The sequence below is a fragment of the Cyprinus carpio genome, chromosome B6, assembly GCF_018340385.1.
Source record: "Cyprinus carpio isolate SPL01 chromosome B6, ASM1834038v1, whole genome shotgun sequence".
Classification (NCBI taxonomy): Eukaryota; Metazoa; Chordata; class Actinopteri; order Cypriniformes; family Cyprinidae; genus Cyprinus; species Cyprinus carpio.
The window spans coordinates 16,816,914-16,961,092 of NC_056602.1; the positions used below are offsets into that span (position 1 = coordinate 16,816,914).

Genomic DNA, 144,179 nt, shown 5'->3' on the forward strand with positions numbered 1-144,179 from the left:
AGGTGTAGCTATGCTCCATCTGCCGCTGTTGCCATGGCAACAAGTCCCACTGATCTACATAAGACCACGGAGGGAGATCTGTTCGTCTGATCTATTAGCATGACTCAACGGCATCTTCATCTTTGCCAGCCCCCAAGCCAGTCATTTTGGAAATATGACTGAACGTAATTAGACTGACCTCGGAGTAAAAGCGCAACGACGTTTCCTTTCAATATACAATTTAGTTTTCGCTCTCCTCGATTGAAATTTGTTGTCCAAAGTCCTCAAGCGGATATTTCAGTCAAAGTGTTCGGCAGACACGGTCAAACATCAAGTATGTTGTAAAACAGTTTTCAAATGAAACAACAGTTTCTAACTGCAATCATGAACTAGATAGTGCACTTTAAAAGTGATTGTAATTTTAACAGTAAAAGACTGGAAAAATGCTTGGAAACTGGTTAAATTCAAATGATTATAATGGCTGTCAATATATGTTGAAATGACAAAACATGACTGTTGGATATGGTTTAAATTGTTTTATTAAAATGTAAAACATTTTAAAATTGTAAAAAAAATAATTTTACAATGTTTTATTATATTTTATTGTATTAAAAATATTTGTTATTTTATTTTCTTATATTATTTTTGCAAATTACAGTTCTCATCAGTGAAATTTACAGGTTGTTTAGTATACATGTTTACTTTTTCGTTGTATTTTACAGAATTATTCTGGCTTTTTAATGCATTTTTAGAGTGTATAAATAAACTGGGTGTAAATAGAAAAAGCTCATGCCTACCAAACAAATATGATTCTGGTTTTAATTGTAAATGACTGAAAATATACTAAGATTTATTTGCCTGCTACAGGTTGATTATTTCATGAAATCTAAATAAAATTTTCATTTTGATAATTGATATATGCTATAAAATTTGCCATTTATTTATGGGGAAATGTACTTTAACTCTTCTTGAAGTTCTTCAAAATGTGACAGTCTGAAGACTGTTGTTGAAACATGTCTGTAACAAATTCCACATGAGCTGTAGTCTAAATGCTTGCAGGATGCTGTCATTTTCATACGTAGTGTATAAAATAAGTATATAGAATCATTATAATTGCATGATCTGATACATAGCACACTGCAATACTCCGGGCAATAGAATTAGGCCCACACATAAGGAGTCTAAAAATAAAAGCTAAAGCACATTTAGCCACAGCTCTGTCTGTGCTTCATGCAGAGAAACAGGTTGTTTTATTAACAACATCATTTCTGAAATTTTCTCATTCCAAAATTGAGATTTACATTTACATGAGATTTACATGAAATCTTAATATATTGTCTATAACTGTAGCAGTGTAGAAGTTTAGTGTAACATCAGTATAACCAATTAGAAAAGAGCTATGGAGGATGATCCTGACCACCACAGGTGACAGTACAAGTGTAAATTTTGTGTAAAAATATAACATAAATAGGTCACACTTTATTTTAAGCAAACCATTAACTATGACTTTTGTCCTAAACTCCTAATTTGTTGCTTATTAATAGTTAGTAAGGTAGTTGTTAAATTTAGGTATTAAGTAGGATTATGGATGTAGAATATGGTCATGCAGAATACAGGTGCATCTCAATAAATAAGAATGTTGTGGAAAAGTTCATTTATTTCAGTAATTCAACTCAAATTGTGAAACTCGTGTATTAAATAAATTCAATGCACACAGACTGAAGTAGTTTAAATCTTTTGTTCTTTTAATTTTGATGATTTTGACTCACATTTAACAAAAACCCACCAATTCACCATCTCAACAAATAAGAATACTTCATAAGACCAATAAAAAAAAACATTCTTAGTGAATTGTTGGCCTTCTGGAAAGTATGTTCATTTACTGTACATGTACTCAATACTTGGTAGGGGCTCCTTTTGCTTTAATTACTGCCTAAATTCGGCGTGGCATGGACGTGATCAGTTTGTGGCACTGCTGAGGTGGTATGGAAGCCCAGGTTTCTTTGACAGTGACCTTGAGCTCATCTGCATTTTTTGGTCTTTTGTTTCTCATCTTCCTCTTTACAATATCCCCTAGATTCTCTATGGGGTTCAGGTCTGGTGAGTTTGCTGGCCAGTCAAGCACACCAACACCATGGTCATTTAACCAACTTTTGTATCACTATCTTCAAAAAGCTGGTCAGCAGAAGGAAGCATGAAGTGCTCCAAAATTTCTTGGTAAATGGGTGCAGTGACTTTGGTTTTCAAAAAACACAATGGACCAACACCAGCAGATGACACTGCACCCCAAATCATCACAGACTGTGGAAACTTAACACTGGACTTCAAGCAACTTGGACTATGAGCTTCTCCACCCCTCCTCCAGACTCTAGGACCTTGGTTTCCAAATGAAATACAAAACTTGCTCTCATCTGAAAAGAGGACTTTGGACCACTGGGCAACAGTCCAGTTCTTCTTCTCCTTAGCCCAGGTAAGACGCCTGTGAGGTTGTCTGTGGTTCAAGAGTGGCTTAACAATAGGAATATGACAACTGATTTTGCTTGACAATCCTCATAAGACTGCGGTTCTCTCAGTTGGTTGTGCATCTTTTTCTTCCACTCAACTTTCTGTTAACATGCTTGGATACAGCACTCTGTGAACAGCCAGCTTCTTTGGCAATGAATGTTTGTGGCTTACCCTCCTTGTGAAGGGTGTCTCTGATTGTCTTCTGGACAACTGTCAGATCAGCTGTCTTCCCCATGATTGATGATAGTGAACCAAACTGAGAGACCATTTTGAAGGCTCAGGAAACCTTTGCATGTGTTTTGAGTTGATTAGCTGATTGGCATGTCACCATATTCTAATTTGTTGAGATTTGGTGGGTTTTTATTAAATGTGAGTCAAAATCATCACAATTAAAGGAACTAAAGACTTAAACTACTTCAGTCTGTGCGCACTGAATTTATTTAATACACGAGTTTACAATTTGAGTTGAATTACTGAAATAAATTAACTTTTCCACAACATTCTAATTTATTGAGATGCACCTGTATGTGCTTTATAAGCACTAATAAACTGCCAATATGTTAATAATAGGCATGCTAATAAGCAATAGTGAGAATTGGTCCCCATCCTAAAGAGATACCTAAAATACAACAATGGACAAAAAAAAATCACATCTGTGTCTATCATGACTATTATAATCACATTATTAATATTATTACAAAGACATTTTACAAAGATTTTACAAAGAAATTTATATCAAAGTTTGAGAGCCATAGCACAAAAAACCCTATGAACTATGGACACTGAAACTAAAATGTGTTACTACACTCCCTGATCTCCCCCACCTCAAACGATTTAACTAGACAACTGTTATTTCTAAATTGACTGCAGAAAAGGAAACTTTGTAACAGCTGCATGATATATCTTGGAACTTTGGTTGTAGAATCAATACTGCATAATGCTTTCTTTCTGAAGTTTGAAGCTAACTGGTTTGTTGCTGGTCCAAAATGGTCTAACATGGTCTAATGACCACCTTGGACCAGCTAAACAAAAATGTTAAAATCAAATACTGAAATCTATTAATGATCCATTTAGCATCATTACATCCTTTGCATTATTGTTCACCAACAGATCCTCTGCAGTGAATGGGTGCCGTCAGAATGACAGAGTCCAAACAGCTGATTAAAAAAAAAAAATCAATATGATCCACAAGTAATCCACACGACTACAGTCCATCAGTTAATGTCTTGTGAAATAAAAAGCTTTGTGTTTGTAGGAAACAAATCCACTAAGACATTTTAACTTTAAACCATTGCTTCTGGCCAAAATGCCATTATCCATAATAACACTTCCTTAAAATTAAAAAGTCCATGCCTTGTTATCCACTCAAATCAAAATCCACCAACGCATTTGCATTTTGGTTCAGAACATTTTTGGACTTTGTTAGCTTATAAATGGTGCTTGCTGGAAGCAACAATTTGAAGTTAAATACGTCTTGATGGATTAGTTTATTACAAAACAGACAATTTTTCACTTCACAAGACGCTAATTGATGCGATGAAGAAACAAACTCATCTACATCTTGGATGACCTGAGAGTGAGCACATTTTCAGAAAGTTTTCAGAATTTTGGGGAGCAAATTTTCTTTTAAAGAGGCACAACACTATATAGACTGAACAACATGAATTAGGCTGAATAGGGAAAGGTTTCTGAATCGCTCTTGAATATTGTAGTTTTATTCTTTCAGAAGCCAATAGTTCACCATATAAAACATACTGCAGTATGGGGCAAACCATTTATACTTCTAACAAGGAAACCGTATGTTAAATAATAAATGTTTTTTAAATGATGAGACTGAGAGAGTGTGTGTTGGCATCTTCAGCTTCTACCAAATGACAAATTAATTTGTGCCTAAATACTATGTGTAGAACACATTCATTTCTGCATCACTATTAACACAAGATGTAACTACTGTAGGCTGATTGTGCAGCCAATAGTGACACAGCTCCTAATTTTACGGTGTGAAATTCCACTGGATTATAATAAAGATTCAGATTTGAGTGGGAGTTTGACTGATTGCATTACATTTTTTTCTTCTAACTCACTGCTTTCACCCAGTTGCCCCACCATTAATCTACTCTCTGGATCTTCTGTAATGTAGTTTCCCATTATCACAATGGCCAACAGGACAAGAGCCAGGAAATTCCCATCTGGTAGAGATAAACCTTCTACCCTTCTGTTTTTTCCTTATAAACAGTCAACATCTGAAGTAGAAAATAAATAAAACTTTGCTCAGATGGATGATATTCTGTGTTATCCATATTAATAATTAGAAATTAAACCAGTTGCCCTGGACTATAAGGGATCCAACATGGTTCTGTCAGTGAATTAAAGGTTTGATAAGCCTATTCTTATACGCCTGGACACCTGTTGTTCAACCAATTACAGCATTCTGAGAATGAAATGGATACCAACTTGCACTTGTCCCAAATATCACATTAGCAACATGTAACCTCAACTCTTAAAGACATAAACATAAATGTAAATATGCACAAAACATGCACACACTAAAAAAGGCAGGATGATGGTGTTTATAAGCAGAGCAAAATCAGTGGAAAAAATGCATTTTAGACTGTTGTACTCTTAGGAATAATTGGTGTATGATCGTGCATGTAAATGCACTCAGTGCAAAATGAATAGTCTGTCAGAGCGTACATGACTCAACAAAACATTAAGAGTAAAGTCTCTGAAGGATTTAGGAGAATGTGTGTCAAAAAAGAATAGCATGGTGAATTCAGCATGGTTTTATTCCAACCTGACATCTCTCTTCTCTTCACCAAAGCCAACAGAAGAGAAGGTGCTAATGAGAACACCTGGCTGAATAGCTGAGAGCGAGAAGTGTTCCTGAAGCCATTCATTACCTCTCACAGCGACACTTACTCGTGTAGATCACTCAGACCCAATTTGGTGCATATGAGTAGACTGAGACTCACCCACAAAAATACATCTAGGAATTTTTACCAAGCAGTCAGGGTTTGATGGATAGCATGGCCCAAATTAATGAGAATGCCAAAAGATTAAAGTTCATGTAACAAAACTTACTTATTTTTTTTTTGAGCTGACAATGGATATTTTATTGTATAGATAATTTCCCCTATTTTTACATTTAGATGACTTTGCCAGCATTTACAGCTCACAGCTCACTGAGTATCCATTTTTACTATACATTATAAAGTTGTGATGCCTAAACTTCACTTGCAGCATTTCAAATCATTTATATTCATTTTCAGTATTTCATTTTTTATTTATTTAGACAAAAACATCGATTTTTTTAATATATATATATTGTTAACATAATTAGTTTTGTCAAATGATTAATCACGATTAATCACATCCAAGATAAAAGTTTTTGTTTACATAATATACATATGTACTGTGTATATTTATTATGTATATATAAATACACACGTGCACATATATAAGAAAAATTTGTTGTATTTGTATATTAAATATATTTATATATAACATAAATTATATAAATATAAATATATGCATGTAAATACATGTAAATATTTTCAAAATATTTAATGTATGAGTTTCAAAATATATACACAAAATAAACATAAACATTAAACAAACATACACCATCTAAACAAAAATCTATTACTTTCTATTTAAACTACATTAAAAAAGTCTGGTGTCAGTAATATATATATATATATATATATATATATATATATAAATTTTTACATATATTTGTATTAATTTATAATATTAATAAATGTTGAAAGTCAAATGTAAGGCTAATCTCTACTACAAAATCACACTGCTTTTTTTTTCTTCTCAAAAACAACAACAACAAAAAAACAACAACAACAATAAAAAATAAAAAATCCAGAGTAATCATTTCTATCCTCACCCATCTGTTGTATTCAGTGGAGTTCAGCCACAAAACTCAATAGTCTATAGCCCCCAAATCGAAAGTGTTGGACAATTGTGTCCAGCTGTTCCTAATCTCGATCACAGGGCAAGGCCAGAAGTTAAATGATGGCATTATTTGTCTCCCATCCAGACTGCAATAAAGCTCAGTGAACCCATTACAAAAGTCCACTCAACCTTTCAATAGACCTCTATGACCACAGGAAATTATGGAGCCATTTGGATTGTCAAGACAGAACCCATAACTTGTACAGGAAGGGCGACAGTAACAGGCACAGAACAAAGGCCAGCTCTACCACACACTTTTAATGTACTATTTCCTTCAAAGCTCATTCATATTCTTCTTTAAGCATACAAACCCAAACACTGATTTGAAACAGAACAAAGAACATTATATTTATGAAAGAAAAAGCACAGACAGACAGCACCAGCGGGGTCTTTATCAATATATTGCTTTTTTATTCTGCCGTTTTTTCACACTTACCGAAGTAGAAGTGGGATGACCTTTTGTAGATTTTATTGGCCACTCTCTGCAGAGACTCCCAGAGCAGGCAGGACTTGTGTAGATTATCACTGGTGGGAATAGACAGCCACCCAGTTCATTTGTGTGCAAACACTCATGTTTTCCTCATCTTCAGCATCCTGTCCAAATCCTGCCAACCAATAGACTCTGATGGCATATCCTGATATACTGCCCATGCTACACTCTCAGTGCTGATGCACTGACTGAACGAGGCTGCCTCTTGTATTCCAGAAACAACTGCAAAACAGAGAAAAGAAGGCATTGTTTTTCTTAGCAAATCATTTCAAACTTTACATGCAGAAAGGAGTCAGGCAAGAAATAAGTGCCTTTTTGTCTTCTTATACCCTTTCTGTCAAAATAAACAGTCATAGCAGCATATTACATTTACCCTGCAAGTAGAAAACACTCCTAATAAACACATATTCTGTATAACTTGTACATTATTATGGCATAATACTTTTTTTAAAGTCTCTATTAAAGTTTAGGGTTTGTATTTAAACAAGTAACCCATTTTACATTTGTAATGTAATGTTTTTCCAAGTGAAACAGGATATTAAAGGAAAAATATTGAAGAGAAAAAACACTTTATCCAATAGGAACTTGGTTAACCTGAAGGTCAGGTTTAATGCTTTTTATATTTTAATTTAATTTAAAAATTTTACTTTAATAATTTGCCATTATTAGCATAATTTTTGCTATTTAAAGGGGTCATATGATGCAATTTCAATTTTTCCTTTTTCTTTGGAGTGTTACAAGCTCTTGTTGCATAAAGAAGGTCTGTAAAGTTGAAACTTTGTTTGGCCTTCCAAAAGAGGACTCAACTAGAAATCAGTGGTTAAGTTGTATTTCAACACTGTTCCAGAACAGTTCAACCCAAATATTCAGATGTGTGCTGCGCATTTTATGGAGGATGAGGACTGTTTCCTCAATAAATATCCCCAAATCAAACTGTGGCACAACGGCTGTTTCTATAAAGTTGGGCAGTTCAAACTTTGCAAGGACAGTCTGGCGCTTCTGATTCACAGCCTGTAGGTACGTTTTTTATATTTAAATAATTTGTCAATGACAATTCAAACGCGAGTTTTGAGCAGTTGCTTGTTGTTTGTTGTTTCTCAGATCACAAATACAGACATGGTTTTATGTTTATGCAGCGCCATACTGGCCTGGGAGACAGCATCACAGTATGTTAAGGGGCATAACATTTCCGTCACACGCTTGAGGCATTCGGCCAATCACAACGCACTGAATAGCTGGCCAATCAGAGCACACCTCACTTTTCAGACCGATGAGCTTTGTAAAAATCGACAAAGGAAAGACTATAATGTACATTAAGTGGAAAATAATGTGTTTTTTAACCTTAATCTGCATAAACATATTGCATTATACCAAATACACAAAATAATGTTATTTGTAGCGGCATCATATGACCTCTTTAAGTTAACTGTCAGAAGTTCAGTCTCTGAAGTCATTTTAGAGTGGAGCAATTTCTTTCTTTCTGATTAAATATTATGAAAGCTGATGAATTGTGCACAATATGATTGAAAAATCTACAGTAAAGGGATAGTTCACCCAAAAAAATTAATCACCCTCAAGTTGTTCCAAACCTGCAGAAGTTTCTTTCTTTTGCCGAATGCAAAAGAAGATATTTTAAAGAATGTTTGCATCCAAACAGCAGCAATTGAGTTCCATTATATTTTTTCCATACTGTGGAAGTCAGTGGGGTCAGTTCATCAAGTCAGTTCATCAACTGTTAGGTTATATCTTCTTTTAGAGAAAAACTCATATAGGAATAATTGAGGACAAATAAATGATGACAGAATTTTCATTTTGGGGTGAAGTATCCCTTTAAGATTGCAAACCAGATTCCATTTTGAAGTCATGTTGACCTAAAAGGTACTGGGTAAGAAGAAAATAAGGGTCAAGATCCAAGATCTATCACTGCCCATTTATTTTCTAAATACGTTTAGGAGATAAATCACAGTATCATTTCCATGTGATTTAGCGCTGCTGCAAACATACATTTGGTGGCAAACAGCACAGCCTTTAAGATCAGCATGTGAAAACAGCTCACTATTAAAGTAAACAGATTTATGGCTGCAGGGCAAAACTGCTCTCAGAGATACAAGATGATGAGCAGTAAATCACATCTAAAGAACTGCATGAGTGAGTGCACCTAAAACATTTAATATCTGGAGCTAACACTAACACTATAAAAACAGAGTGGCTTCACATGTGGAACAGTGCATTTTTTTTCTTTTAACACTTTATATTTATTGTACTTTTTTATTGTCTGTAATTTACTGTAATACTTGCTGAATGTGTTTGCACTGCTGTTTCCTGAAGGAACCATGTTTTTCCCTGCAATGTGCTAAAATATAACAATAAATCTGACTTTTACTTTTTGATACAAATGAAATATACATATTTACTTATAATTATTTTTCCCATTACATTTTATTACATCTTAAAAATGTAATAAAATATGTTTTAAACATTTTTGTGGAAACCACAGCTTTTTTTCAGGATTCTTTGATTGAAGTTAAAAAGAGCTGCATTTATTTGAAATAAAAATATTTTGTAACAACACTCAAAATCAGTTTAATGCATCATTGCTGAATGAAAATATTAAATTTCTTTCTTTTTTTTTTAAATCTTTCTGTCCGAAAACTTTTGAACAATAGTGTATATTTTCCTATGCATGTTTATGCAATTTTTTCAAAAACATACAGATATTTCACACATTTTTTCTTTCCTTAATAAAGAAAATCAAAAAATAGATTAACCACAGTTAGTTCTTATTATAACTTATTTACTTATATCCTTAATTAAATTAAATCATAATCATTCTTACAAGTTTAATCAAGCCAAATTGTTCCCAGTTCCCTGGAATTTAGGGTATGCGTGCATTTAGTTTGGAATCAAGAATATAACTGCATTTATGTGTGCTTGTATGAAATTTACAGTGAATTTATGCCTCTTCAATACACATGATTTCTACTGCAGACAATCAAAGTACTGTTCATACAATAATGAAGCAGAAAGCGGAGGGCGTGTTGTGTTAAACAGATATGACTCACTGGGTGCCAGAACAAACCAATCTCAATTCTCCACAACACTTTGTGTTCTTTTTGAAGTACATGTAATTGTCAACACTAGTCAAATTTCACAACTCAGGGACATCACAAAATCCCTCTACTACTCTAGAATATCATTCCTCCAGCCATGTGACTTGGGTCCCTGGGAGCACAGCTAAAAAAAACAACTATGGATATAACAGGAATAGAAGGCTTGAGCATTTCTCAATATAAACTAGTCAATGGAGCTAAACATACCTTCAAATTGAGGGAGCATGACTCATAGGCATTCGAGATGCGAAAAATCGTTGCCAACCTCAGCACAAAGATAAAGGGGATTATGTGAGTGATGCCAGCAACACCCTGCAATGGTGGTGCAACTATTTATAAAGCTGCCCTCAAAAATACAAACAAAACACAAAAGCTTCTACTATTTATGTTTGTTGGGGGAGAAATGAGTAGATGTTAAATTTAGAAGCATGTAGTACTGTCCTAGAATGATTGTAGCAATATTTGACTTAATTTAAAGGAATAGTTCACCCAAAAATGAAAAGTTATTTTTTACTCACCCTCATATGGTTCCTGTTTGACTTTTTTCTTATGTGAGACCCCCCACCCCCCCCCCCCCAAAAAAAACACAATATTTTGTCTTTTCATGTTTTCCATAAGACCAAAAATTTACCATAAAAGTGGCCCATATGACTCTTATATTCTAAGTCTTTCAAAGCCATTTGCTAGATTTATATTATGAACAAACCAAATGTAAGTCATTATTTACTGATAAGCTGACAATTTAACTGCTTTAACTGTTCTGACAATTTGAACTTGATTCATGAGAGATTCAACTGAGTAAATGAGTAGTGAACGAATCATTCAGTATGATTTGTGAACCTGATCCAACTCAAAACAGTTATTCATTCACTTATCTGCTTCTCGAGATTCTGTGATTCAGTTGCAACACTTCTTGAGTTAACAGCTCAGTGGAGGGGAAAAATATCAATTTGTATCATGACTTAAGGCTTCGAAAGACTTGAAATATAGTGCATTAGTCACACAGATGACTTTTATGATTCTTTTTGTTTTCTTTTTTTTTGTCATGTTTGCAATTTAATCATCAATATGAACAGACATATTGAAAAGAGTGCAGTGAAGAATCTTCGAAAATTATTATTTTGTGTTTAGAAAGAAAATAACATACAGGTTATTAATAACATGAGAGTGGGCAAATTATTTTATTTTATTTTATTTTATTTTATTTTATTTTATTTTATTTTATTTTATTTTATTTTATTTTATTTTATTTTATTTTATTTTATTTTATTTTATTTTATTTTATTTTATTATTTTATTTTATTTTAGCCCAGGTATACAATTACACATATACAACAAAACAACATATAATAAACTAACATTTCTAAAATGAAACTTCAAGCATCAACAGTCCACTTAAAACAGAAAAGTAAAAATAATAAAGGACAAAAAAAGCCACTAATAAAACACTAAAAACCTACCAAGCCGCCATTTTGCATCCTTGAATATTGAATTTAAATATTTAGGTGAACTATTCTTTTAAGAACTCAATGGCAAAATAAATAATTAATTGACGGATAGGCAATCACATGGTCATCAAAACAGCAAATCACAGTTCCAGGTGTACGCTTGGTGTTGTTCGCCAAATGCCAACAAGCTTCCTGCACCTGAGGTCCAGATCTGCTCAGCAGGAAGCGAAGCCAATGACCTCATGCTTACGGATTCCCACGGCACACGGGAGCATTCTGATGAAAAAGCCTTAACCAAGAGGGAGGACGGAGTGTTATTAAATCACATCTCCTGAGGGGAGCCCACAGCCAGCGATCAATGTTGGGAAAAAGAATTGTAATTCGCACAGTATGGCAAACAGCAGCATTTAAACATGCCAAGCTCAGGTTCAATCGCTCTGTTTAATGGAAGCGAAACGTTTAAGGTCATTGTCCCAGCGAGGCAGAGGAGATGGGGCCCAGTCTTCATCCTACAAATGATGATGTATAGCATCACGGGACCGTCTGACTGAGGCAGAATACCAAGTGAAATCCAACCTCCATTCAATCATGAAGACATTCTCCATATAGAAAAGATACATGGACCGGAAACATTCGATTCATTTAGATCTATTCATTACAGTTACTTTCTAAATAAAAAGTGATGAAAAAGGTAACGTAATGAAAGTATAATAATTTATCAAAGGGTGAAAAACTACTTCAGCATTGGGGGAAAATTATTTACATGCATTTACTTTAGTCAAATTATTCAAAAAGTGTGAAAATATGAATTCTGTGTGTTTAGAATACATAACATGACATGATATTATCCAGAAAAAGTAGTCTGCCATATTCTAAAAATGCTTAAAAATATTGTTTACACTTTAGTTTAAGGTTTCCTTGTTACAGTGTAATTACTAGTGCTGTCAAATGATTAATCGCATCCACAAATAAAAGTTTTTGTTTACATAATATGTGTGTTTACACATATGCAATCTGGGTTATATAAAGCGACGGGAAAACTTTTTGTAAGCGAAGAAAACAAAAATGACGACTTTATTCAACAATTCCTTTGTCACCAGTCTCCTCTGTGTCTCTTCATATCACCGTATGCTGCGTATGCTCTTCTGTATCATCTCCGCCACAAGGATGCGCTGTTTTCTTTCAAATCAAAGCTAAATACACATAGAAACTGCGCATCCTTGGGGCGCGGATGATACAGAAGCGCATACACAGCATACGATGATATGGCAGTCTATGGGACAGTCACAGGCCTCTCGGTTTTCATCCAAAATATCTTAAATTGTGTTCCGAAGATGAACTGATCTTTTAAAGGTTTGGAACGACATGGGGGTAAGTGATTAATGACAAAATTTTCATTTTGGGGTGGAGTATCCCTTTAAGGGTCAAAAGTGCACATACTGAACAAATACCTCCTGACATAATTTGAACAGAGTGCGAAAAGTCTGAAATCTTTTACATGCAAATACATTCTTCAAAAGCAAATGTTCACCAAAGCACCTTGCACTCATTCAAAGACGGCTAAGCTGTCCTCAGGTCAGGCATGGCACAAATAAAACAGATAAATTAATAAACAGAAGGAAGGGGAAAATGGAGCAATCGTCCCCAAGGTCCTCTGTTTCTGGGACGTACCATCAACATTGCTTCACATTAGCGAGGTAGTACAAATGCTAAAACACATCATCAATGTTTATTATAAAGCACAGCAGGGCACACACAATAATTCCTGCCTCTAATGCTGACGGCCCACGGCGGAGAGTTGAGGATAAGTGGAGTTGCCATGTGAGGAGACGAGATCACTGAGTCACTTGAAGGAGAGCACCTCCAGGCACTAACACAGCCCATATGGCCTCTCGCAGAGCAAGAGTTTCATCCCCTGCACCTGCCTGTAGCATTTTTGTGTTTTAAGAAGAGGCGTATTTTAAACGGAACTGATATGCTGATATGTGTATAGTGCATAATATGTGCATCCTCCACAACATTAATTCTCCTAGAATTATTTCACGTTTTCTTTTTCAGGTTCTACTCATAATAGATCGACTTCAGTCATTTAAGCTTTTTAAAGTTTCGTTTTCACAATCTTTGATGTTCCACATGCACACAGACTGATAATTATTACCAACTAAACATAAAATAAACAGTCCATTAGTTCAAGAAGACCGAATTAGATATTAACCAGAGGGATTGAAGCCTGAAAGATGCTGTAAAACCCTCAATGTCACAAGACTCCAAAACAGGCAGCCACGCAAGAGAGTAATATTAGACAAAAGTCTCTTGATGGCACCCAAAGGGTGTCTAGGCATCCCAGAATGCCTTGCTCTGGCCTACTTTGTTATTTCTGGTGCCCCTGCATTTTGTCAGCACATGGTGAAAAATTGTACTCTGAATTAAGGAAAGACCTGTTTAAACATTCAAGCTTAATTCTTTTACTGATAGGCATTTGTGTTTCTTGTGTTTTTTATTTGTGTTCCTCCCTCAGGTCCAGTTGCAGAGGACAAAATGGAATGAAACTCAGCTGGAATTAAACACTATAACTACAAATCACATCCTCCAGGGTTGGGAAATGACCCAGCAGGTACAGTCAGGCATCATGTAGTCATTCACAAAAAATGCTGCAAACTCAGTGAGCCAGACAATATAATATTTGTTCTTTAAATGTATTAAACTTCACTTGTTAAAGGGACAGTTCATCCAAAGATGAAAATTCTGTCTTTTGTCCATACAATAAAAGACAGTGTTGTTTTGCACCCCATTTACTTTCATTGTATTTCATTGTATGGACAAAACAGATCAGTGAATCTGTGAATTTTGTGCTGGTTCTTTTCAATGAATATGTGGATCAGGTTCACAAATCATACCAAATTATTCATTCACTATTATTATACGTTCACTATTAAACTGTGACTTAAATTTGGTTTGTTCTTCATATAATTCCCCAAGTAAAAAGTAATATATGTGACCCTGGACCACAAAACCAGTCATAAGTAGCACGGATATATTTGTAGCAATAGCCAACAATACATTGTATGGGTCAAAATTATAAATTTTTATTTTTATGCCAAAAATCATTAGGATATTAAGTAAAGATCATGTTCCATGAAGATATTTTGTAAATTCCCTACTGTAAATATATCAAAACTTAATTTTTGATAAGTAATATGCATTGCTAAGGACTTAATTTAAACAACTTTAATGGCAATTTTATCAATATTTTGATTTTTTATTATTTTATTTTTTTTGTACCCTCAGATTCCAGATTTTCATAAAGTTATATCTTATAACTTTTTCAAAAAGTTATATCTTATAACTTAAAAAATATTGTCCTATTGTCATAACAAACCACACATCAATGGAAAGCTTATTTATTCAGCTTTCAGATGCTGTATGAATCTAAATTTTAAAAAATTGACCCTTATGACTGGTTTTGTGGTCCAGGGTCACAAATTTAAAATACATTTATTTCAGTTCAAATCTATTAACATATTTATTGACATATCACTTGAGACTTACTGATATAAAAGTTACAATTAAACTTTATTTGGAGTACTACCTGTGCACAATGCACATTTCTATAATATTGGTCTTTAAATGGAAGATATTTAAAGTTTAGCTAAAGTATACTTGCAATACAATAGTTCCACTTAAGCACAATGAAATATACTTATACTTACTTTACTTACTTATTAAATAGTAATTATACTTCTGCACAATTAAAGTGCATTAAGCACAAAATTAGTTGTTCCTATTTAGCAGTTTAGTATACCTAAAATACAATTGCGGGGTATTTTTATTAAGTACATAAATATGTAAATGTATTTGTAGTATACTTAGCATGAAATAAATGTATTTCAAATACATTTTATTATATTTATTTTTCACTATGGTCTAGTGAATGGCTTTAGAAGACTGAAAATAGTGCAAAAGTCATACGGAACACTATTATGGTAAATTTTTATTAATTTGGTTACTATGAATGCTGTTACATGCAAAAGACCCACATGAAGATTCTTCAAAATATCTTATGTCCCACAGATGAAGGAAACTCACATGGACTTTCAATTTTCATCTCTTAAATAATACAGTAAATCCACACTGTGTTGCCTATTTTATGAAAATATTTTGGCGTTAAATATGGCGTTAAATTGTACCGCAATATAAATAACTACTAACTAGCTACTAGCTACTAAGTCGCAGAATGTGCAATTATCAAAGCAACAGTTATGCAGTACAATAATCTTACAGAGTTTGATCAAACAGTGGAGCGATCTTGTATTAATAACAGTGTCATTTCTGGAAAAGAGAATATGAGGTTCCTGCATATATGAAATATAAGACAGAACCTACTGACAACAGGGGAAAAAAAAAGATGCTTTTTTATTTTCTAAAATACATATCAAGCTTGACAGTCCCAGCTTTGAAAATAAAAGGTATTGTAGAGTACACACAATGCCTGACGTGAAACATTACCTTGCCAGCAACTGAAAACTTCAGTTGCTTCTGCGTATACATGTACACATAATCTACTGTACATGATGGCAGATTTAAGCCCTACCAGACATGACATTATCACAGAGCGATTTGCAACTCTTCCACTGCTCCACAAAGGAGGACAAATTGAGTGGACTGGTATGATTCCTGTGTGAATTGCTAGATCTGGTATAGTCAGGAGGAAGTGCTTGGGTTTGTACTGCAGTGGGGATGGTGAGATGAACAGAGAGAATGTTTTATTTGTGACTTCACACAGCGAAGCCTGCCTGAGTGGGCTGACAAGCGCTCATGCTACACAGAGTTGCCATGGAAACTGCAGGCTACGGAGGAGAAAGTGCAAGACAGAGGATATGAATTAAGTTCTGTCATTTTATCATCTACTGTTGACTACAGCGTGTGCGTCGTGGCAATGGTAACGAGACACTAAAGCAAACATACTTAGTGCCTACTAATCTTCTAGATAAGACTTGCTATTTCGCCTGTACTTCATAGCCACTGTCAGAAATATCAATGCATTTCTTCAATGTGGATTACTTTTGACTTCAAACCATCAAGCATTTTCTGTTTCCATGCTTAAAGATTATGGGATACGCACTACTCTACATGTAAGCCAAAGCCTGTATCAAATGAAATATAATGAAGTATGTATAGCTATATTAATAAAAATATCTTCAAAACCAGCGATAGCTCTTCCAAAAAATGAAAATTCTGTTATTATTTAATCACCTTCACGTCAATCTAAACTTATATGGCTTTGTTTCTTTTGAGTAACATAAAGAATATATTTTCAAGACCCTTGTCTTTATAATGCGAGGCGATGGGATGCAAAACAATACTGTTCACTGAGACATTTTCTCATTTCAACATATCCTTTGTTTTCCACAGATTAAAGAAAGTCATACAGGTTTGGAACGACATGTCATTTGAATTCAGATTATATAAATAGCTTGCTTTGGCTTCTAAATAGAATAATCACTTATCTGATTGAAACGCTTCAAAATGCAGCCATGGCTCCATCTGCTGCACAGAGACAGATCGATACACTTCACTCCAGGCCTACATTCCTCTATGTTCCTCTATCTTATTAAAATGGAAAATGTGAATAGAAAAACAATTTCCAGAAATGCTTCTGCCATGTAATGTGTGACTAAACTAAAGCAAATCTGCTCAAAATAGATATTATAGCAAGAGATCACTTAGTATATGGGTCCAGTACTATGTTTTGCCCCAGTTTCTCATTCGCCTAAAGTGCAGCTTATTTGAACATTTTAGGTTCAGCAGTAAATCCTTATCTGCCCTGTAGCAGAACAAGGACCAATCAAGAAACAAGAATACTAACTAATTTAGAAGATCCTCAAGATCTTGGAGCTCTTAGAACAAAGAACAGAGAAAATATGTTTACATATTTTACAGACAGTAAGATTTTTTTTTATATGTCTTCTGTTTTTAGGGCATATTATAAAATGGCATTTAAAGGAACCTTATGATTGTAAACCAAATCCAAAAGCCTTGCCATATCAAAAATCCAAATCCTTTCCATACTACACTATTCCCCAGTTACGCATCTGTCAAACTATTTGTGTATTAGTATAAAAGGTATACTTTAAGCATTTTCTCGTTCTATCAAAACAACGCAAGTGCACAAAGTACATGCTACATGCTCAACCAAGGGCAGGATACTGTCAAATTCAAGTAATAGTTTGCCCAAACGTTAAAATCTTCTCATCATTTACCCACTTTCATGGCCTATCAAACCAGCTTATCTTTATTTCTACACAGTAAAATACATCTGTTACATTTACAGCATTTGCAAAATGCCCTAATTCACCATAAAAAAAACATGGTGACATTGTTTCAAGCATTACGGCTTGGCACATTGGTACCAGAATATTGTAAAACTTCATTGTTTTTTCTTGCAAAAACCATACGTTTAACAATATTTTAACAGTAAAATTACATACAATATAATGTAAAACCTTTTAGAGTTTTTCCAACATATATGGCACGGTAAGTTAGCCTTTTAACAGGTTTTTACTGTAACATTTTCACAGTATATTTCTGTAAAGATTAAACATATTTTACACTGTACCATGGAACACACACACAAACACAAAATTCTGATGAATATCTCAACAGAGCAGATAGCCATTACCTCTTATATTACCTGATGGAGTAGTGGGCACTCAAATAGTTGGGAATAAGCTGAGGGAAAAAACACAAAATAATGTCTTTCCAAATATACAAAGAAAGCCAACTGGAAACGATTATACATTTCCACCACCTGGGCAGAGGCTGAACTTGTGACACTGCCTGACCAGCGCACTATGGTATCAGAGATTGTGGCCCAGTTTATTCAGCGGTTCTGAGAGTTGAGCCAACACAGGATGTGCGTGTCTGCCTTATAGGACCATAATAGATCAACCTTATTTCAGCGTGGTCACAAAAACGTCTAATATACCAGCTGCCTATTACAATATTCTTAAGTCCCGTTCACACTGACAGCAGTTTTATTGCTACTGTTGATTGCTTGGTGTTTCTGCCGCTGGATGCCTTAATGTTACTGATATGCTTTGTAACTGGCCACAGCTTTAAAAATATGCTCACCAATGAGATGTACTGCTGGGAAAAATAAGATGTCTTTGCTGCTAAAAACATTTGAATATAAGCTGCAGCAGTCCATTATCACAAACAATTGTAAGTGAATAATTCCTGGTCAGGAATCACTGTTTATTCCAATCACGTCAACCTGCCAATCTCTTCTCTCCTCCCACGGTCAGCCTGCCTCTAGACTGTTTTAATAAGAAGCTGTGAGTTAGGAGATGGTGGGTTGCTTTGCCCTGATGCAGTCTACTCAAGCTTGACGCAAATAAACAATTAGTCCCTGTGTGTCCAATAGATGCATTTTCAGTGAGACCACCCCCACTATGAATAACAATCTTCATAACATTGCATATATAATGCGACTACATTAAAAAATGTAATACCTACCTAATGGTAATGGTGTAACATTTCCAAAACAAGTACATAGAATACAAAACATATGAACTGTTCATAACCCTGTATCAGCATCAAACCTAACAATTTCCCGGTTATTTACATCAATATGATATTATTTGCAGTATTTAGCTTTAAATGGCCAAGGTAACTTGCTCACTCAAGAGGAAAGGACAAACCAACACAAAACACAAACACTGTCTGTACAGAGGTACAGACGTGCTTTGAGAGAGAAAGGGAGGCAATGACTCCTCAAAACAATTCTGAAAAGCAAAAAAGCATACCAAGGGCACAAAGGGGGCGCTTGTGAAAACCCTTCTTAACCCAAAATGACAAATGAGACACCTACAATATCGTGAACTTCAAAAACTCTAGCAAACAAAGACCACATGACCACAAGTACAACATCAAGTGCAAATGAAGGCAAAAAGTCATTCGAATGAATGCAGAAATGCTCAACTTCAAAAATACATAAACTTGATTTGAAGTTTGTGACTTGGTTTTAATAAATAATGTGTTACAATAAATTATATTAGTATTAATGTACAACTACTGTTACAAACAGAAAAGAAATGAATACAGTTATAGAGCAAGTATTCAATAAACTCGTGATTAATTGCATCTGTTTTTTTTAACTCTAGTCATCAATGAATATTGAAAAAAAAATTATAATATCAATCAAAAAACATAAATCTTCAAAAAATTATAAAAAATTCTTAAGAATAAATTTACACTGAACACTAAATAAACATATAAGAATGATTTCTGAAGGATTGTGTGACACTGAAGACTGGAGTAATGGCTGCTGAAAATTCAGCAGGCGGGAAGAAAATACTGTATATTTGTTAATTCGTAAACATTTGCCTGGAACATCAGTGGATCGAAACGTTGTGTTTAATAAAGTTTAAGAATTGGCAAGCATTGATAGTGTGCGGGTTCGTTACTGAAGGTGTGCTGAGTTTACCTTGATGAAATACTGTATATTAAAATATAAAACGGTTAAATTATCATAATTTCACAAGATTACCATTTGTTCTGTATTTTTGATCAAATAATGTTGATTTGGTGAGCATGAGAGACTTCTTTCAAAAACAAACATTTGAATAGTAGTGTATACTTTAAACACATATTTAATTTATATTCATAAAAGTATAAATAGTATTGGTTGGTTGTCAACAATCTCAAGTGTAAGGTAAGATAAAGTTCCATCAAATAGAACTGAACAGAGAAGGGACTTTGCCTCCTCATTTCAGAAACCTCTCACACACCACCGGTCCAGCAGCATACATCCAATGCCCTTGCTGCAGGTGGAAAAGTGAATGATTGATTAAGTGGATAAGCATGCTGAATAACTTTTACTCAGCTCTTCAGAAATCTCCCTCAGCCATCAGTCACCCTCCTCACACACAGCAGGGGCCACTCTCAGCCTGCCATTGCAGTAGAGCACAACTGGAAGCCCCCGCTCTCTGGCTCTCTCTCCGCAGAGTAAGCTCTTACACTGCAGACGCCCACACAACACTGAAACGAAACCTTGTCTGTAGGCTGAAAAGCTGAAAAACTGTCTTTTCTGCCAGCATACAGAGAATCATGACAGACAGACAGACATACAGAAAGAGCAAATATCGCTTCTTCACAACCTCAACGTGACGTTCCTGAGGTCCCTAAGTAGGATGTAAACCGCAAGTCATCGAGGAACAGCGATTACACTGCAAGCGCTGAAAATTATGCATCACGCAGACATTCTTACCTACACCGATGATTCAAAAGGTGAAAGCTTGTGGGTGTTCCCATGACTGGCAAACCACAGCACAACACACAACAGATGGGAAAGTAACACTTCAACAAACACTTCAACAAAGAACCGTTATGTCCACCGAGAAGACAGCAGATGCATTGCTTTGCTCCTAGTTGTGAAGTCACATAGTGAGTAAGGGTGTTCCAGATCTGCAATAATAGGCGATAATTATAATAAAGTGCTAAACCTCCAGCATTCTGCTGTGTATGTGTGTGAGAGAGAGAGTGTTTATGTGTAGGCAGGCCTTTCACACAGAGATGATGCTGCACCATGGAAACCTGTGCAGATATCTGCAGCTAATTATGCAGTGACCCGCTGACAGATATGAAGAGGAAAAAGCACCGTGGAATTAAAGTGCCAGCTCTGGCTGCCTCCATTCTCCACACCACTATTGAAAGTGAGAAAATGTGTGTATAAGAGGGAGATAAACTTAAAAGAGTAACACATGGCATGATGTAATCCAGCAACTTTAGGAGAAATCCTAAAACTACATGTGAATCCAAATACTTAAAAATGCTTAAAGAGCAGTAGCATACCAGCATGATGAAACAGAGTTAAAAAACGAACGCTTTAAAGGTCCAGTAACAACTTCATGCAATAACAATTCGATTAAAGCAACTGTATGTAGTTTTGTGTATTTTTGTGACTTTGGAGCCCCTATACAGTTAATTGAATGGAACTCGCTGTTGTAAAATATATCACTGTGGTAATTAGATAGCTGTACATGTGCATTCGCCTTATTAGAAGTCAGTGTACCATCAGTAAGGTAAAAAATAAAAAATTACGAAACTAAAAATGGCATTTGTTTGTTACTTTGGCAGGTCAGCCATGTCTCAGCACTATATATGCAAACTGTATTTAGTGATAAATATCTCTAACTAAACAAAGGCATAAGTTATTTTCCCTAAAATATTAGTTTTTCACCATACCAGTGTGGACTATATACATAGATCTGTATTGGTAATGCACACCTATTCGATTATTTTGTATGTTGTGTATTTAACAAATGTATCTCCTTGCTCTATCATGATATAGGTACATTATGATTAAAAAAGCTGAGTATTTTCCATGGGACAAGCTATGTAGGTCAGGGTGACCTAGTTGACAGAAGACCTACTTTAATCTGATTGGCTTTATCAAGTCAATCCAGTCCCTGCTCTGCTGCTTCCTTCAAACCAGGTCTGTTTATGTAGCATTAATCCTGAAATCATCATAATAAACTCTGAAACATGAGGCCTCACATTGACCCATACGTACATCAAAATGAATATATTTTAATTCATCGCAATGAATAATTGTGACTCACCCGACTTATTATTATTCTTATTATTTTTAAAGGTTTTCTTGATTCTGAACAGGTAAGGAAGTTATTACCAATATTTTCTGCTTTTTCTTTCTGCTCTTTCTAACATGAGAGACCCAGATAATTTAGCTGACTCTTATTGGCCTGATGCCCAGTCAAGAAGGTTTAAGATGGATTTCTAGAGGAAAACATTCCAAGGATTTGGTGACCTTGTGAGGGAGTGATGAGCCTCTCGAAGGCAATGATTTCATATCTTTCAAACTACCTTTTTATCATTTCAAACTATAGACAGTAAGAATGTTATTTTGCCATAGCCTATTGAATACATTTTGGTTAAACAACAAAAACAAGCCAAGTGCATACTAAATGTCCACTGAGATCCATCAATATTTTTTTCCTAAATATTATTCTATTAATCATAATAGAATAATCTAACTCATAATGTAAATATAAATTCATTCTGCATATTAATCTAAATGCTTATTTGTCTGACATGCAATCATAATTAGAAAAAATCCTGCATCTCTGACATTTTTGCAGATGCCTTATTGAAGAGTAAATAATATAGGTGTCTATTGAGAATAATTTTACAGTATATTATGTTAATGTATTTTATTATATTAAAATATACAGTAATTCTTGACAATGTATCTAGAGAAAATTTATTTAAAGTAAACTTTTGCACTAAAATTCAAAGTCGTGATTACTGTTAACGGTATATCATTCGCCCACTCTTAGAGTTTGCCCTTTTCGAAGAACTTTGGGAACACATTTAATAACCTGCAAGCTTAAACCACTTTGCTTTTATTTATTTTGCTAACAATTATGTGGGCTAAATGTTCTCACTTCAACATTTAACCACACACATATAATACAAATCAATCAGGGTCCCATGGAGTTTCCAAAATTATTTCTCAATAAAATAAGGAGGCTGTTATGGACTTGACTCATTTTCAAACCTCTAAACCCACATAAAGTGTATAAAATGTCACAAAGTGTTCTATACAGACTCTTATTCGGTCTTAAGAATACAATGAAAACCTTTAAGGTCTCTTACACATTCAAAAATATGCAAAATACATATGTAGGCTACTATTGTGTTAACTAGAGTAAAAATTTGTCTTAAACCCCCAATGAAATCAGTGCACCAACTAAAATGGTTTGACATTAATGCAGCCATTTTGGTTTACTGTACATTTTAAAAACAGACAAATGACAAATTATCTTCAAGTGTCCCACTTTAGCTGTATTCACCATTACACATTTCTGACAAGTGACTGAATGACGTTACAGTGTATATGTTGTTGAAAAGTTGATCAAGGCTCTTTTGGGGGTAATAAAACCTATCCACACACATATAAAGCGGTTAATCCAAGTAAACCTTATATGCAGCAGTGCCAACCTGAACTTGATCCTGAACGCGCCTGGATTTCTGAGTAAATTCATAATGACTTGACGCTAAAAATGACCGGAGAGATTGCGAACAACTATGTTAACTTGTGCTACTTAGCAAGAACCCGTTATGCACGTGAACTCCTTTGGGACAGAGAGGTCAATACTCACTCAGAGGTGTTTCTAAACATTTGAGACATGATACCCGCAACATGCGCAAAAGCTCTGCTGCTGACTTTGAGTAGGCGTACTTTCATTTCAGCCAGCTGCGACTCAGTGCAGATGCATGAACATTCAAACGCTGGCACTATAATGAAACGACTTCTTTACAGAGCAAAATAAACATGTAAAACATGCACTCGATTCGTACGTACCGCATGGAACAGTTTGCTCATTTTGGGACCGAATGAACAAGGTTAGAAAAGGACGGTTTCCAAAAAAAAAAAAAAAAACGGATTTCGGCTCCCTCACTTCCGAAAAAAATCCAATAGAAATAGCAGTGGATGACGTTTTTAATCAAAAACGACTTAATTCTCTATGTTATTAACCATCGTGCCTTCTTGTAGATCGTCTCCATCCTCTCTGCATCGTCGGTGCGGTTCAGTGCAATGGCTGCGCGCGTGCATACGGTGGTCTGCGGACGGACTCCCACGACGTCAATCAAACAAGTTCACCTACGCTTCACTCCTGAGTGCGAGGATTGGTTATGAAGTTGCATTATGTCTCAAATCATAAATTATGCTCTCCGCCACATTATTCATGTCATAGCGCCTGCTCGCGCATGTGTTTACAGGCCACGTGAGTTTGCCGCGAGATCATCGAGGGTCCCACGCACCTTAACACAGATTAAAGTAGCCTACATAATCTAGATTTCTGTAGATTTAGACTAATACGCAGATATTATGCAAATATTTGTTTTTTAAGTGTTCTTTTTAAAAATTGGCAATAAAGCAAGGTGGCAGATGATTAAGTAATATTGTTAATTACTAAAGTAGCCTACGATTGCGAGCCATCATAAAATAGCCTTGTCATTGCTTTTAACAGTTCACTAAATAAGAAAACTTAGATTCAGACAAAAATGGCAAGTTTGTGTACTTCTTGTACGAAAATGTCTAAAGAATAGTTATTAGCACTTGTGAAATAGAAACAAAAGCCTATTTCAAATGTCAAAATCATTTTAACAACATTTTAGTAACCACAAAAGGCAGATTAGGTAGGCAGAGAGTGAGTTCAAACAGTAGTAAATAACAGCAAAGGCAGGGTTGTGGGTTTGATTCCCAGGGAATGCATGAACTGATGAAATGCATATCAAATGCTTTAACATTTTCCAAATGCTGTGTAAATGTGAGAGAAGCTTGCCAATCAGCTGTTGGATCCTGGTTTGAAATCCAACACTCCTGAAATTCATAAGTATTCATTTTATCTCTTGTCATATTTGCGTGTGAAAATAAGAAATTTTGAGCAGTGAGAACACTAGACTTTAACACTCTGTGATATTCATTATACTGTACTCAGCCATCATTACCATGGCAACTATAGATCATGCACAAAATACACCAGAGAGCTAAATTCACTTTCCTTTTCAGTGAGCAACAGTAATGTATTTCTTTTCCATCACAAATAATGCAATACAGTGAATACAGTCTACGGTGTATAGTTTAGACTGAGCTATTGGAAGTTGTTTTGCATTACATAAAGTGACAGTGGGGATCTACAAATATCTCATTTTTTTCTAGATCATAAAAATTAAGTGTTTAATGTTATGTGATATTATGCAAAGAGTCATAAAAAGCCTTTTAAATGTAAAAATGATGCCACAAGCTTGCATTCATTCAGCTACAGCCCACTTAAATAGACAGTAAAACTTGCACACCACAGTATAGAATGAGTACAAAGACTAAACCATAAGTGAAGCTGAACGTTTTCTCACAACCGAATATTATATTTCAAGCCATTGTTGGATTATATCCACAGGGTAAAAACGGTTGTCTTATATTTGAGAGTTTGAATGGTGTTTTTTGAATAAGTAGACTTCAGTTACATTCACTTTCTCCATATTACAGTAAGCATCAGCTGATAGAAATACACATGGAACACTGATGTGTAGAGTATGTACTGTACAGCAATTGTTAGGATGTTATCTGACTTAAGAGGATTCTGCTTTATTTTACAGTTGCTTAGCAACAGCCTGATCTCTGAGAAGTGCAGTGCAGAAGGAATGAATATAAAAACTCTTAAAAAAATTTCATGCTCATTCTGTATTTTGTCCTTGACTTTAGACCATCTTGAATTTTATATTTCATAGGCAATGCACATTGTTATTCATTTTAAATAGTACGGAATGCAGGAGATACAGTACATTGGTCCCATCACTGCAGTGTTTTTATGAGCATGTGTGTAATAAAGTAAACTGTTCATTCTCTTCACCCCAGTTTGCATTTCTCCTTGTTATGGATGTTATAGGTAAATATAAATAATAATAAAAATTATATATATATATATATATATATATATATATATATATATATATATATATATATATATATATATATATAGTGCAGTAAGTAGCTTTGAAATTAAACAAAACTGAACTGCTTTAAGAATCATTGAATACATTGTTTCTCTCTCTCTCTCTCTCTCTCTCTCTCTCTCTCTCTCTCTCTCTATCTATATATATATATATATATATATATATATATATATATATATATATATATATATATATATATATATATATATATATATAAATCTAAATGTTGAAAAGTAAGTGTGGTTGTGGTGCTTCTATGGCAGTATAGCAAAGGACAGCATGCTCACACCTCTCAGCATTGCCAGTGTCTCAACACTTCATTTCTAGAGTTCTACACAAGACATCACAGCAAATCTGTATTTGTGTGTTCTGTATACTGAGATTAGATCAGAAGAATACATTTATACTTTTGACTATTAAAGGAATAGTTCATCCAAAAATGAAAATTTGCTGAAACTTTACTGACCCTCAGGCAATCCAAACTGTAGATGAGTTTGTTTCTTCACTGGAACAGATTTGGAGAAATTTAGCATTACATAACTTGCTCACCAATGCTTCTCTGCAGTGAATGGGTGCCGTCAGATAATAATAATCATGTAAAGTAAATAAAAAATTGCAAAATAATTATAAAATAATTTATAAAAATAAATAAAAAAATATATACATTTAAAAATAATTTAAACAAGTATTTTTATATTAAAATCCACCAACATATTTGTTTAGAAATGTTTTGGACTGTTTTCACTTGTAAAAGGTGCTTTATCTGTGCATATTTCTCTCCTGATTCAGATAAGACGACTTTTTCAGTGTTGAAAACAATATTATAGATGTAAGACTATTTTAGCAAAAATCAATGGTTTGAAGATAAAATGCCTTGATGGATTTGTTTATTACAAACATGCAGCTTTTTACAAGACTTAATTGTTGGACACGAGTGGTGTGGATTACTTATGGATTATTGTGATGTTTTTATCAGCTGACTGAATTCTCATTCTGACGGCACCCATTCACTGCATGATCCATTGCGGAGCAAGGGATGTAATGCTAAATTTCTTTAAATCTCTTCAGATGAAGAAACAAACTCATTTACATTTTGGATGGCCTGAATACTACTTGCATGGCATTTATGATACACATTTAATCAAAAATCAAAAAATCAAACCCACATCCACACTTCCAGTGTGCACCTGATTTATTTACTTTGACATAGATATACAAGCAGTTTCTAATCTTAATGTAATAATACCTTATTGTTCATGTGGTAATTCATGTGGCAATTTAGGTAATTTGCGGAACTATTTTTTATGCTAGCATGGGGAGAGCTGATGAGAAAAACTACTGGTTTAGAGGTCTCTAATGACCTGTTGCTGAGTGCATAAATGCTCTTTTGCTTTTTGGCTGTCATTGACAATGAAACTACTGTAGATAGGCTCGCTTGTTTGCTTTTCTCACCCAGTACAGTAAAAAAGTTCTTATATACATTCCATATGATGGACCCTCTCTTGATACTCCAGATCTTAGACCACCTGAGATTTTCTGAGAGATGACAAATAAATCTACATCAGGTCATAGTTTCTTTGGCATTTTTTAGTAATGCATAAGTCTATCAATGCAATATTCACATTCATGTGCAATATTCATGCTAATTAACCACATGTCTGGTTTATATTAAGCAATCATCACTAATAATCTTCAAAAATAAATTAATGGGTGAGTCATATTGGTGCTGTATTAGTAATCTTCATTGCTCGCTTCATTCATGTGGCAAATCAGTACGTTTTCATAGTTTTTTTGTTTGTTTCATATTCAACAAACAAATGCTGAGCTTTAATTGAGTTTAATTGAAAGTATAACCTAAATAAAGGTGCTATGAAATTAACTAAAAATGTAAACACTTTATTATGATAACCACCCTTTTGTTTTTATCTGACTGTGAATTCCTACAATAGCATCTCAGTGCACTTAAACAGGTAGAATGAGCTGCCAATAGACTGTATTAGATTTATAATGTAGGCACAACAGAAGGCCTACACAGAGAGAGTGTGTGTTCCCTCTGGCAGGAACAGAGGATTGTCTTACTCTAGGATTGCTTTGCAAGCAGCACAGCTGATTATTTTTCTCTGCATTGATCCAAATTAGGTATATGTGCCTTAGCAAGCACAAAGCTGATGTTTTTTTTCCAAGAACGTGGGCAGCTCTGTCTGCATGCCTATCATAATACACTTCTGAGGCATATCTTGCTTTCAGAATTAGGCTAGATAGGCTACTTCAGGATGACAGTACTTGTACAAGAACCATCTGGCAAAGAAGAAAAGAAAAACAAAGTGAATCTAATGTCCACTGGGAGCTCGTTTTCACAGAACTATGAAACTATTATGAACAGGACAAGAGGAATCAGTGCAAAGCTACCCATGAGTGCCCTCTCTGGGAGCAATGTCAGGTTACATGTATTAATTCATGATTTTTATTATGACATACATAAAACTACAAAAGATTTGTTAGAATATATTATTCGCTATATTTGATTTATGTTATTCAAGTGACAAATTCTCATAAAAGATTAATTTCTAAGATGGTTCAAAAGTATTTCAAAGCACATCACAGGCATTATACTGTACCAAATATACATTTATAATTTAAAAATATTTTAAACAAACATTAAAGTGTCAAATCAATGACAGCTAAATTAACAGTGGAAGCTATTTAAATAAATTAACCTACACGTTTTACTTACTGTTTTCAAATGTGCAAAACATTCGAATCGAACCATTTCTTATTATTAAATAAAATGTTAGAATGATGCCTTCTGTATTAGCGTTTCCTGAATATTTATTTCGTGTCTGGCACATCAAGAGACGTATAATATTCGTTACCATATTTTGAGAAATAACCCTTTTAATTTCCTTAAGAATATTAGCACTTTAAGCATTGTTTGATCTAAAGCCACTGTGCAAACTATTCGTTAACTATTTCGAGAAATAAATAACGTCTAAACACACATTCTTAAAATTATGCCTACTTTATTCAGAAGTGCTTAAAAATGAGTGCGGCCACACACAGTGAACAGTAGAGGTCGCTGTTGCTCTCTGGTCAGTTTTGATGAGGATCGCACAAGGTAGATAGAGGTAAGCGTAATCCATACAACAGATCAGCCTTCTGCCATCCAGCATTTCAACCGTTGTACCTCCTCTTTTGTACTTTTTGTGTTGGGATAAAAACTAAAAGGGAAATCTATTTGTTTCGGTTCGTACAACAGTTGTCAAACTTAAGATGTGGCTGAGGGGAGAGATGTAAAGTGCGGTGTTGATCCACTTGTTGATTGAGTAAGACTCGCGGTTAGCTGACTAGCTCTCACGCGCACTTAACACAAGACTGGACGAACGTAACCTTCAGTATGAACGCAGCGAATCCTTTATGACTAACGTTAATCTGTAATTCGGATTTACGACTCGAATCCGAGCAGTTGCGATATCGACAGCCCGTCAGTGAGCGTTTGTTATTCTAGGAAACACTTGATGGATCCTGTTAATTCAGGAAACACTTGATGGCGAGACAAACTTAAACCGAATCCTTTGGCTAATGCTAACATAATGAAAGGGGTTAGATAAACCATAAACAAACAAAACTACACATTTCGGTCAATCGCAGTTTGTTTCGAGAATTGAAACAAACATATATAGGTCTGTAAGTTTGTTTTGTAAATTTACACTCCAGTTTATTATTAAAGAGTGGTCTTAAATGATGGACAGCGCCTCGTTCAGTGGAGAAAACTAGGCAACGAAGTATCCAAGAGATGTTCATGTGGAATAACAACAACAGCTGCTTTTAATGTGGAAGACTGTGTAGGATTTTTTTTTTTATCTTTCTTTTTTGGAACCAGTTAAAAAAAAAACTACACAGAAGACTACAATTGTGTTATTTTGGGAGATTGGTTGTGTATGAAATGGGCACTATCAACCAATACCCTATAGACTCTATAGGCTTTCCTGAGGGAGATCACAGGATCTTTTACAGCTCCGAGAGATCTGGGAGTTTTGATGAACATCATGGTAATGGTGAGGGATGGAAAGTGGTGGATGTGACCCTTGCTGGGGGAGCACCATGGGGTTTCACCATCAGAGGTGGACTGGAGCGCAGAGAACCTCTTCTTATAACCAAGGTAAGTTATCTGTTGACTACATGTTGGACAGGATGACCTCAGGACTGTTTACCTGACCTGGGCATTATTGTTAGAGAGAGACTTCTATGTAACAAGCTTTGTAGTATACAAAAACATCAAATTCTGGAGACTAGATGTTGTATAGCCAGATAAAATATTATATTAACGTTTATTATGTATAAATTATATACAGTTATACTTAGTAAAACGTTTTGTGTAATGTCTTTTTAATGAAAGTATATTAATTATAACAAAGCATAGGTTGTTCTTACTTTTTTATTTATTTTATTCAGAGAAGTTGTTTATACTAAAACTTTATTTACTTTACTCATATTCCTCTACTAATATTTCAATGCATTTTCCAGTATCGTAGGATATCTTTTATCATATCTGGTCAGCATTACTCGCGAGATTTCAGTAAACGTTGGTGGTATAGTAGTTAGCATAGCTGCCTTCCACACCCAGGCCAGCCGCACATAGGTGAAGAGTGCTGACTAGCCAATAGGAACGAAGGAAATTCCAGGGGGGCGGGACACACAATCAGAGGTTCCAAATCCCGCCTCGGACACAAATAACACAAAATACATTTGTATTCGTTTTTTATCTAGATACACTTTCAGTACGATTAACATATAATAAACAACTTTTGGGCACAAAGTGTAAGGATGTGGAGGATGTGGGAAAAAGAGCTAAATATGTGTCACAGATATTATATAACACATTCAAATAGAAAGCAGCTATTTTAAATAGTATATTTCAAAATTTTTACTGTTTTTGCTGTACTTTGGATCAAATAAAGGATTGTTTGGTGAGCAGAAGAGACGTCTTTAAAAAAAAAAACATTTAAACTGCTGAACACACATTAGATTCATAATGTAAACTCTGTTAGTCCTATATTTTTATTTATATTGTGTAAAGTTTTTGCACTAAAGACTTGAAAATCACATACCATTCAAAACAACTTATATAATCAATCATAAATATGATTAATAATATAATAAGCAATTAATTTTTTTTTTTGTTTGTTTGTTTTGTTTTGTTTTTGAATACCCCACCACGGAAAAGGTGAAACAGCGCAATGAAATCTACGCGTGGCCAAAAATATATTGCATCCGTAGTGCTAAGCACTACCATAGAGAATGAATGTGAAAAGTTAAAGGTGCTTTAACTTAATTGTATCAACTTTAATGATACAATATTTTAAATTGTTCTCTGATGTCCCCAGAGTGTGTATATGAAGTTTTATCTCAAAATACCCTACAGATAATTTTTTATAGCTTGTTGAAATTGCCACTTTTAGGGTATGAGCCAAAACGCGCTGTTTTTGTGTTTGTACCCTTTATATGAAAATGAGCTGGTGCTCCCGCCTCCCTTTTCAGAAGAGTGAAATTTTAGTTTTCCTTTAAAATATGCTTAAAAAATTGTTCAAAATAAAAACTGTACCTACTTTACTTTAAAAAGCTCTTTCCAAAGCTACTTCTGTGAAGTATGTTTCATGACAAACTATAGTGCTGTCAATAAACAAAACTCAGCTTTAAACACCAGCTGATGACCAAACTAAGATAACCTACATATTCTGGTGCCCTGTGCAAGAAGAAAACTGTCTTTTTCTGTACTAAGTAACCTAAATTTGATGGTTCATATTGAAAGTTGGTTCAGTGTGTAAGTGTACATCTGGCCTGCTGTCTGTTTCAGCCACTATTACAGTACCTGGTCAAGAAAGAAATTGCCTTGCTTGCATTTCCCATTTTTAAGATCTGTACTTTCTCCTCAAACAGCATTATTTGCATGTTACTTCCTTGTAAGAACCAAATGATTCAAAGAAAGTAAAACTTTCTGAAGAAAAACATTGCTGCATTGGTCGGGAATTGAACCCGGGCCAATTCGAGCTTAACTTCCCTTAAATGTGCCATAGAATGCAAAAATCACTTTTATAAGGTGTTTAAACACAGTTGTGTGGCCGCAGTGTGTTTTTGCATTTCGGTGCATCCCTATCTTCATTTCTTTGTAAGTGTGCAAACTTACAAAATCAGCAGGGGATCAAATAAATATTTTCCCCATTGTAGACACGTCTCATCTGATTTGCTAATATTTAAAACAAAAGTCTCTTGTGGGTCTAATCTAGTACTTTTTAGACCAAATACCACAGCTGATTAAATCAGGTCATCCTGTATTGTCTTTCAAAAGTCATAGAAAGTATTTGTGAGTAATATACCTTTCATATTTGAAGGACAGAACAGGACAGATTTAGTGCACTTTTCCCACCCTTTCCCACATTGTACACTGACATAAGAATGTGAGCTATGCATCAGTCTTTTGACTACATGCATAAAGTTTCACATTGTAATTATAAATACCAAAAATTATAAATCAGGTTAAAGGGATAGTTCACCCAAAAATGAAAATTTGATGTTTATCTGCTTACCCCCAGGGCATCCAAGATGTAGGTGACTTTGTTTCTTCAGTAGAACACAAATTATGATTTTTCTCTCAGTCTACAATGCTTGTCAATGGTCACAGAATCTATGAGAAAGAAAAAAACATGCACAGATAAATCCAAATTAAACCCTGCGGCTCATGAGGATACATTGATGTGTAAAGACACAAAACGATCGGTCTGTGCAAGAAACTGAACAGAATTTGTATCTGTTTTTTTTTACCATGCATTTTTTTTATGCAGTGTCCGAACTGTTAGAACTCTTGTGAACGCGCTTCACAGCAGCCTGCATCATCATGTTCTTGTTGCTTTATGGCAGATCACAGACTTATAAGTGCATTACTGCCACCTATCTCTCAAGTGGACCATTGACACTCCTGATTGAGGTTGTAGATAGAGTGTAAGTGGTCCATTTGAGAGCACAGACCGATCGTTTTGTGTCTTTACACATCAATTTATCGTCACGAGCCGCAGGGTTTAATTTGGATTTATCTGTGCATGTTATTTTTTCTCTCATAGATTCTGTGACCATTGACAAGCATTGTAGACTGAGAGACTGCAACGGCTGAAGTTAAAAAATCATAATTTGTGTTCTACTGAACAAACAAAGTCACCTACATCTTGGATGCCCTGGGGGTAAACAGATAAACATCAAATTTTCATTTTTGGGTGAACTATCGCTTTAATTTATTTAATTTAAATTAAATATATATTTTGTCACATTTTATCACATAAATGTTTATTAACACATGTACCATCCAAATTGAATAATTCTATAATTACAATCTATAATTAAAGTCTATAATTTAATAGATCCTTTACCTACAACTACAGTTGTGTATGCACTACCGTTCAAATGTTTTGAGAATAATCACGATTTTTATTGCTTTCTCTTATGCTTACCAAGGTAAAATTTGTTTGTTTAAAAATACAGTTAAAAAAGAAATATTGTTAATTTGACACAATTGTTTTCTATTTTATGTATTTTAAAACATAGTTCATTCCTGTGATGGCAAGGCTGGATTTTCAGCAGCCATTACTCCAGTCTTCACTGTCACATGATCCTAGAAAAATCATTCCAATATGCTGAATTGGTGCCCAATAAACATTTCTTATCAATTTTGTAAACAGTTTTGCTGCTTAAATTCTTTTTATGATTCACTGATGAATAGAAAGTTCAAAAGAATATCATTTATTTGACAGAGAAATATTTGTAGCAATGTTAAATTCTTTACTGTCACTTTTGTTTTTTCTAATTGATGACATTTCTGAGATTTCTTTTAAAAATAAAAACATTACTGACCACAAACCTTTGAACGGTAGTGAATGTTGTGGTATTGTTATGATGCATATAGATTATCTAATATATTTATTACAGATATCTATATTGTTTGTGATTTCTTGAAAGAGTAGGTATTGTCCACAACAGTTGACAAATTTTAGAATGTAGCCTTACATCATCATGTATTAATATGAGTATTTTGTAGTTTTAATTTTTTATAGGCTATGGCTGTGGACTTCGGTCTCTTGTAGTGTAGTTTTTCAACTCATTCTGAACAGTGACTGAAACTTTTTTGTGTGCTTTTCTGGTTACTTATCAACTTTAAAGGACCTTGTAGATAAATTTGGAAAGAATACTCATCACTCTTACTTATAGCTTAGGATGCCTAATGCTCTCCATGCATGTCTGTCTTTTCTAGCCAATTTTAGCTCAAAGTTTAACTATGCGAATATTAAATAAGGTGGAATGTGACTATCTCTAAAACTTTGGTGACCACCCCTACGTACACTGTATTTTTGAGGTGCATGTGACTTTCAGAAGTGAATTCCTGCCATTGCTGAGGTCTTTAAGGAGCTAAAATGCTAAGTAAGTTCATTTCATGGACGCCTTTGATTTGGTACAACACAGTTTCTCAGAGGATGGTTTAAAGACTGAGTGTGGTTTTTCACATCTTTGGACGTGTATTCACCAGCAGACCCCGTCACACTTCAGGAATTGGTAAGAGTGGTTAATAATGTACTGAAGTTTTTTTTTTTTTTACCCCCCTCGTTGATGCTCTTAAAGTCACTTGTTGTTCCTGCTGGATCATATGATGGCAAATCCTGCTGTAAAATAACCTTTGCACCTGTTTTTTTGAGATTTAGGCTTAATTGTGTCTTTGTTTTCATCAAGGTTTCTTTACCTTGGTTCATGACTAACTCAAAGTGTGTTAAATTGTTGTTTCATGTTTAACTCATTTTTGCTTTGTTCTTGTGCCTACCTTGTTTGCTGTATTTTATGAGGCCGGTTTGTCAGTGTTATCTCTCTTGTTATACATTTGTGGTTTCACAAATGCTTCACCTCATGATACTTGAACTTGGAGTACAAAATAAGTATGATAGATAGTTTGATTTAATGAATGATTATTCAGTTCTCATGGGAAAATTCAGTATTGCACCCAACATCACTTTAAGCTATCAAAGCTGAACAAAGCTGTATGTTCCTTTCTCAAGGGTGCAGAGCTGTCATAAATTTCTCAGGAACCATGCTAAGATTTCTGCTAAGATTTAGGGTTCATTAGCAACTCAAGCCTTAAACATGGGTCTGTCGCTTTATCAGAGGTGTACTACACATCCTTTAAAAAAAAAAAATATATATATATATATATATATATATATATATATTCTGCTGATGAATGAGCCCTATAATGTATAAAGATGTTAAGGACTGAAACCAGAACCTTCATATTTGGCAAAACACTGTACCTCTATACATTTATTCTGTGGGTAAAAGGTTTCCACAGCTTGTTTGTAGTTGACTCTCCTCATATTGCAACATTATTTGTGAATCCATTTTGTTATTCTTGGCTCATTGGTGTTTTTGTCCGAACCTGCTGTTCTAGTACAAGTGCCATAGACAAAACAATTGAATGACCTTTATTAAGTATGCCCAAAAATCTGCCAGTTGGGTGTGGAGCACCTGTCAGTTTTTCCTAAATATTAGATCATCTATGAAAACTACTTAAACAAAAGCCAGTTGCAAACATTGGCTGCATCTCAATTCACATACTTATACTATGTGGTAGAAGTGGGACTCCCACTCTTGATGAAAAAGTATGAATATGTAGTAAGAAAGCACATGGTCATAAGATTGTCTTGTACTGTTTGTGTTGTCATTGAGTACATATTCTGGATGGACATTTCAGTCAAAAATAACATTTGAATAAGATTTGATTTATATTTTATTATGAACGACTGAAAGGGAACCAATGTTACACCGTGTCTACACCGGACGCGAGTGGTGCGGCATGACAAAATACTATAGAACTTATAATCAGTGATGCTATCTGCACCATAGATACATATACATATCTATGGTCTACACTGGATGCGACTCGGCACGACACGACAAATCCCAGACAGAAAACTGCTGCTGCGTTCTATTTATGATGTATTCATAAATTCATAATTTCAAACTATTTTCAACTGTCACTTTGTCACGTCTGCTAAGATTTAGGGTTCATTAGCAGTTCAAGCCTTAAACATGGGTCTGCCGCTTTGTCGCATCCAGTTTACTAGACAGACTTTTGCTGTTGTGGCACAGACACAGTGTACGGTGTACTCGCAGAAGAAACAGAGCAGCCTCGGCGTCCGGTTGCAGGCCTTCCGCTCCTTGAGTTCTCTCCAGCACTGGAAAGCTGATCGGATATTTACACAGGTCCTACTTCATGCCTTATTGCCTTAAGCCTTACTTTGTTACACAGACGTTGTCCTCTTTTGTTTTTAATCAGTCATCTCTATCTTTCTGTCGCTTGGCTCGGCTAATGTCTGTCCTGTGCACTGAATGCTCTCTCCTCCACATCGTGAGTAGACACACCTCTTACTGCTGATTGGCTACAAGTTTGTTTTGCTACTCGGCCCGAATCAGTTTTCTAAAGCGTTATTGAAAAATCGCTTACCCCACCTTTAAGAGACAAAATCTAATTATCATGCAAAGTGATAGATTAGCTTCTATTCCCTGCAAACGATCAAATGAAGAATAATAATAATAAACAAAAAAAAAAAAAAAAAAAAACCAAAGATAAGCAGGCTTTCAGCATTTGCAGCAGAAGGTGATCCTCTCAAAATGGTGGCAGTGCCCCAACATACATGCGGCGTTCTGTATTCTATTATTAAATCAACATTCTGTATTATATTATTAAATCAACTATTTGAATATTCGAAAATCATGACCCATCCCTAGTACATATATATAAACTGCTTTAACTTGCTTTCCTCAGAACTTTTTTGAGACTGAAAAAGTGAATCTCCTCTTTTAGAGGTTGTGGGATATATTATCTCAGAAGTTAAAAGTTCATTTAAAAAAAAAAAATCTGTTGGCTTACTGTATTCAATGTTCATTTCTCGCATACTGTTTAGCCGTCCTAAATAGTATACGAGAAATGAATGTTATGTGAATTAAGGTAATTTCTACGATTTTTAAAATCTATTAAACAATTATTTCTTATTGCACTGGTCTTTGTGAAAGTACACATTTCGTTATCGTGTTTTGGATTCCATCCAAACCTCGAGGCATACATCAAGTGACACACAAAATTATATGATGACAAGTATTCAGAAAGAAGTTCAAAAGGTCTGTTTTGTAAGCTGACTGTTCCCTGAGATTTACATTAATCCAAAAAAGGCAAAAAGATACAAGGTTGTCAACTTTGCCTCAGCTACAAAGTAAAAGGTTTAATTTAAGGTGTTTTGTAGGTTTGCAGATTAATTAGCAGTTTATTTATTGATTTTCTTAGCTCGCTCTGTTTTTTAGTGGATTGTTTCACTACATTTCTCTGAGATTCCTGAGGCAAACTGGCAGTGCCAGGAACAGCACAGGAATGTTGAAGCTTTGCTTGATTATCCAAATGTACTGAATTATCTTCGACAGCCTGAAGCCAGTTGGACTTGCATGATACAGCATCTGGGATAAATTTAGATTGGATTAAAGGAACCTGGGCTAGTTCACTTTGCCTTTGACGTCTTGTAAGTTAAGGATGAAAACCTTCCGTGGTCTCACTAAATTCTTAAATTAGCCTAATTGACACGAAGTGTGGACATTTTAACATGTTTCATGACAGGCTATCTGTATACTTCAGTATACTAATTTCAGTAACTTTTAGGAATAGGCATTTCACTTATCCTTACCTGACAAAAATTTGGTCTGTTGGTCTTTTTTTTTTTTTTGGACTGTTTTTAAAAGAAGTCTCTCTTCCTTATCAAGGCTGCATTCTTTTAATAAAAAATACAGTACAAACAGTGATATTCTGGTTTCTATTTTGATATATTATGAAGTGCAAGTTATTCCTGTGATGGCAAAGCTGAAATTTCCGCAGCCTTTACTACTCCAGTCTTCAGTGTCACATGATACTTCAGAAATCATTCTAATATGCTGATTTGCTGCTCAAGAAACATTACTTATTGGTATTAATGTTCAAAACGCTTGTGCTTAATAACAAAGCAACATTTGTAACATAAATGTCTTTACTGTCACTTTTGATCAGTTTAATTTAATGGATCTTTCAAAGATAGTTTTTATTTTTTTTTTTGTATACCTACATGTGTATTCTGAAGATGAATGCTAGGCTGTTGCAATTTTGAGTTTTCAGAGCCATTACTTTTTACCTTATTCGTCCATACATTAGATTATGGCTAATTAAGGCTGCAGTAAGCAGCATTATTTATTTATACAGAAAAAATGGAACAAATTAAAATTCTCCTCATTCCTTTCATTCCTCTTTATTTGCCAAAGGTCTTCAACGCATTTATTTTAAATCCTCTGTTTCAATAAACTCTAATAATCCTGTTTTACACTGCATGCATACAGTGTAGCCTTTCACACGCTGCCTGTGTTTGTTTTTCATTTTATTCATTCTTTCAACACTCAGAGACCCTGAAAGGGCAGCCATTTAATGAGCACTGGTAAACCTATTTGTCGACAACCGGATTCATCAGTCAACTCTCATGCCTCGACCCATTCAGAGCAAATTTGGTGCGGGCAACCCTTCACCCACATACTGAAAGCCATCAGAGGAAAAGTCTGTTAATGATATTCTTTTTACGTTAATAACTTCATTTGAGGAGTGGCAGGAACCAGGCAAATTTAGAGCAGCTTTCAGTGTTTGTTTCAGATGAGCTTGACTTTTAACTCTACAATACATGTCTGTTCACGTTCTGAGTAAGAATTATCAGGAAAGAGTATTTAACCTCACTTTGCATGTTTTAAAGTATTTCTAGACCTTTGCTCTTATCTTTCCTGAGTGCTTGCTCAATGCAAAGACACAAATGCGCACGCATCTATTGTTTAGACCGCACCAAACTGCCAAAGGCTGCTGTGAAAATAATGGTGTTTGTTTAACGAAACACACCGCTTTGTGTAAAGCTGTCCTTAGATATGGAGACAATAATCATTCGTGGTCTGAAGAAAAGATAGTAGAACAGTTATGCCACATTTTATAAGCAGCTTTAGATCAGGAAGTATTTTTCCCTTTTTCTGTGGGCATTTAAAAATTCTTAAAGCCTTGAACTGAGCAACTTGGACTAATAAATTGAATCAAAAATAACATTACAGTATAAAACTGTTGACTGCAAGTTATTGATTGTAAACATAAAATATGCTTAAAATATTTGTACAAACAAGTTTATTGCAATTTATTCAAACATATGTAGATGTATGAGTAGTTTAAAGTTGTAGGAAGGAGACTCAGTAGCAACTTCTCTGATTGGTGGATCTCTCGAAAGCAGTTATGGGTAGTGTAGTTCTTTATAGAGAATGAAATAAAAAAAATCACAGTTCAATGTTAGCTTATCTGTCTTGATAAGGTTATACAGTATAAACAGGTAAATGGCTGATATCCAAATTCTATACTATTGTGCCTAAATAAATTAACAAAATACTAAAATCAGAAATCAGTCTTTTAAAAAGAGAAATTAAGAAATTTAGAAATTTCAAAAAGTGAATTTAGCCATCGCAACATTATAATGTGCAGTATGAAAGACTGATATTCATTTTGAGATTTGCTAAAGATTACATTGATAATATAGTGCTTTGAATGATTAACTTTAAAGTAAGTGTTATATGATGATGGCAGATGTAGTTTTGATGTAAAAATAGGTGAAATAATCATGCATAATTAAAGAGTTATATCCAATATCAGACACTGTATTCAATATAAACAATACAAATAAAGAAATATAGTATATAGGACTGAAATAATTTGCATCTCCAGTATGTATGAATCTCTTGATATTTTAAACATCCATGGGTTTTCCATTTCCCAACAAACACAGTAATGATCTTTAGGAGCATAGAAGGTCTCTCGATAAATTAAATGCGATTGCAGCAAACTTTTTTGGAAATCCTGTCTTCAGTCTTCATTTTGTTGCCTGGAGGGGCAGGAATTTAGATGCATTCCTGATCCTACAAGGAGCTCATGTTCTTTTGTTTGTGCTAGGATACAATGTTCATTCAAAAAAAGCTTAATCTGTACAGTTCAATACTTCTGTTGTAGCTGGAGTTGACTCAGATTCTTTAGTGTATGATCAAGTTTAGCTGAAACAACAAAAAACCCCTTAGTCATATTATTGTTCTGTGCAGGCATAGTCCTATGATAGCTCCCGGTGTGTATTATATGTACTCTCATTGTCAAGATTTGACAATAGCACCATTGTGAAGAGGTGATGTCTCTTGGAAGAACATTTGTACTTTGAGTATTGTGTGTGTGTGTGTGTGTGTGTGTGTGTGTGTGTGTGTGTGTGTGTGTTGAATGCAGCAGGATAGGCTGTAAAGTAGCTCTAAAGCTCAGTGCTCTGTCAGCGTAGAGCACAGGACACCAGTCAGCACAACTCCCACATTCTTCCCTCACCTCACCCCACACTCCAGACCCCATGCTGAGACAGCAAGGTCATGGAACTTATTTCAAGCTTTTGAAAAATTCTTTGGAAATACCACCAGGTTGATGGAGCTGTAGGGGTGCCATTAGCACATAAACCAGTGAACCATGGAGCCATTACCACTGTATTTAAATAGTATTCAAATCGATACTATGATTATGATACATGTTGGAAAATGCCATGATATTGCTTTGACAAATGCACTCACATAAATACCATAAGAGTAGGGCTGGGTGTTACATTTTTATTTTATTTTTTTGCAGGAAAATATTTATTGGGAAAAAATTGAGCCAATATTGATAAACTTGAGTCATTTTCTATATTTGGCCCACTCTTCTTTGCAGAATTGTTTTAATTCAGCCACATTGGAGGGTTTTCGAACATGAAAGGACTGTTTAAGGTCATGCCACAGCATCTCAAATGGATTTAAGTCCGGACTTTGACTTGGCCACTCCAAAACCTTAATTTTGTTTTTCTTGAGCCATTCATAGGTGGACTTTCTGGTGTGTTTCGGATCATTGTGCTGCTGCATAACCTAAGTGTGCTTGAGCTTGAGGGTCACAAAGTGATGGCTGGACATTCTCCTTCAGGGTTTTCTGATAGAGTGCAGAATTCATGATTCCATCAATTATGGCAAGTCATCCAGGTCCTGAAGCTGCAAAGCAGCCCCAGACCATCACACTACCACCACTATGTTTGACTGTTGGTGTGATGTTCTTTTTATGAAATGCTGTGTTGGTTTTGCACCAGATGTAATGGGACACACCTTCAAAAAAGTTCAACTTTTGTCTCATCAGTCCACAGAATATTTGCCCAAAAGTCTTGGGGATAATCAAGATATTTTTTGGCAAGTGTGAGATGAGCCTTTGTGTTCTTTTTGGTCAGCAGTGACTTCTGCCTTGGAGCTCTCCCATGGATGCCGTTTCTGCCCAATCTCTTTCTTATTGTTGAATCATGAACACTGACTTTAATTGACCGTGGTTCGCTGGAGTCCCTAAGCCTTAGAAATGGCTTTATAATCCTTTCCAGACTGATACATGTAATCTATTTTATTTCTCATCTGTTCTTGAATTTCTTTAGATTGCGACATGATGTGTTGCTCTTTAAGCATGCTTCACTTTGTCAGACAGGTTCTATTTAAGTGATTTCTTGATTCAACAGGTCTGGCAGTAATCAGGTCTGAGTGTGGCTAGTGAAATTTAACTCAGCTTTCTAAAAAAAATGTGGTTAATCACAGTTCTTTCATGATTTAACAGGAGTGGGCAATTAATGTTTCACGTAGGACCAGGTAGATTTTGACAGCTTTTTTCCCTTAATAAATGAAATCATCATTTTAAAACTGCATTATGTATTTGCTTGCATTAACTTTGTGTAATATTAAAATTTGTTTGATGATCTGAATCTTTTAAGTGACACATATGCAAAAAAAAAAAAAAAAAAAAAAAAACGGGAGGGGCAAAAACCTTTTCACGGCACTGTACAAGGACACTCTTCACAACACTCAACCAAAATAAAGGTTTGGTTTAACTTGAAGAAATTATGACAAATGTATTACTATTATTGCTATTAAGGAGTACTATACAGTCAAGAGAAGTTCATCCATGTTTTAATGTATACAATATATTAATACTGTTGTGCAGCACCTTATCTGACATTAAGTCTTTATTTATCTAGAGCCCTTTCCACTACAATCAATTGAAAAAAAATTGTTGTAAATTAGTAGTTATAAATTCATTAGTTTACGTTTTATTTTAACAAATGTGTGGAATGCATTTCCTCCCCAGTAATGGTATTAAATTAATATTATGATAAATATCAATATCAAATGATGTAAAATATATTTGGCCCTATCACCAGCCCTACTATAGATCTGGATCAATTTCATGCTGATTCATATGCGCTGATGTCTGATTTTGTTTCTCTCTTTCTTTCTTTTTTTTTTTTAATTGTTGTCTAAGAAAGGAGTTAAGGATCCTATAAATGTGTTGTAAAATTACTGAAATAGAATAAAATCGTTCATAATTTGCAAAAATCACTTTTGAATTTAATTGAAAACCAGTGAATTAAATTGAATTGTTAATTGAAATGTTACCCTGGACTAGGGCTGAGTATCGTTTGAAATGTATCAATTCCGATTCTGATTCTGATTCTTTTCAATTCCCAGTTTCGATTCCAATGTGATTAAAAAATGTGACCCTGGACAACATAACCAGTAATAAGGGTCAAAAAAACAAAGAGATTTATATACATCATCTGAAAACTGAATAAATGAGTTTCATTGATGTATGAAAAAAATATGTATACATATTGAGAAAATCACTTTTAAATTTGTCCAAATGAAGTTCTTAGCAATGCATGTTACTAATCAAAATTAAGTTTTTATATATTTTGGTAGGAAATTTACAAAATATCTTCATGGAACATGCTCGTTACTTAATATCCTAATGATTTTTGCTTAAAGGAAAATTTTTAATTTTGACCCATATCATTTTTTTTTGTTTGCTACAAATATACCCGTGCTACTTATGACTGGTTTTGTGGTCCAGGGTCACAAATTATATCAAACATATTTATTCTGTGTCTCTTTTTGCAAAACATTTAGTTGCAGCTGAATACCGTGAACAAAAATCAGCTGTCTACATAAAAAACTGCACTATAAAAACTGCACTTGCTTAGGAGATGTTTGTGTGCAAAATAGAGCTGCACGATTCTGGATCGAGTTTTTTTGTTTTTAATGGAGATTGTGGTTCTCTCACGATTCTGAAGAAAAAACATCAGACAGGTAAACAAAATCACATGTAATTTATGAATGAAAGATTCAATGACTCACTCAAGATGTACTTGTTTCATCACTGGATGAATCAGCGTTTTTGAATGATTCAAAGACTTTACATTTTAACCCCTTTTCGCCACCTACTGGCATAACAATGTAATTGATAAATATTTATTTGAAGTGTCAAATTACTTTCAAAAGGTGATTTGCTCTATTTTGATTGCTATCATACCCAGCAGAGTTTATATCCGAACTATAAACTTTTATCCAAGTACTTCTGTGATTATTTGAATGTTTGTAACAGAAATAAATGATACTGTGTGGTTGAAACGACTGTTTGTTAAGCTGGTTCATTCATATACATGGCAGCTGCTCTCTTTAGGTCAGCTAATGTTCAAATCACACTGGTGTGATAGAATGCTGCACGGAAGAACCAAGAATGATAACGTATCACATGCATGTCTATGGATCACAATGTTGTGATCGCACACGTCAAAGGTTGAGGAATGAAACCGATGAATTATTGTAATTTTGGAAAAGAATCACGTTGTTTGAATCGTGTTCACGTGTTAACAATCTGTTAAATCAAAGTTTGTTGTCATGTTGGTAGTGACACCTCTTTTGCAACATGTTAACTCATCACAAATATTATACTTAGCTTTTTCGGCTTCTTATCGCAAGTGTAGCCAAACCCAAACTTTGGAGCGCTTAGATTAGCGAGCAACGTCCTGGCAGATCTCTACGTCGGGTCCTCAAAGACCTTTCCTTTCTCTTTGGAGTGTTACAAGCTCTTTTTGAATAAAGAAGATCTGTAAAGTTGCAAAGACTAAAGTCTCAAATCCAAAGAGATATTCTTTATAAAAGTTGAGACTCGTCCACGCCCTCCTAAAATGGCTCGTTCTAACATGTCCCCACATATCTACATCAGTATGTGGGAAGATTTGCATAACGCCACCCAGATGTTCACGCAAAGAAAGAAGGCGTACCTTTTATTCTCATTGTAGTATTGTTGTTGCTGCCGCTGCCGCCATGTCGTATATACGCTGTGTGTTTCACTGTGAAAGCAAAACTACTTTGTTTGGCCTTCCAAAAGAGGACGATATCCACTTCGTCATGCCTGGAGCTGATCTGTGCTGGTCGCTGAGGAAATACATCAACTTTGCACTGAGGATCGCAGGATGGGCTTTCACCATGGACGAAGCGGCGTCCAGCCCAGGGTCGTCACATGTGGTTGCTCAAGGCCGCGGTGTGTGACGCTGTTTCGCTGAGAAAGTGAAACTACTTTGTTTTTGCATTCCAAAAGAAAACACGACTAGACACCATGTTTTTTATCAAGTTTATAATGTGTTTTATGTTTGTCTCATTGCTTTTCTCAATATTATGAAGCCTTTGACAAGGCTTCATAATATGCTAAGAGGCGTAACATATCCGTCACACACTTGAGACGTTTGGCAAATCACAACGCGCTGGATAGCTGGCCAATCACAGCACACCTCGCTTTTCAGAACGATGAGCCTTGTGAAAAAACGACGCATTTTAGAAGGTGGGGCATAGAGGAGAAACAATAATGTACAGTATGTGGAAAATAATGTGTTTTTTAACCTTAAACCACATAAACACATTTTATTACACCAAATACAAAAATAATGTTCTTTTTAGCAACATCATATGACCCCTTTAAGTATACGATTCTGGAATTGGAATCAATTTTTGATTCCCAACCCTACCATGGAACACAAAACCACTATACATTGTATGGGGCAAAATTATCGATTTTTCTTTTATACCAAAAATCATTAGGATATTAAGTAAAGACCATGTTCGATTAATATATTTTGTAAATTTCCTACCGTAAATGTATCAAAACTTAATTTCTAATAACTAAAATTCAACAACAATAAATTAAATTTTACAAATATAAAGACTATTTTCTCAATAACCACATATTCTATATTTTTCAAACCCCAAACCATAGATATCCAAATAGTTGTATCTTCGCCAAATATTGTTTTATCCTAACAAACCATGGAGAGCTTATTTATTCAGCTTTCAGATGATTTATAAATTTCCTTATGACTGGTTTTGTGGTCAAGGGTCTTAAATAGTTATGTATATATTAAAATGACTTTTGAATGCACAACCAGTGAATCAAATAGTTTTATACCCAAATTTTTTGGACTTGTACCATGGTAATACCATGGTATTCCTTGACCAACCTTGAAGTACCATGTAAGTGCCATGTGAGTTTGGCAGTCAATGTTACAATACTCAAAACCGTACTCAAGTCTCAGTCCAAGAACCACATTTTCATGGTCATGGTCTTGTCATGAACTCTGGAGCATTTGGACTTGATATTGACTTAGACTGCATGGATGCATTTTGAGGTCACGCATATGCATGATACAGAGAAGAAAATATCTGTCTTATTTCACTCTCACCTCTGCTTTTGCCTCACATTCCCATTAAATGACACCCCCACCCTCATCCCGATTCTCCGACAGTGTTTGCTATGCTTGTGTGGGTCTGATACCTCTCTAGTGAACATTTCCATTGTTCTAAGTCATTTATTCTCTCAGTATGGTGTGGAATGCCAGAGGGGGGCACCCACTAGCGTGCCTGTTTAACATTAACGTTTGAGGTTATTCTAGTGCTTCTTATTTCGGCATGCTTAAAGTTTTCCTTTTTTTATAAACTCTGAGGGGGGCTCTTAAGTCCGGATGTCACAAGAGTCCTGCTGCTGTTAAAATAATAAATACAGGGAAGACCACATACAACAAAGGAATAACTAAAATAACCACATTTCTGCATTCTTGACCATGCACGTATACGCAGTAAGATGGTTTATTATAGGGTCGACTGGTGCTTGAATCTAACCACAGCTGGTGATAAAACAAGCAAGAATAATCACTCAAGGTTTGTTGTCCATTTGAGCTTAAAGATGACCTTCTAAAAATGTTATGTTACTGTTACTAATAGCACTGTATTATGATAAAAGTACATTCCTGTGTATGAATATTATCCCTTTCATAGAGGATCATGTTTGATGAGTAGACATACCGGGAAAGTAAATAATGAACAGCCATGATCAACTTTGGGGTAAAGGCTCAATTGGCAGATAACTGGCTTACTGGAAGATAGAGCAGCATTAAATATCATGTCAGGAATTTACTTTAGTTTAGACCAAACCTCCTATTTGGCTACATGTTCCCTGAAATCTGCACTTTATGACAAAGTATTTATGATTAACTCGCTTCTAGCTCGGCTATGGAGGTAAAGTGTTGAAGTGGAAAGCTTATGACTTGCCCCCCTGTGCTGATTTAGAAAGGTGAACGTGCCTTTCTCATTTGGTCATTTAAGGGTAGAACACAACAAATAATGCGTTTGGCATTGGACTGTTTGCAGTTGTTTAGGAAATGCTCTAAGACTTTGTTCACTCTAGTTTTTCAAATCTGAACATTAGGACTGATTGTCCACACTGTCCTTTTGCACATGACAAAATCAGATCTGTTTCTTTCATACAGTATGTGTACACTGCTTACCATAGTTCTGTCTAGGAGAGGTGTGTGATGTTGTTTTAATGATGTGTGAGATGTCATTCACATTGCAAAAACCAAACAAAACACGCCTTGAGAGTCCAAGCATTGACTGCAGAATGCAGTTAGAATTCCAGTGAAAATAGTTTCAAAGAAAATGCGGATTAGATCCATTGCAACACAAAGAGTTTCGTTACTTGATGAATTAGCATTTTTAAACAAATAATTTTTGAATCAGTGAATGATTCAATTACCCATTAATGAAGATGATCACTTGCTTCGTTTCTAAGTGAATCAGATGGTTTGAACGAATTGAATTGTAAACAATATGAAAAGCTTCAGGAAGTCCAGAACAGGTCAACACAAAAACACACAAAATTTTGTCAAATATACCAATCCCAAAAAATATTGAGATTTTTTTATTGGTCAATATCGCATATTCTGTCTAGAGAAAAGAACAAACCAAAAATTTGATCTTTATCTCTGCTCATGTCTATCGTGACATTGTGTCATGGTACTGAATAACATAAGCATTATTGCGTTGCTGCATTTTTGTGTTTTGCATAATCTTTCATATATAGTGTATTTGCATATACTACTTGAAACAGGATGCTTCATTCATTATTAACTACACAATGGATGTATTCTAGTTTTTAGTGAAAAAATAAAGCAAAAATGTGACCATCCACACTAAAACCTAACCAGATTTTAAACCGAAACTCTATTTGGTTTGGACTGGGTGTGTAAAAATCCGATTTCCTTTTTTATTTTTATTTTTTGCTGTTCATACTATAAACAACTTAACTGAATTAAGTTGGATATGCCAAACCATATTTTTGTTCCCTATTTGAACTAAGCATAATCGCACCACATTGCCTGACAGTGGCTAGGTCATTTACAAAAGATGAATGCTTGTCCAAATATTGTCCTACTGTAGTTTGCTCAATTTCAATCTCTCAACAAAGGGAGAGCTATTAGTATAGGTCTATTCATCTCTAGGTGATGTATGGCCGTGAAACAGAGAGATTTGATTGAGATTGAGTGTATTGTGTCTGTGTCACAGGTGGAAGAGGGCAGCAAGGCCGCAACCGCAAGACTGCAGGTTGGAGATGAACTCATCAATGTCAACAACATTTCTCTCAGCGGCTACAGACAAGAGGCCATCTGCCTAATCAAGGGCTCCCACAAGACTCTCAGCCTGGTGGTGAAAAGGTAATTTATATTCAACCTCACTATCATTTTTGGGCCCGATTTACACCTGAGATTAAGACCTGTCTATGGAATCTGATCATACGTAGTCAAGCTACTTTCACCTAAGATGCATCACATATATATAGGTTTTGAGGGGATGTTCCTTGATCATGCATTACTTTCTGCGTCAGCGTGTTATTCCACGTAGATAAGCAAGCTCAGAAAGTCAACAGACTGTTGCTTCCCAATTTTAATCTCACTGCAGATGGGACATTTTGAGCGGAATGCTCAGTTATTTTATTCAAGCCCCTATACTAACTGAACTTTTTAAAGCCATTTGGCAAGGTTTAGAATCATTGTTTTAGCACAATAACTGATTGGCAGGTGATCAGGGTGGAATAGCATTTACATCACAATTGTGATGTGTTTACATGCATGCTACGACTGAACAAGGTCACAATGAAAGAAAGCGGCATTCATTGCTGCCCACTTGTGATCAGGTTGTCAGAAACAGATGTTAATGCCAGGTGTAAACAGGGTCTTTAACATTTCCTCCTCTCTGGGGTAAGATATACGTGGTTGCTTACTATTGTTGTTTTTGTTTCATATGTTAAAAGATGCATTGAATGTTTTGAGCAGGACTATTTATTGTTCCCATCAATATTGTATTGCTCTGTTAGGTAGAAACACCAATGAATAAATGTACGTCACAGGGGGGAAGTGAATGAGTTTAGCCTCTGGGGATTGGTGTTGTTTGCATCACTAGTTTATCTGACGCTGAGGGAGCCGTTGAATGCTTGACAGTCCAGTTCTGCCAGACTGCTGTTTTTCTGACAACTAACAAGCACACACTGTGAAATAGAGGAATAGAAAGCTAAAATAAAACCGAATCCGTTTCAATTTTATTTTTCATTTCAGCTATATACTGAAAGTATGTATAACTCATTATGTTTTTAAATACGGAACACTGGAACATTGTACAGTCTTTGGAAAGTAAAAGTGAAGGGATTCAGTCATGTTTGTAGTCAGTGAACATCAGACGTTATTTAAGCTCTAGTAACATGGCATTTATTTTTATTTTTATAACTGAAACATCAAATTATGCATCTTCTGAACTCATGTAACCTTCCAGTTTCTACTGAAGTTGTCAAAAGCTAGCATTGAAGTGATCGGCCACTATGTTTTCACTAACAACCCCACATGAAGTTTCTATCTGATGCAGTAGATTTGCATGCGGGCTGGAAGTGATGTTCTCAGCCAGTAGACACTGAGGGTACAGAGCGTGTGTCGACTCTGTGATGCAAATTAAGTGATTTGGTCCTGATTCACGTGGTCTGATTGTTATCAGCTTTTCTCACGACTTCTGCTCTTTTCCAACCCCAAACACAAAGGTGAGGTTTTCTCACCTTGAAAGTAGTGTATGCATATGTTTACAGCAACACTTAGAATGTGATCTCTTGGTGAGAAATGAAATAAATGGATGTTCAACAGTTTCAGGTTTGATTTGATCTTGTCTATAGAAAAATGTGCATTATGAAACGCATAGTATTTTTCTGTTAAACATGCATTACATTGGCTCATTGCAGTTGAGGAGGAGCAGGCTGGTCGGTCCACTTCTTTGTGTGCCAAACACTGTCCTCTTTGTCTTAGCTTGGCCTGTCTGGGAACACAAAGTGTGTTTGGTCGCATTACAGCATTACTGCTAAACAAACGATGTCATCCAGAGAGAAAAAACTGCCTGTGTTTATCTATTAGACAGAGCCATTACTGCAGGTGATAGAAGGTGGTTCAAATTCTATGTTAAGGTGACTTAAAAATCTATTGACGATTCACTGTACTTGATTTTTAATGCATGGGATTTATGAATTTAAACTTGATTTGAATCAAAGCCACCTCTCGTCAGTCATCAATGGGCATTTGGCTTTGGCATGTGCGTTTTTTTACTGGAGGAATGTTTATCGTAAATTCAAAATGAAATGGGGGTTGTGTAATGTTACTTTATAACCAAGGACTGAGTCACGGTTTCATATCTCCAACTGTGAAACGAATGTGCTCGGATTAGGCAATCAGCGATAAGTGGTTGACATTATTGAACAGACACGTAACTACTCACAGCCTATTTAGTTGGATTAATGCATTCCAGTAGAGTAATAACAAAAGAATTCAGGAATGTTTCACGATATGATGTTTGGATTTTTAAATCAAGAGAATCTAAGCGCTCGAGTGGACAAAAATAGTTTATTTGTAACTGTGCATACATTTACCTAAATTTTCCTGTGTCTATAGCAGATAAATTCATTGGGAAGTGAGTCAGAATTAGCACACAGAGAGCAGATAACAAATCATGCTGGACCTCAGTGGAAGGTGGGGCATGCGTGGGCAGTCTGCAGACTTATGTGTGTTTAACAAGAGGTGTGAATCTCATTCAAATTGGCTTTGAATGGCTGTCATTATGGATAGCCTGATCTTTTAAACTCTCTTTTAAAGGTTTGGGGTCCAAGAACCAAATAAACATGGTCATTTTGAACTTTTGAAATCATCAAAAAAGCTGGAAAAAGCATCATTGGTTTCCACAAAAAATTTAAGTTGATCAGAGTTTGGGTACTAGACAAAATGCATTAAATCACTGATTTTTGGTACTAGACAAGGCTTGGTGTTTAACAGGTTTTGGCAAACTCTTGTTGATGGACAAAATGCATATTTTCTGACAGGATCCAGTGGCTGAGTTTGGATCTAATATTCCTGATGTAGAGACTCGATCTAATATTTTTGGCATCGTTGGTACAATCTAACGAACTGTATAATAAGAAATGCTTCTTGAGCCCCAAATCAGCATATTAGAATGATTATGGATCATGTGACATCTTTGCCATCATAGGAATGAATTGCACTTTAAACTGTTATTTTAAGTTGTATTAATATTTCACAATATTACTTTTTTTATTGTATTTTTTTTATCAAAAAACACAGCTTTGGTGAGCATAAAAGACTTTTCAAAAAAAAAACAAAAAAAAAACTTGCCATCCCCCAAACATTTGAATGGTAGTGTATATAAAGTTTATAATTGTTGTGATTGGCCCAGTGAAAATGTTGGGAGGGCAATATATTTCATTTAAATTAAAATACTATTTTGTGTTGCCAGCATTACAGTTTGAGTGAAACATTTTCTTTAAATGTAAAACATCAAAAATATATATTAAATAAATATTTGAATCCCAGATTTACAAAGTGGTCTTAGGCTTTTGAACCGCACTGTATAACATTCAGTTAACAAATAATATTTTGTTACATTACTCCACCCTCATGTTGCTTTAAAAACCTGTTGAGGCATGTGTCATTGTCATAATTCTTTATAACTGCAAGACAAATTTGTCAGATATTTTGTCAGCCAGAGGCAGATCACTGGGTTGTGACCAAAACGACCCTGAGCCCGGCATACCACATGCCTCAATCCGTGCATTATGATAGAGCAGAGGGCGATGTGTGGCTTTTAACAGTGAACTTTTTCAAGAGATTGCATGTCTGAATAAGGCCTAAGCAAAATAAGTGTTTGACTGTGAAATGAGGAAATAGGAAGTCGTTGCTTATGTAGGCGGTGCCTGTTTTGCATATTCTGACTTCATTTGAAACTATGAGGTCATGGTATGAGCTGGAGAGAGATTGTTTAGTTTGGCATGACCAAGGCACTGGACAAATAGAGAACACAGCATTTATGGTAGAACAAGGCCATCTGTATGCCAGGATAGTACATCGTTAAGTGTCATAAGTTTAAAATCCATATTAAGAAATTTGATATAATTTAAATTAAAGGTGCCCTCTGTAGTTTTTCCCTTACTAAAATATTTTATACAAAGAAATTAAAATGTTTCACATGAGAGTAAGACTCGTGCAGTGTTATATTTGTATAATTTAACTAGTATTATAATATTTATTCATATTTTAAATGAACTTTTATTTTTCTATCTTCAGTTTTCATTTTAATAATAGTTTGGTTTAGTAATTTTGTTATTTGCTTTTATCACTTTTATGAGTTTTTGTTTTTTATTATTAAGCTTAATTTTATTTTTGATTTTTAGTTTTAGTAATTTTACTATACTTCCACTTAAAGGAGCATTGCGTAGGTTCTGAAATTTCTAACCGTTACTGACACCAGTGGCCGTTAGAGGAACTGCAGCCAGTCTCATGCTCGTTCTCAGTGCGCACACTCTCTCTTTTTGCCACACTAGATACGTTTTTTTTTTTTTTTTTTTTTTTTTACTTACGAGGAGTGTCCGTGGGTGTCTGAATTGTGCTGCCGGAGGCTGGTCACTTCTTTCCATCCACGGAGTCCATCTGAAAACACTATTGCCGCTGCTTACTATAATGGCTGGCGTGCCGTACGGTTGTAAGCCCAAGTAGACGAGAACGCGCATGACGTCACATTTTATGAATTTTTCGCGCCAATTCGGGCCCGACTCCTCCACACACAATTGAGCCTACAGGCTGATAGAGGCAACCGTGGTGGACAGTCGAGGTGTCATTCTTTTTTTTACATCATGGTTGGCTCATACATTTACAAATGAAAACTCTATCTTAAAGATTTTTTTAAGTAAAAACCTCCACATAGCTCCTTTAAGCTTATTTTATTTTAATTAGTTCCCAAGGCTACATTTATTTAATATTCTGTTTTAGCTTTAGCTTTATGTAAATGAACAAAAATGATTCCTATTATCAGTTTTCATTTTAGTTAACAGTGTTGTCAAGTTAGTAGCCTAATAAAAGCCTTTTCCCCCCTTTTTTTGAGATCATGTGAGATCACATGACCAGCCCGGTGAAAAGTTATTCACTTTTTCACTGTTCCCATGTATTAATGTCAACTTTTGCTTGCGTAATAAATGAATCATGGTAAACTGTGAATTTCTACATAGCTATTGGTAACTGAAAACATTTTTAAATTGGTTTTGCATGATACTACTCAACACACCAATTTACTAAGTTCACCTTTAATTAGGCATACTTTTGTGTTAATGTAACCACTTATTTATACAATATAATATTGAGTATTACTGATGAACTACATGGTTTTTACACATTCTGATTGTTTATACAATGATTGTTCACTAATGCAAGTGTTATTAGTCACACAGTGATTCATTAGATTAACTAAACTAAATGAACATGATTACTAAACTCTAAGGTGAATGAAATGCAGTATATGAGTGACACTAAATATTGTCGCTCATGCATGATGCACAATTGAGTGTTTCTGTGAATGCCAATGTGCCCAGATGCCCCACTGAGTAGGTAATCTAACTACAGAGATATTGGGATTATGGTCAGTGTGATTAAAATGGGATTTGGAGTCTGTTACTTGTGGATTAGATAATCATCCACACTTTTACAGACTGTCTTGTCTGGTGCTACAATAGGAGCAATATGACTCTAGTACTGTTTCATAAAAAGAGTGGAAAGTGTAATGCAAAATCTGTCTTCAGTCAACAAACACCCAGTTTCTAAATTATTTGGGCTTTTCAAAGTTTTATTTTGGTTTCAAAAATATTCAGCTTTCTATATAAACACACAATCTCTTGTTCTTTCAAGAAACGAAGGCTGTTCTATGAGTGTATGTACTGATGTTTTAAACTGGATTTAACCCAGACAGACATGGATGTGGAATGGTTCAGATACATAAGAGGACAAATGCATTAGTCTCTAGTTCGAGAAACCAGTACCTCACAGGTTCTCAGCTGGCAGCTTCATTGAAAAGTACATGCCAAGCCTTTTGTGCTGAGTTTCAAAGAAAAAGCCACATCTGGAACTGGTGAATAAGAAGAGATTCAAAGGGGCAAAAGAACATTTTTTTACTATAAATTATTAGAAAAGAAAGCGTCAGAGATTGATAGTCTGTCGGAAGAGCCCTACAAACCAATAATACAGATGTGCTACAAAAAGCATCAGATAAACTTAAGCTGAGCTGATTGAATGCATAAAATCCATAGTTTCGTTCCAATATTTCACAATTCATCATATTTCACAAGGTTGAGAACCATTTTTCTATTTAGAAATGTAAATAATGATTGTTTTGCTCAAGGAAAGAGTAAGTGATTCTCGAAAGTATTAATGAAAATAACATTGTTGTCACTAGTGAAAATGTCTGAAGTGACTTTTTGCACATATTCCGCATGAATATTGTGATTGTTGAATTTAGAAACAAACAGTGACTTCACATACAGTCCTTGAAACAGACGAGAGGAGGCAGACATGTGACAGAGGTGTGTCTGGAGTGGAGTTACGCAGTTGTGACTGATTCAAAGAAATCTTTTTATGAGCTGTTGTTGTTTTAAGAACGTCTGCTAACTGGCTTGTCTTGAAATGACCTTGAATTCCCCAGTGAAAGTATCAAAGAGAATGTGTATTGTGTCTGTGATTCAGATTCGGTCATTCTCATAAATGATCTTCTCACATGTGTATTCTGTGAAGGTTTGTTGATCGTTCATTTACTATTCTCAGAAACTTTGATTGGAAAAAGACCTCAGGAGAGCAAGTTTAAATAGTCATAGTTTATTGACAAAAACAAAGAGTTTTTTTTTTTTTTTTTTTTGCTGTTTTCCGACTGTGACGTGTTTGAATGCCCTGTTGACATTACTGACCCAAGAGACCTTTTGTTATAAACAGATCATCCAGAGGCCAGTCCTCCTTCTGTAGCCAGCTTCTCACATAGAATGACTACTGCCACCTAGTGACGTCGAGCCATAAGACATATGTGTATGATAGCACAAATTGAATTATCTAGCATAATCTAAATAAATGCTCAAAACGGTAGAATCACATTGCATGGAGATACCTGAGCATCATTTCTTTGATAATTCCTTTTGCCTTCTATGGGGGAAATTAAAAACCTTCAGTGCCTCTAAAGCGAATTTAAAAAAAAAAAGATGATGCAAAGATTCAAAGATAAATCAAAAATTAGTTTTTAGCGAACATATCCTTTTAAATAAGTACACACTTTTAACTGAGAAATGAATCTCTGTATGCGTGTGTACAATGGCATTTTTGTAGGGTGTTTTTCTCGAAAAATACTTTTAGTAGAATAATTGAATAATCCCGGAGTGACCAAAGCTAAGAAAAAATGCTCTTTTCGTTCCTTGAATTTTTGGGATTGTGTTGACATTTGTGTTACACATCCTGTAAGTGTTCTGTTAAAAAATAAAAAATAAATAATCCACATCCCTCTTGCAGTAGACCAACTGTCAGTAATTAATGATTTTCCCAGGATGCAGCTGTAATGGGTTTCTTTCTTCTATTGGTTTTAATACAGACTTTGGTTGCAGAATTGTTCCTCCCTCTTATAGTAATTACTCAGCTATAAAACTGCATCTAAATGACTAAATATTTCAGCTACATGATGTAGTTTAAATGTTAAAGTGATGCATTGGATAAAAGGCAATTGCCATGCCAAAATTTATGGCAGCACTGTGAACCCTATGCATCCAACCAAAACCATAAAATCACTCCTATGGCAATAACGACAAGAGCTGTGTCACTCTGAGCTTCAGAATCCAATTATAACTAGTAAATCTCTCCTATGGCATTAACTGAGAGAGGATGACTTGAACTTGATCACCGCAGCGGGGTGAAGTCAAGTCATCTGCATATGATTTATAGAGGTGCTCAGTTATCCAATAAAACTACTTACTTGTTTTCTTAATTTCACACTGTAACTTTTGGATTAGGGCTACCTAAATGCCAAAGTGGTTTTTAATTTGCAGTTTCACATGGTACTAATCCTTGATCCACCCTTTTTTTTAAATGATTTGTGGAACGGTCCATTGGCAAGGTGAGTTGACACCCATGGGTTAGACACATTTCATTAGCATTAGAGGAAGAGCTGCTGTTTTCACAAGTTTTTTTAGGAGAAAAATAATCAAACACAGATAACCACAGTCACAGTAACGGGAGCTGCACATCATGACTGAATCAAACCAGATGCTGTAGTGGCCTCAGACTTTTTGTACAGGTGTTATTGAGGTATGTAAATTTTAAAATGTGAAAATGTTGGCGAACTTTTCCAGTTTTGTAGTGTCTGGATTTACAATATTTTCCTACTTTATTGCACTTCAGTCAAAAGCAAAATGAATATTTCAGCAAACCTGATTGTGTTTTTTTCAGTGCTTTTATTTGAAAAAAAAAAAAAAAAAAAGCCTTTTGTGTACATCAGGTCTTATTTTAAGAGCAGGTGGCTTGGCTTTACAGGAAGCAGCATCAAACAATCATTTGGACAAGCTCTTACAGTGCTATGGTGATGAGATCCCTCTGAAGCTGTGTTCCTTTATTTTAGTTGCTATGACACCTGTTACATCAGCAGCCTGTGAAAGTGAAAGGTACATGGGAAAGATGGTGCTGTGGGATTTGTCTGCCTGAATCTGACTCATTCGGAAGGGGAAACCAGTAATGTTGTTAACACTGTTAACACTGTTAGTGTTAGTTTTGGTCCTAATCTCAACAAAGAGTAGCTACAACTTTCTATTCCAAATGTGTGGCATCGCAGAATTTCTAATTAGTATTCACTTAATCATTGTGATTCTTTCTCAAACAATTCTGGGTAAGCTGATCCTTTCATCAAATTCATAATCTCATAAGTATTCTTATTTGATAATTATTTCATAATTTATAAGTGATTTATGCTGCATAATGAAATCAAAATTGACATGGATGCCACTTTTTCAGACCTTTTAAGTTTGATGATTAAAGTGTAAGAATATCAGGGCTAATCAAAATATAAACCAATTTAAAAAAATTTATTGTAATAAATATTTTTTGTATTTTTATTTATTTAAAAAATACACAGCAAAAAATGTAATGTAAATTCATAAGTGTTTCTTAATTATTGTACAAATGCACATGTACAAACAGTAAGAATCAGATAGTTCATGTATGTTTTCTCAATTTGCAACACAGATTTATGAACTATCTGTGATATTTGTCTTTATGATGATCATATCTTTAATGAAGACAAAATGATGTTTTTATGCTCAAGAGGAGCACTGTTTTATTGCAAAGGAACATACACACTCTACATGTAACTATAAAACCGAATTAAATTAGGTAGTAATTACAAAAGAGTAATTAATAACAGATCAAAAAGAAGAGTAAAAGGAAGAAATGTTAAACTAAGAGACAAAAAAAGAAGAAAGAGCATTTGTGATGTGCTTTGTGTGTTTTCTGAAAGAAACCAGGCAAAGTTCTTATTCATTCTTACAAAATTAAGTCAAACTTTGTATTTTCTTATATGAATGTAATGCAAGCTGTTTATTTAATCTCAGTAATATATCAGATCACTGCAGGCTAATCCTTGTTTCAGATGTTGATCTACAGGTCATATTAAATCTTGTGGAATGTAAAACTTTGCACAGAAGGGTTCAGTCTCCTGTGTTTACCGTTTCAAGAAATTTTGGCATGGAGCAATGATTTTAGAGTCCTTTGGTCACCTTCTAAGTCTGATTTCTGTGCACTTTTCTTGCTTCTTACACTGTTAGCTGAGGTTAGACCAAGGGCATCCTTAATCACATTAACATGCAGGAAACCCAGAGTTAGCAAGCCATCAATTTATTTATTTATTTTTTTGTTTAACCCTAATAGTCACACATAATGTGTAAGTGTAAGAAATGCTTTATGCTGATACAGTACATCCTAGTACTGTACACCCAAACAAAAGAGACGCAGATGTGAACTCAGCAGAGGACTAGACGGCTATTGGTTCTTTGGCTGGTATGACATGCAGCTCAGGAATGTGCCTGTTATTACAGGCACCTCACGGTTGGCCTCTCCTGGCCCTGTATTAGCGGTCTGATTGAGATGCGTGCTGAAGAAGGCCTTTGTGCAGACACTCCATAGCCAGGTAAATAACTGACTCCAATGTGGGCAAAACTCTAGTGGTGTCCCCTTGTGTCCAATATTACATTGAACAAAGTGTGGTTTCCATTAGATGGATCAAAGCCAGATGGATCAGATAAGATCTTGTTGGAAATCTCTCCTTAAACACTCATTCTTGACTCCTTGAAAAACATCAGCTTAGAATGGCTCTTCTCTCTAAAATTCTAAAATCTTTATTAAAGTATACAAAGCTTTTTGCCTCCTTTACCTATTTGAGGCAGTGAGAAAAATGCAATGTTTATGGGAGCGTTAATGCCTAGGAATGGCCTCCTGTCTGGAATGCATGGATGAGAAGTCATCTCACAATAGATCATTGTGAAAGATTTCGTAAAAGCCCGCCCATCAGGCATAGGCCAAAGCAATTCTTCTGTAATCTTCTTGCCTGTCACCAGACCACTTGTTTTGATGCCAAGAAAAGTTTTAATCAAGCTCGAAACTTTGTAGGTCAAGCTCCGATCACAGTCAAGCTTCACTCTTTAGAGATCTGTTTTACAAAGCTAACAGGTTGATTATTTGAGATCCCTAGCCTTGTTTTAACCAGATGGCTTTTGTCAGACCTGGTGTGATCTTCTGGTCACATGATCGGTTTCGGGGGTTGGGAGGGTTAGGGTTTGAGGTCAGCGTCAGTGAGTGGGGTGCCTCAATAGTAAAACTCTAGTGCTATGTAGTGCAGAGCCACTACTGAATATTCATTGTTGGATTGATCAGTTTATGGCAATAAATCCTTTTATATTTTGAAATAAATCCAACTTTCTTTTAAAATGTAGTTCAATTATTATCTCTTTATTTGGTTTCACCCACTTGACAAACCAGTGCACTTAAGACTCTGCAAAAATCAACCTGTTGCCATAGTAATAGAAGAAACAGAGGACCGCTACACAAGAGGGGTTCAGCGAGAACATTTGGCCCTTTTCGACTGCTCATTAGCATACCATCCCTGAGCCAATAGGGAGACAGAAGCTGCTAGATTGCTTCAAGGAGACTGGCTATGAAAACAGCCCCCTCCTCATTCCCTCCCCCCTTCCTTCTCAGGGTAAAATCACTATAATCCCTGTAGAGATCTGCCCTGACTGCAACAGTCACACTGGCACTGGAAGTAGATATTAGAGTGTATGTGCTAAGGTTTGTATGATCAGATCTCTACATGGGGTTTGTCAAGGCTACCTTTTTCTGTAGTCTTTCATATGGAAGAAGTGGATGGTTGAAAAGACTCACACTGCGGTCCGGGACCGGCCGTCTATGGAGGGCCCTTTGTCCTGGCCTGTCTTTGATGTGAATGTGGAATGCGCTGCCTGGGGAGTCCACTGGAGCAAACCCGGCTCTCAGTACCATTTTATCCATCAAAGTGTCTGCTCATTTAGGGACCTGTTTGGCAAACTTACTTGCTTGAGGGATTGTTTGGTGAGTTTAGAAGTTTACGTTTTTCTGTCAGTTTTTACGTCTGCCGTCTTTCTCTCACACCTGTTGTTGTTCCTTTGCTTTTATCTTAGCATCTGTTTAGTCTCGTTTTATTTTACTGTTTGTGAAATCTAAGCTTTGGTGCAGCTTGTCCCTCAGACAACTTTGTAAACGAGTAAATGGTATGTTAAAACTTGACCTCATGAAACCTGTTGCATTTATCTTGGCAAACCAAAATCAACCTTTGATGGTTTTCAAACACTGCATCAGATCCTAACCATACATTAGTAAAACAATAGCACTTTTCCCTTTCAAAAGCTTGCTGATCTTTCACATAGGTGTCTTTTGAACACTTTTTTTTTCTTGTTGGTTCACCCTGTGAATAAGATTTGGATGTTAACTCTTTACCCAAGCTGAATGATTTGCATCAGGCTTTGGATTGGTTGTTGTCTTTTCAGAAGTGATTTGTTTGTTTTTGAACATGCCTTGTTCTGAAAACATCGGTGGGGGACTTTCCCCTCCGAACCCCCCTCCTTGGCCTCCATTCCGCTTGGGCGCCATTGATTCAGACCACTGGCATATCTGTGCTAGACCAGCTGTAGCCCTGACAATACGTCTAATAAAGAGAATGTCATTAGCATCTGAATAGCCAGCGCCATGTGTGGCGTGCACATACACACTTGAAACCTTTACACAGGAAAAGAGAGTAGCATTGAGCAAAAGCAGAGGGTGTCTTTTGGGCCACTCTGTCCATAATTTGCCATTTAATCTGTTCCTGCATCTTTTAAACCTATGACAGGGATTTACATGGACTTCTTGTTTTAGACAACATCAGCTTAGGTAGCCAAAGCTGGTTTAAGCAAATGTTTTGGGGTCAAGGATATTTGGGTTAGCATAGTAGTTTTTATCTTCCTAGTATATCGAAGAATGTCTCTTACTGTTTACTGGCTAGGGGGTGACTGACACTTGACCTCATGGTCTAATGGAGCACCACTGCATGTCTTTGATTGACTGTTGTTCTAACCCCTCCAGTCTCATGGAGAGTTGCACAAGCTTGGGATTTAGACTGTTGGAAATTCAAGGAGATGGATTTCTGTTTTTACAATCCTATCACTAAACCAAACGACTGAATTTCAGAAACGACAGGAATGTTTTGACTCTCAAAACTTGAAGGTTACAGGTCAGGTGTGGGTGGACTCTTTAGTTTGGGGAGATGTTGGGCAACATGCTGAGGAATGTTTCATGCTAAACATATTGATGTAAAAGAAGTGGCATGCAGCCATCAAACATTGCATGCACAGATCCTGGAAAGTAGTTGTAATATTTAACCAATTACTTATCTTATTCTCAGTTTAACTTTATTTTATTTTATGGCATACATTGTCACATGGAATGATAACCACTAGATGTCTCCCTATGTCCACTATTGACACTATGCGATTGTTTGTAAGTTGCAGATCTCTGGTCAGTATGTTGCAGTATGTGCACGACAAGAGGAAGACTAAATAAGACTAATACGTATAATTTTTAAATTTGTATTTTTTTTTTTTAAGATTTTTTCCTTTTTAAACCCTCAGTGATGGTGCTGGCGTATTTCTGAATGGATAAAGTTTTTGCATGCATGTGCTTCTTAACTCTGTCTGCAACAATTGAGCATGGGTATTAAAAACACAGGTTTCATTTATGTGGACTGTCTGTGTTTTTACAGTGTATTTTTCATACAGTATAACGTCTTAAGTATAACATTTTGTGGTTGTTTTGTCTGAACTGGTTATGTTTTTTACGCAAGGCTATATTTGTGTTTGTGTTCTTTTATATAATGCTTGACTAATTACAGACAGTGTTGTGGCCCATGCTAGTATGTCTGTATTTTCCCATCACAGAGATGGCTTTTCATGTCTCTATTTGGAATTCAGCACTAGAGTCCCTGTCAAAATTTACTGAACTCAGAAATTCCGACTATATGTGTCCCTCCCCCTTTTAACTCCCTTCAGGAAGATGAAAATGGTGGATATTGTAGCACAGAAAATGCCATCAGAGAGCGACGTGCATATGGCCCGGAGCTTTCTCACGAAGATTTTACGAAGTTCCATGAGGTATGGTATCAATGTATCCACAAGAAACCCCACTTCCTTTCCTGTACCACCCAGTCTATTCATAATGATCTACAATCATATTCCCTCCATGGCCTTGTGATATCATCCATCAGAAGTTCAAATTTCCATCCAATAGTTTTCCGCCTTGCATATGCTCCACATTCCTTATTCAGGGTTCCCACAATCATGAATAACCTGGAAATATTAAGAATATTATATTTATAATTGTTTTAAGATTTCCATTCCTTATTTTTCAAATCCAAAATGAATGGCAAAAATAATAGAAATGTCTCTAAAATATTTCTTTTTTAGAAATTACTCTTAATGAGTGCAATCTCAAAATTCTTTGTAAAAATCCTTATCCAGTTTGGAAATTTATTGGAAGCTGTGGGAACCCTCTTCATTAGTTCTTGCAGTATTGTTTTAAGTATGGATTTCATGAGCATCGGTTCCAAATTTTGTTGTTTTTGGTAGTCTATGATATTGCAAAAATTTGGAAATGTCTACAGAAAAAAATCTATGCACGGACTGAATTATTGATAATCTCATAAGGAGAATGTATTTGACTTCTTATAAGAGGCTCTGTTTAGTTGTTGTGGCAGTTTCAGTAACAATTATATATTTATGTCTATTTCACTTCATGCATCCCAGAAAGAACCGATTTAAAGGGTATGTTGCTGTGGTATGAGTGTTGAGAGAGTGGACTTGTGGTTACAGATATTTAATGGTGTTTGTCAGGCTTTGTGGTTGACAGTTGAAAAACTTTGTATTGATGGTGAATGACTGCAACATCGGCATGCTTACAGGCTAGTTCTCTGTCTCTCGGCATGATCATTACACTACTTCCATAATCATCTTTCATGTTTTGACACATAACTGTCTTTCAGAATAGTTGTAGTGCTGGTTGGTGATCTGTGTGTGCTATTCGTTTTGCAGCTGTTCACAAAGCAACATTTTATTGCCTTGTTTTTTAATCTTTCCTCCTCTGTTCTACATCTTTCTCCATCCTTCTCTCTTTCCTGTTTGCTGCCCACAGGAGAAATGAACCCATGAGTAGACCTCACTCCTGGCATGCGACCAAGTTCAACGAGAGCCACTCTGAAGCCAAAAACCAGTCCACACCCTCACCAGTCTGGCAAACAAAATATGATGCAAGGTAATTGGAGAACCAGAAAATAATTAGTTTCTGTTTATTTGCTTCTTTCAGTAAAGATTTCAGAATGAAGACCTCTATTTTTCTTTTACGAATATACATTGAATGACAGAAACGTTTGATATGGCTTACTGCAGTTGCATTTTCAAGTATTTACAGCCTAAACACTTAACATTTGTTTGTTTTTCATAGTTCATTCTCTTCTGAACTCTCAACTGGCTGGGAGCAAACAAATCTACAGAGAGTATCTGACCAGTTCAGCTCTTTGGGGAGTATGGACAGCCTAGAGCATAGCGCACATCCCTATACAGCTGGTCGTCTTTCCCCAAGCAAGTCCAACAATAACAGCATTGAACATTTGGGCGGAGGTAAACGAGACTCTGCTTACAGCTCCTTTTCTACAAGCTCAGGAACCCCAGATTACACACTGTCCAAAAGTAACGCTGCATCCACTGAGAACATGCTGTACAAAATTAATCAGTGGGACTCAAGTGGCAGGCACAGCAATGGCAGACATAGCCAAAGCCTAAGCGAAGTGGTACGACAAGATGAGAGGCTTGGATACTTGCAGCATCTCTCAAGTTCAGGTAGCCATGAGATCCCAAAAGCCGAAGAACAACCAGGCGCTCGGCATTCAAGCTCTGGAAGAGTAAGTATTGGACCTGTCTGGCATGTCCCAGATATGAAGAAAAACATGGTATCCTCCACCCCACCTCCTACTCCACCGACACGCAGTGATAGTTTTGCAGCTACCAAGGTTCATGAGAAGGGTCTGAACACAGGCACCTCTGAAGGCCTTGGTGTTCATGCCCAGTTAAAGCCTCAGGTAAAATCATTGCAAAAGACAGGAGAGACCCATGAAAGCACACAAAGGTCTCACCAAATCAACGAGACTGGTCTTGAGGGCCGACGCGATTATAACCTGCCATCCAGAAATGATTCCTCAAATCCCTATATTTCATCTGATGCCCATCATCAGTATCCACCTCGTATGTCATCAGACAAGACATACTCCCAATCAACTACAGACGTCAGAGATAGACATCAGTCCTATGCCCATGTTCCATACCATCCGCGGCAGTACAGCGACGAGGGCACTTTTCACGCTCAAACTAGGACAATACCAGCACTGAAACCTCCATTCAGTGGCTACTTCAGCAGTATGCAGGAGCTGCCCACAAACAACCACATGCAACTCAGTAGCCAGAATCAAACTAGAAGGCCAGCTGCATCAATGTCCGGTCATGTTGGAGTTACCTCTCATCATATCGCTCAGGGAATGACCCAGGCATCTTTAGTGAGAGTTGATGACTCTAAAGCTTCTTCAGTCTCAGAAATGTCACACAGTGGACGTGACAGGATGTCCATAGGTTCTCAAGGTGGAGCAAAAGACCGCTATTTGCAACATCAGTCACAGCACTATGATACAGAGCATAAAGACAACAATGTCCCCTTCAAACAAAGTGACAACCACCATCGCATTTTCTCTGCACCGAGTAATCCCTTGAATGTATCTGATTTAACAAAACCTTCTCAATTGACGGGGAGCCAAAAGCAACACCAAGTTTCTAGCTCAGATGAGCATTCTGGTAGTTATACCTCAAGTAAGCAACCCGAGCACAGGAGAAGTGCTGGTCATCTCCATCTTAAAGAGTACTCACAACAACCCTTTCCAACTAAAAGCGAGTCAAAGATTTGTCCCCAGAAATCACCAATGCTGTATTCTCTGGTCCAAGAGCGCACTGACGTGGAGGACTGTCAAGATGAGATCAACAGCGGAAATGCACAACAGGAAGACCTTGACAGTCAGAGTGGCAAACAGGCACAACGAAGTGACAGATTTGCCACCACCTTGCGCAATGAGATCCAGATGAGGAGGGCCCAGCTTCAAAAGAGTCGAAGCGCAGCCACTTTGGAAAGTCCAGTTGAAGCTGTAGAAGAGCCTGCAGTCTGGAAGACCACTGGGACAACTTCTTCCTCCTCAGATGGCTGCTTTTCCAGCTCTTATAAAGACCATCTGAAAGAAGCGCAAGCCAGAGTCCTCCAGGCTACATCCTTTAGGAGGAAAGACCTAGAGCCAGTCTTGCTTGAGCATCCAGGTACTGAGGGTCCCACTAGGAAAGAGACACCTCCGCTTCCAGGTGTCTCTGAGGTCCCACCTACCAAACCCACCTCAGGGAGTAATCAGGTGCTTCGCATTGGCAGCCGCAAGCGGTTTTCTGCAGAAAAGAAAGTTCGCTCTTTTTCTGAGCCAGATAAAATTCATGAAGTAGGAGCTTATGAGCGCTCCAGTGTGCCTGATAATGCTGCACCCTTAGAAAATCGGCACAGATTATTTGAGGCAGTGGGGAAACCAGCTTTCCCTAAGCCTATGCCAAAGCAAAACCTGCAGATATCTGAAGACTCCAGACTGTCCAAGTCTGGAGGCATGCACTATTCTGGAAAGAGTGACACAGCAAGGCGGAGTAACAGTGAAGGCTCAACCCCCACTGAACACCACCTTAATGAAGGTCAGGATGGCCCTCACTCAGTGAACCGACAAGCTATGCTAGAACAACAGCGACTTGGCACCTTTGCGGAGTATGAGGCCAAATGGAACATCCAAAGGAAAACGGCTGAACCAAGAGTATCTGGACGATACCACTCTGCTGATAACATCCTTGATACAGGAAATGAGAGACGGAGTAAGCCCACCTGTGTGCATGAAAGATCTAGATCCTCCCCTTCTGCTGAATTCTATGGACAGGTCGGTTATTTCATATTTAATGAAGTCTCTCAGTTTTCAGTGTTTTAATTCTGGTGTTATATCGGTTCAAATTTTGTAAACCGTTTACTAAACACGAGGCAGAGTTTGTTTTTATTTAGAAAGCATTATAAATCAAAAGTGACTTGAGTCTCACATATAGCCCCAGTGAATAGCAATATAAAAGACGAAACTTAGTCAAACATTAAACTAAAAGTCACACCCTCAGACCAGGAAAGTTGCAAGTAAGATCACACAATCATGTCAACCAACTAAGGCCATAATTACAAGAGACAATTGTCATAAAATAGCCAAAGTTAACAGCAGTTGAGATATATTAATACATGAATGAGGAGGTTAAGTTTTTTGTGCATTATATTCCTCCCAGAAACTTCCAATTCAAGAAAAGAAGTCAGCTGACTATTCCAAGCCTGAGAAAAATCTCTGCGAACAGGATAAGAATAGTACAAGGTGAGTGCTGTTTTGTTATTTTTCCATTGCCTTGCAAGTTGTGTTAGAGTAAAAAGATAATACATAATTTTAATGTGCTTATTAAATATCACTTTTCACTTTTAACAAACTTTTTTGTCAAGATTGTCATACTTCTGGGCTTGTTTGAAACTAACCCAAACAACTCTTCCCTTTGAAATGTAAAAAATACCATTGCCAACAGTCCTCGCTGAGACTGTGTCAGTGTGTCGGTGAAACTATTCCTGTGCTAATGGCTCTGATCTTGACCTTGTTGCATACAGAAATCCACAGTTGGGCCATCAGTCAGCCCCCGTTGGGTCAAAGACAAACAGTAGGCTCTTTATAGTCCTTGCAGCTTTGGGATTTAGCCCAGCTGTGACAGCACTGCTATCCTCACTGACTGGGCTTTGTTACAACGAGATGGGTTTGAGGTGTAGGCATGTGAGTGTGACATAGGAAGTGTCCAATAAGTCCATTCATATTAAGGCCAAAGAGTAAAATTGCCTAAATTAAATTTTTGCTCTTCCTACTTCGTTATACTTATTTCAGTATTTTAAAGTTGTAAAAAAAACAAAAAAAAAACAAAGATAAGATTTAATTCAAGTTTTACTCTACATAGCTATGTTATCTAGTAGGTATTGCATTTTATCCTGTAAGAAGCATGAATGGTAGCCCTTCAATGCTTAATCCAGTTCATAATGCCACACATTCTGAATTTTAAAACCATCTGAATGAAGAATAGAAGGCTTTTATGTATATTGTGTGCTTGAATAATGTATCTAACTGGCACAGAAAGGAAGTAGCGTTAACTGTGTGAAGCTACAGTTTTAACAATTCTACTGTTGGAACACTTGCAGCCTGATAGTGTGTTTTGCTAGGCATGAAATGACCTCCAGTTACCTCAGCAAGTTTTGAAAGCATGTCCTTTCATGTCTAGCCTGTGAAACGTTAAATTGATCCTCACTTATCTATCACTTCTCCTACTATAATCTAGAAAACACAGAATGAAAGAAACAATGTCTTTAAAGATGTAGTTTAAGGATAAGAGAGTGATGGCTGGGATGTTATTCCTTTTACATGCAAAAATTTTAGGTGGGGCTCCAGTAGTGTGATTCAGGACAAATTGAATATGTACTCTCAATGTTTGAGATGCTAATTAAAGTTTCAGTTTACATTGCCATTAATTTGACTCTGTCTATCAAAGCAACAGCAACAAGATCATTTTCTAATGTCACAAACACCTTCCAGTTGTGTGTGTGTGTGTGTGTGTAACAGATGACCTACCTGACCCATCATAATATTCATCTAAACTTCTTCTATTTATATAACCATAACTTTTCAGGCATATCATCCTTTGGCTTCTCTGGGTCGTTCTCTTAGAATCCTATGTGTAGACGTAAGGAGTGGCAAACTTGAATAAGCATGTTACCGCCAAACATCCATCATCCAAAGCCTTGTAAATTGCCCCCTATAAAAGGTTTTGTCTTGATTCTTGCTTGTAATTAAGGTGCTGTGGAGAGCAAACTATGAATTATACCATAGACCTGCATCTTCACTTCATAGCGCTATGAGTTTTCTTAGAAATTGTTGTTTAAATGTCAAAGTTTTCCTGTCTGCCACCCAATCATTTTACTTGCGTGCAAACACGCACAACTCAATTATAAAAATCTAGCTGAAAGTCCTAGCTGAAAGGATTCTTCATGTCAGTAAGTGACTGACATTGACAGAGACTTCTAATGTTAGAAAACTCTTTTGCAACTGTTGACTTTTGTAAGTACAGCTAGTGTGGACTAAATCCAGTTGGAAACATTTCAATTGAGCTAGAAGCATTTTAGCCCCACCCAGGTTGAGATTACATATGTTCAGGGCTCCAGGAAGCACCTGTTGCTAAGATGAGAACTCCCAATCATCAGAGGTGAGCGCTGCTTCTCATACAGTCAAGTTTAATATTTAATGCAAGGATTGCTATTCAGTTGTTTTATAGCAGCTTTATATGGACAGCAGCATGAGTCCCTGGATTATGGACTTTTTTTGTTTGAAGTCTTTCTGATGAGGTTTGAGTCATCCTGATTCTGTAAGATTAATTATAAGAGGTGTTTTCTTAGTTTTTAGTTATTATCAGTTAATGATACTTGTTTTGTCTTCATTCTGTTTTTACTTAATAGGTGAATGCAGGTCAGTGTTTGCATGTAAAATGCTTAGTAAACAATGAAACAGTTGCTTATCCACATGGAGCAATGTTTGGTATGTCTCTCCATTAGACGTTTCTAGTACTGGTAGATGTTTTGTCATATGAACTTTATCAAACAAGGTTAGTTAGCAAGAGACTGATGTTTGATTATAGGTGGGGTGTTGTGGACAAAAGCTTACATTGTATTACAGCAGAGACATTCTGCATGCCAGATCATGTTGAGATCAAATGCATGTGTTAGACACTATAGTATCAGAAAGAACCTGCATACTACTTGAATATTACCCCATGCATGCAAGCAATACTAATGACATCTGCAAATGAAAGCATTTTTCAGATAACACTGAGAATGACTTAAAGTTCATGCTTTTATATTTCTGCATCTGCATATTTCTACGTATTTCCTTCATTCTTTTTTTTCTGCACTTTGCCTTTTGTCTTCCTTTTGTACACTACCCTTCAAAAGTTTTAGGTCTGTACGATTTTTTTTTTTTTTTTGCTTTTCAAGATTGAAATGTTAAATCAGCCCGGATGCATTATATTGATCATAAGTTTGATCAAAAATAAATAAATATTCCAAAAAATGCCGTTCTTTATTTATATTCATATATTCATGAAACTGAAAAATGGTTTCCACAAAAATATTAACCACTGTTTTCAACATTGATAATAACAAATGTTTCTTAAGCACTAAATCAGCATATTACAGTGATTTCTGAATCAAGATTCAGCTTTGCCATCACAGAAATAAATAACATTTTAAAATAAAATAGAAAACTGCAATTTTAAGTTATGTTTTTTTATGAGATTACTGTATTTTGATTAAATAAATAAAGCATAAGTGAGCATAAGACACTTAAACTGTTTAAAAATCTTACAGACCATAAACTTTTCAACTGTAGTATAAGCACTAACCATTCTACAACTATTCACTACTTCTTTATATCTTTTTCCTTGGAGCACAGCCACTGGTTCTATACACCTAGCAGGTAATTCAGTATACCGTGTTATCTGGGCAGTTCAGTAGATTTTTTTAATTTGTATAATTGCTTTGCACATATTGATGGTGGGAGGTATCAACAAAATTATTATAAATTGTACAGTAGAATCTCTATCAGTTGACACGTCTAATGTTGCATGGTATAAATATATACCGTCAGACCACCCATCCCTGATAGACATCTGCAATAGGTGGCTTGCTAAGACTGTAAAGAAATACATTTATATTTAAAGGGGTCATATGATGTTGCTAAAAAGAACATTATTTTGTGTATTTGTTGTAATGCAATGTGTTTATGTGGTTGAAGGTTAAAAAACACATTATTTTCCACATACTGTACATGATTGTTGCTCTGAAACGAGATTTTTTAAAAAGCTCATCGTTCTGAAAAGCGAGGTGTACCCTGATTGGCCAGCTATCCAGTGCGTTGTGATTGGCTGAATACCTCAAGTGGCGCGACGAGACAAAACCAATAAAACCCATTACAAATGAAACATTTGTTGCGTCCAGTGGTGACATAATTACTGACTATAATGACTACTGATTATAATACTGTTTTTACGCTTTGCATTGCGTATCGCCCCGTGTAAACCAAAACCATGTCTGCATTTGTGATCTGAGAGGCAACAAACAACAAGCGCTGCTCTTCACTGCTCAAAACCGCGATTGAATCATCAGTGGCAAATTCTTTAAATATGAAAACGTACTTACAGACTGTGAGTCAGAAGCCCCAGACTGTCCTTGCAAAGTTGGAATTGCCCCACTTTATAGAAACAGCCTTTGTGCACAGACACATTGTAGGCTACTCTCCCAGGTTCAGGAAACAGTACTCCGTAAAATGCATTGCACACATCTGAATATTAGGGTTGAACTGTTCTGGAACAGTGTTGTAAATACAACTTAACCACTGATTTCTAGTTGTGTCCTCTTTTGGAAGGCCTCACAATGAGAAACAACATGTCCACGACATGGCGGCGGTGGCGGCAACAATACTACAGCGAGAATCAAAGTTACGGCTTCTTTCTTTGCGTGAACATTTGGGCGGTGTTATGCAAATCTTCCAACACAGTGACATAGACGCATGTTTATACTAGGCGTTTTAGGAGGGTGTGGACGAGTCTTAACTTTTATAAAGAATATCTTTTTGGGTTTGAGACTTTAGTCTTTGCAACTTTAGGGATCTTATCTATGCACGAACAGCTTGTAACACTCCAAAGAGAAAGGAAAACTTTAAAACTTGAAATAGCATCATATTACTTTCATAGGTTGTTGTAATATTACAGTAATATAATATTTTCTTTCGCAAGTTATTTTATATAAAATATTGGAACAAGAGTCACCTTATTCCTCTCTGCCCACCATAAATCGAACTAGACAAGGAAGAGAGTAAAAACATTAAAAAAAAACAATCAAGATTAAGAAGGGAAAAGCGTTCTCTTTGCCAGTTGCTGCAGGGGAAAGATCATTCATTCTCCACAGCATGACAGGCTTGTGGGAACAGAAATATGCTGGGTATGACAGCCAGCCTGGGAGTTACCATGGAGAGATGGTGAAATGTGGGAGAAATGTCTGCCTGCCTATCGATTTACGCTGAACACAGTGAGGCTTTGTGCGCCAAAAAGGACAAATACATTCAGAGTCTGGGCCTTTGATAAATCTTCTTTGGTTGTGTGCATTGGTGGATTGAGAATTTTACTTCAAAGCATTTCTCCTTTGTTTTCTTAGGTTAAATGAGAAAGGATACAGTGAACTCATATGCGAGGAGAAACCAGAAGCACCTCCTTCGGCCTTGACTGAAGACCTGGAGAAAAAGGCTTTAGAACCTTCATCCAGTCATCATAAAACTGCACAGCATTTCTCTGACCATAGCAATCGCAGTGAACCGTCAGCCCTCTCCAAAAACAAGAGCTCTGTTCTCTTGCCCCATCTGGAGAAGTACAAATGCCCTGAGGGCACACCTCCTCCTCTTAGCAAATTTCAGGAGGTCCAGCCTGGATCACGAGGAGGAGTCTTGGCCTCACTTTCTGCTGTTAGCAATCAAAGCTTTGCCCCTCTTTCAGTCCCTGTTCCCTGGAAGGGTTCTGAGCAGCACAGCAAAGGGCCAACCAGGGAGGAGGAGCTACAACAAGAGCTTGTGCCTCCTCCCTTTCCACCTCCTCCCCCTCCAGCTGTCCTGCCCACCCAACAAACCGCTGGCCCGACCCAGCCCACCATGGAGGGCCAGCGTTCGCCCTCGCCCCAGTTTGCTCCCCAGAGGCTGACTGACAAGCCCCCTGTCTCCGTCTCCATACAGGATGAAGCTCCTGGAAGGTAAGACTTTGTGTGTTTAGAGTTAAATTCCGCCGTTCAGGAATTCTTTCAGGTCTGTGCTGGAATTCAGGGAGATTTTCACTGGCAAACCACAGCTGGGCTCCTCTCAGCTGCAATCTTAAAACCATCACTGGAAACTCTCCCTACAGCCCAGTAATTTAATGACAGTGCTTCTCTAACTGTCTCTTTATTGTATTCATGCACATACAAGGGGCTTATTCATACGTGTCCTTACTGCAAATTGTCCATGTGTGCTGCAGTTCTTCAGATCAGTCATAAGAGGGATACCCCCCAGCCTTGACTAAAGACTGTTAAAGAATATCATTTCTGGTGCTTTGTTTTTGCTGGAATATGGCAATGTTTTAGTAATCTTACAGCCTGGGGAAGACCAAGGTTTTGAACTGGACATTTGGGTTATAGTGACATTGTTGTATGATTCTTAACTATATGCATGGATTTGGTCACAGGAACTGACATTTCTTGTTTTCCTGTATGCAGAGCCTACTAGCCTGAAGTAAATGATCACATTTCATGTTTTTCTACACAGATTATACCCATGAAAATTGTTTTTCCTGTCCTTGTGTTTATTCTTTTGCCTAGTTACCTAGTTTTTCTGTTGCATTTCTTTCATTCACCATAACACTCTTCTGTTTTCATCGTTGTTTACCAGGATGGATAAAGTTAAAGTTGAGAACACGTCAGTGAAGAAAGTTCCAATTAAGATTGTCCACTCTGAGAGTGACACCCAAAAAGAAAGTCGACAATATCTCGACCTGCCCATCGAGACCCCTGTCAGCTCTCAAGGACCTGGAGGAACTCCTCTTCAGAGTTTGGGAAACCCGGATCAATCATACTCTCTGTTCTGTACTTACACCAGGGAAAAGGACCAGGGACCTGATCCGAGAGAAGCAGATATGGGCCCTCTAAAAGACCAGGGTCCACAAACCAATGTGAACCCAGTATCTTATGCATTACATGGCCAGCAGACAGCCCCTTCATCTGATCAAAGCAGCAACGGAGTGTCTTCACATCCCTCACGGTCAGAAGATGACGAAAAAAGAAAGGAGCTTGCTAGAGACATAATGGACAAGGACAAGTCCTTAGTGGACATTTTAGACCTGAGTAAGATGAAGACCACCATGGATCTGATGGAGGGGATTTTCCCTCAAGGAGAGCAGCTACTGGAAGAGGCCCAACAGCGCAGGAAAGCTGCACCTAAACAGCTTTCTCCTCGCAACTCTGTGGAGAAGTCAGTATTTCTGTATTCCTATTTCCTCAGTTTAAAAAAAATGTACTTGTTAATTCTAGGAATTTACCCTTAAAGGGATAGTTCACCTAAAAATGAAAATTGTGTCATTAATTACTCACCCTCGTGTCATTCCAAACCCTTAAGACCTCCGTTCATCTTCGGAACACAAATTGATATTTTTGATGAATGCTGAAAGCTCTCTGACCCTCCCATACACAGCAAGGATCCTACCATGATTTAGGTCCAGAAAGGTAGTAAAGACATCGTTAAAATAATCCATGTGACATCAGAGGTTCAACCGTAATTTTACAAAGCTACGTGAATACTTTTTGTGTGCAAAGAAAGCAAAAATAACGACTTCATTCAAAAATTTGTCTCCTCCGCGTCATCCTGATGCCATTTTGGAGAGTATCGCATACGTAAACAACATATGCAACATATTTACGCGGATACATTGTTTACGTTCAGATCAAAACATAAACAACGTATCCATGTGGTGCATCTGACACAGAACAGCATACGTTGTTTATCTGTGATACTCTCCAAAATGGTGCCAGGGTGATGCGGCGGAGACGAATTGTTGAATGAAGTTGTTATTTTAGTCTTCTTTGCGAACAGAAAGTATTCTTGTAAAATTATGGTTGAACCACTGATGTCACGTGGATTATTTTAACGATGTCCTTACTATGTTTGATCATGGTAGGATCCTTGCTGTCTATGGGAGGGTCAAATAGCTCTCAGAATTCATCAAAAATATCTTAATTTGTGTTCTGAAGATGAACGGAGGTCTTACGGGTTTGGAACGACATGAGGGTGAGTAATTAATGACAGAATTCTTGGGTGAACTATCCCTTTAATTACAAACTTATACAGAAGGAAGACAGATTGAACTTGTATGTTTGATGTTTCATTTATTATTATTTTTAATCAGTAGGTCAGGATTGCTGTTGAGCCCTACCCATGTGGTTTTAATTGAGAAAAAAAAAACCTGAGAAAGATATTGTAGCCTGTCCAATCTACTTCCTCATTCAAGTTATGATTCATAAGCATGGTTTATTTTTCTTGTTGCAGATCTGAGGCACTAACTCATCTAGCAATCTGGCAGACTTTGTATAAATCTGAAGTCACTGAAACTGATTAGCAAAAATAATTATTATTAAACACTCATATCTGCCATTGTTTGGGCAAACAGATCTTCACAGTTTGTTTGTTTTTGTCACATGTTATTCTGTGGTGTTTGGTTCCATTATGATCAATTCATGTTTCTCATAAAAGTCATCTGTGGGTTTTCAGGAAAGAGGAGGAGAGCCTAGTGGCAGCCACTGCTTTAGTGACTAATTCAACCTACTACAGTACATCTGCACCCAAAGCAGAGCTGTTGATTAAGATGAAGGACATGCAGGAACAGAGTGTGGAACACAACTCAGAGGAGGAGCTGGAGGAGGACAATGAAGGTGATCTTGCCAGCAAGAAGGTACTAACATGCTGTAGCAACACATCTGTGATACAGTCAGATACTTCTTACTAGTCCATTGTATCAAGTGACTTTGTTCTTTGTTTTCTTTCTCATTGCAGCATGAGTTGATTGACAGTCTCAGCAAGAAGTTGCAGGTGCTGAGGGAAGCTCAGGAGAGTCTACAGGAGGACGTGCAAGACAACAACGCTCTTGGAGAGGATGTGGAGGCCATCGTACAGGGTGTCTGCAAGCCTAATGAACTCGAAAAGTTCCGTATGTTCGTTGGTGATCTTGATAAAGTGGTCAACCTTCTGCTGTCTCTGTCTGGACGCTTGGCCAGAGTAGAGAATGCCCTGAACAGCCTGGAGGAAGACGCTTCACTGGAGGAGAGGGTGAGAGTGAAAAAAAAGGGATTTGGGAAAGCAGGATTGATGTTGTGGAGGAATGACGTCCAGAATTAAGAGTTTCAAAAAGCATAAGAAAATAGGCTGAAAAAGAACACAGAATATTATGAAGGCTGGAAAACGGCATTAACATAAAAGTAGCATGTTATGCCAAAGATATGGCCTACTGCTGAGACAGACGAATCCGACTAGTCCAGCTCACACCACTTCCAGATCCTGTTTTTTTTTCTTCCCCTATCCTTTACTGTTTCCTTACAATCTTAATCCGTAGAGCCTTAAATTGGTACTATGGAAAATGGTAATAACTGAGTACCATGGTATAAATTACATTACTATTCTAGTATCATAGCTTTTATATAGATTTAAATGGGCTACCAGATAATTAAATTGAACTCATTTGTATATAGATTCATGTTTGACACACACACAAAAACATGTGTGTATATATATACGGTATATATATATACACACACTGCAAATTATATATATATATATATATATATATATATATATATATATATATATATACATATATATATTTATATATATATATATATATATACATATATATATTTATATATATATATTTATATACACACACAAACACACACACACATTCATGGCCAAAACATTTACAAGGTGCTTTGCATTTAAAGATAAAATAATAATTTTGATTGAATTATTCTTTTGTTGAAAATGTTCATCATCTTTCTTCAGCGTACACTGACAGAGAAACGCAAACTGCTGATCCGTCAACATGAGGATGCCAAGGAGCTGAAGGAGAACCTTGACAGGAGAGAACGGGTCGTCTACGACATCCTGGCGAGCTACCTGTCAGAAGAGAATATGGCTGACTATGAGCACTTTGTGAAGATGAAGTCTGCCCTTATTATTGAGCAGCGCAAGCTCGAGGACAAGATCAAACTGGGGGAGGAGCAGCTTAAGTGTCTGATGGACAGTCTCCCAATGGACCAGAGGACAACCAACTGAGGACTTAAAAAACGTTTATGCAGTGATCCAGAGCAACTCGCTTGACGTCACCCTAAATAACAGGGTTCCAAAGCAGTACTTAATGTGGTCCATTTACTGCCAATGGAATTGCATTCTGGTCATATATTGAGTGCTTCTTGTCTGCCCCAGCAGACAGCATTTTGGCAAGACTCATGAAGACTGTGAAAGTGCTGGGCACTTTTAGATCATGATTTGACCAAATCACCTGTCAGCTGATCTTATACTTTCATGACGTTACACGACCCATAGAATTATATGGTGAAATAATAATATTTAAAGACACTTTTAATTTTTCCCCCACATCGGTTTAAATAGATCACGCCCTTTTTGCACCAATGTGCTCTCAAAACTTGACACTCTCTATGTAAATGCAATGGTCACTCACTGTGCTGTATCTTTGTAACCTCTAGAGGGCAATGAAAGACACCACAAAATGTTTATGCCTGAACACCAATGCAAATTTTTGTGATTCAAACATACACTCAAATCCCGGTGGCATAAAGCTTTGCACATGTAAGCCGTTTCTATTTACACCAGGAGGTTGTAATTAACTTCCAAAAATGACTTTTTGATGGTGCATTATTTCAAATGACATGTGTCACTACCCTGGTCATGTTAAAAAATAATTCAATGATATTTTTAGTAATTTATTTTAGCCTTTTGAACCTTTGTATATAACTAGAATAGGCTAGAATTGTACTCTTTCGCTTCATTTTAGTCAAGCAAACTACCACTTTAGTCTGCACGCTTTTTATAGATGAATGTATGATATATCACCATACAATGCATTGTAACATCAAAATTAGGTTTGACTGTAAGTATTCTGAAAGACTTGCCTAAACGATATAATATTATTTCACTAAGGATTCTGTGCTTGTCTATAAAATACCAGCTGCCTTTTATTCCACGTCATGTCTTTGTGTCATTTATAATTCCATCTGTAAGATATTTGTGACCCTGGACCACAAAACCAGTCAAAAGGGTCAATTTTTAAATCATCTAAACAAACTGGCTATTGCTACAAATATACCTATGCTACTCATAACTGGTTTTATGGTCTAGGGTCACATTTGTGGTTTTAGGGTTTTTTATGTGGTCAGAGGAGACTCAAAATGCATATACTCGGAGGGAAAAAAATGCATCATATTCCTGTCTAAAATGTCCTGTACATTTACACAGCAACTTAAACAACATGTAATATAGTAAGTAGTAACAATTTTGCAGATAGATATTGAAAAGCCGTATCATGAGTGTATTAACTTTGTTCCTTGTAATTATTATATTTCAGTGTCAAATCTTTTTCATAAAAGATGCATTGCGTAGAAAAGACAGCATGTATTACTTGATAGTCATGCTGAATTTTATTCTTTTTTGCTTTATACTGACAATTGCATGGATGCAGTGTGGCACAAATTCATTGTTTTCCAATACACTGAAAAAAAAAATGGTTTTATTCATCCAAATAAAAATATTTAGGGTAACAATTCACATCTATATTTTTTAACTTGAGCCAATGAAAAATAAATAACTTGCCCTAAGGTTAAGTTATTTATTTTTCATTGGCTCAAATTAAAAAACATGGATGTGAATCATTACCCTAAATTTTTTTAACTGAATTTTTTTCAGTGTATTATTGTAGAAATAGCACATGTATTTGTCAATCAAGATTAACTTATTCTACAAACAAAACTGACAAACAAACTGAAAAAAAACACTAATATAACATTTCCTCTCATCTAAAGTAAGTGTAGCCTACATCATTTTAAATCAATAAATATCATTATTAATTTTTTAGGTGCTAAACTTTAAATTGAGTTGGAAATTTCCATAATCCAGATTAAAGGAATGAAGTTTTAGTGTAATTACACTGGCATGTTCCTACAACATTATGTGTATCACTAAAGCAATTTAAACTTGTATTGATTCAATCCTTCTATTTCTTGATTCTCTAAGCAATCATTGTTTTATCTGAATAGCTCTGATCACCTAATATTTAACTTAAGATAGCCAATAGTCTTATTGCCTTGGCCAATCAGGAAAGAGACTTTGGCATGTCAAACTCGCCCGATAGTGGTTGAGCAAAATAATGGCGCAACTTACATAATATTATGGCGTTCAGTATATTTCAACATAATTACAAACAAATCTGAAAACAGTAATAGAAAAAATTATCTGCTTTTTGATGTTTACTCCAAAACGCATGTGCATTAGCTGGAGCAGCATGAAAAAATAGCCTAGGCCTATGTGATTTAAGATGAAGAAACTTAAAAAAAAAAAAAAAAAAATTATGCAAGGTTTTCAAGTTTTACTGATATTTTTGGAATATGATATAAAAATACATATATATAATAATGCATACCTACGCAAATGTGACTATACATTATAACGTTACATTATAACGTGAACACGCATACAATTCAGGGACGTTCTCAATGAATATTCCACAGAACACCTACGTCATGACTCATGTTCAACTGACCATCTGGATATGCCTAACCAATACACAAGTTTATGCTAACAGTATAGTAACTTTTCATTGTTTTGCACTGATCCTCCCCGCCCTCTCTTATCCATTTATTGGATATGCTGCATTAATCATTAACCACAGTTGTGTTTGACTTGTACTTGTCAGTTCTCAAAGTAGTCATTTCCACTCGCTTCGCTTGAGGGGCACAGGTGAGGATCCTGTATTTTAGATGAAGTGATTTACAGTTTAGAAGATCCTCCGGAGCTCAAAACATATCACAGGTAAGCACAGTTTGTGTTTTATTTATTGACATTTCGAAGAATGTATAGACTAGCCTATATAACCTACTTTATCAATCGGCTTCACACAAATGTTGACTGTGAAGTTTATTAACAAGAGCTTGAGAAACTGCTGGAAATACCAAAAAGGTCATATAAGGTTATAGAACAACTGACTGCTCAATACATTTTGCAACAATAAATATGACATATTTTGGCATATATTTAATATATTAGGCAGTAATAATGGGGAGTCATTTACTGGGGGTGGGAGTTGGCATAGTATTAAAAAAAAAAAAAAAAAAAAAGCTTGAAAGCTCTATTAATTTGTCGCCATCTCTGATTCCTGTGCGTAAAGAAACTGATTATTGTAAATGACCTTTCAGCTTATCCTGGAACATTCCGCAACCCCAGGTGTGCAGGGAGCCAGGCAGGAAATATTAGGGCTCTCTCTCTCTCTCTCTCTCTCTCACTCTCTCTCTCTCACTCTCTCTCTCTCTCTCTCTCTCTCTCTCTCTCTCTCTCTCTCTCTCTCTCTCTCTCTCTCTCTCTCTCTCTCTCTCTCTCTCTCTCTCTTCTTGTCCTCTTCTTCCTTCTTTGTTTGGTCTCAAATGCATAACCTTGCTGTGTCCTTTTTCCTCCCTCTGGAAACATCGCTCGTCACCACAATTTTTTTTTACACATGTGAAAAGCATTTTCTTCAGTCTGAAAGGGTTGCTTGACTTTGACCTTTTGTGTCCAAAGGAAGCACTTTGTATATTCCAAACATTTACTTGTTTTGTGTAATGTCAAGAAGGCTGTGGCACTGAGGGACGCAGGTTTCAGTCCGGCTTGCGTCATGTCCCTGTCCCATTCCCCTTGCTTTCTTCCTGTATTTTCCTGTCTTGTCTTTAATGTCATATTGTTAAAGGTACAAAAGGCCATAAAAAAAGTGCGTGTTTGTGGTCCATGGAAAATTTCCATATACAGTTTAACAGTTATTTTACTGTATGTCTACTTTGTGCTGACTGGTCGGAAATCATGAGATTAACTGTTAATTTTTTTTTTATTGATGGCCCTGGAAAAATAATCATATCCTTTTCTACAGCTTTCAATAGAAAAATGCCTTTTTACTTTTCTAAATATCAATTAAATATTTTACTCTCTTTTGGCATTTTTTTTTTATTTTATTTTTTTATTATTATTTTTTTTTTTTTTTTTTTTGCTTTTGTACAATTACAATATAAAAGTCAATTGTTTACTTTTATTATAATTTTTAATTAATTCATTTACCACGTTGTCTACATATCATGCTAACTATATTTCCGACACAGTATAAATGCATTTTTACATGAAAATATGCTCTTCCATTTAAAGGTTTGGTTGGCAATCTTTAATGATCTTTAATTTTTTAAATATGATTTAATGTTTTTTTTTTTTTTTTTATCTCACCAAGGGTACGAATTTGATCAAAAATACATTAAAACAGTAATAAAGCTAAATTTCCAGCAGTCACTACTCCAATCATCAGTGTCACATAATTCTTATATAATTCTATAATGCTGATTTGGTGCTAGTGAAACATTTCTTATCATCATTTTTTTGTTGTATTTCTTGTATTGGTGTGGGGTGGGGTGGGGGATGTCATATATGAATAGTAAGTCCAAAAGAACAGCATTTTAAATATAATATTTTGTAACAGTTAAAAACAAATTTCACTATCAAACATAAAACTAATTAAAAAATAAAAATATATATATAAATAAAATAAATTACTGATCCCAGACTTTTAATGATAGTAGTTGCTGATTTAATTAATGAATTCCACCCCATCACACCTACCCTATAGAATAGAATTAAAATAGAAAATATATTTTCTATAATCTAAAATAAAACATAAGTGACATTGCTGCGATGTAGCCATGCTCCTGAAGGACAGTGTGCAGACCTGAGGAGGAAATATTCATCACCTCCTGGTGTCGGGACTCAGCAGTTTTAGCAATGGCTTACCTTCCCCAGACAGTCCATTGGCAGTTTGCAGGTCTAGTGCTTGGGTTTGTAGGATGGATAATGACGGCCTCCATTTCTGGGGTGAACGACTGGAGGATATGGTACGTGGACAATCAGACGGTCATCACCGGAGGATTGGCCTGGGTGGGAGTGTGGCGGGTCTGTTTCAACAGCCACATTTTGGATTCGGCTGAGATCTGCAAAAGCATCAGCCTTACAGATTCATTCACTCCACCAGAAATAGCAGCCGCTCAGGTGCTTTGCATGGTTGCTGTTGGTGTGGGGGTGCTCGCAATCCTAGTGGCGGGACATGCGGTGAGAAATGCCATCTTTGGGGTTAACAACAGGCATGTCAGATTGACCTTTGTGATGGCGTGTTCCTTGTTCTGGCTAACTGCAGTGTGTTCGCTGGTCCCCGTCTTTTGGAATATGAATTCTGTGCTGACGAATCTCACTATAGACTTCCCGCCTGACTTCTACTTGCCTTCTGCTCCAGTGAAACAGGAAGTGGGTTCAGGGATTGGGATTGGGATCGGTTCAGGTTGCCTGCTCATTGCAAGTGGACTACTCTTAATGTGCTACAGGTCTCCCAAAGCCAAAGTGCCTAAGAGTGGAGAAACAGGACATTTTGACAACAATCCAAGAGATGAAGGCTTTCTTGGTGTAATTAAAGAGAGTATGGATGAGGGCATGATCAACCCAGCGTATGAATCAGAGAATCTTTAATAATAAAGTGCATCACTCCATGGAAGGACGTTGAAGGCTCTTAACACAGTTTCTTAAAATCTTTGACTGTTTAAAGAAAACTTCTATATCTGAGGACCCCAAACCAAACCGAATATCTAAATACAGTATATTTAAATGAATTTAATGTAATCACTAAAGCGACTGATGAACAGAAATAAACGCAAGCACTTTGAACTTTGAGGCCATTTTATTGGTATCAAATTGTTGATATGTCTATGACACTGGACTTTTAAAGTTGACTTATTGTTATATAATGTGCAGGGATGCTATAAGAGTATACTCACCTGAATGTGTGCAATGTATGCATTTACCACAATTTAAAAGCTTGGGGTCGGTAAGTTTTTTTGTTAAGTTTTTCAAAAAGTCACTTATGCTCAACGAAGCTGCATTTATTTGATGAAAAATATGATATAATATGATTTTTTTTTATTATTTAATATTTTTTAAATGGGCTAAGGGTTTAATTTATTCCTAATGAAAGATGAATTTTCAGCAGTTTTCAGTGTCACATGATCCTTAAAAGAGTTTATATATTTGTGGAAACCATAATACTTGTTTTTAGGATAGTTTAATAAATAGAAAGCATATATATATATATATATATATATATATATATATATATATATATATATATATATATATATAAAAAATTATATATATGAAAAAAATCTTACTGACCTCAAACTTTTAATAGCATGTGTGTGAATTTTTAGAAAGAACATGTATGTAAAAATGTACATTTATTATTTTAATTTATATAATTATTATTTTTAAGTAAAAGAGATTTTTGGCTCTTGTTTGATTAAAAATTGAGTAGTGCTATGTTAACTATTTTCCGTTGTTGTTAAAGGGATACACCGCCCCCAAAAAAAGAAAATTTTGTCATTAATCACTTACCCCCATGTCGTTCCAAACCCGAAAAAGCTTTGTTCGTCTTCGGAACACAATTTAAGATATTTTGGATGAAAACCGGGAGGCCTGTGACTGTCCCATAGACTGCCAAATAAATAACAGTGAAGCGACGGGGACACAAGGATGCGCTGTTTCTATGTATATTTAGCTTTGATTTGAAAGAAAACAGCGGATTCTTGTAGCGCAGAGGACACAGAAGAGCATACGCAGCACGGTGATATGGAGAGACACAGAGGAGACTGTTGACAAAGGAATTGTTGAATAAAGTCGTTATTTTTGTTTCCTTCGCTTACAAAAAGTGTTCCCGTTGCTTCATATAACCCAGATTGCATGTCTGATGGCAGATGGAGTATTCTGACGATGACTTTCATACCTTTTATGGACCTTGACACTGTTATTTAATTGGCAGTCTATGGCAAAGTCACAAGCCTCCCGGTTTTCATCCAAAGTATCTTAAATTGTGTTCCGAAGATGAACGAAGCTTTTATGGATGTGGAATGACATGGGGGTAAGTGATTAATGACAAAATTTTCATTTTGGGGTGGAGTATCCCTTTTAAGACTCAACTTTTACATTTATCTGCCACTAAAAGCTGTTGACACAAAATATCTTGAATGATGTAAGATATGATTTAGCTGACTAAGAGTGGATCTTTGAGCGGGGACAAGGTGATTTCAGAGGAAATAACCCCTGCCATGAGTGGAATGAACTTTACTTTTATTTCACAGCTTGATACTTGCCCTTATTACTGTGTTTTTCAACACCCCCCATGGGCTTTGAGTTTGTTACTTGCCAACATTTAATCTTGTTAAAATTGAACATTAATTTTGACAAATCCCACTGGATATTACATGATTTTCTTCTATTATAAAACCACATAATCCCTCTGATGACTCGACAAAGGGAAATAATTTCTTGCCAATTAAAGGAGCTTTTGTTTTCTGTGTTGGTTCACTAGTCCATCGAGGTCGCTTTAGGAGTTTTGATGATTTATTCATCTAAAACACCCAAAAATGTACACACAGAAGAGGTGTTAAGGTTCGTAAGAATTGTGGCTGGAGAATTTGTCTGCCAGGATGGACTCCCATGGCCACTGGAGATTTGACATGTATTGTTCTAAGAAAGAGGTGGAAGAAACATCCTGACAGAGAAGAGCCAAGACCCCATGCTGAGATGAACGCATTGTCTTAGACAGGGCAGTTATAGCACAAACACATTTCTGCTCTCATGTGACCGAGAGTGGGGCGTGATGTTGGTGGAATCAAACAAGCTTTTATGAATCTCAGTATGAAACCTCCTTTACAACAGTCTGTTAGTATACTGGCAGACAACACAAATGGCCTGTGCCTCAAAAGGATGCAAGAGTGATATCAAAACAATAGCATTTCTTTACTGAAAACTTTTGTGCAGCATATGAGACGTGTGACATTAACACTTCTCATATTATCATACATACTGTGATAAGAAAGTAAAGACAAAGGTGAAGGGTAATAAACAATATCAGAGTTCATTGAACAGTATTATTACCATATAACAGAGTTCAGCATAATCATGAATGATAAAACTAAACTTGAAGAAGTGTTTTTTTTTTTTTTTTTTTGAAGATTTAAAATGTTCACCAGAGCTTTTCTTTGTTGTAGAATAAAATAATTCCATTAATTATTATATTTTTAGAAGGAACAGTTAATCGTTTACTTTCTCAAGTTGCTCCAAATTGTATAAATCACTTTTTTCATGGAAAATCTATGAGGACCAGCATAAGGCAGCATATTGTCCCTTTGGTTTTTATGTCCTTAATTAAAGTTTAACTGCTTTATGGATTATAAAATGATTACAGGTGAGATTAGACCAAAACCAAAGATTATGAATATCTCTGCACAGTCATTTATCTTGTGGGCATCAACTGTGTCTGTCTTAACCCTTTTTACAGCCATCTTTAACAGTTAATAGAACGTATTTGGAGTGATAATAATTATAAACAACAAATAAAGCCATTTCCAATTTGCATCATTCTGGTGCTTTGTTGTGCACAGAATTATATGCATATTAGACAGACAGACAGACAGACAGACAGAGAGACAGAGAGACAGACAGACAGACAGACAGACAGAGATACAGACAGACAGACAGATTAAAATCAGTTGCATAAAAAAAATTGCATTCAACTATTTTTTAATATTATTGTTATTATTGCTTAAATATACTTATATGTTATGAAAAATAGTCATTTCTAAATAATTAAAAAATGTATGCACTCATATTCATTTAAATTTTTTTTTTTTTAAATAATTCAAAGTATGATTTCAGTGTTGAAGGTGCTAGACTGTTATTCAGTTTTGGTAAATTGTGGGTGTGTACTGCAGGGTGTGTTGTATGAGCATTTGCTGGGTGTGCATGTGATCACACTGGGTGTGTTGTGTGATCAGCACTGCTGGTGCAGAGTGTTTTTTTTTTTTGTTTTTTTTTTTTTTTTTTGTTTTTTTGGGCGTCAGATTTTCACCTGTGAGAAACCATTGGCATTTTTAGACTATCTAGTTTTTTCTTTTAAGCATTGCACCGGCCTTGAGCTGCTGCTTGTACCTCTACCAGAGGTCATCTTACCCTCTGCTGTACTGTTCTGCCCTTTTCCATAGCCAAGCAACTAAGTAAAGGGTATAAACTCATATGAGTAACACCAATAATTAAGGTACTTGATGGTATAATTTTACTTGAGGACATTCATTATAAGTCTGTGTACTAAACCTGCTGCACAGAATTTTTTTTTTCTTTTTTTTTTCAGGGAGTGTTCATACACATAAATGCTTGAACAAAGCAGGTTATCCAAGCTTTTTGCTCCAAGTGTATGTGTGTGTGTATATATATATATATATACACACACACACACACACACACACACACACACACACACACACACACACACACTGTATGGCCAAAAACAGTAGTCTTTCTTTGAAACAGGTACTTTTCCAGTTTGATAAAGTGATTTTAAAGAGTTTTGTAACATTTCAAAGATTATGTTAGGCATATAGTGTGTTTAAATCATAATAAATTGTGATTTACCATCTTTTTAATAAGCATGGGATGATGCTTCAAGCTGTTTCCTAAAATAAATTATTTGTTTGTTTGTTTGTTTGTTAATTGAAAAGAGGGGAAATTATGTTAATAGGTTTGACAACTTCACAAGAAATACGTCAACTACAGTCAAATATAAAGAATCAAAGAACACATTATTTTGAAGAAATGAATAAATAAATGCTGATGCTGATGTGTTTTGAACTGTTTTACTGTGCATTTATTTCATGAGTGATGTGGCTGCTTTTTGCTGACAGGATCAACAATCAATGATAATGCAGCAAGCATATTTATATTCTTTTTGCTCATTTTTAACAACAATTTTTAAAAGAGAATTGTGAAATTACATAATTTACAAATATATAAACAAACACAAAAAGTGTTTGTGAATGGTGTTTATCCTGCATGTTTAAAATTTAGTTTCATGTGTTCGTTTATCAGCTTCTTTCACTCTTGCTTGTTTACAGTGAGCTGCATTAGGACATTGTTCCTAATGAGTCGAAGACACACCATTTCCCCTTTCTGAGAGCCCAGGGTACGTCCCCTCCCAACCAGAAGCTGGAAATGAGCGTTAATAGCTAAACATCTAAATCTAAACATACCGCCCATTTTCATTTTCACTATCAATATCCATCACAGGAAGCTCTGGGCACCATCTATGTGGCGCCCTCAAGTCTGAGAACGTTTTGTCCATATACCATATTTCCATCATGCCTAAAGAAATGTACAAGTGCAAGTGTATGTTTTCTGTGTATGAGCCACCTTTTTTCCATCTTAATGAATGTTTTCTCAAAGACAGGGTCATCTTCGTGTAGAGATGTGATTTGGCTAAGCTCTAATTGAGATGGGACTGTACCTGTTGCAGTTTTCTGGAGGAAAGGAGCCCCTGTCTGCTCCTAACCTGGTCAAATCAGAGTTATGATGGAGAGGAGGAGGCGGCACTGTTTGGCATTCCTCAGAGGACACGCTGCTCGTTAAAGCCTTCATTAAACACAGCTTAGTCTCCATTCTGATAGGGAGACCATCAGAGACAATTACACTCAAGCAGGCATTTATATTTCCATTAGCTCACCTGACTGAACACACTAGAACACCAAAATGTATCCCTTTTGTACTCTTGTTTTGGAAAGTATTTCAGGAAAATAAAATACAATAGAACTGAATTTTTATTGATTTTTTGTAAATTAATATTCGATTTAATTTAAAAAATGAGCATTTTTTTTTTATATTTACATATCATAACACTTTATCATTCATAAATAAAAGATTACTATAAATTGACCAGCCTTATTTTGGTTTAAGTAACGTTTATATGTACACTACCAGTCAAAAGTTTTAGAACAGTAAGATTTTTAATGTTTTTTAAAGAAGTCTCTTCTGCTCACCAAGCCTGCACTTATTTGATCCAAAGTACAGCAAAAACAGTCAAATTTTGAAATATCTTTACTATTTAAAATAACTGTTTTCTATCTGAATATATTTTAAAATGTGATTTAGTCCTGTTATTTCAAAGCTGAATTTTTAGCATCATTACTACAGTCACATGATCTTTCATAAATCATTCAAATATTCTGATTTGTTAGTGATGATAAAGACATTATAAATGTCTTTATCATCACTTTTGATCAATTTAAAGCATCATTGCTAAATAAACCTATTAATTACTGACTCCAAGCTTTTGAATGGTATCATGTATAATGTTACAAAAACTTTTTATTTCAGATAAATGCTGATATTAGGATCTTTCTATTCAACAAAGAATCCTGAAAAAAATGTACTCAACTGTTTTAAATATTGGTAATAATAATAATAATAGTAATAAATGTTTCTTGAACAGCAAATCAGCATATTAGAATGATTTCTGAAGGATCATGTGACACTGAAGAGTAATGATGCTGAAAATGTAGCTTTGAAATCACAGGAATAAATTACATTTTAAAATATATTCAAACAGAAGGCAGCTATTTTATATAGTAAAAATAAATTCACAATATTACTGCTTTTGCTGTATTTTGGATCAAATAAATGCAGGCTTGGTAAGCAGAAGAGAATTCTTTAAAAACATTAAAAATCTTACTGTTCAAAAACTTTTGTCTAGTAGAGTAGCTGTATTATTATAGACTTATAATAAAATAATAAAGCCTGACAACTGTAACTCTAGTAAAATAAAGTATAATAATAAACAATCTTAAATAAGAACACATTTCAAAGAAATCATTGCTTAAAAGTAAAATAAAAAAAAACATGATATTACTCAATGTTTTTCACTGTAAATGATACAGATTCTCCATATAGTGCATGATAAAATATGTGTAAATAAGCATCTTTTATTTCTTACTAAATTAGACAGTATTCTGGCTTAGTACAAGCTGATTTCCAGGTGCTGTTTACAAACAAAGATCTCCAAAGAATGGCTGTTTCTCAAACGGAAGGCTGCATCCTGGTAAGTCCTTCAGTCCTTCCGAGGCTTCAGTTTTACAGTCCTGCTCAGAATTTAAACGCTAGTATGAGAAAACATATTATAATAATAATTTGAAGAATACTTTATATTAAAATCTTTATATGTCCTGACTTTCTATTAATGCAGTACGTGTAATGACAAGCATCTGCAATCTTCTAGTGGTTAACACTATGCATAGTTTAGCATTATGTGATACATTTACTACAAAACAAAAGAAAAGATCATGTCTTCCTCTCGACGTGCCTGCCGAGACATGGAGAGTTGCCAGGATACATCCTTCATATTGAGAAGTACTTTTGCAGGTGGCATTGAGTACTAGATGTACAGTCTACATATGCACACAAAACAAAAAAGACCAAAATCTTATCTTTATGCTTTTCTAGTTATATATACGTATATTAAAGCATACAAAATCTGTGATCAAAATTCCACAAAATGCCAAGAAAAAAATTACTGTAGTCTTTTTTTTCAATCACTACATCTCTATTAAATCAACTGAAAAATACAAATAATCAAAAAGACTACTTAGATATTAAAGGATAAATGCATCATAATAATGCTTTACCTGTTTCAAGAGTTTGATTCATGGATACACTGAATGCAAGTATAAACATTTTCCAGAAGATATTATCCAAAAGTTTTTTTTTTCCCTGCTCCATCAACACTAATAGGCATTACACAACAAATGTACCTCAAACATACTCAGTGCGTTTTCTCGAACCATCGATAGTTCTGATCTCCTGCCTTTGACAGTGATGCACCAGATGTGGTTCACTGTCTCTTGAATCAGAGCAAGAGGCGAATAACAGCACAGCTGCCACAATGTCGAGAAGTCCTGCAGCCCAGCCGATGAACAGCGCGTCCCCAAACTCTGAACGTGGCACCACGTGAGGTACGGTCTCATCAAAGAACTTAATAACAATATCGTGAGCGACGTAGGAGACAGGAAAGAGCACAAACAATCCAGCGATGCATAAAAACACACCAGCCGCGATCTTCAAACCTCGCTTGGTCCTCCATCCCTCTTCACTCTTAAAGCAGTTGATCTGACTCATGGCAGGGATGGCGAGGAGAAGTCCAAGAAGACATGTGGCATCCGAAACGCACATCAGAATACGGGCCAGCATTAACCTGGGTTCAAGGCCTAGGATAGTATCATAGGGGCGACACTCCGTGCCAGCAACCTCCTGGATCACGCAAGCCTCCCAAAGCCCTTGTTCATAACTCTCCATGCCCATTAGTTCAGTAGAAAGTGACAACCATTGAGGCATGATGGTGGCCGCCAACGAACAAAACCAGCCGCCCATCCCGATCAGCATCCCAAGCAGTTCCAGGAACATCATGCATGGGTTTGTCATGGTTACCTTTCACTACCGTGTCCCTCTCAGGGTCCGACGGCCCTCAGGTTTGGCTGGCACCTCAAGAACCTCTTCTCGATGAGAAGGAATGAGAGAGGAATGGAGGAAAGAGCGAGAAGAACAGAGGTAGCACCTTGGATCCAGATACTGTAGAGTTCTGCTTGCAGGTTCTTCACAGTCCGTCGGTCTTCAGTAAGAGGCACTCATCATCTGAGCACAAGAGGTTGAGGAAATGTGCACATGGGGAGAGAGGGCACTCAAACTTTAGGCCCTGCCCTCTAGGATCCTTTTTAGAGAGAGAAAGAGAGCAAGAGTGAGAGAGAGAGAGATTCTTTTTATTCAGAACCTGGTCTCAGGAGGAGACCAAAGGCCACATGGGATGCCATTAAACTGTAGACAGGATGCCATTAAATTCGGATTGTTGTCATTTTCAAGGGACAAACTGATGATTTTACTACGTCATTACAGTTTGTTTGTATCTTTTCATTCGTTTTCTCTGCTATCAGCAACAGCACTTGCCGTGCTAAGTTGAGATAAGCTGTGCTAAGTGCCTGGCAGTATATTCTTTGACGCAGAGGAGAGCACGCCAAATATGTGTGGTGTACCTAACTGGGGATCTTTGATGCCTGCCTACTATAACTCCTCCGCTGTTATTTTTTAATTGGAGAAATAAAAATTTACAGTGAGTGCTATAAAGGAAAAATGTTATCTGCCTTTTGATTTTATTTTATTTTAATTTTATTATTATTTTATTTTATTTTAACTATTAAGCATGTTTTATTTTCTAATTGTTTTTCGTTCCAAATTATACTGTAAACAAAATGCTGAAGGGAGAAGTTAAAAATGAACATGAATTTGAAAATTTGACATGTTCCACAAGTATAGAAAATTTCATGATTCATTTCATTTACCCAGCATTGTTTAAGAACGAGAGCATCTTGTGATTCAATCTGACTATCTGTGCATATCAGGGTCACAACTTTACTTATTTGATGTCTTAGAAATAGTGCAGAACCTTAAACATTTCTGTTTACATCAATATTTATTTACAATGATAAATTTGGCAGACACATTTTTCTAAAGCAACTTCCACTGCGTGTTTTGCCAGTATGTGTGTTCTCTGGGAATTGAACCCACAACCTTGCATTGTTTTGTTATGCTCCACCTGTAGCTGAGCTATAAAAACATTCGAATGTTAAATTCGATTTTGAAAGACAGATTTTCAATGTAGCTTCAGACGCTACCTGTGAAACAATTCTCCAACCTTTCTGAATGGAAAGTTGAACAAGAAGCACCTTTTTTCAATTTCAAAGGAATTACAATATCACTTGCAAAAATCATTTTGATCTGTGGTATCTAACAAAAAATGTTTTCACATATTGTGCAAATAAATCAGTGCAATTAAGCATTGTGCAAGAAAACACTGTCTTTGATACTCATGTCAGTACTATCTTGCTACTCATAAAAATGAATCAGTTATTCAAGGAAAAGAATGTTACCTGAAGTGTGAGGGTATCTCATTTGGTTTGAGATCTGGCTTCTGCAGCGTGTGAAATTGTGTTGAGACAGACTTACAGAATGCCACGTATTACGCTATGAGGTTTATGAAGAAATCTGTGACGCGATACAGTGGCTCTCCACAAACACATAATTGGCTCCCAACAAACACATAATTAACATACACACACTTTTCAGACTTTGTCTGAAAATTATGTTGATTACAGTTAGTTATCAACATTTGCAGTCAGATATGTGATTTTGTGATTTTATTTAATTAAATGTCTTTTTTTTAAAAGCTTTCCTAGTCAAAGAATAGTCCTCATTCCACACCTATGATCTTTCTCTTTAGCTGAATGCAAAAGTCCATAGTCACAATTCATTTATGAAAAAGGGTACACTCTTAAAAATAAAGGTGCTTCAAAAGGTTCTTCACAGCGATGCCATAGAAAAACTATTTTTTGGTTCCACAAAGAACCATTCAGTCAAAGGTTGTTTGAAGAACCATCTGTTTCTTACCTTTTATAATCTGAAGAACCTTTTTTCGCCACAGAGAACCTTTTGTGAATCAGAAAGGTTCTTCAGATGTTAAAGGTTTCTTATGGAACCATTTAGACAAAAAGGTTCTCCTATGGCATCGTGAAGCACCTTTTTTTTTAAGAGTGTATACTAGCATCAGCATTCTTCTAAACTTCTCCTTTTGTGTTTCATAGAAGAAACAAATTGATATTTGAAACAATATGAGGGTGCTATAATTATGACTGAATTGTCATTTTTAGGTGAACTATTCCTTTAAATGTCTGCTTGAACTTGATAATGGATGTTGAGCTTATGAAAACCATAAGAGAGTTGTAAAGTTCCATCTGGTAACTAGATAGTAAAGTTTGTAGGTAAACTTTAAGTTGGCTTGAAAAAGCCTAGCCAGAAAGTTTGAAGTAGTTTTAAAAGCTTAAAGTTTGAGGGTTTTCAGTTTTAACTAATTCAAAGTAGTTTTAAAGTTTTGAAGGCAATACAATCGGTCAGAAAAACAGATAAATAAATAGACAGATAGATAAATAGATAAAAAATAGTGAACTAGCATGTTGCTAGCATGATTAGCAAGTGACTAGTATTTCGCTAACATGATTAGCACGTTACTAGGATGTTACTATCGTGTTTCCAGCATGATTACCATGTCGCTAGCATGTTGCTGGCATTATTAGCAAGTAACTAGCATGTTGCTAGCATGATTATCCAGTTACTAGCATGTCATAAGCATTGTTTCTAGCATGTTGCTAGCATGTTTAGCAAGTTACTAGCATGTTTGCTAGCATGATTAGCAAGTAAATAGCATGTTGCTATCATGTTTATAGCATGATTAGCAAATAACTAGCATGTTGCTAGCATGACTAGCATGTTGTTAGCATGATTAGTATGTTACTAGCATTTTAAGCAAGTGACTAGCATGTTTTGCCAGCATGATTAGCAAGTGATAAGCATGTTGCTATCATGTTGTTAGCATGATTAACAAGTGACTAGCATGTTTGCTAGCATGATTAGCAAGTGGCAAGCATGTTGCTAGCATTATAAATAAGTGACTAGCATGTTGATAGCATGACTAGCAAGTGACTAGCACGTCGTTAGCATGATTAACTAAGTTACTAGCATGTCATTAGCATGTTGCTAACATGATTAGCAAGTGACTAGCATGTTGTTTGCATGATTAGCAAGTGACTAGCATGTTGCTAGAATGACTAGCAAGTGACTAGCATGTCATTAGCATCATTAGCAAGTTACTAGCATGTCGTTTACATGATTCCAGCATGATTAGCAAGTGACTAGCAATTTGCTAGCATGACTAGCAAGTGACTAGCATGTTGTTAGCATGATTAACAAAGTTACTAGCATGTCATTAGAATGTTTCTAGCATGTTGCTAGCATGACTAGCAAGTGACTAGCTTGTCATTAGCATGACTAGCAAGTGACTAGCTTGTCATTAGCATGATAAGCACGTTACTAGCATGTCGTTAGCATGTTTCCAGCATGATAAGAAAGTGACTAGCATGTTCCTAGCATGATTAGCAAATGACTAGCATATCACTAGCATGTTGTTAGCATGATTAGTAAAAAGTGACTAGCATGTCATAAGCATGATTCCAGCATGATTGGAAAGTGACTAACATGTCGCTAGCTTGTTGTTAACATGATTAGCAAGTGACTAGCATGTCATTAGTATGATTACCAAGTGACTAGAATGTCACTATCATGTTGTTAACATGATTATCAAGTGACTAGCATGATAAGCAAGTGACTATCATGTTGTTAACATGATTATCAAGTGACTAGCATGATTATCAAGTTACTAGCATGTCACTAGCATGTTTCCAGCATGATTGACAAGTGACTAACATGTTGCTAGCATGATTAACAAGTGACTAGCATGCAGCTAGCATGACTAGCAAGTCACTAGCATGTCATTAGCATGATTAGCAAGTCACTAGCATGTCATTAACAAGTGATTAGCATGTTGCTAGCATGATTAGCAAGTGATTAGCATGTCGTTAGCATGATTAGCAAGTAATTAGCATGTTGTTTACATGTTTCTAGCATGTTGCTAACATGATTAATAATTTACTAACATGTTGCTAGCATGATTAGCAAGTAACTGACATGTTGTTAGCATGATTAGCAAGTGACTAGCATGTTGCGAGCATGACTACCAAGTGACTAGCATGTCATTAGCATGATAAGCAAGTAACTAGCATATCACTAGCATGATTCCAGGATGATGATTACCAAAAGACTAACATGTTGGTAGCATGTTTAGTAGTTACTAGCATGTTGATAACATGATAAACAAGTTACTAGCATGTCGCTAGCATGTTTCTAGCCTGATTAGCAAGTTACTAGCATGTTGTTAGTTTGTTTCTATGCTAATCCAGCTAAAACCGGCTAAAACCAGTTGATTCAGTAAAAAAAAAAAAAAAAAAAAATGCTAAAAACCAGCTAAGACCAGCATGACAGTGGCCAAAACCACTTTAAAACCAGCTAAGACCAGTGTGAGAGTGGTCAGCCAATCAGCTTAGGCTGGTTTTAGCTGTATTTTCAGTATGGAGTTTTTAAGCTTCGCTATGGCAGTAAGTTTTCACCACCTCAGTGAAAGTTTAAAAAGGATTTCAGTAAGTTCACTTTTTCAAGCCAACTTAATAAATGTATTTCAGTGTCTTATTGTCTTTTTCTCTCTTTCTGATATTTTATAGATTGTTCCAGAATATATTTTTTATTTCGGGTGACATTTAAATTGGTTTGACTAAATGTAGACTGAGTTTAAACTACAGCATACACAGACAAGTGCATCAGTTTGTAACTTTTGTAATGTTTTCAGAGTAGATTAATGTGTTTAAATAGTGTGATAAGAAATGGAAACGGATGAGGCGGAGTATAGGAAAACAAAAGTTAGATTTATTTTATCCTACAGGAAATAATGAGATAAGGAGTGGGCAAGGCGTTTCTAATAAATACAGAGGTTTGATCTTTAATATCAGTAGCCTAAGCAGGAGGTTAGATCATTGAAAAGATACAACCTGCAGACTGCAATAATTAAATTATTTGTATAGAAAAGAGGTTTTAAAGTGTGTATAATTAAGGTAAACCAGTACAGTATGTCAGTGACTGAATAGGCTTAAAAATACAGGTTTAATTAATTGATTAGTTAATTAATTAATTAATTAATCAATCAATCAATCAATTCATTCATCCATTCATTCATGGACAGGGATGATACATATTAATAACATGTGAAATCAATGTAAAATGTGCCAGATTTAGCCAGGGTTTCAAATGGCTAATTTACATCTGTAGTCCCAGTCAGGGCAGGTTGATGTAAAAAAAATAAAAAATAAAAAAAATAAAAACCATAAAAAAAGGTAAATCAATCAATCCATCTATCTATAAATGCATTTTAACACACAAAAAATGTGATTTGATTTGACAACAAGTGCGTTCACGTGACAAGCAAACACCAACAAACTAAACACATGTTTATTGTTGATCATTCCAGTGATATACCGGTGTGAAAACTATAGCCCCTTCCTCCCCTGAATATACTACATCTACAACTGTTGCTTCATGTAGGGAAAAACTGGAGGCTGCCATCTCTAGATGGCGCTCTTATACTAAAAATGCAAACTAATTCAAGTAAGACGCGTTTGAGGTTCTGTGATAAAGAAAAAATGGTATTTTCACATTCCTGAAAAATATTCATACCGAGATTGCAACAGTTTACCACAAAAGGAAATATATAAATTATGAGTAGGCTACTTTTAAACACTTTTTTCTCTTAATACGCACTTATACTAAACGAAACCAGTGTTCTAACAAAATCTAAACAAATTTTAAATATAGCGTGTCTATTTTTAAATCCTCCAGTTTCATTAAAATGGATTCATGAGTCCAATGAGACAAACGTTGCTTTGATAAATTATATTTATTAATAATTCTTAAAATGTACATACGAGTATATAAAAAAAACTACATCCACTTCCATCAACAACAGTCCCAAAATCATACGAGCGCCACTATTGGCTTACTTTCATATACGTAAGCATTTGGGGCGGTGCTTATGCAAATACGCCTGTCCGAATATGGAAAGTGTGGAATGAAAGATGGTAGATAGAGTCAAACATGGAGGACCGACGCACAGAGTCATGAGAGCGCCGCAAAACTTTTGGGAAAAGGTGGATGCAGGACTGCCTGTGTCGATTTGACCCACGTTCGTTTCTTCGTCGTGAAGTTTTCGGTTTCCGAAAGTCGATGGGAGTTAAAAATTTGTAATGCAGTAGAAAGTTGCGATATATTTGTTGTTGGGGCAAAGGCAGGGGGTCAGACCCCCCTAGCGTCCCAGCAGCGCTATGCCGTGGGTGAGCAGCTGTAAGCGGAGAGAGAGCTCGGAGCTGCCGCTGCCCCCGGGCTGGGAGGAAGCCAGGGATTATGATGGCAGAGTCTTTTACATTGACCACAACACTCGTCAGACTTCATGGATCGATCCCAGAGACAGGTAAAAGTGATCGGGAGAGGTGCTGCATGCTTTATTGGCTGAAGTTTGATGATTGTTTGGTTGTAGAGGGCGGGGGCTCAGATTGAAGTGATGATTAAGAAACGAGGGAAGTTGTACAGTTAGGAATGGAAGTTTTCTTTCCACAGTCCAGAGCTGACACAGTGTAACATGGCTGGTCGTTTATTCTTTCTTTGGGCTTGTCATGCCAATATACTATCACATGAGCTGTAAATAATATGTTAGCTTGATTGCACATCAATAACTACTCACCTGGAAAAAAAATATCCGGTGAAATGCCTTGCGATTTGTATGTAACAACCTTTTTGTTAATGTTGTCCCTACTTTTAATACTTGTGGATGGTATTAAACATGTCCCAGGTGTTCAAAAACACTGCACTGTAAGAACTGTAAGAAAAAATAATGTAATAAGTAGGAGTGTACACACACACACACACACACACACACACACACACACATATATATAATGTAAAAAAGTTTAACGATATATGGAATATTAATTATATAATTTATAAAAAATAATTACACTTTTCTTTACATTAAATGTAATTTTCTTTTAGAGCAAAATTATCTATGCTATATCAGTGAATGTCCTGTTAAGACTATTTAGAAAGTGAGGGATAACCAATAACCATTATGACTATATTCATTTTTGGGAATGTTGTCTTATAAGATATAGATTTGTTTACATTTAGAATCCCCATTATCATTGCTGCACAATTTAGCCACTAATGATTGTCAGTCAGTTATAAAAGATACACACTGACATTTGCCCCTGTGTCACCCACATAATTTCCATCATTAGACATGTTGTCTAAATCTAGATCGCTTGCAGCACAAATCTAGCACAGGGCCAGTATAGAATACTCTTTATAACAAACAAACAATATTATCTTAGAAAAATCATGAAATGTGCAGTGGTCTCTTGGCAGTAAGCTTGAACAATTCTGAATTTAGAATATCAAGAGGAAATAGTATCCACCATTATTTCAGTATCCTTAAGAAATCATAGAAATGCAAAACACATCATTACTACTGTTTATTAACAGTATGTCTTTTTTCCCCCTTTATTTTTTTAAAAGTGGTCGCATAATATAAACAGTGTTCAAATGAAAGAGAGAATTGAACTGTAGTTCCAAGAGTTCCATGTGCAAATATGTATGGAATGCTAGTTGGGCCGCTGGGAAAGCAGTGTGGATGTGCTTTGTGAGGTCTGTATTTTCACCAGCAGAGAAACCAGCCCTTCAGCCCAACTCATTTAGACACGAGTTAGCTAGAAGCCTTGTGTAAATTAAATAGAGGGGATTTGTTGCCTTTAGGGTAGTTGACAGGGTTTCATCTTAATTTGTATGGTCACTTGTGTCAAAACAATGAGCAAGCAGATCACCACCTCAAAGGCAGTCATTGTATGACTCTCATTTTATGGTGTCATTGTGCTGAGAAATGATCATTTGGATTAAATTTTCAACACTAATGTCTACGTATTTGTATATTAATAACAATAAATGCTTTTTTTTGCAGTATTTTGAGTAAAACATGATTTTAACCTCTTAATGAGTGAATATTTTTTTGTTGTTGTCATTTAAGGGACAGTGCACCCAAAAATTAAAAATTGCGTCATCATTTACTCACCCTCAAGTTGTTCTAAATCTGTATGATTTTTTTTTTCTTTTGTATAATATGAAAGAAGAAATTTTGAAAATTGTAGGTAACCAAAAAGCTGGTGGTCCTCACTGACTTCCATAGTGTGGGAAAAATACCATGGATGCTGGGACCAGATACTGTTTGGTTACCCACATTTTTCAAAATATCTTCTTTCGTGTTTAACAGAAGAAAGAAACTTATACAGGTTTGGAACAACTTGAGGGTGAGTAAATGAAGACAATTTTTATTTTGGGTGAACTAACCCTTTAACATAGTCATGGACGCTGCAACATACCGCACAAATTGAAAGTCTTTCGCTTTTGTTTTTTTGCTCTTGTGTTCCATTCATATTTCATTTTCACTCAAAGCATCTTTCATGCCCTCCTTCCACTTTCCCTCTCCTTTTCAAGAGAAGGAATGGGGTAGCTTGAAATGAATCTAGATAAGAAAAACCTGATCTGCTTGAAGGCTCCCCACTACAAAGTCATGTGACATGCTTTTGTAATGTGAAGCTGATTAGAGAAAAACCTGATCTGCTTGAAGGCTCCCCAGAAATCTTATATTTTCATGTCAGAAAAGCGGTAAGGAGTTTTCCAGCAGATGTTGAGGTGGACGTGTGTGGACAAAATGTTGAACTGGGGCACTCATGTGGGCGACATGAGTTAAAGTCGTTCTCATGACATTCTCTCCCTTTCCCTCTCTCTTTTCCTCCTGGTTTTCTGTCACCAAGTCAAAATAGTTGAAAATAATACAAGAAGTGACCACTGTGGAACTTGTGAATCAAGCATCAGTTATTAATGTACTATATTATTATTTTATTAATGCTTCTAACTGATTTTGCTTTTATGTGGCCTGTCTGTACCTAAACTAAATTTGCAGTTTTACAATGGTATTTAATTTAAGAATACATTACAAACCAAAAACAGTCTTTATTATTGAATTTATCTCTCTCAAGTTTGACAGATTAGTCTAGTCTAGGGGTCACTTTATACACATTTTGTTTTTGTAACCTTCTTTGTTAATTAAAATAATTATTAAAAAAAAAATTACCAAAAATTGCAAGTGCTGATCATATTTAGTAATATATCATCAAAATTTGACAGTAAAAAACTTATGTCAAGTTGAGATGGAGATGCAAATTTTTTTTTTTAATATATAAATTAGGCCAATATAATATAATAAACTAGGTATATATATATATATATATATATATATATATATATATATATATATATATATATATATTCTAACAGGGAAACAGAGTTGGTCAGATCTTGATTTCTATTCATCTTATTAAAATACATTCATTTCTTAAGGGCAGACAAGGCCATAGAACATTAGAGCAGAATAGAATTCACTATGAAAGCTAAAAGTCTAATCCATAATTCTTGAAGCTTCAGCTTTGGTTCAACTTGCATTTATGGACATTAAATGTAATTTTTTACCGTGTTTTTCATTGTTTGTCTGAGCTAATGCATCAGGGCGTTATTCTACCTCAACAATGAAAGTATAATTAATATAATAATTAATATAAAATAATTATTAATTGAATTTATGTTCAAAAAAATATTCATAGGAAATAAAGTTGATCATGGGCATGATGTTTTACACCACTGCCTTGTTTGAGCAGCAGCTGTGCACCAATGAACATGACTTTGAGGTTTTCAGGCACGGTGACGGCTTGTAGTGAAAATTGGAATCAGTGTGTGAATTCACTGCTCAGTCACCTGGGAAACCACTGGAGCTCCTCTGTGAAACAGGGCCATCTTCCAGCACCTGCCCCACTCTTCTTAACGGCAGGTTAACCATTTAGTTATTTTTTTTGTTATGTAGTTATATTGAAATCCAAATGCACAACAGAATGCAGACGCTTTAAACCCTCTTTTGCCTGTTTGTGTGGTGATGTTTTTTGGTAAGCCGTGATTTAGAATGTATCTGTAAAGTTTTTATCATTCTTAAGTGGGCGTGACTTCCATAGAAAAAAAAAGTGAAAAATTATTCTGTGGTATTGCTTTTCTGTCATGGTTTGAAAATGTCACATGACTGCAATTCGAGTGGCAAACCTCAGTGCTGGATGTGCAAAAAAGAAGTCTACATTTTAGAATTCATCCCTGACATTCTTTTGAGAACATTATCTTTCTCAATAATCTTTCATAATCTCAATAATATAAAAGAGGTCTTTTTACATATTTTTTTTGGTATTGTCTGTAGTGCTGTACAAGAGGGTCTTTGTGGAAGGAAGGGCGCTTCACCTCAGCAAAACAATAGTCGGGTAAACAGCGAATATTGCCTGCGTCCGTTTGCCGTATGGACTGTCCGCTCTGTGGTTTCCTAAGGTGACTCCCTAAGAGTCGGGTCTCCTTCGTCCACTTGCTCCAGAAGAGATCTCCTTCGTCCACTTGCTCCAGGGGAGTTTCTGTGGGGAGGCTTTTGTGAGGGTGGAATGAGTGCAATGTCAGGCATGCTTACACTAATGCCTGAGGGACTCTGCCCGTGATCGGCCCCAGACAAAGCTGCCCAAAGGAGGCAGCAGTTCCCACGTGTCTTCCCTCCCTCCATCCCCAGGCCCCAGCGGCTCTCCTTTTATTCTTTACAGGCTCTGTTATGCAATGGCCGAAGCCAGGCCTGCCGCTTGGCAAAGGGAAGCCTTTATACGTGGTCACAAAGCACACCAAATTCAATTATTCTAGAAAGTGGAAGCCGTGTTGCCAGCGCCAAAAGGTTATTCACATGAGCGCAAACCCCTCAGTGCTATTTTGCTTCCCTTGGTGTTTTCATTATGTCTGTTAAGGGAGGGCAAGTTTTTTGTTAAAAGTGGGTTGGTGAACATGGCTTTTGTTTCACACGGATTGTGTTTTTTTGGAAGGTTTCTTCACTGAGTTGACAGCAGTTTGTTTATATATTGTGTTTGCTCCATTTATTGTCACAGGCTCTATATTATGAGAGATTACAATCACATCCTTGTGAAGGAATATGTATCAAGCATTATTTTTTTGGTCTACACTAGCCTACAAAATAATGTTTTTAGGTAGGTTCAGTTTAAATCGTATAGTCCTAATGCGAACTAGCACTCTGTCCTGCTTTGCACAAATTAGTGCAAACTGATGGTATCAGCAGTTTCTGCATGCTAAGTCAGTGACTCTTCTGTGTATTAACAGAAATATTGCTTTCATGTCATATTATATTGCAGGTGCAAAAGAACTGGAAAATTTACATACACTACTGTTAAAAGGTTTGGAACAGTAAGATGTTTTAATGTTTTTTTTTTTTTTTTAAATGTCTCTTATGCTTACCAAAACAAAAAAAATATTAAAAAAAATACATTAAAAACATCAATACCCTTTTCAATTTAAATGGATATATATATATATATATATATATATATATATATATATATATATATATATAGGTATATAGGTATATATATGTATATATATTTCAAAATGTAATTGATGCATGTGAAGGCAAAGTTGAATTTTCAGTTTAAATTCCAGTATTCAGTGTCATATGATATTGCAAAATATGCTAAAATGTATGTATGTTCTTGTTCTGTGTGTGTGAGAACAGGTTATAAGAATCTCCTTTACGCCCATCTCCATTTTTGGATGGGCATCACGACCCCAAGGATGACAACATCTTGTTTAGAGTAATATACAGACAATTGGATTCTTACTTTAATTTATTAGTAATGGGCCTAAGGTAAAGGTAGACACCGTACTTCATTTGATGTTGATTTGTTTCCAGTAAATGGGAAAACTCCAGACATCATGGGTTGTTAAAAGTATGTGTTCCAAGACACTGAGAGAGTCCAACCCTTTGAACAGACTTTAGCTCTATCCCTTCCAGACTTTTTTTATTCGTGCAAATTAAATATAATAATCCATTGTAATAAATGTTATTTAGGGATGCACCTATGCTTTATTTTCATTGCATTGACTGATTAAATTGGATCAGCTGTGAGTGAGAGTATAATCTGATTCCTGTTGTCACAATGCTCACTCCTGTGTCAGCGGTTGTAGCTTTTGGTCAAGGCCACATGTCCTGTTGTTTGTGCCATATTTTTAGGACAGTTTGCTCTGTTGCTTGTATCAGATCCATTTTATGAAAGTTTTAGCACAATATGGGTTCTTCAAGTTCATTTCTAGTTTGAAGATTGGTGAATTTGAACTAGAAATGAACAGACTTGTTCATTTCAGTGTGAAATCAGTGTGATATTAGTAATATTTAAATGAGTAAGCATGTCTTTCTGAAGGAAAGATTTTCTTATTAAAAGTTAAAAACCAAAACTATTAGACATAGACCTCAGCCTCATTCTGATTTTTAAGCATGCTAGATGCACTTGGTCACACACAGGTTATGCCGATCATGTCTGGAATGCTAGCTTAGCAGGATGTACCAAACTCGTCAGGGCCGTTTACTGAGGAATTTTAACGCATGGCTGTCTGAAGAAATCCATCGAGTGCCAGAGAAAATTGAATTCACCACATTTTACCCCAAACTCATATACTGACAGACATACACTCTCCAGCACCTTTTGAGAAATGATTCAACAAGCTTTATTAATTTTAATTTGGTGTATGTTAGGGCTGTGCAATTAATCGCATTCGATTATCACGCGCATCTCGTCAGTAAAGCCAGTCCCGTGATTAGTAGTAAATCATCATCACCTGTTTTCAGATTGAACGACTTTCACTACACAGATGTTTCTGATAATTTGATCAGTTTTTGCATTTATTAAAAACAAATTGTTCTCTAATCTATGTAATAAGCCTATCTGGTATAGTTGGGTGAGCCTGGTCATGAACATATCCAACAGACATAACTGTCTTTAAACTTTATGGACCCCAGGAGTGCATGTTTCATCATAATATAGTATTATGAAAAATAAATAAGAATTTTTATAGGTTACACTTTGTTTTATGGTACCCTTGTTACAGTGTAATTGTAAATTTAAGTACTGAGTAATATTAATTATGCATATACACATATAATAGGGGAATAGGGTATATAGGGGAAGTCGTGGCCTTGTGGTTAGAGAGTTTAACTCCTAACCCTAAGGTTGTGGGTTTGAGTCTCGGGCCGGCAATACCACGACTGAGGTGCCCTTGAGGAAGGCACCGAACCCCCAAATGCTCACCAGGCGCCGCAGCATAAATGGCTGCCCACTGCGCTGGGTGTGTGTTCACGGTGTGTGTGTGTTCACTGCTGTGTGTGTGCACTTTGGATGGGTTAAATGCAGAGCACGAATTCTGAGTATGGGTCACCATACTTGGCTGTATGTCATGTCACTTTCACTTTTTACATATATTCTCATTAACAAACTGTGAAGTAGGGAAAAAAGTAGGGCTGGACCAGAATATTTGATTGTTCGAATATTTGTTTCAGTGGGTTGGCATTTGATTTTCAATTTTGAGATTCGAATATTCTTTTTTTTTTTTTTTTTTTGAACACCTGGCATCGGTTCTCGTTTGCTCTTGAATATAACTGCTTTTCCACTATTGGGCCGAACAGTTCTAAAAACTGTCAGATACGGTTCCAGCCTGGTACGACACGGCACGATTACAAACTGTTCTCGGTCCGTAATTCTTGGCTGAGCCGTGCTGTTAGAGTGCGTGTGCATGACGTCACCACTATGTTGCCTGGCTACCAGTTTCTCCATAGCTGGCTAAGCGGAAGCGCGCTATTTGATCAAACAGCCAAGTAAACAGCTACGCTACGTTCAATATAAAAAAGAAAAAAATGTCTGAGGCTGTTTGGTCTGTTGAGGAAATATTTGCACTTATTGATATACCTGCGTCGCCTTCTGTTTTTTTTTATTTTTTACATTAGAGGTTGTGTCCTTTTTTTCTGTAAATATCAGTAAATATCAGATAAAAAAGGAGACCCAAAAACAGAAATATCTGATCATCGTCCATATCGCTGTTTGTATTACACTTGCGTTACCAAGGCAATGACTGACGCATTTGTATTGCATTCCAAAGAGCTCCGTTATCCACCACAGTGGAAAATGAAACCGTATCCATGCTGACTGACCCGGATCAGCACTGAATGGAATGGTTAAGCAAAGAGAACCGTTCGGCCCGATAGTGGAAAAGCGGCTTATGAATCGCCCATGAGTGAATGTCATGATTCAGTTCATCTGGAAGAGAAAACAAAAATGCAGAAGGCCTCAGCTGTGTGGGAGCACTTTAAATTGAGTGAGGACAAGACAAAGGCAGTGTGCCAAATATGCGTGGCCTACCACTACAGGACATTAAGTTTGAAAAATCACCTGAGTTCTATGCCTATGTAGTACGCCTATAGTATATTGTTGGTGTAAAAAACGAGCTGCTTTTATCCGCCATGTTAATCAGTAATTTTACATATGATAAAAACATTCACTTAATTTGCTTGGAAAATACTTGCGAATACGGCAGCCATAAAAAAAAAACATACAGTAGCCCAGCCTAATAATAATTAGTCCATATTAATAGTATTGTTCTTAAAAGACCTGTGTGTTTTGTATCACTAGGGTAGTGTCCGTTCCTTGGAGCATATAAGCCCTTTCCACGCGAGGCATGCCGCTTCTGGCTCGCTATGTTCTGCAGTTTATTAAAAGTTCATTGTTTATTACCAAAATGCGACACTGCACTCCCTTGGGTCCACAGCAACACACCCGTCGATTGGATGAACGGTTCTTGACATTATAAAAATTCAAACAGACAGACAGACAAACAGAGATTCCTGCTTTTTTTAGAGAGAAGAATATGTTTAGCCCCCTCCCTCCGATTACTACCAAAGCTTCGAAGCTCAAAAATGGTATTCGGACCAGCCCTAGAATAAAGGCATTTAATTAATTAATTTAGTTAGTTCAGAAATATGGGCTGTATGGCATATCCTTGACAGGCTTTGTCAGATTCACGCTGAAATGTTTAAATTTTCCCCATATATTTCTTATTGTACAGTTTTTCTTGTTTATCATTGTCTACCTGCGAAAGTGATAGCAGGAGGGAAGGCTGTATCTAAATGTGTCAGAATGGATGCTCTTCAGCAGTGCTACTTATAGTCGATCTATTTCTATAAGATGCTGTGTGTAATGCTAGGAGGAGACGTCTGTCCGGTGCTGATGCACTCAGCTGCCCGGACGTAAATGAACAACATAACTGAAATTCCTTGATAGTTTTGATATAGTCTTTTAAACTGAGAATGCAATTTTTAGATTGACACTTGTGGATCTTTACATATACATAGCACAACCGCTTATGCTGTTTATGGTATCAGGATTAGCTCAGCCATAAGTGTCATTTTAGAATTTCTGGATCATCTGTGTTTATGAGGTTACTTTTTATTTTAGGCTTTTTTTTTTTTATTAAATTTTATATTGTATTCTATTTTATTACTTTTTTAGCAGATATCTCAATGTTGTTATTTTATTTATTTTTTATTTTTTGTTTGCTTTCTTTTGTTCTGTTCTGTTTTTAAATCTTATTCAGATGCCTTCTGCCTTGATTCTGGTGATGGAAATAATATAGTATACCTGATGGGAACAAGTGGAATACCTGCTGAGATTGCATAAGATATATTTTAGCAGCATCTAAGCTTTTCCATTCCTCTTAAAAATGTTTGGTTTGTAAAGTGGTGACATGTGTTTAACAGTAGAATATCTCTGCTGGTAAGCAAGCTGTTAAACAATTAAACATAAAACCACAGAGGAGAGGCCGCGCTGTGCCATGGCGACAAGTTGTCTAAACGAAGGCTGCAAATTAATTAAGCCAATAAAAGGTCCTCATAAAGTTATACAGAGCTGATCAGCCCACATGAAAGGTGACGCCTGTTACGGCAGCTTGCAAATGAAAATGCTTCTTAAAACATATGGTTGCCAAAACAAAAGTTCTGCCACTGGATTTTGCAGAACCAAGAAAGAAGTGCTTGGTGCTCCAGAGGCATTAAAACTTTGCCTCCAGGCTACTATAATTAAGTTTATTTGGGTATATTATTTTTAGAGAAACACATTCTTGACGAGGAATGCAGAGCCTGTTGTTTGGGAGCATCTTAATTTGCAGGCGGAATGCTGGTCTGGCCCTTTGTTGTTGAGAACGGCTCAAGCTGAAGAAGTGACAGGGTGGATGTCCAGACAAGGCATGGACCTATGGCCCAGACTCCAGTTACACATGCCTTTTCCACCAGGGAAAAGTGCATCGTTCCGGGTGGAAATATCTACTGGGAAACATCAGGGAGATGGCTACGCAGAGAGTAGATGATTATAGAATTAGCAAATGTCTGACACTTGTGCATTGTGTGTTAAATTGCTTTAATTTTTAATTTTGGCCTGTACACCCGGAGTGAAATTCTATGACATTCCTAGTAGGGGGATTCAGGAGTGAAACTGCTCTCTGAAGAGATGACGATTCCAAAAGGGTAACTCGTGAAGTTATTTTAGTTTCGGAAGTGTACAGAATGACAGAGGTTTGTTTGGTTCTAAAGCCGAATGATTTCCTCTTGTAGACTGATTTAGTAACTAGCTGGACTTTTAAAATAGGATTTTAAGTGGTTGAATTTTCATAGTACTCTAGTTTTTGCTACGTAAATGGCCTTTATATCCATTCTCTGTTTGGTTAAAAAGTTGGGACAAATTGCATTGCTCAGTGTGTATTTGAAAAATTCCCAAGTCTTAAAATAACCCATGGCCCCGTAACTCTTTTTCTTTCTGCCGATGATGGGTTTTGGGATTCAGTCCGCTAAACACTCCGAGACCTCTCCTTCTGGCAGAGCTGCTTTCCTCTTTGGAAGAAAAGGCGTGGTATGGGAAGATTAGCTCTCTCAGAGCACAGAGGGTCTCTCAGGAACTGAAACAAAACACTCGCTTGAGAAACTTGCGAGTAACTTCAGGGCCGAATTGAGACTTAGGGCAAGCATTATGATGAATATTCTCTGCCAGTGTATAAAACATTTAGCATATCGTTGTTGAGGCCTGTGCTTTTGTTGGTGGCATGACAAAATATCTGAACTCAAAATAGGTGCCAGAAAATTTTTATATAATGTACTGTGGAGTTGGCAATGTTGTAAATTCATGACTCTAGTGATTCATTCAGGTCATTAAGCCATTCAATATGAAAAATGTAAGTGAAATATGCAGATTTCAGAGCTCAGTTTTGGAGATCTGGTGTTCTTTTGTTTTTGAAAGCGCTGCAGTAAGAGGAAACTGACCCGAGGTTCCTGGTGAGAATATGGGGTGGTCCTATTTCCTGTCAGAGGTCCATGTGTCACATTATGACCAATGTTACAGTTTGTGTAAGAATGTCTACTACATTGGGCATGTTTTTCTTCTGTCCTTGGGGAGCGTTCGATAAACCTAGCAGGAGACCTGCTGTAAAGCTGTAGTTCAGGTTTAGGAAATGGACATCATGCTTGTGTATGTGGTGTTTCCTGCCTTGTTGTATTGTGGGAAATTAGTTGCCTGTGGTTGTGAGTCTTAGGGTGTTTTCACACTTAGTTTGTTTGAGCCCTGCAAATGCTCTTGGTGTGGTTCAGCTCGTATATGTGAACAAACAAGTGATCTCAGACCCCCCTAAAAGGACCCAAAAGCGAGCCGTACTCAGATCACCTCCGGAGGTTAGTTGTGGGTCCGTTTGTGGTTCGATTTCCTTGTGATTTGTGAAAGCAATGAGGTCCCAGAACACTTTGAATGGACCAACATAATAGTCATGCTTGAGGTTGAACTAAGCAGTTTAGTACTTGTATATTTTTTATATAGGCTATATTAATTATTATTATTATTATTATATTGATGTCATTTCAGACATTCAATCTCTTGTTATATTTAAAAAAAAATAAATAAATAAGTAAATAAATAAATTAACTGTTAACTAGAATAACAAAATAATTATGTTGTCATTTATGTAATCTACGGATAACGGTGCATTAAATTATTTAATGCATGCATTGCTAAGTATTCTTGTCATGACAACCACCTGTAGTGCCACGGAGATCTAGAATTTTGCCTGCTTTAAATTAGGGATGCACCAAAATGAAAATCCTTGGCCGAAGCCGAACAAAATGAAACACTGGGCTAAAAGAAGAAGGCCGAATACCAAATGTGTTTTTTAAGTTTTTTTTTCTTCACCCATGTATTTTGACATTTTTTTTTTTTTTTTTTACCATTGCATAAATTAAATAGCCAAAATGTGATTGTTACTATTTTGTCTTGCTTTCCAAAGAAAAAATCAGTTACAAAACAATAACTTAAATATGTTATATATACATATAATATAATATAATATAATAACACTAAACATTTTTTAACATTCTAGCAGACATTATACCAACAAACCACAATTTAACTTAAAATTAAGAAGTTAGTAAAATAATATTTTTTGGCCATCAGACCCCTTTCTTGAATAAGACATGAATTTTTGAAAGCAGCCTTTTTGAGCAGAAGAAACTTCTTTTAAAACATTAGAAAATATCACAGATCCCAATTTAAACACTATGGGAAAGTTATAATACGTGACTAGATAAGTGTCTAGAGCTATAGAGCTGTTGTAATTATTATTATCATTATCATTGTTTTACTTTTTATTGTATTTTACAGAACAACAGTAAAAATACAATATTAAACGTTTATGAATGTTGAAGGAGTTCTTGCTTTTTCTCAACTTTATTTTGGTGGAATCAGGCAGCAAGACATCAATGTTCCTTTTTGTTGACAACATCAGATTTATAAATAGGTCTCATTTTCAATATGTACTGCAATATGTATCAATACGTATTGCATTGTCACATGCCTTGTAAAAATTCAAAAAAATGTTACTGAGAAGCTAACGAGTAACACTGGTTCAGCGCAGATTTTCCTCGCGCTTTGGACTTTGAACTGGTTAACAAGCAGATAGCGCCGCGAGTTTGTGCTGCGCTGTCAGAATACATCCAATTCGAGTGTGACAGCATAATGTTCTGCAGTTTATTTACTAATTGTTTAAGGCCATTTCACGATTTCAATCATCATACAGAAACCAGCAACAATCACCTCTTCCTCTTCTCATTGAAGACATGCGCTGGAGTACTAAACAGTCTCTCGTTGTCGATGCTTGTAATGATTTTTGCGTCTTTCTCAGACAGTTTTAAATGCTTTCACACTGCTGTGCTGACATATTTGTTGCATTTTAAAGAGTTTGCGCTGGTTGCTATTTGTTTGCTTCACGTCATTGTTTGGTACAATTTATTCAGTCTTTTTGCTTATTTGGCCAAACACCGAAAGAGCTTTTTTTGCTATTTTCGGAATAATATCGGTTGCCGATCATTCGGTGCATCCCTACTTTAAATGAGACACAAAGATGAAGAAGAGCGGTAAGATCACATGTATTTGAATGCATGAATTATTGATTTGAATTAATTATCGAGAGAGAGAGAGATGAAAGTTGTGTGTATGAATTGCGTTTGTGCATCTCATTCTGCAAAAGCAAAGCTGTGAATTTTGTTGCTTCAGAACTTCAATTTTACCCCCTAGCTGCTGAGATATATAATGTATCGATTCAGTATCAAAGCAACTATATAAATATAGTTGTAATAATATTATAATAAAACTTGTGCGGCAGCGTTGACAACAAGTGTCCATGCTTGTGAATATTTCTGTGTGTGAGTGTGATCTGTGTGTCTCTGTGAGTGATGTGTGTGCTTGCGCATGTCAATAAAGGCAGCGAAACAATATAGTAGCAATATAAAGTTAGTAGCAAAGAAACATTTTTAATACCATCTTACCTGAGGAAACAAAAGAAAAAAAAACAAGCTGAATTAACTTTATACATAATATTTTCTTTTAATTTTAACTTTGACTGAAATGCTTTGTTAAAGCTCTGCAAAGGTTTTGACCCTTCCCACAGATTTCCAACTCCACACCACACCCCACTGCTGCACAGAAAGCTCTGGGGTTTGAGCTGTTATGAAGTTGTATCCTGAACAATAATAGATCGGAGTCTGGATTCTTATGAAGTTGTGGTGTGAACAAGAAAGAGTCTGAGATCACTTAAGTGCTGAAGAGGACCAAGAAAAGAACTGGGTTCTCTTTTGAGGTCAGTTTTGGCTGGTTCCCTTTCTTGTTTACTTTAAGTGAACTGGGTTTGGTTCCTTTAAAACGAAATATATGTGAAAACATCCTAACTGTATGGGAGTCTTTAAAGGGATAGTTCATCCAAAAATTATTTACTCATTAATTAACTATGCTATGTTGCTATGACAGAGCACATGCAGGCTTTAAAGTCTCAGATGCAGGTAGGGCTGGGCGATATGGCTGAAAACTGTATCACGATATAACTGTTTCATATCGGTCGATATCGATAATTATTGATATTTTAATCATCAAAAGTATATTACATTTAAACATTTTTATTTTAAACTTAAAGGATTAGTTCACCTCAAAATGAAAATTTTCTAATAATTTACTCACCGCAATGCCATCCAAGATATCCATGTCTTTCGTTCTTCAGTGGAAAAGAAATTAAGTTTTTTGAGGAAACAATAGCAACCAACTGAGTTGGTTGCCATTGAAGCCCATTATATGAAGAAAAAATCCTGAAATGTTTTCCTCAAAAAACTTAATTTCTTTTCCACTGAAGAAAGAAAGACATGGATATCTTTGATGGCATTGGGGGTAAGTAAATGATTAGGAAATTTTCGTTTTGGGGTGAACTAATCCTTTAACCTTCCTCTGATTCATAGGTGTGATTGGCAAAGGACAAAAAAAGCAGGAAAATATAAGGCGCACCTATCATGACGCACCAAAAACAATACCGATAATCACGGAAATCATGACATCGTAGAAGATTTGTGTCAACACAGAAAACATTCCATCACTGGATAGGTTTTGTTCGTTTATTTACAATGTGGTTTATGTCAGCTGAATGTGCGGAACACTTTTCAGAGAAGATAAGGCAAAATTATTTTAGTACAATTCACACCCAGCGGTAATTCAGGAAAAAAAAATCTCTGTATGCATCACGTGAAACTTCGGTCTTCCGACCTATCATCGTGTCATTTCTAAATTGATTTTGATGGTAATATCAATTTTGATTAATATGCGCGATGGAGGGAGGGAGAGCAAGACTGTGAGAGTGCGCGCGCGATGCCGGAGGAGGGGCTCTCTCTCTCTCTGCTAGTTCTCTCAGTTACATGCGCGGGCACCTGTCAGAATTGGCGCAGCAGTCAGTCATCTTATCTACATCACTCACCGATCAAATAAGGCTTTCCACTTATCACTCCACGATGGTTCTGTTACTGAAGAATCCAACACGAGACAACGATATTGCGCAACCAAACTGTTACATAATTGGCTGGTAGCGTGTCACTCCCTATGTTGCTAGGTTACCAGAGAGCGAGTGCCTTTGTTCATGCAACCAAACTTGCTTCGCAACCTTTGGTTTCTTCTGATGAAGAAAAAAAAATATCCAACGTTTTATCGAAAGCATTTTTAATTGATATCGATTACATGTCTATCGCGATACATATTGTTATCGTTTTATCGCCCAGCCCTAGATGCAGGACTACTTCCCTGATATCAGCAAACAGCAGAGCTGGATACGGTATCCCTTTGACAACCACAGTGAGGATGTAGTTGCGGGACTCACCTACAAGGAACAGGACAGCCTCGTTGATCTATCCTGTGACAGCTCCTTGAAACTGATTTTTTCTGACTCAGTTCTGGTTACATGTGTCAAATGAATACCCTGAACTCGCCAACAAGGCAATAATGGTTTTGATGCTGTTTGCCACAATGTATATGCGTGAAGTGGGATTTTCGGTGCTTGTGGCCTTAAAGACAAAGTACAGGAATGTGTAAAGTGTGGAATCTGATCTCCGTCTTAAATTGATGTTGATTCAGCCAGATATCAAATCCTTAACACCTGAAAAGCAACATCACTCATCTCATTAGGTACTGTCTGGAAGACTGCTGAACAGACTGTGAGATTGTTGTTTACTAAAACTGACAAAGTTTACATCGTTCCTCAGTTTAAATGTAGATGTTTTTATTTATTTATTTATGTTTAATCTATAGTTATGTATTTCATTGCAATAGAATTGTGAATTATGTACAGTAGCTTCTGTTACACACTTTGATGCAATATAATTGTAAATGGTATGCAGAAAGTATTAAGTTCTTACAAACTGGTTAATAAATGGTGATAATTTTGTGCAAAGAGACAATCTGCTTTATTAAATATATCTAATATACAAATATATCTACACTGAAAAAAATGTTTCATTCATCCAATTAAAAAAATTTAGGGTGATGATTCACATATATATTTTTTAACTTGAGCCAATGAAAAATAAATAACTTAGGGCAAGTTATTTATGTTTTATTGGCTCAAATTAAACAATATAGATGTGAATCATCACCCTATTTTTTTTAAATTGGATATTATTAATCTATATTTTTTAACAAAGAGGTGGGGAGGGGGTCATGGAGATTTTGCTATGTTTTTGGGGGGCCTTACCCCTCTGAAGTTTGGGAAGCTCTGGTCTAGGGTAATGCAGAGGAGAAGGGTCAGAGAGCTCTCGGATTTCATCAAAAATATCTTACTTTGTGTTCTGAAGATGAAGGAAGGTCTTACGTGTTTGGAACAACATGAGGGTGAGTAATTAATGATAGAATTTTTATTTTTGGGTGAACTGTCCCTTTAATTCTAGCCTGTTAAAGCTGGTGTTCTGAACTGTTTACAGTATTTGATTGTGAATATTAACCTAAATTACTGATACCAGCTAATATTTATTTATAAGTAATATTTGTTTATAACATATAACTTCTACAAGGCAAATGTGTTAACCTGTTTTATGCATGGTATGCAGTAACCACGAGTTCCTAGTTCAAAGAGGAATTGAGGCAACCCTTTATAAAAAGATCTTACTCTTGTGCATGTAATGATTATAATTGGAAAATATTCCTTACATAAATTGTTTTTTTTTTTTTTTTTTTTGATGATGATACAGATTTAACTGACCACACATGGTTGTGCTACTTAATATTTTTGAGGAAACAGATTATTTTTTTTAGGATTCTTTCATGAATAGAAATATTAAAAGTAAGAATAAAAGTACTTATATATAAAAAAAGGTACTGAGACCAAAATTTTAAACGGAAGAGTTCTAATTAAGTTAAAGGGGACATAACAGACATAGTTTCACCCAATCTCATGTTACTCTTGAGTACCTATAGAGTAGTACTGCATCCTTCATATCTCCCCAAAGTCTTTAGTTTTATCATATTTATAAGAGAAAGATACAGCTTTACGATTCTCTCCGAAAACAACCAAGCTCCTGGAGGCTAAAGATTGATGAGCATTTGCACGCTGATTGCAAACAAAACACAGACATTTGATGCCGTTTCACTTACCATCTGCAGTTCTGAATCATGACCGGGATCTTTTATAGCTGGGACCGCTCCATCTTTCAGTATCAAACCAGCATCAAATTGGGCCTTGTTTATAAAACGTTCGTCACCAAACACACTTTACAGCGTAAGGCAAGTTTTATTATTAGAGATAGTGTCCACCCTTTACATGCTGTTTCAGCTCCTCCCCTCTGGATGTCGGTTCGTGGCTCCTAGGTGGAGAACTAGGCGATATAGAAATACTTTTGTTCCTGCAGCTATAGAACTAATAAATGAAAAAAGCAGGAGGACACTCTTCGCTATACATGGTTACTTTATGTATTTTAGGTGGGCGAAGAAGGTATGTGTAGAAGCACACTGTCATGACATTTTTATGTTTTAATATTTATAGTATTGTATGTCTTATGGTTTTTCTTAAGGATGGATTGCTGAATCTCTTTTCTGCACAACAAATTTACCTTCGGGTACTAATTAAGATACCTTGAATACTTGCAAAACTCCACTGTTGCCCCGGAAAAACAAACTGCATTGAATGTTCACGTAACACTGGGTTCTTCGGGAAGCTGAACAAGGTTATCTTTCCCTTACAACCAAAAACACACTTCTTTAGAGACATTCTTCCGAGCAAGTCCCCTGCAGTGCAGCCGAATGAAGCGCAGGCGCACTCTTCGGGGAGAAATGCCCATACAAGGAGTTCCACCCTTCATGACGTTAATGAAGAGCCATGATCGAAAAAAACTTTCCGAAACTTGCAAGAAACCTGGAAGTGTGTATTTGGCACAAAAAATCTGTTATACGTCCAACTCAGTTTTTGAAACTTTGGCCATGTTTAGCATGAGAATACAACTTTTTTAACAGTGTAAATAACTCAACATGCATGAGACCGCATTGGATACCCCTTTTAAATGTCATAATGCCGTTTGTGTCACAATCACAAGCTAAACTTACTTTTGTGTTCTGTTGAAAATGTCCTTCTGTTGAAAATGTCACTTTCCCCCATGTCGTTCCAAACCCGTAAAAGCTTTGTTCGTATTCGGAACACAATTTAGGATATTTTGGATGAAAACCGGGAGGCCTGTGACTGTCCCATAGACTGCCATGTAAATAACAGTCAAGGTCCAGAAAAGTATGAAAGACATCATATGATAAGTCCATCTGCCATCAATGGTTCAACTGTAACATCCAAAATATCTCAAATTGTGTTCCGAAGACGAATTAAGCTTTTACGGGTTTGGAACGACATGGGGGTAAGTGATTAATGACAAAATTTTTATTTTGGGGTGGAGTATCCCTTTAACAGAAAATGTTGAGCTGAGGGCATATAATTAGTAGTTTCAGCCTTCTCTATGATGCACCCCTTGGCCATAACTACTGTCACATTCAGAACTTTGAGAAACTAAAAATCTCTTGATTCTGATACGCAATGAATTTTCACATGACCTGGTGAATAGCTAAGTAATAAAGCCCTGCATTTCAGCCCGAGCCCGACGGGCCCCGACTTATTTATGCCCCTAGGGCCGGGGTTCGGGCCAATTTTCACGTTATAGCTCACATGCGGGCCGGGCCTCGGGCCTTTTTTGGGTTATCCTTCTATTTATATTTTTAGACATTAAATAAAAAAATGAGAAGTTGACGTCGACGATAGAAAAACAAACATAGAAAGACATTTCATAACCTCATACCATTCATAATCTGATAATTCAACCCGTTATAATTAAACTGACATACTGACATGACAGTCTCACGCGCGCACGCACGCTTTTCCGTCAGCGCGACCCACGATTATACTTCACTTATATCCACTTATTTTAGTAGTAGCTATTATAGGCCTCTAAAGTAATGTAAATGTAAACAGCACGAGACCCTGCTACCGCAACTGTCAAGACTGGCTCGCTCTGTGTTTAGTGTCCCATCAGCAGCAGCAGCGATGCTCTGTAAGAGACTGTTTTAACTTTTCATTTGACTGGACTTTATTTTCGTTTAACTTTTGGAAACTAATGGAAAAAAGAATGGACATATTCTGTGGTGCATTTTTGAGGTAAGATAACCTGCAAGTTTGTTTTTAATTAATTTAATTAGTTTAGATTGTAGGCTATTTCTCATTTCGTTTGCGAGCGCTGTTGCGAGCCTGCCTCAGTATTAAAATTTTTTTATTTTATTTTACTCACTGTGGTTTAATAAATAAACATTTATTAAACTGTCTGTGTGATATGCTTGAAGTGTTTTATATATGGATTTTATTGTAGCCAAGTAAAGTATTAGCGTTAATTTGAGAGGTTTAATTGATTAAATACGTTTTAGGCTACTCGCTGTCGGCTCGGCTGTTTAACGTTAATCGTCATTTTAAAAAAAATGTTCCAAACATTTTTCTAAATCAACTTGATAAAGAAATGAAAAGAAACATAACACAAAACTGACCCATTTTTTAATTGTTGCAAATAGGGCAGGCTTCCGCTGTGTAATAAAATAAATAAATAAATAAATAAAAACACGGGCTCGTGTCGGACTCGGGCTGATAATTCTGATGAGCTGTCGGACACGGGTTCTACTAAGTAACTCGCCTCTTTTGCGGTCTCTTTGGCTTGTTTTCCACATGTTTATATGGGTAGAGTGGGGGAAAAGGCCCCCATGGGGTAAAACGCCCCATACTGTTTTTACCAAAATAACCCTGAAGATAAAGTCAAAATAAATTTTTATTGTAACTATGGACTATGTTGACGAGTAGTGTTGTCAAAAGACCTGGTACTTCAGTACCTAGTCGGTACTAAAAAAATGAAAACATTACGGTACCAGGTTTTTTTTAAGTACCGGTGGTAACGAGTACCCGGTCAACCCGGTTCTTGATGCGCTGCTGCGACTGCTGACGTATGACGCTGCTGACGTGTTTTCTTTGTTATTGGGCGTGCCAGAAAACACGTCAGCAGCGTCATACGTCAGCAGCGCCACTGAACGCGCTCACAACAGACCCGGAAGAGAGGACAATGCTGAATAAAGTCATAATTTTTGTTATTTTTGGACCAAAATGTATTTTCGATGCTTCAACAAATTCTAACTGACCCTCTAATGTCACATGGACTACTTTGAAGATGTTTTTATTACCTTTCTGGACATGGACAGTATACCGTACATACATTTTCAATGGAGGGACAGAAAGCTCTCTGACTAAATCTAAAATATCTTAAACTGTGTTCCGAAGATGAACGGAGGTCTTGCGGGTTTGGAACAGCATGAGGGTGAGTCATTAATGACATAATTTTAATATTTGGGTGTACTAACCCTTTAATTCATCAACTCATTCATCACAAGACTTGTACTGGCCATACTGGCAAATGACTTCTCACCGGTGATTCCCGACAGTTTTAGAGGACAATTACTCCTCGTCACTCCCCTGTCATTTCAAAGAATAGTACAATGGCGAATGTGACAAGTATAAAAGCCTCGTCCGTTTGGGAAGGTGTGCTCGCAGTCAGCGGAGCCAGGCGAAAGTATAAATCCTGCTTAACTTTGTTTGTTGTCATCTTCTTAATAATGCCGCGAGGAAGTGACGTCGGTCGCGTCTGCACAGTGCGACCTGATGCAGCCCTGAAGTGAGACGCAGGAAACAGAAATACTGCAAAATAATAATAATAACGCGACTAAACAAGACGAAATAACATTATAACATTTCTTTTCGTCTCGTTTTCGTCAACGACAATGAAGAGACATTTTAGCATAGTTTTTATTTTGTAAACCACATTTAGTCTCGTTTTTATTCATCAACAATATTGCATTATACATTTAATTATAGTCATCGTCACATGACAAGCATTTACGTTGCGTCTCGTCTCATTTTCGTCACATGATAAAGGTTCGTTGATGCTGATGTTTAGTCATAATTTTCGTTGACGAAAGCAACACTACTGGCAGAGAATGAATTTGCATATATATGCCACCTCCAGTATATTATTAAATATTCTAATTTGAATGTTGATTGAAATGAACACTGTTATTAGAGTAGTTAATTGTTAGTTGTTCTTTATTAACTATTTAATGCTCCTATAACATTTATTAGGGTAAAAAAAGGAGGACATGATGATATTTACTATTTTACACACCAGATGCTTTTAAATAAATTGTGACTCTAAAATATGCGTGTTAGAGAATGTACAAATGGTTAACATTGTGTCATAAATTAGTTGTTATTCTCGTCTGAATAACTCTAGAAGGTTTTCAAAAGCCCTTTAAAACTAAATATGTTTTGCTTTGGTACCGAAATTGGTACCGAGAACCATGGATTTTAACTGGTATTGGTACTGAATACTGAAATTTTGGTACTGTGACAACACTATTGACAAGAGTGATGTTAAAGTTTTCACCATGAAGCTTACACTGGTATTGTACCTTAGAGAAAATAAATTTCACAGTAAATGATCTGATTTTCACCAGTAAGAAAAAAGAAAAAAAGCTTAAACTTAAAGCTTGTTTTGTAGAACATCACAGTTATATATGATATTAGAACAGTAGGGCCTGTAGATAGGGAGTATGTGTTATTTTATAAAAATATAATAATATTTTCAGAATGACGTAATTTTTTTTTTTCAAACATGTGGGGTAAAACACCGGCAGGGGTCAATGAGCAATTACTGTAGTTATTCTGTACTGAACATCAAATACCATCAGAATGTATTCTAACTAGTTGGTTGAATAACAATATTTGGATTTTATGTTTAAAATTACCTCATGTTAGCATCAGGTAGCCAGCTTGTTAGCATCAGCTAACAAAATGTTTCAAATAGGCTATATCATTTTGTAATTTATATTTATTGATTAGGCTATTTATTTATTTATTTTTTACAATTTTAAGCAAAACGGTCTGTACTCTGATTTTGCTGTATATGTTTAAAGCAAATTGCTTTGTCATTGTCAGACTGGGGGGCATTGGGGGGATGTAAACAAATAATGCTTCATACAATATCGTTCATGTGACATCTTTATTATGTCAGACCTTTCAGACATATTCGCATTACACTGGCTTTTTCACCATTAGTGGTATGTAAGATAATTTATGTTCACCTGCGAATTATGTTCACCTATCTGAACGATCGGGCTAGTACTGCTTCCTCAAGAAACTTTATCATTCTTTTTTTATTCTTTTAAAATTTGCCATTGTTATAATCCTAGTCAGTTTAAACATTAAAATGTTTTAAGTCATTCAAGTGTGAGACAGTGCTAGAGATTTCAATGCGGTACTCGCTGTGATAGCTCGTTTCTCTGTGCACTGCGCGCACACAGCGTGCGAGTACCAAATTTAGTTATCTTTCGTGTTGTCTTGAGCAAATGCGCACAAAAATTGTCAGAATCACTGTCTTGATGAGTATCCATGTAAACACCTATTGTTTCCGACCCGTTCTTCTACTTTTGCCAAAATCTACAACACCCATGATGCACTTTTGGTTTTGGCACCTCCCCTTTGTCAATCCAGCTGACAAAAGTGTGAGAATATTTGAAATGCAAAAATACGGAAGTTAGTATGTTAAAACCAGTCAGATCCTGGGCTTTTGTTAAACTCCAGATAGAACTTCCATACTTTTGTTGATACTCATTCCTTGCAAATTATGATGCATGTAATGTTGTTTGATGTTAAAATACTTTTTCCATCCAGATTAAATGTCAAGAGATAACTATAAACAAGCCATTTGTTTGTTGACCATCTGAAGACAAGTACGCACTACAGACTCAAGCTTGTCATCTTTGATGTTTCTAGTCTCATCATGGCGCTCTATTAGTGTGTGAGTAGTTTGTTTTAATGATTTATACTTGGTAGTCTGGCACTAAAGGAGGGACATGAGTCATGTCCAGAAAACAGACTATCCTTAGTACCCTTTGCACCTGGCATTAGCATGCAATTACTTTTGTATCCAGATAGTGTCTGGATCATTTTAAACATTTACGCATTACATGAAATGGTTACTGAAACATAATCATCATTTACCAAGTATTTCCTTTATTTACAACCGCCTCAGTATTCAGGATGGTAATAGGTGGTAGAAGGAAAGAATTGTTAAGAAAACTTTAAAAGGGTTTACTGTATGGATGGGAGCAAGATTCCAAGTGTAATCTTCTAATCCAAGTGTGAAATAATAAAATTATATTGGATAATGCATACAAACCTTCATTACATCTGATCTATCAGTGACAGTGTCTTGTATGCATTTACACTTAGCTTTTAATGTGGTCAAATGCTATCTGATGTGATCTTATCACTTAAATGCATATTAATGCCAGGTCTAAAGGACTGTAGAGACTTGGGGGTGAAAGTGTTTTTTGGCAAAAACCACTGACATTTTCTTCAAACAATTCTTGTAGTTAGATCTGCAAAAAATACATGCTTCATCTTAATTTGTCTTAAGAATCATGTAAAATGGTGACTCAGAACAAGCACAGATTATTTTAACAGATTAACAAGCATAGATCTTCTTTAATGAACAGAGTTCACTGCATTTCAAGTCCCCTCAAACAATACTTTATAACCCCACTAACCAACCCATTCATCTCTGACTTTCAAAGCACTGAGATAACAGCACTGCTTTCTGGGCTCTATTCCAGGGTTGACATAATTGTTACAGTAAGGATTTGAAAGGAGAATAAAGAGATTTTTGAAATTTGATGATATGATTGCCACAGTGCTTGTTTTCTCTTGTATCTTAGCTATATGTTTGTATTGGCTTGTGGTAGAACCATTATGATCAAACAGGTCTTTGTGTATTTGTTATTTTAAGACATTGACAAATGTGCCTCAGCTTTTGTAACGTCTAGCTTATCTTTGTAGTTTTTCTTGGGTTTTTATTTTCCCCCATAAATTTGAATTGTCAAAGAATTTTCATATGTGAGTGTGTGTGTGTGTGTGTGTGTGTGTATATATATATATATATATATATATATATATATATATATATATATATATATATATATATATATAAACACACTGTATCATATTGAACTCTAAAGGTATTAAATAAAAATAAAAAAAGTGTTGGGGCTGAACGGAATGTGTTGCATGAATGGCGTTTGTAAAGGGCTCCAAAAGATGTTGGCAGACTTGTCTAGCATAACCGGACCTTTGACTAAATAGCACAAGGTCTGGTCCACATCTCAACTTTTTCTAGCCAAGAACTGCCCACATTGACAGGGCGTATTGATTTTACCAGCTATGCCTTAATTAACATGCTGACAGCATATTCATGTGGGTATCTATGGCCATTTGTATCCAGTTTTTTAGAGCATTCCAGAATGTTTGTACAAGAAATTGTGAATAACATAAAAATCATGTCTTGACATTTTCGCCTCTCTTATTGGTCTAAAGATTGCATTGAAATCACAGGGATTGCATCACTATAGTGACATCATTGGGTTTTTGAGAAGTAATTCCACCTCTCAGTGCTGAAAACTCTCAGCTAAACACTTTCTTTCACATTAAAACATGTCATTCTTGTAAAGTGCATCCTCTGTGTTGGACCATTGTCATTCTTGTTTTTTTTTCTTGCAGTGAAATTCATAGAGGTGTAATACAAACGTATTTGTTTGTTTGATTACTTTAGTCCAGTTTGCAAGGCAAGGATGCTTGTTATGTGCTAAACTGCTTTAAAATAGAGGAGGAATGCTGTTAACGTCACTAATTGTGGTCGTGTGTCAAAAATGTGTTAATTATGATGGTAATTCCGAAGGGTTCATGGAATCTCAACATTCCTCATCGGTCCCCTCCTTTCATATTTCACATGCCTCCACGGCATACAGATTTTATGTAAGTCTACACAGCCAGCCTGTAATATATCTCAAAATTGTTAAAATGTTTTGAAAGTGAATTAAGTGTCTTGATTTTCTATAACTGAGGCCATTTTTGGGAGGCTTCTTCAGGAAATGAACACCGTCAGAACATTCAGGAAGAAAATCAAAAGCTATGCACAAGACATTTGCGATTAAAATCCAATTGAAGTCTGACAATTATTAATTTGGATATATTATAAAAGATTTTTGGGATTAAGGGCTTATTTTACTAACTGTTTGCAGGTTCCACAGCTTCCCTGGAATTCTTTTCATAACCCTGCTGTTATCTGACACAGACGAAGAGAAGGGTCAAAGCACATAGACAGTCCTACTGCGCACCTCAGGGCAAACAGGGGTTAAGTGTTTAGCTCAAGGGCACAGTGACAGGGATTTGAACCTGGAATCCTCCTGTGCTTTAAAGCTCTTTCCAACATGACACCAAGCAATAAGGGAAAATGTGATGGAAAAAAGCAGTAAAGTTCTTTGATTGAAAACTGATGCAGAAACTCTATAACTACAAAAAGGCAAGTTAAAATCCTCCAGGAAATTTTTAGACACACAAGGCATTATTCATCTCAAATAAATTCAACCTGACCATGTTACCCCTCCAACCAAAATGTACCATGGTTCTACTGTGGATTTTGAATCTCTAAACATGGCAATGCAGTGGTACTAAATAGATAAATACTAAATAGTAATTTATAATTACTGATTAGGCTATATTTTTACAATTTTAACCATACTAAATAGCATGGACAATACATGAGGATAGTGATCAGTATTTAGGGTCCTATGAAATCTGTTTAGTTTTTTCCTAAATTCAGTTTTTTCTCTCCTTTCCAAATTCCTTTTTTTTTTTAATTTGCATACCGTTAAAGGGTTAGTTCACCCAAAAATGAAAACTGATTTTCATAAAACACTTACAAATTTTACGTTTATTTTTACAATGATAGCGCCATTTTATTTTTATTTCAGGTTTTTTATTTTGGATGAAAACCTGGAGGATTAAGACTGTCCCATAGACTGCCAAACAAATAACATTGTCAAGGTCCATAAGATGTATGAAAGTTGTCGTCAGAATTCTCCATCTGCCATCAGACGTGCAATCTGGGTTATATGAAGCAACGGGAACAGTTTTTGTTAGCGAAGAAAACAAAAATAACGATTTTATTTAATAATTCCTTTGTCAACGGTCTCCTCTGTGTCTCTCCATATCACCGTGCTGCGTATGCTCTTCTGTGTTCTCTGTGCCTCAAGGATGATAAATATCTAAATTTCCAAAAAACAAAGTTAACCCTCTGGAGTCTAAGGGTATTTTTGGGGCCTGTAGAAGTTTTGTCATGCCCTGACATTTGTGCTTTTTTCAGTTTCTTATAAATATCTAAATGGCTAAAGTCTAATCTCACTGTAATCAGCACAAACTGGGCTATGATAATATGTGAGCAGCATGTATGTACATGATTGTGTTTTTGAGAAAAAAAATGTTATGCGTAGTTAGTGAAAAACTAAAAATCTTAAATCACTTGAATAAGGCAATAAAACACATACAGAACATTGGTTCCCGGGACTTTTGAGAACTGGAGCTTGTAGCCTAGAATTTTTTTTTTTCTAAATGATGTGAAAATCATCTTGTTTACTCACTTACAGAAAACAATATATTGATTTAAATTTTCTAAGACACTTTTTGTTGGTAAAAGTCATATGCGAGTAGGCGTCAACTATCATGAATTCACACCTGAGAAGACAAAGGCCTGCATAATGAGCTGCATAATTAGCCTTTCAGTCAGCTGTGTCACTGAGAGGGATGTTACAAGAAAGAATGTACAAAATAAATGTATATAATTTTATGCTTGTAGTTTATTTAGAATATATTTAATTATCCCACAACATAATTTAATATTCACTTGTGAGTGCAGTTAAACAGTTTATTAGGAAAAATCAAAGCTGACTTTCAAACTGAATTTTTTGCATCATTACTCCAGTCACACAATCCTTCAGAAATCCTTTTAACAATCTGATTTTCTACAAAAAAAAAACATTTATTGTTATTATTATCATTATTATTATTATTATTATTATTATTATTATTATTATTATTATTATTATTATTAATGTTGAAAAGAGATGAGAATATTTTTTCAGGTTTTTTAGGGGGGATAAATTGAAAGAACAGCATTGTTTATTACATTTGTTACAGTTACATTTATTGTTACATTTATATTATTTACATCAAGCTTTTGAATGGTATAGTAGTGTATATTGTTATTAAAACTTCATAATATTTCACTTGATTATACATTTAGTCAGGAATTATAGTTTGGAAAAAGAACTTGGAAAAAGTCTAACTAGTAAAATGTTTACACGTTATGTGAAAACTAGTACAAGTATATAAATAAATAAAAAGAGACTTACTCATGTTTATGATATCTGCTGAATAAAGTGCTTCATTCTTTTTTCTGAGGAAATCCAAATCTCAAATCCTCAACCACATCACATCTTTTTGGGGTGAATTATGTCTTATTCCTCTCATCGCGAAGCAAACAGTAAAATAAAAAAAACTTGAAGAACAATCTCGCTGCGTTGTCTTCTGTTGTTTGGGCGTATTCAAAAGCCGCGCGCTTCAGTGAAACATTTGAATCTCAAAAGCGCGTTCAGCGCGGGGGCGTGGTCGCATTAGAAGATAATGAAGGGAGACGTGAAAAACGGACATCGCGTTGTTTTCATATGGATTACTTTATCACAGAATATTTGTTTTCGACAGCAATTGTTTAGTTTAAAAGTAGACATGTCAGGCTTTCAATAGATATCTCTCTCATGTCTCTGTGTTGAGTATTCACTGAATTACAGTTCATTTTAATGACGCGTTTGTAACTGAAGATCAGCGCAGACAAAGGCTGCAGACAGCACTCCTTGTTTGTTATCTTTATTTTATAAGTGCACAAAGTTTTGTTGTTATTATGTCTGTATACAAAAAAAAAGTAGACCCTTTACAGATTCGATTGATGTATTGCTCTTATCTGTACGATCAAAACTGAAAGTGTAATTTAAGTTCTTTTCGGGGTTATTAGGAGAAAATACCCCAAAACGCGTATAGAAACAGCGATTATTCTGACGACAACTTTCATACCTATTCTGGACCTTGACACTGTTATTTACTTGGCAGTCTATGGGACAGCCTCCAGGTTTTCATCCAAAATATCTTAAATTGTGTTCCGAATACGAATGGAGCTTTTACGGGTTTGGAACGACATGGAGGTAAGTGATTAATGACAAAATTTTCATTTTTGGGTGAACTAACCCTTTAAACTCTGTTTTAGTTTAGTTTCAGTTTAATTAATTGAAATCATGAAACTTAAACTTTTAATAAATTGTTAAATTGTGTAACAAAAAAAAAAACATTATTAAGGCCTTATTAAATCAGTTTCATTTTTCTTAGTCAGAGTTCAGAGTTTCAGTTGTTTAATTGAATCTTATTTAAAAAAAAAAAAAAATATCTGAACAATTGAATTCATAAAATGTTAGCAACTTAAATATTTAATAACGTTTATTTTTACAATGATAGCGCCATTTTATTTTTATTTCAGGTTTTTTTTTTCTGGATTTATGATCTAATACAAATTGAACACTAGAACACATATGTGCCTCTGATCTGGCTGAGTTTAGCCCAAAACCAGCCAAATTTTTTTGTATTGACAATTCACAGGGATATAGAGCTGGAGATTAATTCAGTGAGTTATTTGAAGAAAGTGATTAGTTTTCAAGCTTTTCATTGATGTGGTTTATTAAAGTGTGAAAAGTGATTTGTGCAGTATCTAGTGTCCTGGTAGTGTTTGTGGGCTGTAGGGCAGGCCTGCTTTCTGCTGTGTGGAATGTGTTTATGGGCCGTCTCTTCCTGCAGTGCCTATATTACACACATTTTTGACCTGGGGTGAGGAGATCAGTAGCTGTTGACTGACTGAACAGACATTCATTAGCGATTTCAAGGAGTGCTCCAGATTCTTCAAATGTCTGCACAGCTTTGTTTGGCCTAATGCAAGTCTTTCTACAAAATAGTTTTTTGTACTCATGCTTTTAGAGACCCAGAAATACGCAAGGCATATCACGTAATGTTGTGAAAAATAGTGAAAGCAGCTTTGTTATTATAACGCCCCAATATGTTGTTTTTTGCCTCTGGTCTGTTAAGGACAAGTTGTTCAAAATATTCCTGTACAGCACAGATTTTTAGCTGTTTTCAACTCTCATATTCATTCTCCTCTATTCCTGTAGGATTACCAAGCCCCTGACCTTTGCTGACTGTGTTGGGGATGAGCTTCCTCTGGGCTGGGAGGTGGTGTATGACCAGCAGGTGGGCGTCTACTACATCGACCACATCAATAGTAAGTTCAGCTTTCTGGTTTTGATTTTAAATGTCATATTTTATGCATCTGGCCCATCTGGTCAGTTCTGTTAAACTAGAACTGTCAGTAAGTTAAATTAATTACATAATTTGCTGATTAATTAAATAATTAGCAGATAACCACCTAAAACTATATTTGCTGAGAAAATCGCTCAGATTAAAAGCAGAAGTTGATTAAAAACATTCAAAAGCATAAATAGATCAATGAGTGGAAAATAGCCCAAATTTGTCATTTGTTTATTTATTTGAAAAGTTTTTATCCAAAAATAATAAATTAGCGAGTGCATTATTTTAGACACTATATGATGCAATGTGTATAACCATGGTACAGTGTCCAAAAACTGTGGTAGTACCATGGTACTTTTTGTATCTGTTGTTCTATCTATCATTCTGTTTTTCTCTTTCATTCTGTCTGTCTGTTTATTGTTCTGTCTGTCATTCTATCCGGTGTTCTGTGTCTGTAATTTTGTCTGTCTGTCATTCTGTCTGTCTTGTCTATCTTTCTGTCGGTCTGTATGTCTGCCTGCCTATTGATTTATTTAGTTCTGTTGTTCTCTATGTCTGTCTGTCTGTCTATCAGTCTGTCTGTCACTCTCTCTATCATTCTGTATGTCTGTCTGTCATTCTGTCATTATGTCTATCATTCTTTGTGTCTGTCTATTGTTCTGTATGTCTTTCTATCATTCTATCATTCTTATGTCTTTCTATCATTCTGTCTATGATTCTGTATGTCTGTCTATCATTCTGTCTGTCATTCTGTATCATTTTGTATGTCTTTCTGTCGTTCTGTCTGTTGTTCTGTCTGTCTGTCTTTTTTATATGTCTGTCTATCATTCTGTCATTATGTCTATCATTCTTTGTGTATCTGTCTATCGTTCTATATGTATTTCTATCATTCTATGGTTCTTGTCTTTCTGTCATTCTGTCTATCATTCTGTATGTCATTCTGTATAATTTTGTTTGTCTGTCTGTCTATCTTTCTATCATTCTGTATGTCTGTCTGTCGTTCTGTCTGTTGTTCTGTATGTCTAGCTGTCTTTTTATATGTCTGTCTATTGTTTTGTTTGTCTTTTGTTTTATCTTTCTGCCTGTCTGTTTGTCATTCTGTATGTCTGTCTGTCTTCTGTCTATCGCACTGTCCATCATACAATGTAATTTATCATTTATATTAATATCATTCTATCTTAAGTTAATTTCTTTGGTGCAATATAAGAAAGTTGTGATTGTTGTTTATGGTTATCAGATGCTTATTTTTTGGACTCTAATGGGTGATGGCTTTAACATATGTTCCTCTCCATCAGAGACGACCCAGATAGAGAACCCTCGCACACAATGGCGTCAGGAGCAGGAGCGCATGTTAAAAGAGTATCTGGTGGTGGCACAGGAGGCTCTCAATGCCAAGAAAGAGATGTATCAGATCAAACAGCAAAGACTCGAGCTGGCACAGCAAGAGATGCAACTCTTCAACCAGCTCACTCAGGATGACAACCGTTCCATAACCAGCTGTGAGACATGCATCACATGATTCACATGTCACTTTAATCACACCGCTGCTCACATCACACACACTGCTGATTCAGCCTTTTAACATTGAGCCAATCTGTTAGTCATATTGTGTGAGGTTTCAATGAAGTCATTCTTACTCTAGCATTAATTCAGTGTCACTCAATGGCTGCAATCTGTTTCTTTCCTCACTCGTACTTCCATGGCTTCCTCCCTTCCTCCTCTATTCCAGCTCACCCCTCCTTTTCCCTTCACCTTCCCTTCCCTTTCCTGTCACCATTCATCAGTTCTGCTCTTACTTACTGTTTCTCACTAAAACATTTCTACCCATTTATTCATACTCATCACTTATAGTCAAATGTGCATGGTTTTGCCTAGCAAAAGTTTATTATTATTATTATTAACAGTATAGCCTTTAATATTATTAATGTTAAAGGGATAGTTCAACCAAAAATTTAAATTCTGTCATTCATTCACTCTCATGTCATTCCAAATCCGTGAGTTTCTTTCTTCTGCTGAACACAAAAGAAGATATTTTAAAGAAAAGTTGGGGGTAGATGTTGACTTCCATAGTATGGAAAAAGTATTATGGAACTTAATGGCTAACGTCACCAGTTTGGTTACACGAGAGTGAGGAAATGATGACAGAATTAAATTTTTTTTTTAATTAAGACTAATATTATTAAGGTTATTAAAGGGGTCATATGATGCGATCTGAAATTTTCCTTTCTCTTTGGAGTGTTACAAGCTCTTGGTGAATAAAGAAGATCTGTGAAGTTGCAAAGACTAATGTCTCAAATCCAAAGAGATATTCTTTATAAAAGTTGAGACTCGTACACGCCCCCCTGAAACGGCTCGTCCTAACACGCCCCCACATATCTACGTCAGTATGTGGGAAGATTTGCATAACGCCGCCCAGATGTTCATGCAAAGAAAGAAGGCGTATCTTTTATTCTCATTGTAGCCGCCATGTCATATATACGCTGTGTGTTTCACTGTGAAAGCGAAACTACTTTGTTTGGCCTTCCAAAAGAGGATGATATTCACTTCGTCATCCCTGGAGCTGATCCGTGCTGGACGCTGAGGAAATACATCAACTTTGCACTGTGGATCGCCGAATCAGCTTTCACCGTGGACGAAGTGGCGTCCAGCCCGGGGACGTCACATGTGGTTCCTTCGTAGAATCCGCCTGCCGCACCATTCTCAAGCCGCCCACCTCTGCTCACTCAAGCCGGCCGCGGCTCACTCTAGACCTCTAGATCTCTAGAAAGTGAAACTACTTTGTTTTTGCATTCCAAAAGAAAACGCGACTAGAAATCATGTTTTTTATCACGTTTATAATGTGTTTTATGTTTATGTCTCGTCGCTCCAGCCAAAAATAATGTTCTTTTTAGCAGCATCATATGACCCCTTCAAGAAGCAGTTTTTGTAACATTTTTAAAGAAAATAGAACAAAACAAAAAGACTCTGCCGAACTGTTTTTATATATATACAGTACAGGTCAAAAGTTTGGAAACATTACTATTTTTAATGTTTTTGAAAGAAGTCTCTTCTGCTCATCAAGCCTGCATTTATTTTATCAAAAATACAGAAAAAACAGTAATATTGTGAAATATTATAACAACTTAAAATAATAGTTTTCTATTTGAATCTACTTTTAAAAAAGAATTTATTCCTGTGATGCAAAGCTGAATTTTCAGCATCATTACTCCAGCCTTCAGTGTCACATGTAACATCCAATCTATCACATGATCATTTAGAAATCATTCTAATATTCTGATTTATTATGAGTGTTGGAAATAGTTCTGCTGTCTAATATATTTGATGAATAAAAGGTTAAAAAGAACTGCATTTATTCAAAATAAAAAAAAAATCTAATAATATATATTCTAATAATATATTTTCTTTACTATCACTTTTTTTTTATCAATTTAACACATCCTTGCTGAATAAAAGTATTGATTTTATTTAAAAAAAAAGAAAGAAAAAAAAAAATTACTGACCCCAAATTACTGACCAGTAGACCAACCTGTATATTGTTATTACAAAATATTTATATTGTAAAAACATAGCTTCTTTTTTTTTTTTTTTTACTTTTTATTCATCAAAGTATCCTAAAAAAGTATCACATGTTCTGAAAAAATATTAAGCAGCAGAACTGTTTCCAACTTTGATAATGAATCATCATATTAGAATGATTTCTAAAGGATCATGTGATAATGATCCTAAAAATTCAGCTTCGCATCACAGAAATAAATGATAATTTAAAGTATAATAAATTTAAAAACAATTATTTCAAATTGTAATAATATATCACAATATTACATTTTTTTTCTGTATTTTTGATCAAATAAATGCAGGCTTGATGAGCAGAAGAAACTTCTTTCAAAAACATTAAAAATAGTAATGTTTCCAAACTTTTGGTCTGTACTGTATATATATATATATACAGAATTGTTTTCTTTTAATTAGGCTTTTTTATTGTTATTTTTACTGTATGCTCACCAAAAAACATCAGAGTAAATTTAAATTCAAACATGGGCATCAATTAATTGTATATTAATTAGATATTGTTGTGTTTTTAGTGATTAATAATTCCTCTTAAATGCAAAATATGACCCTAACTAAATGAAAGCAAAAATCACCTGCGGTTTATTTGATTATTTCTCTCTCTTCCTCTTTTTCCATCTTTTAAATTTTAAATTTAAATTAATTTTATGCATTTAGCAGACGCTTTAATCCAAAGCGACTTACAGTGCATTCAGGCTATCAATTTTTACCTATTTTTACCTTTTAGCTTTAGCAAAAAAAGTACTGTGGCAAAACAGTGTTAAAGTGTTTGTATCCGTACTAAAAGACATGTAACATAACATAACATTACATGTGTACGTCTAAGAAAAAACATGTTTTCTCCACCAAAACCCTTTATCCATGAAGCATGTTTTATTAGATTGTGCTGGTTTTAATTCTGCGAGGAAAAACCTTTTTATTCAGTTGACTCTTTTGAAGAGATTTTTAACAGAGTTGAGCCAAATACAGTTTTAGAGTTTTTAGCAAAAATAAATTGTAAAAACATGATAGAATTCATCCATTCATTTTCTCACCATTAAAATAGCCACAAAAGCTGGCATGGCGTTAAACACAAATAAGCATCAAATAAAACGAATACACTAATAAAATGGTATAACCACGGTACTGTTTGGCAGACTGATTTCTTAGCTTGATATATGAATAGTTCTGATTGGTTTGGATTTTAATGACTTTTATATGCACTGGCACCACATGAGCATAAATTGATTGTGACTTTTTGACTCATTTTTTCTCTCATAGCTCACTCTGGTTCCTCTTCAAATGCAAAATATGACCCTGACCAAATCAAAGCGGAAATTGGCTGTAGGCGTGAGCGGGTAGGTCATTATCCTCAGAGAACAATGCCTCATATGTCAGGCCCAAGGGGGGAGGCAGGGGCCCCTCATGTGCTGTGTTGATTGTGTGTTTGTACAGTATGTGTGTGTTGAGGGGAGGTGTGTACATTTAGGAAGAAGAGGCCTAGGTTTGGGTTCACTGCAGTGTTTATCTAGGGAAGAGCTTGTTAGGCCTCTATGAATTAGTGCAGTACTACAGGAAGAGTCATTGTGTCAGAAAGCTGGACTGTGGATGATAAATACAACCTCTAAATCTTGATTAAATCTGTTGTATTTGTTCACCTAGAGATAAGAATTCAAAAGTTGTTTTTTCATGTCTTGTCGTTCCAAACCCAAGCCATATTATTTATTTTTCATTGGAATACAGAAGGAAAAAATTGAGAAGAATATTTACACAGCTAGTTCATATTCATAGTGGCACTGCTTCAAGTTTGATTCTCGCATTTCATTCTGTTCCATACTCAAATCAGTAGTATGAGTTAAGAAGAAATACATGCTGTTCAAACGTTTGGGGTCAGCAAGATGTTATTGAAAGAACTCTGTTATGCTCGCCAAGTAATATTAACAGTGATATTGTGAAAGATTGCAATTTAAAATGAATTGTTTTCTATTTTAATATATTTGAAAGTGTTATTATTCCTGCAGTTGTCAGTGTCAAATGATCCTTAAAATTGCAGCTATAATAATGCAGCTTAATTTTTTTTTCAGGATTCTTCAATGAATAGAAAGTTCAAAGAACAGAATATAAATGTAAAATAAATCTCTTAACTGTTGGTTTTGATCAGTTTGATGCTTCTTTTCTGAATAAAGTATTCATTTCTTTACAAAAAAAAAACTTTTGAATGGTGGTGTATATAAGGGAAAAAAGTTGCGCCAGTCACAGACTAATTTTATAATCTGTTTTTGGAGTTTGACAAGCAATTAACTGTCATTATAAGATTTTTTTTTATTCTTCTTGTTTTTTATGAACCAAATGACACAATTTGGGTTTAGCCTGATAAAATTATTAATAATAACAGAATTTGTGAACAGTTTTTAAACACTTTTATCATAACTGATCAAAAAGTGTAAAAGAAATGTTTCTTTAGCAAATAAACTCTATATTATGTCATATTTGGTCTGCTATGGCCAGTTATCTACATATCTGATGGTTTTCAGTGTATATCGAATGACCCTACATTCCTCCATTGCGGTTTTGGGAGGGCTGTGTGTATGTGTGTGTTCAAGTTCGTTTTAAGTTCCTGTGTGTGTTGGGCGGGTCGGGAGCGATTATACATGTGTCTGCTGATGACTCAACTCTTTTTTTTTTTTTTTGCAATGGTGGCTCTGAAGGGAATCCCACTGTGTGTTTTGATGTGTATTGACCGAGTGGCTCTTGTGTCCACAGCTCTCCAGACTCAAACAGGAACTGGCTCAGATGAGACAGGAGCTGCAGTACAAGGAAATGGGAGTGGAGACCCTACAGGAGTAAGTTAAACTGCATTGAACCCTTCCTCACACATAAAGCATATGTAATTTACAAATTAGGACGAAGTTAGTAGCGATTGTTATGACAAGCATCACTATCAGGCCTACTATTGCTCATACTTAGGTTTAAGGGTTAGTATTAAAGTAATTGAATACTTAATAGAGATTTGCTACTACTTGTTTATTAATCAGATTTATGTTTTTCGACTGGTAGATTACAACTAGAAGGTGAAAAGTGATAAGAATGCCATAGAAATCTTGTTGACAACCACTCACATTTTTTTCATGTATAAAATTGTATTGAAAAATTGTACTATTCCTCCCTGCCCCCGATCTTTTTTGTCATTTATGATACATGACCCCACCCTGTCATTAGTTTATTTTCCTGCTTTGTCTTATGTTTCCTGTTTATTCATCTTTCTTTTTGTGTGTCTCTCTTGTTCGGGTAGTTGTCTTTTAACTGAAACATTTCCAGGTGTCCACAAAATTTGCTCCTTGGACATGTTCAGTGAGTGCACATCAAATGAGACGCAGCCTATGATGTCACTCTGTATTTCAACATTTAAATTATGACAAAGTGAATCAGTCTTTTCTATTTTTCAAATCACCACCTTCATACCGAGTCTGTAGTTTTAATGGACACAATATGCTAGCAACAACAAAATTACTTGAAATTTACATAAAGTAGAACATGTTCTTTCTTTGTTTTATATAAAAAAAAAATTATTTTTTAAAGAAATTAATACATTTAGTCAGTAAGGATGCATTAAATTGAGTATAAGTGACATTAAATGCATTTGTAATGTTACAAAATATGTAGGTTTCAGTTAAATTATGTTCTTATGAACTTTCTATTCATCAAAGAATCACAGTTTCCACAAAAATATTAAGCAGCACAACCGTTTTCAACATTATAATTACCAGCCCCAGACTTTTGAATTGTAGTGTACAGCTTTCATAAGGAACAACCAAACAGTTGCTATGAAAACTGTCCCAAGTGCATCTAAATTGGTTCAGTGTTTGTAGTAATCGTCACCGCTGAGTGATTGTGGCACAAACAGACACAAATCAGCCCAAACACACATTCTCTTTCACTTGTTAGTTGTGTTTTCCATTAAAGCAGATAAATAGTATTAGATACGAAGTAGATTTGCATTACATGAAAGAATAAAACAGTGCTTTTTCAGGTTTTTTTTTGTTTTTTGGTAATTTTAGGTACATTTTGGTTTTATGCTTTGGTTCAGAGGTTAATTTTCTTTTGTCTACAATGGCAAAAATACTAACATTTTGCAAATCATACATGAAAATATTACTAAATACATTACAGTAGTTGGTTATGTTTTGAATGGTGAGATACATTGATAAATTGATAACACATTTTGGGCTCAGTAGGAGCTGTTCTTTAATAGTATAAAGTCATTATGGATATTTGTGTGGATAATGAAAAGGCTACAAAACAAAGTTTAAATGGAGTCATATGTTTAACATTTCAGCAAAATGAATTACTGAAGTTAATTTGGGTTGGCATTTTAAAACAAAACCTACCCAAAGTGTGAAAATTATCAATAGCTGTTTTGCTAGCACTCCGGTAATATTTTGCCAGAGTTCTTCATTTAGACAAAGCAGCCCTTATAGTTAGTATAGCTATCTAGTGCATTTAGGGCTAATTTCAGCCCTAATTTCAATATTATTCAGTTCAGTGGAGCAGCAAACCAAACAGTTACCAGATACCTAACTCAAAAAAATCCAAATGAATTACCTGCTCTGCAAATGTCTGACTAAATGTCCTGTTCTCATACTGTTTTCAATGCTGAAATAGACTAAAATGGTATAGGACAGTATTTAGGGTGCTGTGTTCTAAATAGACAGTGGAGCTGTTTGTTGGCTGTTCTGTAATGTTTGTGTAACATTTTTCATCAATTTAGAGTTTTTTTAGAGGGATCCGAGAATGTGTTTGGGGAATTTTACCCTAAACCCACAGAAAAAACTTTGTGTGTGTCTGGAAAAGGAGACTCCACCTCAGGAAGAGGATGCACCAGTTGACCGTGGGTTGCCAAGGCAGGAAAAGCTCAATAAGCAAAGAAAGAGTGAGAGTCCAGAGGAGAGAGAGAGAGAGAGGAGGGGTGGGAAGTGATGAGGAGGGGGCATAAAGTGCTTGAAAGCATTTTGAAAAACACAGAGATATCTGGCAGCAAATTCCTCTCTCCTTCCTGCATCCCAGTGAGGGCCCTTATCTCTTAGATAGAACACAACTCTTCTTGCTCCCAGAATAACAAGATTAACTCTTTACTCTGCGTTATAAGAAGACAAAAGCTCCCTCTTTACATGACTCATCAGAGCCTGGGGGCCTCTGTTATTCCTTTTTGAAATTTTACTTTTTATTTGCAGTCAATGGAATGTTCAGTGGAGTCTTGGCATGATGTGTTGCTGCAGCAGCATCAAAACTTAGCTTTTTGAGACACCTTCCAAAGATGATGTTTTTATTGAATCAAGTGATCAAACTTTCAAATTCAGTCAGAACAATTTTTTGGAAGGAATTAAATGATTTGATTCAGCAAGTATGCTTAAAATTGAAAATGACTGTAAGTACATTTATAATGTTAAAAGATTTGTTTCAAACAAATGCTGTTCTTTTTAACTTTTTATTCCTCAAAGAATCCTGAAAAAAAACGTATCAAGGTTTCTACAAAAACATTAAGCAGCACAACTGTTTTCAACATTGATGATAAGAAACCAAAACATCATATTAAAATGGTTTCTGAAGGATCATGTGACACTGAAAATTCAGCTTTGCCACAACAGAAATATATAAAAATTGGAAAAAGATTATTTTATAAAAAGATATATAAAAATGGAGAATAGTTATTTTAAATTGTAGTAATATTCCGCAATATTACTGTTTCACAGTATTTTGTATCAAATAAATGCAGACTAGGTAAGCTTCAGAGACTTCTTTCAAAAACATAAAAAAATCATACTCCCTCCAAACAATAGATATATATATATATATATATATATATATATATATATATATATATATATATATATATATATATATATATATATATATTAGGGGTATAATGGTACATGTATTCGTATTGAATGACGGTTCAGTAAGCATTACAATCCGAATGATTCATTGGGATAATTGATCCTATTACATCTGGAAAATAAAAGAGCTCAAAGTGTGAAATATAATGTTCTGAGTGCCACTGCGCTCAACAAGACAGCCCAAACTGTGTAACAGGCAACTGTCTGCACCACGACAAACCCCAAAATTCTTCAAAATATCTTATTTTGTGTTCACCAAAAGAATGAAATTCATACAGGTTTGGAAAAATGTGAGGGTAGGTAAATTATTTTTTGGGTGAACTATCCCTTTAACCCCTTATAGTTCCTAATAAGTACCACTACACTGGTTAAACTTAATTGGTGAGGCTGAATAATCAAAGCTAAACTGTTTAATTAATAAAAATTAGCATGGTGCCTTTATTTTGCACAGAGGTGGTCTTAAACAGTACTAACCACTCTGGACAGATTTTAGGTAACTTATTGTATCAGTTTATGCTAAAACATAACATGAGTGTAGATGAGAGAATAGCCCTTTATTTAATACCCAGTTTATTAAAAAAAAAAAAAAAAAAAAAAAGTATTCACATATCTATAGGAAAATATAAAAAAACTTGTAATAATTTGAATAGTCTTAATAAATTCACATCATTCCTCTCCTTTCATCCTGTCTTTTTCTCTTTCTAAATATTGAGAACTAGCAGCCGGCATGTCTGTTCTGTGTCACCAGCCAGTCTTGGGCTGGGCAGATGTCCGTAGTAGCCTGGCAGACTCGAATCCTGGTCAGGCAGGGCTGTGAAAGGTTAGAGGTTTGAAGGGGGGAAACAAAGCCCTGCTTGTGTGGAGAGGAGGAGAGGAAGAGGCAGGGCAGGCGAGCGGACAGTACCTGCTGTTGGAGGAGGGTGGCCTGCAGGAAGTGGCCTATGGCAGGAGCACCGGCTCTACGCCAGAGACACACTGATGTAAAAGACATGCTTTACGCATTCTCTCCCCAACTCCTGTGAACATGGCCATCAATTTCAGCAACTTCAGTATCATATTATTATAATTTTGTGTCCATTATCATCTGTATGAAAGCCGAACATTCAATAGTATACTGAGAAACAAAACATTTCATATTGCTTTCCTGTGCAAAGTGATGTACAATGACGCATTGAAAGGCATTTTTACAACTTTTTCAGCTAGTTTAGCTGGTTGTTTCTGTTTCTAGAATGGCATCCTGACTCTATGTCCAGTATTTCAAGCATTACACTCTGGAGGATATATATCCCACAGTGCTTTGGTGCTTTAGAAGGCAGACATTCCCAGACGGGAGGGTTTTAGTGCGGTGCTCTCCAGTTTCACTTGCCTAATTATTATGCCTTTGAGACTAGAAGCTGGTTTAAGTTAAAACAATATTATTCCAACATGGCTAAATGGTTAACCAGTCTGTTAGACAGGTCAGCGAAGCAAGTTTTAATAAATCTAATCTCACGTCTACCGCTGCCATCTTTCACAGTTTCTCTTTAAGAGTAATAGTTCTCTCGTTTTAACATTCGCACACAATACTGTATGACTTAGATGGTGGTATATTAACTTTGTGTCAAGCAGTGATATTGGCTTGGCTCTGGTAAAGTAACACCCTGTTTGACGTGAATAAACTCTGATGTAATTGCTAGTTTAACTCTTTATAATTAGTTGAGCAGCATGAGGAGATAAGGTAAGATTCTGTAAACCATATTTAGATGTTTATAAACATACATATCCAGGTGCAGTCAGTGCACGTTTATGAAGAATGGAACACAGTCAATCTACATTTAGATTCATCTGTGCTGCAACAAATAGTGTTTAACAGGGAGTCACTTGAAATTATGGCATATGTCTAGTGCTTGATTTGATCTACTAGACCTCCAATGTGTTATTGTGTGTCAGAAAGAAACCTGTTTATTTGTATTTTCTATTCTGTTCTTCTCTGCAATAACAATGGGTCACTGGTCAGCAGATTAACAACACGGCTGATTGTTTTATTCTCTTGTGTGTTGTCTTGAGCAGAATTGACCGGAAGATGTCCAGCAGTCAGACCAATTACAAATTAGATGAAGCACAGGCCATCTTCAGCGAGCTCCGCAGCATTAAAAAGGCCATCAGCACCGGCGAGAAGGAGAGGCAGGACCTCATCCAGGTCAGACAGACCCAAATCCATCATCTTCATAGATTTTTCCTTGAAATGGAAAACTGTATTTTTATATTTTTTGTATTTTTAAACTTTTATACTTTTTAAAGTTTTTTTTTTTTTATGTCAGTGTAACCGAAGTTAACACAAAATGCAGTGTTATAAATTTACCTAAATAAAAAATATATTTTTTTATAAATAAAATATATATAATTATATTAAATATAAAAAACTTCATTAGATTAACATTGTTAATAGTTGATGAACTAAAACATTTTTTATTATTCAGTTCAGCTCTTATCTGATGTGTAATAGATAAAAGTTCTGCTATCCATTTTTTTATTCCTAATTGAAAATAATGATTCACTCAGAATTATGTTACAAAAGTAAAATGTGTGGCAGATGGGCATTCATGTTAGTGTTATGTTAGTATTACTGCGATTCTATTGTGGTTTTTATTGATATTTTACTGATATTTTACTAAATATATGTTTAGTTTTATTTTGTTTTTGTCTCATTTGTTTTTTTTATGTCTATATATATATATATATATATATATATATATATATATATATATATATATATATATATATATATATATATATATATATATATATATATAATTTTTAATTTCAGTTTTAGTTTATTTTAGTATATCAAGTTAAACTAAATTAAAATATCTGAACTATCTGAAGTTTTTTATATTATATTATTTCAGTAGCAATTTAGTGTATTTCAAGTAGCAAATGTCTGTTTTATGTTAGGTTTTAGTTGTACTGAATGCATCAATACTCACTGACAATACTCTGAATAGACACTGATATGTCCCCTATGTATTAGTCATTTCAACACCTTCAGCTCCCTTTCAAATATCGTTTATTTTAAGAGGTGCTGCCATCTTGTGGTAACAAGTGATCAACTTCTGTTATGAATATCTCTTTAATTAGATATTCTTTTTTGTGTACAGAGCCTGGCCAAGCTGACGCTGAACTTCTGTGACTCCATTAATGAGGTGGCCAACAGTGCAAATACCCTCGGTGACTCCTGTAGTGTACAACAATACACAGACACTGGCTGCCAGACTGATCTGATGGGAGAGGTTTATCAGGATTTGTTTTTTGTCGTTGTTGCTTTGCAACTGAAATTTCTGTTATTTTTTTACATTATGATATGAGATTTACAATCATCTATGCTCAATTATATTTAATACTATTTTCTCTCTTATAGTTTGGCACCCAGGAGTCATCAATACTTGCTGACAGAGTCAAACTCAGTTGGCAGTATGAAGAGGCTAAGAAAAAGTAAGTGGATTTGCAAATATGCACTGTATAACTATTATGAACAACAGACTTTAATCATACTGCATAACAGTCTGGTTCTGAAGATAAAATCACATTTATTTTCTGTACAGAGAAATTGATTTTTTTGAATAACCTATAAACCCTTTAAGAAATAGCTGCTATGAGCTCTCAGAGTGTTGAAAGTTAGTATATATGTATGTATATAAAGTATGCACAGAATACAAAAGTCACTGTGATTTCAGCATCTTAAAAAATTAGTGTTTTTGATTTGATTGTATAATTTGCAATGCATCATAGAATGTGTAATGTATTTGTGTTATAATGTCAAGTACAATGTCTTGAATTTTTTCTCTTCAATTTTCAAATTGCTTCAAATTTAATTTGTAATGTTGTGATTCATATTGGAGTTGGTTGGTCTGGTTCAAGGCTTAGAACTTTTTGAAGAATGTTTTCAAATCTCTATGGGAAAAAAAATGAATGGAAAAGTTTCTCTGGATCTAGGGCTGCTGAAAAAGTAAGTGGTCACTGTAGCATTTCTCTGCAGTTGCTAACTTATTCTGAAAGGTTGTTTTTGCTATATGGCATTGTTAGGTGGTTACTAGGGTGTTCTGGATGGTTGTTAGGTGGTCAGATACTGGTTCAAGATTAAATGCCCACCTCTGTATGATATCCTGGTGACTAGATATACATAGAACCCTATGTTATTGTAAGAATTTCCTCCCATTTTTCATTTACTTTGCAAAAAATAATTTATATAGTATCACACCTCCCAAGATCACCTGATTTCAATCATGTGATTTCAAGGAGCCGAAGTAGTAGACTATGGAACTTCTATTGAGCCTGGCTATGATTCCTGAAAGTATAGTCATGTGCCTCTTGCCATGTAATAATGTTGCTTCTACTTCAGAGTAGATTTTAGTGGTTTGTATTAAAGTAGAGTGATGGATTGATGTGGCATACATTGCATTTGAAGTCTTCTATATATTTGAGGAGGAAATAATGCTATAGCTTTTGGCCTCTGTGTTGCAACAGTGGCTCCATGCAAACCTTTTTACAAGATGCATGTTACCATGGAAACAGAGCTGGCCAGGTATGACATCAGAGAGAGAGAAAGTGAGAAGGGAAAGGGGGGAAAAAGTGAGTTGGGAGAGGAGAAAGCTGTGGAAACTTGCATGCTCTCTGACTGAGTCACAATATCTGAACCCAAAAAGTGGAGAAACACAATTTCTCATGTCAGACATAAAGCTGCAGTCTCTGGCTTTTCTTTAATGTTTTTGCCAGCTCTTTTACACCCTCACACACATACACATACACATACCCACCATATTACATTCTCTTCATGCCACTATTCCTGTATACCATTATTATTTAAAAAAAAAATATTTTCAGTTTTAAAATAAAATTTGTTGAAAGATCCAATAAAAACAGTAATATTGTGATTTATTACAGTTTAAAATGGTGTTTTATATTTTAATATATTTTGAAATGTTTTCAGTCTCACATGATCCTTCAGGAATCGTTCTAATATGCCATTTTGCTGCTCAAGAAACATTAATTAACTAATTCATTAATTCTTATTTTTATATAAACCAGTTGTGGTCCTTAATATTGTGGGAACCGTGAAACTTTTTTTTTTTTTTTCAGAATTCTGAATGCTTTTTCAAAAGAGCAGCATTTATTGAAGAAAAAAAAAAAAAAGATTTTTTATAACAGTGTAAAAGTCTTTTGTCACTTTAGTATAGGGACCATTTCTCACTCTTAACTAGTTGCTTAATAGCATGCCTATTATTAACATATTGGCTGTTTATTACTTATAAAATTCTACATGCCTAATTCTACACAATACTTCAACTTACCAACTACTTTACTAACTATTAATAAGCAGCAAATCAGTGGTTTATTGAGGCAAAAGACATTTGTTAATGGTTTGTTAATAGTGAGAATTGGACCTTAAAATAAAGTGTGACCGAATTGATTTAATACTAATCATAGAAGTGCATGTTCGAACACATACATCTCATCTTTTCCTTATTTCATCATGTCTTTGATTTGATTTGCTCTCGCATGTATCTGCTTACAGATGTTAAAATCGATCCCTTGTTGTCTCTCTCTCTCTCTCAGGATGTCCGGTATTCAGCATCAGTTGGCCCAGTTGGACAATGAGAGCTGGTCTGAACGTGCAGAGGCCGATCGGGATTGGGACTGTCTGCAGCTGCTGCGTGAGAAGGAGGCTCTGCTCCAGGAGATCACTCTACTTAGCCAGCAGCAGCACTCTCCAGACACGCTGCTCCAGCTGCAGGAGGAGAAACACAGGCTGGAGGAGGAGGTCCAGAAAGCCCAGAGTGTCCAGAGTCAGGGAGCCAATCAGAGGTCTGCTTTATTTCTTCATACAGTCATGTCTGTGGAATAGAGTAGATTTATTAGATAGATTTTGTGGATGTTTAGCATGTGTAGTTTCTCACTTTGTGAATTCTGAGGGGCTAGTTGGCAGGTCCTGTAGATCAAGTTAGACCAAAGAAACGTTGCACTAGCACGGCTTTAAAGAAAAGCACGTCCCAAAAACATAATATACCTCCACTCAAAACATGGTGGTAGAATTATGTATTTGTTATCAGGAAATCTTGCAAACAAAATAGTTCAGTTAAAGTTTTGTAAATGCCCGCAGAGGTAAATAAGGGTGCCCTCACTGAGCGATGCAGATCTGCTTGTTCCAGCTCTGATCTGCTCATTCTTATATTTGAGACCTCAGCTCAGACATATATGGGTCGTTTTGTTATATTACGTCAGTATACATATCAGCTTCCATATCCCACCTGCATGTTTTTTTTTGTTTTTGTTATGTTACGGATATTGATAAATTTTCCTTGTGATATTAGTAGCCATAAAATGGTAGAATGATATTTTCTTATGATGGAGAAAATAAATTCCATAAATCCTATACTACGATAGTCTTCTTCCACAGACTGCGCTTAAATCATTTCCAGTTTTTCACAATGAACAGTTGAACAATTAACAAATAGTTTTGCATTGGTGATCTAATCTATGATTCTGTGACATCTAGCAGACATCAAATTGTAAGTTAAAACTGTCTGTATGAATGAAATGGGGCAAATCTGTATCATAATGTGTGCATGTTGTATAGGATATTACAGCAGGAGAAGAGGAATGTACTTATGAAGCAACTTGAGGAAGCCACCCGTATCACCACCTATCTACACTCTCAGCTGAAGAGGTACATCACACACACCACCTGAACACCATCATACAAACTAGAAATCAAGGTTGGGGCTGCCAGTTTGACACACATAATTTAGTATAATAAACTGTTAACAAAATTATATAATACAATAATATCATTTATAACAATAAATAATAATAACAAATATAATTTAAAATATAGTTAATTGTGATAAATGAATGTCACATTGACTGTGTGTGTGTGTACATGTGAATAATTAAATTATATATATATATATATATATATATATATATATATATATATATATATATATACACACACACATTATTTTATTAATACATTGTTTAATATATATTAAATTGTTATTCATTCATATTAACTGTTAAATGTACTTATATTTAATTAAGTAATTTAAGAAAGAATGGATTGCTTCTGACTGTAAGCCACCAATATAAAATAAACATTCTGACTTTTGAAGCCTCTTTTCTGAAGCCTGTTTTTATCTGCTGCAATAATGTCATGAATTATTATCAGTTGGTGTTTTTCTTGGCTAATATTGATCAGTATACAGAGTGATTGCTGGTGACTGATTTAATCAACCAGGATAAACAGTTATGTGATTAGATGTTTTTAAATCAGTTGAGAGCGCTGTGGATTAAGGCTGTCAAACAATTAATCGCATACAAAATAAAAGTTTGTGTTTACATAATATATGTGTGTGTATGCTGTGTATATTTATTATGTATTTATAAATACAATGCATACATGTATATGTTTTAAAAATGTATTTGTGTGTGTGTGTTTATATATATTTTAGATTATGTAAATATAAATATTATATATAAATATACCATGTACGTAATAAATATACACAGCACACACACACATATATTATGTAAACATAAACTTTTATTTTGGATACGATTAATCCTGATTAATCATTGACAGCCCTATGTAGGATGTCTAGCCACATCAACCCAAAATGACCGTTTCTCTCTCTGTGTCCAGCCTGTCAGCCAGTAATCTGACGGTGTCATCCAGCAGTAGCCGTGGCTCTTTAGCCTCCAGTCGTGGCTCTTTGGCATCCAGCCGTGGTTCTCTCAGCTCCGTCAGCTTCACCGACATCTATGGCCTGCCCCAGTATGAGCGTACAGAAGGCAGCTCTGATGTTCTGGACCCCTCTTTCCGCTACCTTCTCCCCTTGGAGACCCACACCAGGGACGGTTCAGCCTTCGGGCCAAAACGGTCCCATGACACTCCACAGTCTCTCACATCTCTCTCCTCTCGGTCCTCGCTTTCCTCGCTCTCACCGCCCAGCTCCCCCATGGACACCCCCTACCACTCGGCCCCACAGGACTGCCCTCTGGCCCAGATGACAGAGGAGTACATGGAGGTGGCCAGCAGGGGTCTGCTGGCTGAAGGACTACGGAATCAGACTCAATCCCAGCAGCACACTACTCTTCCAGGGGAAGGGGAAGTGGGAATCACAGCCCCTGCACACCTCTTGGAGGGGAAGAGCCATAGAGATGGAGTTCTTCAAGGAACACACAGCTCAACAGGTGATGAATAGCAACATGGAAATTGTAACTGACAGATCAGTCGATTTAAAATATGTAATTGCAGTTAATCTCAGATTTTTCATAATTGGCCTGTTAAGCCATTTAGTTCATTTTTAAGGACAGAAAAAAAAAACAGCTTTAAACATTTTATCACACTGTTCTGATGTTAAAAATGGTTTGCATGTCCTTTTTTTTTGTGTGCGTATTTATGTCTCTGTGTAGGAGTGACCCTGCGCTGTAAAAGTGCAAGTAGGACCAGCAGAAGAGCCAGACGAGTGTCTGCAGGAGTAAATGAAGATGTTTTAGCAACAGACAGTGGGGTGTTTGAAGCCTGGAGCAGAAGGTGAGAGAAGATTCGGCAATAAAGATATAGACTTTAAAAGGGATAATTCACCAAAAATAAAATGACTCTGTCTTCCATTCACTCACCTTTTATGTTGTTCCAAACCTATAAGGAAAAAATATATTATATTATTTTTTTTTTTTTAAAACTATAAAATTAGTCTTTGTACAATAATACTCATTATATCATCATAATCCCCCGATTTTTGGCAATAACGTAAAAATAACATTAATTTACAAATAATATTTTAATAATCATGCCATTGGCCTGTACCTTCTCTGGAATGTGTCAGATATCTTACATCCTGTACACAATTGTAAAATATAGAAAAAATATGGACTACTGTTCAAAAGATTGAGGTCAGCAAGATTTTTTTAAAGAATTAATACTTTTATTCAGCAACGATGCATTGCTTACAAGGGAAAGTAAAGTGTTTTACACTGTTGCTAAATATTTCTATTTGAAATAAATGATTTTGAACTTTGTTCATCGAAATCCTGAAACAATGTATCAAGTATCCACAAAAATACTAAGCACCACAACTGTTTTTAACAATGAAAATAATAAGAAATGTTTCTTGACCACCAAATCAGCATAACAGAATGATTTCTGAAGGATCATGTGACACTGAAGACTGCTGAAAATGCAGCTTTGCATCACAAAAAAAATTACATTTTAAAATATATTTAAATAGAAAATATTTATTTGAAGTTGTAATATTTCACAGTATTACTGTTTCACTGCATTTTTGATCAAATAAATGCAGCCTTGCTGAGCATAAGAGACTTCTTTCAAAAAGAGAAAAAAATTTTACAAGCCCCAAACATTTGAATGGTAGTATATATACTTTAATAGTTGTTTTTGTGTTATAATTATTCATAAATGTCTGAATGTCTTTTTCCAGTAGGACAGAGGAATCAGAAGAAGTCAGTTTTACTCAAGATGTCCAAGTCCCAGATCCAGTTCAGATTCAGATTGGTCTTCTGTAAGCACCACACGCTCTCATACTCTGACCTGCGTCTCATTTCTCATCATAACAAACAGTACCAAGTCACTATGAACCATCAGTCTGCTTATTAATTCCCTCTGGGCTATTCTTTTACAGATATGATTCGAATGGCATGTTTTTGCTGCTGCATGTCCTTCAGATGAGAAATTTAAGCAAGGCCGCCATTAGAGATGGATGCAAAGTGTAAGTAGTCCCATCAGCTTTCCATTAAAACATTCATCCTCTTCTACTACTGTGATATCCTCTGCAGGAACAAATTATGGACATGTACACAATCAAGTTCACGAGTAGCGCTTTGTCCTTGTTTATCTCTCTCAGATTTGTGAAGGTTCATGTTCTCCCGGTGGACTCCAGTCGGCCCTGCACATATTACTGCTGTAAGGTCCAGGAGCCTCAACCTCTTCTCAGCTTTAATGAGGGCTTCCGAATCCCTCTGAGCGCTGGAGGCCCCGGGGCCCATGCGTTACAGTTAAACCTCTGCGCTGTAGGACCCCTCACCCAGGAGGAGCTACTGGTTAGACTAAAATTCACTCAGTTCTTTATTAACCTGTTTAGCAATGAAACATTTTGTATGCAAATACAAATTAGGGCTAGTTTGGACCGCACTGCATGCAAAAAGAGCATTTAAAGTTGTTAAAACGTGTTTTATGACTTAGCTTTAGTGTTTTTGTGGTTCATGC

At 35.8% G+C, this 144,179-nt stretch overlaps 6 protein-coding genes across 16 annotated transcripts in view; 4 read left to right on the plus strand and 2 right to left on the minus strand.

Annotated features, from left to right (window-relative positions):
- The window catches only part of LOC109066119 (leucine-rich repeat-containing protein 40), a 76,425-nt gene extending 76,292 nt beyond the window's left edge, over positions 1–133 (plus strand). Inside the window, exon 15 of the mRNA XM_042725928.1 lies at positions 1–133. This exon is cut by the window's left edge and continues 178 nt beyond it. Within this exon, the coding sequence (XP_042581862.1) occupies positions 1–90 (90 nt within the window). The 3' untranslated portion in view covers positions 91–133.
- LOC109066117 (leucine-rich repeat-containing protein 7-like) overlaps positions 1–24,281 on the minus strand; it is a 95,242-nt gene extending 70,961 nt beyond the window's left edge. Inside the window, exons 1-2 of one of the 2 annotated variants that reach the window (XM_042725915.1) lie at positions 23,884–24,281; positions 6,887–7,162 (exon numbers count right to left, since the gene is read on the minus strand). The gene's annotated coding sequence lies outside the window, so the exon portion shown is untranslated. Of the gene's footprint in view, positions 1–6,886; positions 7,163–20,766; positions 20,917–23,883 lie in introns of those variants that run through there. The other variant, XM_042725916.1, reaches the window with a different exon arrangement.
- A 4,889-nt stretch (positions 24,282–29,170) lies between these two features.
- On the plus strand, positions 29,171–76,512 carry LOC109071981 (protein Shroom2-like). 8 transcript variants are annotated; one of them, XM_042725929.1, is made up of 12 exons: positions 29,171–30,198; positions 47,916–48,064; positions 61,348–61,449; positions 62,101–62,118; positions 62,486–62,605; positions 62,795–65,348; positions 65,734–65,816; positions 70,733–71,317; positions 71,988–72,566; positions 73,860–74,040; positions 74,142–74,414; positions 75,144–76,512. In XM_042725929.1, the coding sequence occupies exons 1-12, from the start codon at positions 29,983–29,985 to the stop codon at positions 75,414–75,416; spliced, it is 5,133 nt and encodes a 1,710-aa protein (XP_042581863.1). In that variant the 5' UTR covers positions 29,171–29,982; the 3' UTR covers positions 75,417–76,512. The 8 variants fall into 8 exon arrangements, with proteins under 8 accessions (XP_042581863.1, XP_042581864.1, XP_042581865.1 ...); XM_042725933.1 differs by lacking the exon at positions 29,171–30,198 and adding an exon at positions 34,257–34,634; XM_042725934.1 differs by lacking the exon at positions 29,171–30,198 and adding an exon at positions 34,257–34,502.
- Positions 76,513–80,053: 3,541 nt separating this feature from the next.
- LOC109071980 (claudin-34-like) lies at positions 80,054–81,474 on the plus strand. The gene has a single exon (XM_019088271.2). It carries the CDS (start codon positions 80,163–80,165, stop codon positions 80,895–80,897), a length of 735 nt encoding a protein of 244 aa, XP_018943816.1. The 5' UTR covers positions 80,054–80,162; the 3' UTR covers positions 80,898–81,474.
- A 5,735-nt stretch (positions 81,475–87,209) lies between these two features.
- Positions 87,210–89,228, minus strand: LOC122137677 (putative claudin-24). Its single transcript, XM_042725936.1, has one exon. It carries the CDS (start codon positions 88,719–88,721, stop codon positions 88,056–88,058), a length of 666 nt encoding a protein of 221 aa, XP_042581870.1. The 5' UTR covers positions 88,722–89,228; the 3' UTR covers positions 87,210–88,055.
- A 5,612-nt stretch (positions 89,229–94,840) lies between these two features.
- Positions 94,841–144,179, plus strand: part of LOC109106322 (protein WWC3-like) — a 55,989-nt gene continuing 6,650 nt past the window's right edge. Inside the window, exons 1-15 of one of the 3 annotated variants that reach the window (XM_042725939.1) lie at positions 94,841–95,253; positions 124,343–124,452; positions 125,774–125,977; positions 129,306–129,382; positions 130,788–130,867; positions 135,968–136,097; positions 137,056–137,187; positions 137,316–137,389; positions 139,511–139,759; positions 140,532–140,621; positions 141,597–142,147; positions 142,370–142,490; positions 143,395–143,475; positions 143,596–143,682; positions 143,818–144,013. In XM_042725939.1, the coding sequence (XP_042581873.1) occupies positions 95,108–95,253; positions 124,343–124,452; positions 125,774–125,977; positions 129,306–129,382; positions 130,788–130,867; positions 135,968–136,097; positions 137,056–137,187; positions 137,316–137,389; positions 139,511–139,759; positions 140,532–140,621; positions 141,597–142,147; positions 142,370–142,490; positions 143,395–143,475; positions 143,596–143,682; positions 143,818–144,013 (2,328 nt within the window). In that variant the 5' untranslated portion in view covers positions 94,841–95,107. The remainder of the gene's footprint in view (positions 95,254–124,342; positions 124,453–125,773; positions 125,978–129,305; positions 129,383–130,787; positions 130,868–135,967; positions 136,098–137,055; positions 137,188–137,315; positions 137,390–139,510; positions 139,760–140,531; positions 140,622–141,596; positions 142,148–142,369; positions 142,491–143,394; positions 143,476–143,595; positions 143,683–143,817; positions 144,014–144,179) is intronic. The other 2 variants (XM_042725940.1, XM_042725937.1) reach the window with 2 other exon arrangements.

Bases quoted from the DNA above. Each gene is read 5' to 3' on its own strand.
- LOC109071981 (XM_042725929.1), top strand. From the start codon at position 29,983: ATGGGCACTATCAACCAATACCCTATAGACTCTATAGGCTTTCCTGAG. The intron at 62,606-62,794 runs GTAATTGGAGAA...TGTTTTTCATAG, and splicing joins CAAACAAAATATGATGCAAG to TTCATTCTCTTCTGAACTCT. The intron at 72,567-73,859 runs GTCAGTATTTCT...GTGGGTTTTCAG, and splicing joins CCTCGCAACTCTGTGGAGAA to GAAAGAGGAGGAGAGCCTAG.
- LOC109071980 (XM_019088271.2), top strand. From the start codon at position 80,163: ATGGCTTACCTTCCCCAGACAGTCCATTGGCAGTTTGCAGGTCTAGTG.
- LOC122137677 (XM_042725936.1), bottom strand. From the start codon at position 88,721: ATGACAAACCCATGCATGATGTTCCTGGAACTGCTTGGGATGCTGATC.